Raw genomic sequence first — 117,129 nt, 5'->3', positions numbered from 1 at the left:
TCTTATTAAGTCTTGGAACTTAATAGAAAATTACATAAGCGCGTTCTTATTACATGTCTACATCCAAATAACTACCTATCAATTACCTCATACGGGGGAGGGACGCAGCTGTCAATGACACTCTAACGTCAGGTCCAACAAACAAGGATAACTTTTCTGTACAAACATCCAGTTAACCCTTTACAGTCGGGCCCCTAGCCGCACCTTAATCGGTCGGGGGGGGGGGGGGCGTTCAACGCCCCCCCTAATTATCTCAGTTCCTATTAGAGCTAGAGGGCTAAAATTTTTTGTGCAAGTCCCTTGTTTGATAATAAATTTCCGACCTTTTATAAGTCTAAGTCAATTTTCGCTTCCTTCACCCTTTTATTTAACAACCTTTGTTTTTAGGTCTTTTTTTACTTAAAAATTTCAAACGGCTATAATTTTCTTATTTTTGAAGCTAGAAGAAAATTTTTTTTCCAGAAAATGTTTAACTTTATGTAAATTTTACATTTGAAATATCAAAATATAAATTTCAGCGGCCGCAGCTGTACTTGGCAGCTGCCAGCCGCCGCAGTCGGCGGTCGGCGGGAAAACGGCGGCGGATCTTCATGAAATTTTAATACGTTATGTAGACATGTCAGAAAAGCTTAAGTTTAAAATTTGAAGTCTATAAGTCAAAAATTGTGGCCGCAGGAGACTTTTAAAGATTTCTGGAGACCTGGAGGATCAGGACCTGCAGGATCATACCTGGAACCTGAAAGTGACTTGAACACCTGTATTTCATATAAGGATGTACTACTAGAGGATTTTTTAGTATTTTAGTATGATAAAATGCTTTGTTTTAATCAAAAAAATATTTTTGCTCTTTACCTGGATGACCCTGCCAGGTTTGCTGGCATCCTGTGCCCGCCAGGATGGAGATATTCAAAAAATTCCAACTCTCAGTTATGTGTCATACCCATACTTAAAAAGTCAAGCAGTTTGGGCTCTTTATCTTTCACACACAGAAAATGAGATAGAAAAAACCGGATGGGGGGGCGTTCAACGCCCCCCCCCCCCCCCCCGACCGTTAAGGGTTAAGTAACACTGAACAGACAACCAACACTTTGATAGCACTACTTTTGTATGAAAGTTCCAACTGTCATGGTAATGAGCTGCGCCTGTTTTGGGCCAAGGCATTCCCACTACTCTAACTATTATTGGCGAGCAACATAGTAGTAATAGGGACCATTTTTAACGTAATTAGTTATATCGCGGTTTTAAGCCGTTATTCGAACCTATCAGCGGATACACTACGTGTTAAGCCACGGTACGTCGTAGGTATCTAAAGATCTAACTTGTTAACTAATATTAATTTTTCATATATTTTAAGTCACCTTGATTTAAGCAAAGCATTTAACTTACTAACTATATAAATTTGAAATTCAGGGGTAACATCAAAAGTTAATAATCATAAAAAGGATTAACGTCCACTGGCGTATTGGATATGATTAGTTCACAAATTTATTTCAACAGAAAATATATTTTTGTGGGGGAGATGGAAAATTCCTTTTTTTAATTAATTAAATATAATTGTTGGGTCAGTAAAAAGCGAAAAATTTATTTGATTTTTTATTAAGCTACTTTTTTATCCCTTCAACCTTATATAGAATTGTGAGTTTTTAGTACAAATAATGTATTATTAACCTTTTATGACCAATAAAAGTAAGATGATTATTCTAAGAATTAAAGTAGTTGATTTTTCAAATAAGACTTAAAATTTAGAATTATATGTTTTGGTTTTAAAACAGTACTAAGCTATTTTGTTAAAACAACATCCCCTAAGAGCTTAAAGCAGCTATTAGTGATCATTGAAACTATATAATTCATTTATAGAATAAAGATTCCAACGACAACAAAATTCAATATCATTAGAAAAACTTCTTTATAACCTAGTCCTAAAAATGCATGTCCTTATACATCATCCTGTATTTTAGCAATTTCGCAAAAAAATATAATCAACTTTGTTTAGACTTATAATTTAATATTCTGCTTTTTAAGTGTTGATACTATACATGTTTGTTCACCGTCTGATTTTAGAGCTTTGCATATATGGATAATGGACCATCACGTATTCTAATTTTCAGAATATTTGTCTTTGACTTTGTTACTTAACTAGTTGCAAATCATTAATATTGATTATGACTTTCTTTCAGGGAATTAAAGGAATAAGATAATGGCCGTTTGATGCATATCCCCAATGATGATACACAAAAACCATTTAAAGCGTTTGTACATTCAATTTAATTAATTAACCAATAAAGATTTAATAAAAATCCCGATTGTTGTTAAGAAAACGAATAAGAACACGTTATTATTAAACTTTAGTGACTAATGCAATAAACACCCCAGTGTCCCCTTCCTCCTTGACAAGTTGACTCTCTACAGTAATCAGGATTTATTAATTATTGGTATTGCGATTATAAATCAACTGAGATCCGGTTTTATCCAAGAGTGGGGAATAAATAATAAACAAACTATTCTGTAATTGTAATATTATAATCGTTCACATTAGTTATTATAGAAGGGGGGGGGGGTCAAAGTTTAAACTGTGAAATAACAAAAGATGATAAAAATAAGGTTTCTACCACACTGTTATGCAAAAATGTATTGGCCTTTATAAATAAGACATAATTAGTCGAAAATCATTAGCCAGCAAGATTATGACTTCCAAACAATTGAAGGTATGGTTGTATTCCTGTCCTAAACACATAAAACATTCAAAGTTTTAAAATTCAAATAGCTATTTGCCATACTGTGTCATGAATGAAAATCAAGAATAACAATTTTGTTAAATGCATTCAAGTACAACAGGGTCAAATGCTTTGACGATATCACAATATTGGGAATTTCCTGTTATTTTTTTATTGGCGTTTCTATTCCATAAATCATTAGGTCAGTTTACGTGTTTAGGTACTCATGATGTTAAACTTTTTAAAATTATCTTATTCATCTAATTTTTGAAATACTGATTCCTAGGACATAAAAGTACAATCTCCATTATCAAGTTCTAAAAATGTACGGTACGTATATACTTAAACAGTATCCTGTATTTAAACAGATTTGCAAAAAAAATTCAGACTTGTATATTTATATTCAGCCTAAAGGCTTTTGACACTCAAGTGTATATGGTGTTTGTCCAACCGTTTTAGAGCTTCGCTTTTATGGATGTTGCCATCCTTGTTTGGTGTTTATGTAACTTTTCATTGGTCTTTTTTTGTAAAGAAAAAAATCTAATCAAACTATTTGAAACTTCATAATTATGACAATTATGTTAGTCAAAGCAAAATCAAACTAAAATTATTACAAATAAGCATTCAATAACATAAAAAGAACAGACAAAATGAATAGGCTTTTCACTTTTACATTAATTTTGCTAGATGGCTCTTTTATACAAGAAATATATGCTAATAACCTCAATCATACTATAGTGATGGATTATTGGATATTGGAACAAACAGAAATTTTCTAGTTATAGAGCAGCAGTGCAACTAAATGTCAGTGATGAAATAACATAAATAAATGAGTATACCTACCTCATTATTGCAAACTTGCCTTTAATAAATAATTAACTAAATTTAACTAGTTATTAATAAGCGATTTTAAATGATTATTTCAAATCTTGATTTTTTACTTTTTTGATAGCAATATTTCGTATGATATAATTTGATACCAGTTTTATAACATAAAAGAATAAAAAAATAATATTTCTAAAATAACAAAAAAAATATGATGAGTTACTAAAACTGAGCAAGTTTCATGATTAACTGTGGACAAAATTAATGACAAAAGAAAATTATGAATAGTAGAAAAAAAGAGGAAAGTGAAAAAGTAATGGGGGAAATAGGAGGTATATTTAGACAATGGAGACTCCCCAATAATGATTAACAAAATTATCCCATGCGTAGAAAAATAAAACTACAAGTTTGGAACCAACAATCAAAATTCAATTAAACTACCAACGCATAGGATATCGTAGTTATAAAACTTTGGGTACCAGTGTAATTTACAGTCCAATGTCCCCTACCTCCGTGGAGAAAGGAACAAAGAACAAGAAATGAAAAAAGAGAATAAAATAGAGTGAGGAGAGAAAGAGAGAGTGAAAATAAAAAAGAGAAAGAGTGAGAGGGTTGTAATAAGTTTGGCGAAGTTTATGTTTGGTAAAATCCAAAATTTTATTCGTAGAGAAACCCCCCCCCCCCCTCTAAAAAAAAATATCAAATTCAAATAGTAGTGAAGTTTAAGAAAAACAAAGAATTGGGTTGGTAAATCATTTGTTACTTTTTAAAGTTACTTGTTATACAGTGCTCAATTGATATCAAGAAATTCATGTTAAATTAATAAGAAAATTCTCAATAACATTTTAAGTGACTCAGGCTGACCGAAGAATATGTGTTTACAGAATAGATGTGTTTTTTATCCAGTGAATATAACGAGGTACAACAGTTGAAAATAAAAGGAAACTACTTTTTGTTGTTGAATAGTTTCATGATAATAGTTGCAAGTCAGGAGATCATTTTTATTATTCTCTCCACCTAGACGGGTATAGTTGTATATAGCAAATTAACATAGACAGTTTTCCTCGGATTGTAATATAAAAGGATCATAGGCTTATAGACTTAGCAGCCTAAATTTAAATAATTTTGGAATAAATTTCGTTTACACGGATTTCTAATTAATCTTGAATATTAAATGCGTTATTACCAGGGCTCTGCAGCCGCGAATTTATATTTAAATCCAGTTTCGATCCTTTGCAATTTTTTGTAAAGAGGGATTGACATGTTCTGGACAGGTTTATACTTCCAGCTGATTTTTGAATTATGAAAGGTTGATTATGTTGCTTAAAGGCAGATGCCGCACAGATTAATGTTTTATGGTGTGACCGTTTCAATTGACGACCTTTGCTTTTAAGTTTCATAAAAATGTTCTATTCATAACTTTATGAAAAAGTAAGCAAACTTTATAACTTTATACCTATAATTTTGTAGAGTTTTCTGTCTATAAAAATTGGGATCTAGTGCAGTTCACAGGCAGTGTGCGGGGGTATGACACATACGTTTAGCTGTTTGGCAGCTAGCAGCCTTTAAAGTTTATAGATTTTTGAAGACTTTCGTTACTAGGAATATTTTACCGTGAACTTGGCTAGATCCCAAACTGTAATTTTGCAAGATTAATTAATCAATATTAAATATGCGTACTCCCTAAAAGAGCCTTTTGAACATTGAGACCAACAATTATTTTTTAAATAAACCGTAAACGGGGGCTGGCGGGGTAAGTTTTTCTTTTGTTTTTTTTTTAAGCGAAGCTTTTCTATAATTAGGGTCGGTCCGTCCGTCTGTAACGGATAGCTTTTTTCGTTAATTTAGGCATGTTAGAATTGTCCTGTCGATATTACTTTTTTAACAACAAATTTTTATGTGATCTGATTTTTGGTATATTGATTCCTGGGACAACAAAGTATAATGTTTAAGCGAAGCAACTCTATAATCAAGTCCTAAATATGTAAGTATGTCCATAAACATTATCCTGTATAAAGCAGTTTTTCAACAAATTTACTTACAATTTTGCTTTGACTCTTATACATTTATATTCTGATTATTCAGTTCTTATTAGTGTCCGTTTGTTATACAGTTTTAGTGCTTCGCTTTTATGGATGTTGTCATCCTTGTTTACTTTATGGTTGGCTACATTTCGAGCTGGGTAGCCCTTCAGTGTTACGGCCCCTCGCAATGGGTTGTGCATAGGAATAAAAAACGGCCTCTAACCTTATCTTTAACTAGCAGAATCGCCCCTAGCCTCTAGAGGCTTTGCCCCAAGAGGTTTAATCAAACCAATTTTTCGTATTTTAGATTTAAAAGAATTTTTTTTTGTGGGGGGGGGGTATTTTTCATTTTTTTTTGGGGGGGGGGTTGGGGGTGTCTACTCCCAAGAAAATAGTTATAAACCTTCCCGGGACCTATTAGAAGCTACCCTGTAAAGGAGAACCCGATCGGTTCAGCGGTTAGCGAGATCCTTCGCTACAAACAGACAAACAATCAGACAGACAAACAGACAGACATCGTTCTACCTTTATTATAGATATTTTTTTCTCTTTCAAAACAAGGGGTTATTAGTGTTTAACAGGGCCTTTAAAGGAAAGTACCTGTAAACACTCTCAAATTTTGAAACTCATTCTCTTTAAATATTTTTTTTTCTCAAGCTGAAATAGAAAGTTTTAACACTTTTGTCCCAATTATTGAATGAGAAATTACTACGATTTGAAATGTCAAGAAATGCTGTTTTAAATAGAAACAAGGATGACAACATCCATAAAAGTGAAGCTCTAAAATCAGAAAGAAGGATAAACGAGTGTTATAACTTAGAATATAAATTTTAATTCTAACTTTATAAAATTGATTAATTACAGGATACATACGAACATTCCTTGGACATCTTTTATAGAGATTTTATGTTTGTTGAATTTTACCTCTTTTATCATAGGAGTCATTATAAGACCACTATAAGTTCATGGTTAGGATAACTATATATTATAATTAATTTGTTGCTAAAAAGATAAAATAAATAAATAGTTTAGGGTTTAGAGTTACTATGCTTTCTAAATTTTATCTAGCGTTTTCAGTTTTTAGGAGAATGCAAAAATGCCCAAATAAACGATACAAATTAATCCGTACGGACGTGAGGACTGATTCTTACTACATAAAAGCTTCGCTTCAAAATGTAAAAATGTCTGGTTAAAAATAAAATTAGACAGTACAGATCATGAACAAGGAGATATCCTTGGAAAAGCAACGAAATTTTCAACATAAAACTAATTCAAGACATCTAAAGTATTACCCTTTTTATTACTTTTGTGACTGAATTTCTAGTATTATTTCGAAAAAGGTTGTACTCTTAGGTAAGTCCACCACTTATAAGGGCATGTTTGTTAGTCACGAAAACATTGAACAACCCCACCAATCTCAAAATAATATTAAATAATATTAATAGAGGCTGCGGGCGCATAACTTAAAAAAACTAATATTTAAATAAAAGTTTAAATTATTTAGAAGAATCATTAACTATGTATATTACATTAAAAAAATATTTATTCTTAAATGTAAAATTTATCTTTATTTTGTAAATAATTATGAATAAAAAATTTTAGATCCTTCATTCTTGATACTTGTTCGACATAGTACAATTTTTACAGAATAATAAAACTATAGAGCAACTACGCTCTCCCAAGGGATTTTCAGTTTATGTCAAAAACACTTAGGCCTAATAAGATAAGCGACTATTTCAACGCATTTTCATGCATCATACTTTAATTTTATTTCTCTTTAAAAAATATGTGTAAAACATTTAATAAAACATTATAAAACATGATAATATCACTGAAAAAATATATGTTAGATGTAAAAAAAAAGTTGTAAATTATATTTGCACTAGACACTAGAGTACACTAGTTCTGAATAGATAAAATACACTAAATATCTTTCTTGCAAGGGTGAACAACTATATATACAGATATTTATATATACTCATATATATACAGGGAGGTTATTTTTGGGTTAACTTACATTTCAGCCAATATTTTTGATAGCAAAAATATTAAATGAATATTTTTAATATTTATATAACACTTAATCAATACGTCATTTTGAAGAATTTAATTTGCTACAAGCTGCATCTCTTTTTTTGGCCAAAGCATGTCCAAAGTGCCTTAAATTATATTTATAATGGAATATAAAAATTTCATTAATTTCATTCATAAAATGATATTAACAGCTGCGCCCCTAGAATAAAGAGGCTTTGTATTCGGAGGGGGATAGATAACCTAAAACCAGAGTGTTACCTATGAGAGGCCATCCTAAATAGTTTAGCCAGTAGTAAACAAACAATATTACTACTTTAAATAAGGGGATTAAATTCAAATATATTATTTATTATATACTGATTTTTAAAGATATTAATTTTTGATTTTTTATTTTGCGGTTTTTAGATTAACTCTTTCGGCTGTTTTGTAGGAAAACTCACTTTGAGGCCGTTTTAGATTCAGAGAGACTATACGGGGAGATAGAAAAAGGGGATGGGGGTAAGATCAAGGTAAATAAGGGGAAGGAGAGGGTCGGAATGAGAGAGGGGGAAGATTAAGGTAAAAAATTGGGGAAATGAGAGGTGAAGGAAGGGGAAGGGTTGGGTAGTAAAAACTAATCTACAAGAAAGAGGCATATTATCTTATTTTAGAAAAAAAGGCGAAAATAAATATTAACCTAGGTACTATATACTATTTTCATCTCTTAACTTAGAATAATAAACATAAAAATAAGAACTTTTCAAGAAATTTATTAATGGTACAAACATAGCTTTTTAAGAGAAAAAAACAACTTATAAACATGGGAAAATTGTGTATGATTCGTACAAAGCTTTTCAATTAACAAAATAGCAAATGTATCCTATCCGATAATGTATTCAAATGTATATTATGTTTAAGATAAGGTCCTTAATATTTTTAGCCTATTTCAAAGATTTTACCATTCTGTTGTGTAGACTGTTAGATTTTAATCTTGAAACCGATTAATACTCGCTAGATTAGAACCATTTTTGCGCCATACTGAAAAATCTTGTATTGTATTTTACTAGAGACAATATTCTACGAATATCCTTCATATTTTAGCCTCGTAATAATTTACTCCCAGAAAAACAATACATTTTATTTTGAATGGTGAAGAATATGTGTACACTTTTTTGCAAAAATTCTATGTGCAAAAAAAAATATTTGCTGAAAAGTATACACATATAACTAAGGATGTTCACTGTTCAGGAATTTACTTTGGCATTCGTCCTAAGATTATCAACAGCGCAACTACTCAATATATTCATATGTACCTTAGTTTTCTTAACATTTATTAGATTTGATGGTCAATAAAATGCTGTATACAACAATTAGTGGTTAAACAGTTTTGACACACAACTTAATAAACCAACCAATAAAAGTTCATTAAAAGTCCCAAAAGTTGTTGAGCCAACAAATCAGAAAAAAAATATTATAAAACTTTGGGGACTAGTGTAATAACAGCCCATTGTCCCCTCTCTCTGACTTTTGGTGCCATTTATACCTTTCAACGGCCATTTTAAAGTCAAGAGCCAAATACGATTAATGTTTTACAACATTTTATCTGAAGAAGATGAAAAAATTCCTTTATAAAATCAGCATGTTACTTCATAAAAACGAGGGATTATCCATCTCTTTTTTAGGGGTTTTCTTTCCCACTCCTTCTTTCTTCGTCCCTCATTTTTATGACGTCATTGAGGGACTTACAACATCTTCTATCTGGTGTACCAGCGACTGTAGCTTAACACGTATCCGCTCACCGTCTGGGAGGTGATGAGCTAGAATCTTGGCTCAACACCGCGTCCTGGCTTAAGACGTTAAAATGATGCACGACATTAATAGACAGTGACAGGCTTAGAACAGGTGCAAATTTTTACCATGCACAGTTATTACTTCCTGGACAAAGGTCGTGCAATCAAAGAGTTGACTGTCTGTTACTTTACCCAATACCCAGGGTGTTTACACAGAAAAGGAGATATTTGGTTCCTCTTAGTTTTTCCTTGGTTGTTGGACCTGAAGTTATATATGGTTTCATGGACATTAGCCTTGCCCGTATGAGGTAATTAATAGCAAATTTTTTTTATTTTTTTTTCATGTGACAATTTAACGAGTTACTTGATCATTTTCTGTTTTATCCGTTAAAGTAAAAAAAAGGCATGGATGGATTGATGAACGGATAAAGGGAGAGCAGATACTCAGTAGTCTTAATAATTTTTGTATTACAAAATATGTCTATAAACTCGAAACATTTCTTAAATAATCCTATTATTTTAACCGACAGACTTTCGGACAATCTAAATTGTAAACTTGATGGTTTTTTTTTGTTAAAAGAAACCTTTACAAAATAAGACAGTAGCCTGTTTTAAAAAGTAGCTGAAAAAACACCAATTCCCCTATAACATTACAGACGGACAGACAGAGAAAGTGAATTTTAGATAACCTTCGCTAATAAAAAAAATAACAATATTTTTTATTTTTATTTAACAATCCATGATAAAAACATTCAGGGCTTCAAGTATGGGTAAAATAAATCTTAAATATATTCATAATCATATGTAAATTCATACAAAAATTTGTTGCCTGTATACAATAATGTGTGCCGTTATTGTAGCTACTCTTTAATTAATTCTGTCTGTATGTACAAAATAAAGTTATTAAGTCTTTAAAGTTTTATACAATGAATTTACTAATAAAAAGACTTGAATGTTATTTCTAAATAAGTAATATTTCTAATTCTATCATATAAAGTAGTAAGTAAATTGTGCTTTCGGGAAAGCTTAATAAAAACCTTGCGATGGTTTTAGGCTATTTTAGACATCCCCCGCCTTCACCGAAAGGCTAGGGATTAAGCTACTAGTATTTTGAATTTCTTGCAATTATTATTGCTGCGCTCCAAATGGATAAAATCATTCTTGTTCAATAAATTATCGACCTTAGAATAACTGTAGCTAGATAGTCATTTTTGATATTTCTAATCACATCACAAATAATGTTTGCATCACATATAATCACATTGTTTGCATACAGGCCCGACAGACAAACAGACACTATGTGTATTATATATACACACAAATTACATAAAAATGAGCATATTTTATTTATATTTGGAACAGGGTTGGTTTCAATGGTAAGGTTCAAGAACAAGCATAGCAACATCCAAAGCTACTCGTCGCCTCTGAAATATAAAAAAGTTTTAATTTATGATAGCACAGCAGCTTTTCAACTTGGGAATGTCTGTCCGTCCTTCTAGCAAAGACTAAATAACACGCTCACATATTACTGTATTATAGATTACTTTCATTTAGGTATTAGTGGTTTTGCCTCAAGGGGCACTTGACGGAAAGGGAGGTGTCAACAATACACTTTGGCTTGAATTTTTGGAAATAAAAAAAAAATTCTTTCGGGGGGAGGGTTTTTACCGTGGGCAATTTTTTTGAAAGAGTGGAGGTATCCTCCCAGAAAAAGTCATAAATATTCCATGGACCTATAGAAAGCTTCACTGTAAAGAAGAACTATATCTGTACAGCGATAAACAAGATCTTAGATAAGAGTTTTTGTTCATTTGATATTCAATATTTAAAGTGAGACATGAATGAGCTGGCAAATTAAAACAATTTGAATTTTATGTATTTCAAATACGTTTTTGGTGATTTCCATTAAAGTGTTCAGCAAGTACCAAACCAACCCCTACCACATTTTTAAAATAAGGAGGGCACCAGTGGGTGTTTCTTTTTGCCTATCTATGCGAAAGGGCTTATACTTGCGTTGACCTAACCCTGTGGATATACCCTGTACCTTATATAGCCTAACAAAACTCTGCCAAAAGTAAAAAAAAACACAAAAATACTCCTCCCTCCTTGTTTTAAATTTATTACAAAATAAGGTGGAGGGGGTTCTATACTCGACTAGGAAGATTTAGGGAAACAGCCACATTTTTCTTTTTCAAGAAATGATATGAATTTTATAAGTTACATATATTCGTTGATATTGATATTTCATTTTTTTATCAATGAATAAAAAAAATTAAAGCTCAGGATTTTTATAGAGAGGATATTTAGTTTCTTTACCAGTAATATATACATATAAACCTTATATAAAACCTTATGTAAAAGTAACAAAATCTGTGTTTGTTTTCTCCTTTCAAAAGATCTCGCTAACCGCTGAACCGAAGTGGATCTCTTGTCATTTTTCATTAGTTTGATATTAATGTAAGTTTGACTTTAGGACAGCGTTTGATTGCGTATAATACAACTTTAATTGGAATATATGAACTTTGATTGCGTATAATACAACTTTAATTGGAATATATGAAGTTTGATTGCGTATAATACAACTTTAATTGGAATATATGAAGCGAACAGAATACAACATTAGGTTTTATTTTAGTGTTTTTCTATAAAAATCTCACTTTCCATCACTAATATTAGACACCTAACCCTGTTGTTATATGACCTTTGTCTGTAAGTCCTAACTTTGCTTGGTACTGACTTGCATTAGTTTAAAGCCAAAACTTTTTTCATGGACTAAATATTAATGTTGTACATTTGCTTAAACAACAGTAAACCTGCTAAATGTTTACTAAAATTGCACTGGTATTTAAAGTTTTATTTTAACAACGGTTTATTATTTGTTGGCTGAAGAACATTGGGTACTTTTATTGAATTTTGATTGGTTGGTTCCAAACCTTTCAACTTGTGATTTTAATCTACATGAGGTATAGTTTTGTTTATCATCTTTGATTGTGTACATAAATTTTTCGTCCATTGTCTTATCCTATAAGATCCCTGACATGATTAAACCGTACGCTCATGTTGGCTAGTGTATGCATTCCAGAGAGGAAGGGGACACTTACACCGGTACCCAAAGTTTTTTAACCACGATATCTTACCCAATAGACATGGCTCCCTCGATGGCATGGTATCTGATGAAGAAGTAGAGTACAAACATTCCGTAGATGCAGGGGAATATCCGCCGGGAGTACATGTCGATTTTCTTCACCTTAAATAGGGGGAAATATTAAAATACTAGCGGTACGCCCCCTAGAGGCCTCTAGGTATACTTGAGGTGGAGGAGCGGAAGTCGAGCCTCACCCCGCCCCCCCCCCCCCCCCCTCCCATCGATTTCCCTCGGGAGGAAATGGGGGAGGTGGTGGTACCCTCTCCCAAAGTAGTTATGAACCTTTCTAGTACCATGAGAAGCTTCACTGTACCATATAAGTTAGACAGTTATTTTTCGGTAATCAGAGACAGATGGACATCCTATTACTTCTATATAAGGATGAATTTAAGATTTTTAATAGTAAAGCTTTACTATTTAGTCAGTTTCGTGAGTAAAGAAATGTCAACACTAATTTTAAAATACAAATTGGGAAAGTCTGTTTTTTCCATTTTTCAACCCCTGGTGAATCGCTATACAAGTAACTGATTTAAACCAAAGTTTAATTAAATATTTTATTGAATACAATGAATATTGCTGTGAGTTAAATTATTTAAGGTCCTGTCTTATTAAACTTTCTCAGAGCTTAGATTAGGGACAAGCAACTAGTATTCTAGCAAACGATTCTAGTCAGGGAGTTTCCAAACGTTTCAACCGTTAATTGTACTATAAAGAAGGGCTAATTTTGTGTATTATCATTTTGGATTTAGATAATTTTATCGGCCAATGTCCTTTAGATGCCTGAAATAAATGTTTGTACCTGTGTAAGTGAATATCTACCCTTAGCAGCATTTTCAGCATCAGTAGTCTAAAAAAAGACAGAAAATTATAGCATCATAAAATAGTTCTAGTATTTACGCTGGGAATAGAATTCGATAGATTAAAACCTATGTGAAGCTACATTGTAAAGAAGATCCATATTTGCTTAGTGGTTAGCCAGATCCGGTTACTTTTATATGATGATATAGATTAAGTCAAAATGCATCAAGATATGCATCGCTGTTTATATGTATATTATCTTTCTGAATAAAATTTTAAATTTTTTTTAGGATATTAGGTTAATTATTCAATTATATACTTAAATAAACCCTATATAAAGGCTTTTAGGATTTGATGTGTGTTTTATAGCAAATGCAGTTGATTTTACACAACAAATTAGCAGGGCTCGGAAGCCGCGACGAAGACTGAAACTTACAAAATTTATGATAATTTGAAAGATTTTCTGAAAAGAGGGATTGCCTTAGAGTCAAATTTGGACTTCTAGCTTATTTTTAAAAATTGTAAAAGATTGATTTCTCTAAGTCTTATGCTTGGCTGCCGAGCCCTGTAAATTGCACTAAAACTAATTAAGCAAAGCTTTATCATTGCTTCACCTAATTAAATTAACTAAATTGCATCCTTTCAAAATTTTACAAGTTAATTTACTAACTTGTATTTTTATGGGTTACATGAATGAATTTCAAATTAAACAGAACAGAAAGTAACGAAGTAGCGAAGAACAAAAAATGCTGATGGACCTATGCACAAAGTGAGATATGGAACAGATAGTCATGATAAAAAGATAATAAAAAAACACAAAACTTTATTGTACAAAATATGTATATTGGTCCTTTTTAGCATGAACGACTGACCGACGGACCAAGTAAATTATATACATGATGCTCATTAGTATAGGGAATCCAAATAATTTACTTTTCTTACAGACAGCCAGACAGACTTATAGACGGAGATTTTAAATTGTAGAGTAAGATTACCTGGGAAGTGTTTGGAGGAGTAATTGGACTATCACTAATTATTTCATCAGTACTAAAATTAGGAAAAATTATTGATCAAAACACAAATAGTTTGTTTCTTGTTATATTTTTTCAATTTTTCGCGCGTTTCTGTGAGCTGTGCACTTTCTTTGTATTATTGGTAATGTATGAGTTAAGATTTCTTTTAGAACTTTCAATTTTGATTCTATTTTTGTGCGACTTTAAGATATGTTATGTTATTGAAACAATAACCTTCTAAATTGACCATAATTCATTAATATTTTAAAATTATGTCACTTTTGCAAAACCGGTTTTAAAGGCATTATTTGTTGATAGCCACAATATTTGATTCTGATATAAAACTCATTAACACAATGAAGAAAATAGGACATTGATGAATAATTTCTGTCAGAGAAAAGTGTGTTAAAATGGGAATTATTAAAACTTAAAAGAAAAGCTTTTCTATAATTAGGGTCGGTCTGTCAGCCCGTCCTTTCGAAATTTAATCTGTTCATGGCGAGATTTTAGAGGACATACACACAGACAAAAAAAGACGTGCTATTTATAGGATTAAGTTGAAATAAACCTTTTATTATTTTGAGTATGTCTCTGTGTAACATTATGTAATCTTGTCTGTCTGGCCGTCCGTAACGGATATTTAGCATGTTTATAACAAGATCATAGAGGACATAAACACAGACAGAAACACATCATGTTACTTAGGATTCAAATACCTTTTATTATTTTGAGTATGTCTCTGTGTAATATGATGGGGGCTAGCTTGTTCCCCCTCTCCTTCTCTAAAAGTCGTCTTTTTTCGTATCACATCACCACCAAAATTTCTCACCTCCTAAAATAGATATATTATTTGGATGTTGCACCAGATTTTTATAAACTCTAATAAAGCGATACTTGCAGCTGGCTAACATAACGATACACCTCATCCACCCCCTTTACACCATCTGTCCCTTTCTACTAGCTGAACGAACTGACAAATAATTGAGGTCCATGTTAGCAACCTAAATGTCAATTCTTCTAAAATAATTGAATTTTATATGGGATCTTAAGTATAAAACATTAAAAGACATTGGTTGAAAAGTTAAGACACTAACAATTTGGAAATATCCAATCAAAATGCAATAGAAATACCAAATGTTTTTGAGCTAACAAATAAGACAACGTGATAAATCTTCAGATTAAAAACCTTACTTCTTTACTAAACAGGATAAATTCTCTAGAAATATTTACATAGACAGCTAGACATTCACATGAAAGCCAAATGTTTGAATTAGATATGTGATCGCATAACTTTATTTGTGTTACAATTTTGACTGGTTTTGGGGAACTTTTTCCCTTCTTTTTCAGGGCGGGAATAGATAGTGGATAAAAAATTATAAACACGATATCTCAATAGTTGGCAAAAAACTTTCATTAAATCATGAGTGGGTTGTACAAATCATTATTGTCCAAGTTACTTCATTAATAATTTGATTATTATAATTTATTGTACATCGTAACTTGGTTTTTCCATAGGGGGGGGGGGGGGAGGGGGCGTTTTAGGCGTTAGGGGGGGGGCGATCTCCACATGTGCCCCCTTTGGTTCGCACGACACTGCTGTGTAGTGTAATAAACAGCCCAATGTCTCCTATCTCCCAGAGTGGAAATAGTCTTTTATATATATACCTCTTGTCTTTTTGACAAGATATTAGTAGATTTTTAATATATTTTTTTCTTAAATTCCTTTAAAACACGTTTTTAATTTTATTTTAATATTCCCTTTTAAATACAGAATTTAAAGAAACATTAATCACAACAATCTATGCTATCTAATAAATACTAATCTAAGTTAATATATTTGTCTTATATTGTTTTTATGTAAAATTAAGCAATAGAGGACAAGTAAGCTAATTTAACAGTCAATTAACATTTTTATAATACTATAACTACATGTTAAATGCTATAATTACATTATATAATAAAATTATATTATTAGTTATCTATTGAATCGTATTAGAGACAGCTTTTCTTGGATAATAAAATAAAAATTATAAATTGAAACAAGTTTCGTTAGCCCAAATGAACCGAAGTTTCGAGCTAAATAAAACTGGCTGGTATTTGATAGCCTTAGTTATGTTCATTTTTTTTGGTAAAATGTAGATATAATAAAATTATGTTTCTAATAATTTACATTATTAAAAATTTTATTTTAGCTCTATCAGTATTAAACGATTAATTGCGCCAAATACCGGGTTGTTAACTAATTAATTTTTTTAGTTGTCAATAAATAGTTGTCCTGAATTTTTCCTTCGTCTTGTGGGGCTTGTCTTTTATCATCCTTCTTTAGATGTTACTTTTTGGGATCATGGCATTGATGTCAAAGGTGGAGGGTAAATGGATAATACTCCACAGAAATGTTTGAAAATATAGTTTAGACCCCCCTCCCACAATAATGATTATCCACAAAATTTTTCGTTTTTACCCTTCCCCTCAAAAAAGTAGTATAAGGAGTGGGGAGGGGGATAAATCTACACTCCGATTAAATTTTCTTTGGGAATAAAAAAAAACAACAAACTTGAAAAGAAATAAAAAAAAGCTTGAACGTCCTTGGAACATGTTCAAAGTTTTATGAAATGTTAAGCTAAGCTAAGGCGCAAAAGATGTCCAAAATATGCTGAATTTTTTTGAGCTCACTTTGTTGTTGGCGACCTCGACAGGTTGTTTGTTGTTGGCGACCTCGACAGGTTGTTTGTTGTTGCCGACCTCGACAGGTTGATTGTCGAATCCTCTGGTTGTGCTCCAGCCCCGGGCAAACCTGGTACCAAGGATTATTCACTTGAAGGTTGAATAATAGGTTTATTCTACATTCCTGCTAATTGTTTAGGCCCCAAAATAAACTTTAGTCTTGGTTATTAGCTCAAGTTAGCCCATGAAACAATAATGCTAATAGTTTACAGGTCCTTTATTGCTTCTTTGTTAGAAAGATTGATTGTAAATTTCTCAGCATCTGCTAAAGCAGTTGTAAATTTAATACAAAAATTATGTATTTTGATAACCTTGGATGTATTTTTTACCATTAAAGATGAAATTAATGGATGTATAATATGTTATTAAGGAAATATTTATGATATGTACTAAAAATATGGCAATTGTTTCAATATCTTTACAGAGTATTTCTGCTGATTGTAAAAATGAATCATGCAAAATCTAGATTTTTTCTCTCCATTTAATCCATTTTTTCAACCTTTAAATTGAATCAAAGACATAAACAAATATTCTGAAAATCATAAATATGGGGAAACAAAAAATTTAAATGTGTCAGATTGTTAACAAAATTTATGCAAAAAGCAGTAAATTTTGTCTTTACATTTTTTATCGAGTGGAGAATTTAAAGCATCCTTCAGTATAAAGTATCATTTTTTACTCATTTTATTTTCAGAATATATGTCCATATCTCTGATTTTATAATCCTTGGACCTGTCGAACTCGTCTTCTGCCCCATTGGCACACCCCCCGCTGGTCAACCCACCAGACAACCCACCATCAACTCCGCGCTCCTTCTCACCCAATACAATACTCTGATCACAAAGAAAACTAATGTCAGCCGGGTTTTTGTTGCTTTAATTCACACAAAGTGCGTGTCGAGCACTAAAAACCCTCCCTCTCAAACATCAAATTTAATGGAGGGGGTTATTTTTTTATAACCCTGTGTTGATAGCCCTAACCCGTTACCAAACATAACCTAACCTAAACTGGCATAAAAAAATAAACAAACATACCAAAAACTATTCCACCCCGTAATATTTAAGTTTGTTTAAAAATAAGTGGAGAAAGGGTTCGGAACTCAACAATGTAACATGAGGGAAAATGAAAAAGAATTAAGGTATTTTATCCTTTAGGCAAATCGGAGCTAAAAGCTCTTCTAAACTCTTTGGCACGAGAAGTAAGACATTAATTAATTTCATAAAGCATTTTAATATATCAAGAAGTATTTAGTTAAGTTTTCACACAAGCAATTAAAATATTACAGAAAAAATCCACAGATTATGACGACATACGATAGAATAACCAATGAGAGGCCAGCATAAATTTTACCATTTGTGTATGCTGGCTTCTCATTGGCTATTCTATCGTATGACGTCATAATCTGTAGAGCCACTTTTTCTTGCTTCAATAAAATTCATAAAAATGGCAGTCAACCTTTTAATTAAAATCCTAGGATGCCTTTTTTGAAAATAAAATCATTTTCCTCAGGAATATTACAACTGGTGAAAAAATTGTACAATAAATAGAGTACAGATGAAAGTAACATAATTTCAAAAACGTTGCACTGTAAAAAGTCCATCCTACAAATCTAAAACTTTGTTTTCACTGTAGATAATAAAGCTTTCAGTAAACACAACTTTACCTTGAATTTGTTGTCCAGATTGCCTCCAAGAGAGTGTAACTGCGCTCCTAGAGTTCCTAAAAGATATATCCTTATAATAAAGTAAAAAGAATGTCTGTTTGTTTGTTTGTCTGTTTGACTGGTTGTCTGGTTGTTTGTCTGTACCGAATGATCTCGCTAACCGCTGACAGTGTAGCTTCTCATAGGTCCCGGGGTGGTTTTTAACTATTTTGGGTAAGGGTACCACCACCCGACAAAGAGAACTCACAAAAATATCGAATTTAAAAAATATATTCTAGAGACTTGAACGCAACATAGACACGATTTTTTTTCAAAACCAAACATTTAAAGCTGCACTAGATGCCTCAAGGAACGTAGTAGCTATTACTTTAAAAAAGTAATAGGATCTGTTTGTTTCAGTCTGTCTTTCAAAATACGGCATGTAAGACTACAAAAAATGTCTAAACTATTAATGTATATAGAATCATGCTTGATTTAAATTCAAGCTACAGAATACTCAATGATTTTACATTGCTAATTTTTTTTACATTGCAACTAAACTTAAAAATTACACAGTTATATGATTTGTTACCTTTCTGATTAGGATGGCTGAGGTCTAATGTTGTGGTTACCAATTGAAGAGACTGTAAAAAATATATAAATTAGATTTTTTAAACTGCTTGTTTGGCCACGATATGTTTTTTTTTAGGGGAAAGTTAGGCGGAAAGTTAAAATGTCGTAAAAAAATATTTTCTATTTTCCGCAGATATTAAATAAAAAGTTATAAGATTAAATCAAGTTTTGTTAGCTCTGAGGTATCGAAGGCCTTGGCTAAGAAAACTTGTATAAATATTATTATTTTAGTATACATAATTTTTCAGTATGGCTGAGTACCGATACGGGAAAATAATTTCTGCCTTTCCTTCAATTTTCCTTTGAATTCCTGTTAAAATTCTAATATTTTATAACGGTCTAATTCTTATTTCCAGAAAGTTTTAATTAAAGTTTTAATTTAAAATAAAATTCAGCTGAATTATTAAATGTTCTTTTTCACTGAAAAGTTTACTTTAAAAATAATTTTTCTAATTTGTATCGCTTAACCCAAAAGTTTAATAAAATATGAGCAAGGATGACAACATTCAAAATTCGAAGAACAAAAAATCATGGAATAGACAATTGGACAAAGTGATAGAAGAAAAGAGAAAGAAAATCACGAAACCTTTAAAAATAAGGCTTAGTTCTTTTAACAAAGCAATGTATAGATTGGTTGCGCATTTTAAGGGGAATCTTCACTTTAAATTTCAGCTGTCTATCTTCCATATCAGTCGAGAAAATCGCATTTTTCCAATAGCATTACGGAAGCACGAACTGACGGGCAGATAAACTGAATTATAGAGTAGCAACACTGCAAAAAAAAGCTGTACTTACATCCAGAATTGGATTATCCTTTTTCTTTTTCTGCTCCTCTGGATCTTGAACCCATCTAATATAGGTTAATTTAGTTGGTTAGAAAGACATACAAAGATTTCACATAAAAAGACAAAAATAATAGAAATTGAGATATTATTAATTGGATATTACACCAGATTTTCAGGTTCTCTAATATCGTTAAACACGCATTGGGCTAAAATAACGATTCCCCCCTTCCAACCACTAACACAATCACCTCCCCTAATACGCGATGAACGAAACGACCAATAAATGAGTTCCATGTAAGCAAGATAAATTTATGAAAATTTTCCCTGTCATAATATCTATGTATATTCATTCGTTAGAATAGATACAATGTTTAGAAGTTCAAGAAAAAATTAAATGTAAAAGATTGAAATAATATTTATAGACAGATGGTGTACTAAAAAAATCATTCAAATAAACTGTTTGACTTATGGACTTAAATTTAAAGAAACTTAAAGAAAAAAATGAATAGAAAAAATGGATATTATGCAGATCACGGTAAAATGTTCCTGGTAACGATTTTCTCCAAAAATCTATGAAGTTTGAAGGCTGCCAAACGGCTAAACGTGCAAATCATGCCCGTACCGTTTTAATCGGGACAAACAAGCATAAAAATAATGTGGATGGCCAAGATCCAATGAGTTAAAATTAATAGATTATTGGAGATCGTTAAAAGGAATACGTCACCGTCAACTGCATTAGATCCGAAAAAAATATACCTGGCTAAATAGTTCATAACTACAAACTCTAAGAAAGATGTGTAGATGAAGAACATACACACGGCGTCCCACAAGTTCATAGCGGTCAGGTTAGACACGACTGGAAGGTTAGAACGGAAACTGAAAAAAAAACATTAACAAGTCAAATTCAATTTGCAGAAGGGGAGGGGGGAGTAAAGTTAAAATTAAGAAGGCCCTTCTTACCTTTTTACCCTTAAATGGTTTCATACCCCCTTGGCGAACCCGTGAGCACGCCACTAGTTTGATTTCAGGATAGTAAGATTAAAAATAGCTTTCCTCTTATCGAATACTTCAAAAATTGTACCTTCAGATTATTAAAAAAGAGTAATTTGTCACAGGGATCCTAAGGGATTAGACGATGAACGCAAAATGGGTTAGAAAGTTTGGACACTCTTGGAATGAAACCAACCAATAAAAATTTAATAAAGTGTTCAAAGATTTAAAGCCAACGAATAAGATTACATTGTTATAAAAATTATGACTTCTTACTATTACTTGAATTTATGTAGAGACAAATAAACATAACCTACTATTCGCGGTTTCCCTCAAAGTACCTAGTACCTCCTAGGCATGGAGGAAAAAATACCTTCTACCTCCTTACTATTAGTTATTTTTAATAGTAATAGTGATGGAAGGTCTTTGCTCGCTAAGCTCTTTGATGTAAATCACCCCAATTTGAGAGTAGCTGCGCTACTTTTTACGTACTTACCCATTTGAGGTTGTAAAAAAATTGAGCATTGTAGTTACCCCCAGCATAGTTCTGGCTGGCACCGCGTTCCATTCAAACCAGAAGGTCAGGAAGGATGAACTCACCAGGATTATACCTGAAACAAGGATCAGAATATCCATAAGTAGCAAAAGACCCAAAAATGATGGATTTAAAGCAGATGATTAAATACAGAATAAATTTACTGAAAAAAAATTACGAAACCTCTCACACTTTTACAAATTATATCTTATGGCATGATTGGCAGACCGACTGACTTATTTTCCTAGATATATCTTTAGGTGTGTTTTACGGTAACATGGCAATGTGGTCAAAAATACTGGAGTAGCTGAAAACCTGAACTTACTAGAGAGTTTCCAGTGAAAAATACTTATCGTTTACGCGTTTTAACCTCAGCCGCACACTGCAGAATCTAGAATGGCAGTTTGTTTTACCTGGAATAAAGACGGTGGTGACATAAAATGCCTTGTCTCTGGTAAAATGTAGCCGCACCTTCAGACAGCTGTAATCACCTGCAAGAAAAATAAAAAGTTTTACATTCTTTTGCATGGTATTAAAAACAGTTGTCCACGATTAAAAAAGTGCTTAAATCCAAGGACTTTTTATGGATAATTTCTACAAAACTGACCACCCAATTTTAATATTTTTTCTTGGAGGAGGAGTACTATTTTTTTGTAATCCGTTTTCTCTTGGGAGTGTGTTGGTACCCTACCTCCTAAAAACCTTCCCAGGACATATGAGATGCTACATTATATGTAAATTGAGTAATAACAAAAATTAAAAAAACTGTACTTTAAATCCTCCTTATAAAACATTATTTTATTGCAACTCTATGAAAAAGAAACCTTATCTTTTTTTTCAAATTATATTTCTACATCAAAGTTAAGATTATATGCAGAATGCATATATATAACTATTTTATAAAAAAAAAGATTATTCAGACTTCAAATATATTTGCACCTTTTTCTGTTAATTAAAGTTATAAATTCAAAATTGTGAGAAAATAAAATTACGACTAAAAAAAGAAAAGCTACACAAATAATGAGTGTATCAAAGGATTTGCTAAGTTCAAGCATGCACAAATTGGGCTCCACTATTCAGAAAATATAGGTACTGGCCCTGAGGTGGTTTTGAGCGTTTTTAGAGGGGGGGGGGAGGACACCTCCACACCACCAATCGTTTCTATGCTTTAGTGAAAAGTCATGTATCGTATTGTATTACATATAGACAATTTTCTATAAATTAATCAAAAAATGAATACCAGTTTGGTCCAGACGATCGACCTCTCGGGGCAATCAAAACTGGAATTAATCTTATAATTTTTCATATTACTATTCGCGATAAGGTGTCTATAATACGATGCAACTATACCTCTCTACAGTTGTAAGTTTCATTGTGGACAAGATATGCGTTGTGTCTATAATGCGATGCGATAAGTAACTATTCTAATATGGCTTTAAAACAGATTAATATCCGCTAGATTCGAACCGGTAATAGGCCATACTGAAAAATCATGTATCGTATCGTATAAAAGACAATTCTCTATGAATAAAAAAAGCAAAATTAACACCAGTTATGTTTGCCCAGGCATTCAGTCTCTCTGGGCCACCAAAACTAAAGATAATCTTATGATTCTTCCATATTAATATCTGCGGAAATCTGTCAACTCTACCTCTCCACTCATCATGATGATCACAGTAGTAAGTTTCATTATGGACCAGATATGCGTTGTGTCTCTTCAAGACTGGGGACAGGGCTATGTTTCCAGAATCTTCGTCTTTGGCTATCCTATAATTTAAAGTAATAAGGTTTTTTGTTTGTAGCTTAATATCTCAACTACTTAACCGTTTGGGTTCTCTTTTTTTGGGATGCAATATAGGTGGGTTTAAGCTATTTTATTCTAAGACTCAAGTTTATTGGTGGTTTTATCGAAATATGAAATTGCTGATTCTAATGGGTTGTACTTTTCAGGAGCGCTTTAATATATGCTTTATCAAAAACAAACTTCAAATTTGGACGTACTGAACAACTTTATAATTAATCTATTGGTACCTAATAATATATTTTTTGGATCTACTGCAGTTCACGGTAAAATATTGCTGGTAAGCAATATTTCCAAAAATCTATGAATTTTAAAGGCTGCTAGCTGCCAAACGGCTGAACTGACAGATCATACCCGCACACCATTTTAAGCGGCATAAGAAGGCCTACAAATAATCTGGATTAGCCAAGATCCAATTATGCACAGGGAAAGCTTCACTTCAGAAAAAAGCGTAAAATAGGTCTTTTTCGCGCATTTCTCTGCACTGCAAGATAATTATGCATTATTGATTTATGGCTATTCCAAATTATTTGTAGGCCTTCTTATACCGCTTTAAACAGAGTGCGGGCATGCTCTGTACGTTCAGCCGTTTGGCAGCTAGCAGCCTTTAAAATTCATAGATTTTTGGAAATATTGCTTACCAGCAATATTTTAACGTGAACTGCAGTAGATCCTATTTTTTTCTATTATTCTTTATTATATCAATATAAGAAAAAAATTCATAAAATTAAAAAATTAAGAATACTCAACTCGAATTAATCTTGGAAAGCTTTTATCTAGTCTTTGATTATGAATATTTACCTATTTGGACCAGCCCAATGAAACTCCATTTGATCACTTGTGAAGGAAACTAAAAAAAAATAACTCAGTAATTAATTTATTCGTGTAAAGAATTTCTTTGAGCTTTTTCTAATATGTTTCATTTTTTATATCATCTTTGTTTCTTAGGATTGACTTATCATGTCTTAAATACAATCCTAATTATGACATTTTTTCATCTTTTTCTATATACCTTGATAGTGGACAAAATAATGCCACGTCTCCCGGTCATACGCCGTCCTGCGTCAGGTGACGCAAATTTCAGATCTCAGTTTTCGCTATTTGATTTACTATTTTTCTCTATAAAATAAAGGCGATGCTTGCAAGATTATTTAATTCGCTACAATATAAAAATATTTTTTTTCTCAAATCGCGAAAACTGTGATCTGAAATTTGCGTCACCTTTTCAACCTAACGCATGACGGCGTATGACCGGGACACGAGGCATTATTTTGTCCACTATCATAAACCTTACCCCAAAGGTAGACGTTAGTGGGGATAAAAGGGATTGAGTATAAAGTATATCTGACATGAAAAATATATCTTCTAACCGGTTTATGATAATAACAATAATAAAAGAAAAATCTCATTATTCGCTCTTTTTTTAGGTGCAACTACAAATCCTAGCGATTTTAAAAGACTAAAAATGATAAAAAGATTTTATCCCCCATTATAATAAAATTAGCATAATATTCGAAATGTAAACCTAGATATTTAATTATATCCAATATGTCAGATATACTTTATACTCAATCGATAAAAGGATGTTTACTGTTTTTCCCTTTAAACTTTAAAACCCCTAATTTTACACCCCTCTAAATTATAAATAATACTACATTAGATTACACACCCCAAGCTTATGAAATCTCTCATTTACCCCCCTCAGAATAAAAAGCTTAGACCCCCCCCCTGTCCACAAATATTCATTTACATTTGACCTTGTTCCACAAAAATGTGCTAAAATTTATTACAAAATATTTACAAAGTTAAGATTAACTACTTTACTCGATATATAATTAGATGGATGTTGCGCCAGATTTTCATGTACTCTAATTTAAAGTGATACTTGCAACTGGCTAGAATAAAGATGCCACTACATACACCCCCTTTACCCCATCCACTACCCTTCTACTGGATTAACGAACTGACAAATAAATGAGGTCCTTATTAGCCACCTAAATTGACAATAAATTTTCCCCTGTCAATATATCCACGTATACTATATCCATAACTACTCTGTATATTTGTCTATACACTAAACTGATTGGAAATTTGACGTTATCCTTCATGTCAAAATATCAGTCACTTTCTCATAAAGTACCCTGTTGAACACCCTCTTATTTTAGAAGATTATTAGAGGATAGTTTTTTTTATATTTGTCACATATTACAATAGGTTTGATAAGGTTATATTGAGGACTAGGTAGCCCAGCTGGGTTAGATCGCTCGCAGGGTTGGGCATAGAAATAGAATAATCCACCCTTATTTAAAAGTTCGTCTGCCATTATGTCACATATTATTGACATCGAAAATTGACAACATAATTTACTTTATTAAAACAAGCGGCTTCGCCCCTAGCCTCTAGGAGCTTTGCCCCAAGAGGTTTTATCAAACTAAATTTTCGTGTTTTAGATTTCCAAAAAATATAAAAAAAATTGGGGGGGGAGGGGGTATTTTTCATTTTTTGGGGGTGTTGTGGGTGTTCCACCCCCGAGAAAATAGCTATAAACCTTCCCGGGACCTATGAAAAGCTACCCTGTAAAGGATAACCCGATCGGTTCAGCGGTTAGCGAGATCCTTCGCTACAAACAAACAAACAAAGAGACAGACAGACATCGTTCTACTTTGTATTATAGATAAACATCATAGCTAAAAACATCATATTTAATGATGTATATACCATGTCTGATGCAGGGGCGTCCAAGCTTTTTTTTTGGGGGGAGGTAAAAAATTTTAGGGGGGGGGGGTAATTCGTGTTTGGGGGGGTAAAATGGCGCGCGAAGCGCGCCGAAATTTTTTTTACCCCCCCCAAAATTTTTACCCCGGGGGTAAAATTTGATTGGGGGGGGTAATTACCCCCCCTAAAGTCTGTTGGGGGGGGTAAATACTCCCCCCAAATCTGTTGGGGGGGGGGTAATTACCCCCCCCCAAACTAATTTACCCCGGGGGTAAAATTTTTTGGGGGGGGTAATTTAATTATGTAAAAAAAGCACCTACCTAATCTATTAAGTTAATAAGTACTATCCTATAACATAAAGTAGTAAGTAAGGTTTATTTGACTATAGCTTCAGATTTCATTACTTTTAATACTGAGTTCTCCTTTTTAGGAAAGCTTCACATAGATCCCATGATGGTTCAACACTATTATAGGTCAATCCTTTGAGTGGTTTTAGGCTATTTTTCTCCTCCCTTTTTACCCTTTAGAAAACACGAGTTCTTAGATGCTAAGGGCGCCACTACTATTCAAATATATAGTAGTATCTCATTCTTTAGAACATAAAAATACAATAATTAACTCACTAACCAATGAACCAATATGATTATACTTTAAAGTGAAGCGTCTTATAGGTCCTGGTAAGTTTTATAACTAGTTTTGAGACACCCTGACATCCTCCCAAAAGAAATCGCCTATAGAAATTCTTTTTCATTATTTAATGAAATATTTAATTTAGTTAGGTATCTATTTTATGGAATCTTCAGTGCTTTACAATTACATCATAGATCCCCCCCCCCCAAAAAAAAATTTTCAGTAAAATTTTTTTTAAAGATCATTCAATTTGGGAGGGGTAAATACCCCCCCCCCAAAATTTTTTTTTTAAAGAACATTTATTTTGGGGGGGGGTAAAATCGTTTGAGGGTGCCAAATGGCCCATTACCCCCCCCCCTTGGACGCCTATGGTCTGATGTAAGGGAGAACTATCGGTTCTACGGTTAGCAAGATCCTTCGCTACAGACAGAAAATATATTTTATAAGAGGTTACAACAAAATGATCTTACAGAGAAAAAAAAATTAAGACAATTTTGTAAAATATGTTATTTCGCTTTAAAAGACATATTAGTATTTATTTCATGCTACAACGCATCCTAAAACTAAAAAATTCACAAAATAACAAATGTATTTTGTATCTTTAAATGCTAAATCAACAAAGATGAAAATATCCATTAAAGGCGAAGCTCTAAAATTATACGGTAGGACGAAAAACTTTCAGAAATCATCACGCCAAATTTGAAATTGATAGGACAATATTGAAGAGTTTTAAATTACGGACATTGAATACAGAAAAACTTTGAGGTCACAATTTCAATAATTTCATTAATTATATTTAAAATAGCCTGTATATTTTGAACTATGCCGTTTCTTTTTACGATTTTATACCAGTTTTGTAATTTTTAGCTTTTCTTAATAACTTCTTTACTTCTTGAACACATTTTTTAACTTGAAAAGAAGTTGTACAAAAAACAATAGATATAGGATATACGTGGATGTATTTACAGGGGGAAATTTGGGGTATAGTCCCTTTCGTGGCAACGCACCTTAAGGGGCGATACTTCGTATTTTTCACAGTAGCTTTTCTCCTATTTCTAGCCCCTGCGGGGGGCTCTAACCCTGCGGGGCCAATTGCCTAACCTTGTTGGGCAATCACCTAACCTAGCTAACCTATAAAAAGCCATTTTAAAAATTTAACGAATAGCTCCTTAAGGGGCGATGCCACGAAAGGAACTATACCCGAAATTTGTCGTCAATTTAGCTTGCTATTATGGGTCTCATTATTGTGGGGGTTTCGTTATTTTAGCCAGCTGCGATTATTACTTCATGACAGTACACGAAAATCTGATGCAACATCCAAGTAATAATATATTGATTGGTACCCCATTGCTGATTCTAACTTGGTATATATATTAAAAGATCACACTTCTTTCTATTAGCCTTTATATTTTTCTATTGTATGTTAAAATTGTACTTGAATAATTGTTTTATTCAAAGAATGTTACATATATGTGTTTACATTTTTTAGATGGTCACAATTTTTCAATTTAACAAGCATCAAAATATCATGAGAAAAATAGACTTCCTTTGAAAATTTAAAAGGTACTTAACCGTAAAAGTAAAAGCTTTACAAGTTAACATCTTATTCGTTGGTTCAAAAACTTGGAAACTTTTTCAAAATTTTGATAAGGGTGTCCAAAACTAGTAGTGTCAAAACTTTTTAACCAACAATTCTAAACTGCAGTCCGTGCAATTTTGTTTATCATAATAAATTGGGTACTTTTATAATTTTTTCGGTCATTGGCTTTTCCTTAAGATCCCTGAGTAAATGAGAAAGACATTATAATTATTAAAAAGGGTGTTTAAAGAGAAGCTGTGCGCCTATCTAGACATTCCTATAATAGGAGAATTGTTTGAAAATTAGAAATATTACTTGCTTGCATGGATATTTGTCTAACTAGATATATCTGCCTTATTTATTAACCATGTGTTTGGGGTCATCTTAGAGTCAGGACATTGGGATGATTATTACACTAGTCCCCAAAGTGTTATAGAAACGTTTTCTTATTCGTTGGTATAATAACTTTGGGGACTTTGATTTGATTAATTAATATTTTATTAAGTTTAGTAGCCAAACGTTGCAACAACTAATTGTAATCTATAGAAGCGGTAATTTTGTGTATCATCATTGTGGATGTGTATCAATTTATCTGCCATTGTCTTATCCCATTAGAACCCTGTGTTAGAGTAGTCTTATACAATATTTTATGTATTCAATTTAAGCATGGTTAATCCAATGTAATAATGATAACTATCTATTGTAAAATTAAAGACTCACAAAGTCAACTAGGTCCTTAGTGATTCTGTATTTACCTAATCCATTTTTCTCTTAAAATTCTTTACCACTTCATCTTTATTTTCAATATATTTTAAAAACAACGAGGGGGGGGGGGGGTTTATATCTATAAATGCTAAACAGGTTTTTGTATTAAAGTACCTGTTATTTACTTGCTATTGCTTTGCTACTTAATAACACACTCGTTCTCGGAAAAGCCGTATACCTACCACTTTCAATGGAAAATGTGCACATGGGCGAATCAAAGGGGAAGATGTGCAGGTCTCCCTCACAATTTAGTACCAAATGTCTCCGCATGGAGTACAGAACTGTCCCGTTCGTGAAGATTTTCAACGCAATGTTACTCGGGGTAAGGTTCTCCTAAAACAAACAATATATTGGTTATTTTTTTAAAAAATCAATAGGCTTAACAGTTTTTTTCAGAAGCCACAGTTTATCCTTGCATAAAGATAACAGAATGTCTAACTGTCTTTATATTAAAGGATCTTTTTCATTTTAAAACAAAAAATGAAAGTGGATAGTCGACCTCCTCTCCCTTCCCACAATTTTTGCCTCTAGAAGCGTAGTCACTAGTATATAATAGGCTAACAGCCGAATGCACTTCTGTTTTGACAATCTGAAGCTACACATATGACAGCTGTCGGTTGCCATTTCGACTGCCTAAGATACATATATAGAGCAGCCAAATGTTTTTTCTTTTAATTAGATTCTTGTTTTTCCCAATATTTGTTCAGAAAATCGTTTATAATTTTTTTATAAAAAAATGCTCTAACATTTTTTCTTCCTACTTTTTCTAGATTAGTTTAAAGATAAAATTATTGTTACAGGGGAATTTTAGAGATAAGTAGATTTTTTTCTTTTAACTAGCTGCAACGGCACTAGCAGATAGGGCTTTGTATCCGAAGGATTAGAAAAGAAATAAAATATAGTCTAAAACTATACCAAGACCTAGATCAAAAAAGTTTATAGCTTAAAAACTTCCCATGATCTATATGAAGATTAATTCAAGAAAAGAAAAAGGGATGAAATGGTAGTATTTAATTATGTCTATTACATTCTTGGGCCCAATATAACCTAACCTGACTTAAAATGGTAAACAATTAAACGACTTCACCCTCTACGTCAATTTTTTTTAAAAATTTGGATTGGGGAGAGCTTATAGTGCTCAAAAAGATACTTTGTATGAAAGCGCCTTCTACTATGCTACACTGCGGCTAATCTGTAATATACTATAAACCTTCATTTGTATATCCCTGATTCCATAATTAACATGTTATATAATTTTTCTCTTAACTGTTTTAACAATTATTTTTCGACCTTTTCAGAACACCATTAACTTTCATTAAAAAATCAATTTATAAAACTTAAATTAAGTAAGCCGTAAAAGTAAAAAGGAAGGTTTCTTTGTAAAAGAAGCTTTTTATTAGTCCTGTGATGGTTTAGTACTTATTGTATGTAGAAAGAATTACTTTTTCCCCCCAAAAAAATAGGGTATAGTCCCTTTTGTAACATCGCACCTTATGGGGCAATTCTTCGTATTTTTCTCCTTTTTCTAGCCCCTGCGGGGGGCTCTAACCCTGAGGGGCCAATTACCTAACCCTGTGGGGCAATCACCTAACCCAATATAACCTAACCTAACCTAAAATAACCTATAAAAAGCCATTTTAAAAATACGACGAATCGCCAGCAAAAATATTTTTAAAAACTTTCTATAAAGTAATAGAAATATATTTCTCGTATTCATTCGAATCCAGTGGATAGGAACCGGTTCTCATCCATACGAAAAAACTATGTCTATAAACCGCTTTCCTAGAATATAGAAATGTACAATCATAAGATTAAAACCAGTTTTAATCTAATAATTATACATTCTATATCCGCGGAAAGCGATTTATAATACGATGAAAGAAATAACTATTATTTCTCTTCCTTTGACCTATGATGAGCTTCAACAAAAATATTTCCAACGGGAAGGGAGAGAAAAGGGGAAAAAAACACAACACTATATCTTATAGATATTGCTTGGCTACTTATGGACATAATTAATCTTGATAGAACAAAAACTTTATTTGCAATCTGAATAAAAAACTCTGAATTTAATTGTTGAATCACTCATCACTAGAAATTCCTGCCATACCTTTGATAAGAGATCTTGTTGATACTTTTTTAAACGAAGCTTTTTGATAATTAGGATCAGTCCGTACGTCCGTTATGGATAGATATTATTATTTTAGGCTTTTAGAATTGTGCCATTGATTTCAAACTTTTCATGATGATTCCTATAACAGTAAGGTACGATTTAGGAAGCTTAGTAAACAGTTAGGCACTATTTCAAATATGCTAATATTTTTTGTATGATGTCAATACTCTATTCATCTGATTTTTGGAGTATTGATTCTTATAACAAAAAGGTACTATAAGCGAAGCATCTCTATTATCAAGTCCTAAGGTATAAGTATGTCCTTTTGGACTATATAACAAGGATGACAGCATCCATAAGTAGCGAAGCTCAGAAAATATGAATGTATATTATGAATATATTTACAATATACCAGTGTCATCCTATATATTTGATGAAATAGGGAAATGACAAAAACTTCAAAATCACGCAACCTTTCAAGCACGAAAAATGAAAAATCTAGGAATCGATCTAGCACCACAAATTATAAATAAATCTTTATGAAACTTGATGGAAATATGTAGAATATGAGCATTTTCAATCCCTGATAATTTCAGCCGCAAATCCTGAATAGGAATTGAGAAAAGAATAGAAAACCTAAAATATAAAAATCGTAATAAAACTTAAGGAAAATATGTAAAATGTAAATTTAAGCAATCCCTGAAAATTATCTTAAAAAGGAGTTGAGAAAATCAGAAAAAACATGAAAATGTAGGAATCGATCTAGCACCCCAAATAACAGACGGATGGACAAAACAATGTATAGACTAGATGTGCATATGTTATAAGAATCTTCACTAAAAATTTCAGCTTTCTATCTTTTATAGGAGCCGAGAAAATCACGTTTCCCCCACTTTGTCACAGACGGACAGACGGACAGACGGACGGACAGACGGACAGACGGACGGACATTTCGAATTATATAGTAGCTTCGCTACTAAAAAGTGAGGCATTTCTATAATAAAGTCCTGAAAATGAAATTAAGTTCCTAAACAATATTCTGTCTTTAAACAATATTGCTATAGATTGACATATAATTTTTTTTAGACTTATAACTTTATATATGTTCTAACACTCTACAATTATTAGTGTCCAGATATCCTACCGTCTATTTTAGGAACTATGCTTTTACAGTTGTTGTCATCCTTGTTATTTCAAGTTCAAATATATTGTAATGATGAAACAAACAGAAGAACACTGGTAGGTTTTTATAAGCGAAGCTACTTGATTATTAGATATACCCGTCTGTATGTTTGTCTGGCGTTCGCCTATTTGAAACGTTTTGAGGGAAACATGATTGACTAGGTTGCTATTATAAATAATTTACCTGGTCTATTGGTCTTGGTTTTAAAGACATAAATATTTAAAGGTTTTGATATCTATACTTATACCGCATTCTTTTTATCTTTTCTCTATCTCCTTTATTAATGAACACTTAACATATTCTCTATTAATATCAGAAATAAAGTTTTGTGTGCTGTTCTTCCTATGGATGTTGTCATTCTTGATTTAATCAATTTTTTTTTCAGTTTGTCTTTTAAACTGATTAATATCCGCTGGATTAGAACCTGTTCTCAGCCAAGTAAAAAAAATATGTATTGTATCGTATTACAGACAGTTTTCTACGAATATAATAAAGTACAATCTTATGATTAAAACCAACTTTTTTCAGTGTAGTTTTAATCTTATAATTGTACATTTTTATATCCGCGGAAAGCTGTTTATAATACGATGCGATAACAAACTATTATACCTTAAATGTTCCATGTTTGATGAAATAAATATCTGGCTTCCAAATATCTCCATGGTGATGTAAGCCATTCAAAAAGTACAAACTAAAAAGATTATTGTCAATAAATCAATATCTTTTCGTATTAGTAACTTTATATATGAAAGAATCAGGATGTTTGTCTGTCTGTGTGTGGCGAATGATCTCGCTTCTTGGTTCTTCTTTAGGGTAAAGCTTTGTATAGGTTTTGGTATGATATATAACTATTTTAGCGGAGAGTACCTACACCCTTTCAAGAGAAAAATGACCAGAAAAATAAATTGATGTAAATCCCCAATTATGATAACAAAATTATCCCTTCTTTAGATTTAGATTAGTGGTTGAAATGTTTGGACACTCACTTTTTTGAACCAATTAATCAAAATTAAATAAAAGTGTCCATAGTTATTAAGCCAACAAATGAAAAAAGGTTATTGTAAAACTTTGGTTACTATTGTAATAAACAACCCTATGTCCCCTTCCTCCCTGTATATTGATTTATCTATCTATCTTTCTCTCTATCTATCTTTCTCTCTATCTATCTTTCTCTCTATCTACCTTTCTATCTATCTACCTGGAATGATTTTTCTGAACAAGCCTCTGATCTGTCCATCTTTGGTGCATCAGAAATTCTACTTCATAATGCTAAATATAAAAAAAACTTATTAATCCTGAATTCAGGAACAGGATGTCTGTCTATTTGTATCTGTCTGTCTGTACGGATCATGATAACCGCTGAACCTTTATGGTTCTTAAAATAAAGCCTCCTGTAGGTTCAGGTAAGGTTCATTACTAATTTTGGGGAGGTTGGGGAAGGGTTACCCTCACCCTCAAATGAGAATGCCTCTTGAAAATTAAACTAGGGGTGTAGCGCCTGGTCTTAGATACAAGCATGTCATCTAAATATAAGGGAGGAGTACTTACAGGTAAAAAAAAACTGAAAACTTACCAAACTGGACTCATCAGGCGATGAAAGAGATAATAATACCACAGAAATGTTTACCCTAAAAAATCAAATACGTCAATCATGTTAGAATTGTCCTATCGAATTAATTTCTTGAATTGAGATTTTTTTTGTATAAGGTTCAATCTTAAAAAATCGTTTTGCATTATCCTTTATTTAATACAGATAGTACAACAAACTAACGGACAATGCAAATCAAAAAGTAGCTTCATGTCTAAAAACAAGAACTATGGGCAAGACGGATCTTTATTGAAAATTGTCTAAATTCTTTCCAAGGAGGGAGAGTTTTTCCGAAGAAAAAAATGTCGATGAATAATAAATATTTATGAATAGATTCTAAAAAGATCATCCCCAAATAATTATAAACCTTTACTGTAAAGGATAATTATATCGGTTCAGCAGTTAGCGAGATCCTTCACTACAGACACGCATGCATACAATTACTTTGTTATAAGGGTTTTTATTGTCTTTATTCATGAATGCGGTTTAGGCTAGGATTTGAGCTCATCGCCTTACTAATTAGAAGCGTATAACTTTTTTGGCTTTCCCCTTTTTATAGAACAAATTGTTTACCAGAAAATTATTCCTTATTCTATTGGACGAAATATATTTAACAAGAGCAAAGTACAAAATCAAAACTTGCTAGGGCTCGTCAGACGCACGACAGCCGAACGACAGCCGCCTTTAAGCCTTAGGTAAAAAAAACCTTCACAATTCTGACCCAATAATAACAATCCCACTTTTCAAAAATATTTTGAAAGCATCCAAACGTGTTTAAATTTGAGGCTTAGTCGCGGCTAAGGCGCGGCTGCCGAGCCTTGAAACTTACCGAAAAAGAAAGAAAGAATATTTTGTTTCATTCAGACAACGATTTGGGGATTGAATAGGTAGATTGGACAGTAAATTATACTAGTTCCAAAAGTTTTAGAAAATCGTTCTCTCATACGTTGGCTAAAAATCTATCGAATTCGCAAAATTCGTAAAAATTCGTAAAAAAAAATCGCGAATTCGCAAAATTCGTAAAAATACATAATACAAAATTGGGGGGGGGGGAGTTTTATTTGTTTTTTTGGGGGGTTGGGTATGTCCCATCCCTCAAGAAAATAGCCTAAAACCACCACAGGACCAATAGGTATATTCCCTGAGGAATAGAATCCGTTCGTTTCAGTGGTTACCGAGATCTTAAGGGACGGACGGACTGAAAGACATCAAGCTACTTTGTATTATAGATATGACAACGGTGCAAAAGGTAGTTTGGGATTTTTATCATAGTAAAGTCATATAAATAAAACGCTTAATAATCCAAACTATATTTCGGAATAGATCTATAACCTTAAATAGCCAATCAGACAAATTAAGTGTAAAACTTTAAAAGGAATTTATAGCAGACGAAGACTTTTCTTGATATATAGATTCAATATCCCACTAAGAACTACGAAATTTTTAGACAATGAATATCATTAAACAAAGATTTATCCTAAGAAATTAAACAATACATTAGATAACGTATTATGGGGATTAAATGAGAAATTTATGGTCTACGGCACCTATAATGTGGTCAGATAGTTCCTACAATATTTAAATTTCTTACCTAAGTGGACCTCCACTCAATGACGTTGGTTTAATCCTAGGATCATACCTCTGAAATATATAAAGTATCAATATAGTGTCAATTAATTCATATTTTATATTCATTGTTTCTCAGCCGCGTATAACCCTAAAATTTAAGTGTGACAAAAATCTGCCGCGCCCTGATATTATCATATTTCACATAATACTTCTCATACAATTTTTATTCCGCATATTATTTCTTATGGCTTACTCCTGCAGGGCCTATAACTGTGGTGCACAATCCCTGCGGGTCCATGTCCACTTAATATAACCTTACCTAATCTGATCTAACCTATATCATAAAAAACGCAATTTCAAAAATAAACTGAGGTGAATTCTTAAATAAAACTTTTTAAATAAGAACAGAGGTGAATTCTTTAAAAAAAACTTTTTGGCTCACTGCCTCACTAAAATCAGTGAGGCTCTCTAACAATTAGGTGGGGATAATTTTGCCTCACTGATTTTAGTGAGGCAGTGAGCCAAAAAGTTTTTTTTAAAGAATTCACCTCTGTTCTTATTGGTAAAAATTATTATAAAGTTGGGTTAAAATAGTTTTTATTCCGATAAATCATCTATTGTCACTGAAAAGTTTATAAATTATTATTATTATGACGAAAAAAGTAAGAAACAAAATAAGATACGAAATATTTCTTGTTAAAAAATCATAAAACAATAAGGTTACCGTTAATACATATTTACAACTGTTTATGATAATAAGTTACTAAGGCATTCCCTGGTCGAACTATTAATGTTGCGTATCTGACATAGTAGCAACAGGTACAACTTTTAATGTCTTTTGTTATAACGCAGTTTCGGGCTAGTTTTGAAACTATCACCTCCCAAATGACGAGCAGATGCGTTACGTGTTAAGCTACAGACGTGGGTTATAATACAAAACAGCTGAGATTTAAAAAAAAAATACTTTACCTTGTCATGTAGTAATCTATCTAAAATTTCTTTATCATTTGGATCTTGGATTAAACCTTCACTGAAATAAAAGTTACTTTCAAAGAATGTATACAAGGTGTCCCAAAACAATGCATTTTTGAGGTGGTTAAGAGAAATTTAAACATAAACATGATTTTTTTTCATCTAGCTTCCTATCAGTATCTTTTACTATCGAACGTTATACCAAAGTCAAACATACATGAATTAAGTCTCCTAGAGTAGCTTTGACACTGGTAACTGTTGAGCAATGTTATATTTACAAAAAAATCTAAATACTTGCAAGAGGGGGTTGGATCCTTCCCAACCATGTGGGGCCTATTTCTACGTGCTCTTATCCCTGCGAGGCTACTTAGTACACAATATACCCTAACCTAACCTAATATAAAGTAATAAACAAACAAACAAAATAACTACCTACGCCCCTTATATTTAAAAGTACTTTCTGAGAAAGGGCCTTATAGCCAAATAAACTGATACATATAACAAAGTACCGAAAAAAGAGGAAAAATAAAAAGAAAAAAGGTCTGTATGTCATTACTGTCTCCGCAGGGAGAGGACATTGGACTGTAAATTACACTGGTACACATCTTATTTGTTGCCGAAAAATTAGGACACTTTCTTTTTTTAAAATTTTTTTATTGGTATTGCAATATCATTACAGGGAATGTGTATCGTTTTTTATCTTCCATTATCTTATCCCTAAAAATCCTCGCTAGCAACGTTTTATCAGTTATATATCGCATCGTATCATAGACAGCTTTCCGCGGATATTAAAATAAAAAAATATAGATTTAAACCAGTTTTTTTATCCACGACCGGCCGAAAGCTTGGGCTATCAAAACTAGTTGTAATTTTATGATTTTTATTTTAATATTCGTGGAAAATAATCTTTAATACTATGCTATACATAATTTTCAGCAAGGCTGAGAACCGATTCAAATCCAGCGGTTTTGAAGCTTTAAACTTTACCTAGCTGCGCTACTAACATCACAGAGAAGGCAAGAAGCTGCCAAAAAATATATAAACGGATTCATAGCTCATCTTTTAATCCGCATTCTGAAATTAAATAACCGTTCATATAAAGCAACCTATATCTATATACAACTTTTGTTTGATATCAAAAGAGCTGTATTTTGTATAATCTGTTAGGTTTCGCTATAATTGAAGTTCTCTTAATTTTCAAAGCGACTCTTTCATTCTCTTTGTATAAGATAAAAGAAAGCAAGAAGCTTCATAATAGTTATTTATCGCATCGTATTATAAAGTGGATCGGTTTTGAAACCATGCTGAAATGTACATTAATTTAGCAGGCAATTTTTTTATTCTTATCCTACCAATATGGTTCTCCTTTAAAGAGAAGTTTTACATTTGTCCAGTATAGGTATTATAACTATTATAGCGATCTCCCCAAATCATTTTTTACTTGAAATTTTTAAAATCTAAACTAGGTGAAAAACTTTTAGTCTAAACAGAACATAAGATTATGATATGAAATTTATCATGATAATTATTATGCATATGACCTTGTTTTTTCTGTAGATTAGCTATAAATAAAATGATTTTCTTTTGTTTATAAAATTGGGACATAAATTTAAGTTGCAAAAATGTGTTGACAGTGGATTTAAAATACGTGGATATATTGACAGAGGAAAATTTATCGTCAATTTAGGTTTCTAATATGGACCACATTTATTGGTCAGATCGTTTATCAAGTAGGCGGAGAGGTGATGAGGTAAATGGTGTAACTAAATTTTAGCCAGCTGGGAGTATCACTTTATAAGAGTACATGAAAATCTGATGCAACATCCAAGTAATTATTTATCGAGTGTGTTGACATTATTATGTTCGTGCATATGTGGTAAAATTAGCAGGGAGGGAATGGATAATGGCGTTTAAATCATTCTTCTCTTCATTTCCTTTATCCTTTTATATTATTATATGAGGGGATTTGTCTGAAGCTTAAGATTTCAATAACTACTGACATGATTGGGTTCTCTATTTTAGGAAAGATTTACATAGGTTCCGGGATGGTTTTAGACGCTATTTTATTTACAGATTTAATCTTTGGGATGATTTTCTCTATGTTTTTTCTATTTTCTTAGGTGAGATAGTTATAAGCTGTTTTCTCTCTTATTTATTTTCAGCCTCTCTAAGCCCTTCGAATAAAGAGCCACTAGATTCTAGGGGCGTAGCCGCTAGTTATAGTTACGAAAAACCAAATTTACATCACATTGGAGATAGGAATTGAAGGAAAATTATTCTGTCGTTCTTTTTTTCTACCCCTCCCTGTATCCCTGGATATTAGAAAGTGTTGAATTATGTAATCAAAACATGTTATTAGCTGCTGGATTCAACTCTATAAAATCCTCTGCTTTTGATAGCGCGTTCTGTTCTCATAATCTTTCAGTAAAACTGATTTAACTGGCAGATTTACAACAGTAAATATGAAGAAAAAACAGAGGAAATGACAATAATTTTTTTCACAAGGCATAAATATATAGAAAAGATTATACAAAATTATTGGTTAAAAAATACGGGAAAAGAGTACCACAGACAACTATTGGTATTGGCACGTGTGGAATACCTACTCATTATTTATATTTTATAATCAAGGATGACAACATACATAAAAGCGAAGCACTGAAATGGTAGGACAAACGGACATGGAACACTTATATAGTGGCAGAACTGAATAATCAGAATATAAATGTATAAGAGTCGAAGCAAAATTGTAAGTAAATTTGTTGAAAAACTGCTTTATACAGGATAATGTTTATGGACATACTTACATATTTAGGACTTGATTATAGAGTTGCTTCGCTTATAACACTATACTTTGTTGTCCCAGGTATCAATATACCAAAAATCAGATCAATCGGATGATTAGATCACATAAAAAGTTGTTGTTAAAAAAGTAAAAAAATCAACATGTTTAAAATGGACGTACGGAAATTTTAGTAATGATTATAGAGTTGCTACGCTTTCTAAATCGAACCTAACTACTAAAGAAATCACCATGCAAAATTTGAAATCGATAGGACAATTCTAACATGCCTAAATTAACGAAAAAAGCTATCCGTTACGGACGGGCGGACGGACGGACCGACCCTAATTATAGAAAAGCTTCGCTTTTAATAAGGTATGTGGGGTGAGGGGTAGCATGTTTTTTTTTGTATGCTTAACCCCCCGTAATTTCAATTCTAAAATAAAAGGTGGGAGTGAGGGTTTTGGTGCTCATTAGACACTTTCGGTTTAGAATAGTACTATGTAAAAATACCTTTTATTAGCAGTGCACGTAAATTATATAGACCAACAGAATTAACAACTAAATGACTAACATAAGCATAACACAAAAAACAGTAACAAGCCCTTTCCACTCCACAGGAAAAGCATAGGCCGCTAACAATTTGTCAGTGTTTCTGTAACAATGTGGCTTTTTTATGGATATGGGTTAAGGTTGTCAGCCCTAAGCCCTATGATTTCGGTGTAATGCATCCATTTGCCCATCAGACAACCAACCCTTTGATTGCACGACCTTTGTCTGAGAAGTCCTAACTGTGCATGGTAGTGAGTTGCGCCTGTTTTGGGCCAAGGCATTTCCCCTACTCTTACTATTTATGTCGCGCACCTGACATAGCAGCAGTAGGAACCACTTTTAACGTCTTTAGTTATGACACGGTGTCAGGCCGAGATTCGAACCTATCACCTTCCCGACGACGAGCGGATGCGCTACGTGTTGAGCTACTAACATAAACATACGACAACATATATAGCAGCTGCGCCATCACTGACAATGTCATTAATGCAAATATTTCATTAATATTTATTATCATGTTTATAGTTCTGAATTGTGATGCAACAATTTCATGAATTAAGGAATAGTTTAATAACATGAAAATAAATCGATATATAATTACTTGGATGTAGCACCATATTTTCACCTACTCTAATAAAATGGCCCTTCCAGGTGGCTAATACAACGATTACCCCCATCCCCTCTTTAAGAGGACTAAAGTAGCAACCTAAATTTACGACAAATATACACGTATATCAATTTGAAAGTAACGAAAATCTGTTGCTTAATTTAGTGCAAAACTGCTCTATAATGAGGGAACGCTTTTAATTACAGTCACAAACAACTTTTAGAGGTTGACACATTTATTCTGTAGGTCAACCTAAACAAGTGCAACTAACAAATGCGTTTATAAAATCGGTCAACCTAAGGCTTCTTTAGGTCGACCTATAATTTCCAGAGGTCGACCAATGTCTTTTGTGAACTAGGCTTATACATAACATAAAAAGACTCATCATACGACAAAGACTAAGCGCGTGTTGTATTGAGATACTTAATGTAATGAATGTTTTAGTTAAATTATGTTAATAACATATACCGAAAAAGTTTTACTTTTAATAATTTTTTTTAAAGAATACATTTACTAAGACTAAAATTTTAATACTATTACAGTTTACATTTAATCAAGGCATTTTAGTTTGCTTTTTTTAGAGACAAATTTTTTTTGTATCTTTAATGCTCCTCTTTTATTTTTTTAACCACGTGGCTGCAATCAAAAAAATATTCTAAGATAATACTTTTTTAAAATTATTATTGAATCTTTTGTTAATTTGTCTATCCGTTTATTTTGCTACACGCCCAATGCAACTTTTTAGGGGAAAAAAGGTTAAAAAATGCAGAAAATCAGCTGATTTTGACGTTTTATCTGTTTTTATTGATACTATTTATTTTTTTTTTTCATAAAAAAAAACAATTAATATTATTTAATTATATTCAACTTATTTCAATTAAGAAAATATCACTAAAAATGACCAAATAAATTACATTGTTTGGGTCTATAACATTTTTTAGTAAAGATCACCTAGTATTTTTTTTATAACATTCACTTATGATAATTTTAACCTTAATTGTATAACTTAATCACTGTATTTATAAATGTTTTTACTTAAACTAGGGCCTAATTAAAGCTATAATTGAATAGAAAATATTTCCGAATGTATTTAGTGAAGGACTGGTAAAAAAATTGACAATAGCTGGTCACCGAAGCTGTGCTAGAACAGTATTGTACATTCCGAAACAGAAGCTTTCTCTCACAAGCACTGCAGTACACCATATGTGCAAAAAATAATGCCGCTTTTTGAGGACCATACATTTATAATAAATACTAGAAGCTTTGTCCATTGTCTCATATGGCTTTGACTTTTAGGGAGGGTGATGAAACCTTCTAAAAATAGCATAAAACCACCTAGTAAATTGTAGAAGATTTTACTTTTATTTCTTTCACAGATTTATTTTTTGTTATTTTAGATTTTTTTCAAAAGATCCTGTTTATACTATCATATGCCTTTTATTATGTACAGAACTTTTATGACCTAACTGACAGACCTACGGACAAAATAAATTATTTACTGGTTGCTCATTGGTATTGGAAATCTTCACAAAGAAATCCTGTCGTCTTTCTTGAATAGCAACCGAAAAAAAACACGGTCGGATATTTCAAATCATAGAGTAGCTTCGCAACTAAAAATACTAAAATATTTTTGGGACTTTTAAAAAATTGAACTAGATATGAGCCACTGTGACTTGCATCGTTTAATAAAAGGTGAATAATTGGGAAAAATGCAAAAAAGATATTCTAATCCAAAAAAATAGAAAGGAATTCTTATAACTTCTTAAGTTTAAGTATAATTAAGATAAAATTGTAAATAAAACGTGTATATTTAATCAAATGATATGTAAAGAAAAGTGCCTAGTCTATATAACATGCCTAATATGGGTTAAAATAATAGGTGGAAATTTGTAATCTAGGAAAGACTGTATTTTGTATAAATTGTATGTATCTACATATGACACGGTATGTATTATTACAATCAAGATATATTACAAAAAAAATAGCAATTAGACCTTAATTTTCAAACAATACTAGCGGCTACACCCCTAGGGACACTTGAGGTGGTGTTGGAAAATGAATCCAACCCTCCATTTCATTATTTAAGCTTCAAAAAGAAAAAGTAAAATTCCATTTCCCTAAAGATTTTGAGGAAAGGGGTACCCCCAAAAACTAGTTATTAGGCCTGTTACTCAAAATTCACTTTTTCTAATTTAATTCTTCTGCTGACCTATAAATTAATGTACAAAATTTCATCTCTCTATCTCTACTGGCTACCTAGCGCCAGGCCTCTAAAAAATCAACAGATAACGGTAGTACGGCGGTTTTAACAATTTCTCAACAATGTGCAGGTTTTTAGCTCTTCTGCATATTTCAACTTAAACATATAAAACCTTTTGTCAAAGTCTACTCTACAACGAACTCCGGTCAGTTTTCTAAAAAAAAAAAGCTGAAAAATGTTTAAAACAGACATAGCCAGCGCAAGGTACGATTCAAAGATAGCACAGCATACTTTTGACACAACAATCTTAATCGCATTTTTATAATTAAAAAAATATGCAGAACACCTAAATCAATCTCCAAGACATTCTCGTATGCATTTGAAATTTTTGTAAGAAATAAAGTGATCTCCATTTTTAGAGGCCTGGTGCTAGGTAGCCAGTGGAGATAGAGAGAAAAAATTTTGTACATTTATTTCTAGGCCCCTAAAGTAACTTTTTAGATCAACAGAAGAATTAAATTCGAAAAAGTGTATTTTGAGTAACAGGTCTACTAGTTATAAACCTTCCCTGGACCTATTAGAAGCTACCTTGTAAAGTAGAACCATATAGGTTCAGAGGAAACAAAGATTATGTTATTTTAATATAAGGATAGATCATATTCATAACATATTTGCTTTTCTCGAAATTTTATAAAATATATCTATGATTATAGAGTTCTATCAAATGCTTTGCTAATATCAAACCATATCAAAATATATCAAAAATCATTAAAATTTTCTTAATTCTAATATGCCTAAATTAACGAGCCACACTTATAGGAAAGGTAATAAGACCGTATACCCGGTCTTTTAAATGTCATGTATAAAAATGGATATATAATATGCGTGGATATTGTCACAGGGTAAAATTCGTCGTCATTTTAGGATGCTAGCATGAAACTCATTTATTGGTCAGTTATTTCATCCAATAGAAGGGGAGTTAGGGTAATAAGGGGGTTCGTTATTTCAGCACGCTGCGAGTTGCAAATCATTAAAGAATATGAAAATCTGGTGTAACATCCAAGTAGAAATATATCCATTTGCATAAATGTCTAAGTTTTATTAGGGCAAAGCGTGATGTGTGTATGTATTTATGTATTTTAAACATTTCAAAACAGGCTAGAAAGGTTTAATTGTATTAAAAGATTTAAAAAGGAGGATAACATCAAATTAGGTTAAAAAGAGAAGGTTGAATTTTTGTCTAGGGGAAAAGAACTGAAAAAGGGAAGGGATATAAAGCAGGGAGGGAAGGGACAATGGGATATTTATTACACTAGTCCCCAAGTTTTATAATAACGTTTTCTTATTCGTTGGCTTAAAAACTTTGGGGACTTTTATTGAATTTTGATTGGTTGTTTCAACCACTAGTTGTAAATTACAGAACGGTTAATTTTATGTATCATCATTGGGGATGTGAATTTACAGCCCATTGTCTTATCCCTTTAAATCCATGGATACAAAGAAAAAGAATTAAGACTTTGTTACAGATAGAGAGAGATAAATAAAAGTGAAAAGATATTTTTTTATGAAAGTAACGTAATGTGTGTGCGTATGCTTGTGTTGTTTACAGCTTAAGATCTCTTTAACCGCTAAACCGATATATATAGCCTCTCATAGGGTAAAGGAAGGTTTTTATCTATTATTGAGAAAGATACTAAGCAGGGGCGTCCAAGCTTTTTATTTTGGGGGGGGTAAAAATTTTTTAAGGGGGGGTAATTCGCTTTTGGGGGGGGGGGGTAAAATGGTGCGCAAAGCGCGCCGCAGATTTCCCCCCCCCCAAAAAAAAATTTTTTAACCCCGGGGGTAAAATTTGCTTGGGGGGGTAATTACCCCCCCTGAAATATGTTAGCAGGGGTAAATTTTGTTACCCCCCCAAAATTTACCCCCGGGGTAAAATTTTTAGGGGTTAATTGAAATTTTATTAAAAATTTAGTATTTCTAAATGTATCTCTATCTTTAAAAAAAAATGAATCAAAAAGTGGAAGGTCAAATTCATTTCCTCTCTTCCTTCACTCAAGTGCCACTAGAGACCCCTTAGGGATGTAGCTTCTAGTAGTAAATAACAGATATATAAATTTCAGGTTGATACAGATTTTTAGCTGCGTAGCTTTTCTTTAATAAACGGTTTTCCCCAAGTTCCTAGTCCCCTTCTTATTTTAAAATAGATTGAAAATAAGGTGGGTGCGTTTGTGAGGGACGCACAAGCTTTTTTTAATGGTGGTAAAAATAAGGGTTTCAAATGTAATGTATTTTTAAAATTTTTAGGGGGATAAAATGAGATATTTCAAAATTTGAGAGGGGGGGGGGTGAGCAAATTTTAATCCTCCCTGATGAACGTCAGTGAGGGGAGAAGGGTTGTATTTTTTTTACTTTGATAAGATTAGCTATGGTCGGTCATATTAGATACAGGTTATGGCCCCCGTCAGGCTATCTTTTAGTGTAAATGGTTTGATCATTAAGATTAGGTTATGAATGCATGTATGCATTTATTATTTTCATTTATTTTACTGCGCAGTTTTTATATGTAGTCATCCTTGTTTTTTTCTACATGTAGATTTCTAGACCGATAACATTTAAATACTTTTCCTCGTAATATCTTTGACATATCTTTAGCTACTCCATATTTAACTTTGTCTGTCCGTCCGTCAGTCAGTCAGTAAGTAACTCCATGGGGGAAAAGTGATTTTCTCAGCTAATATTCAAGATAGATGTTTGATTTTTTTTGTTAAGTCTCTTGATACTAGATATTTAAATGTTTTTAAACATCTTCTTGTCCGTATTACTTTTATCCTTTTTCCACATGCTAAGTTAACGTTCAAAACTATACATAAGTTGTGGAAGGACGGACGGACCGACTTAAGAAATGCTTCGCTGAACAAAATACATACTGTACATTGAGATAGAAAATTAAATTTCTTTTAAAACTTATGAAAATTTTTAAAATCGAAGCTTTTCTATAATTATGGACGGTCCGTCCGTATCAGATAGCTCTTATAGTAAATTAAGGCATGTTAGGACTGTCCTATAGATTTCAAACTTTGCATGACAATTTCGGTAATTGTTAGGTACGATTTAAAAAGCATTGCAGCTCTATAATCATGAACAGAAAGTTCTTACGATCATTTTAAACATGCTATTTTTTACTTTTTTTTGACAGCTTTTGTATGATATCATAATCCTGATATTTGGAATAATGATTTAAAATGACACTCTACAAGTGTCACTTCTTGTTCGTCGAATTTAGAGCTTTGCTATTATGGATGTTGTAATCCTTGTTTTTAAAGTTTTGAGGAAAATATGTCAGAGCCAAAATTTGTTTTAAAGTTTTAATCCATTCTGGTGAATTATTAAATACAATTTTAAATATTATAACAAGATTTGTGTACCTTAAAAGACTATTATATATGTATAATTTTCTTAACCAGTGCTTTCAAACTAATCCCCATTCAAAGGGGGAAAGAGTAGTTATTTTTGCCTAACCGATGCGGTGCCTAAACCTGCGGTGCTACCCAGTATCGAATATAACCTAAATCCTTACCTAAATAAACCTATATCCTTACCTAAAGTTTTGAAACCAAATTATCCCTACCCTCAACCTAAGATTACTTTAACCCTTAACGGTCGGGGTGGGGGGGGGGGGCGTTGAACGCCCCCCCCCCCTATCCCCCGACTGATCAAGGTGCGGCTAGGGGCCCGACTGTTAAGGGTTAAGAAGTGCATAAAATCATTATCTAACAACATACTGAAAATCAATTGTGGTGCTTTAATTTACAATTACAAATGTACCTGTACCCCCATCCCAATTTATTTCCAAAATATATGTTTTGTGCTCTGTAACTCAAAAGAGCGCTGCGGTGCTCAGCTAACCCTGACTTAACTTAACTTTATGTAAATAAAAAAATCCTCAAAACGTTTGCCTGTGTTCCATATGCGATGAACTACTTTTGTCCTGAAGTCTTAAGTATGCATTGTTTTTTTTGGTATGGTGGGTTATAAACCATAACGTTTATAATATTTTAGTCAAATGTTATAATAAAGATACATTACCTTTAAACTTAAAGTTAAAAAGTTTTCTAAATTCTGTATAAAATTTAATATTGAAAATTTTTAGTAAATTTGATGAAATTGTATTTGAAATTCTATTGTATTTTATATTCAAATTTTTAAGTTACTTTTTAACTAATATTGCTTTTAATAATTAATAAATTGATGAGGTTAGTTAAGATTGGTTATTTAGAGTTTAATGTTTCTAATTTAGTTAGCCCTATGCAGTGCAGTAGTTGGGTAACTAAAAGGTGTAGTCCTTCTGCAGGGTCTTATATGCAGTTAGTTAGTTCAATCCCTTGTGGGTGAAATTCCATTCAAACCTATCATGATATATTAGTTGCTAGGCCCACAAAAGTTCTTGTGGGGAGGAGGGGGGTGGGGTAGTCGACCCTCCACTTTCATTTTACTTTAAAAAAGAAAACTAAAAAAAGGTTAGCTTTCCAAAATTGTCATAAACCTTCCCTAGGCCTATAAGTAGCTTAACGGTAAAGGAGAACCATATCGGTCCAGCGGTTAGAAAGTTTTTGGATAGAAACACACAGGCTGAAAGACAGACAATTAACACATTATTATAACATAAAATTTACCAAATAGTCTATAAACAATAGATTAAAGTTTCCTTGGTATACAATTAACAAGGATGACAACATCTATAAAAGCGAAGCGCTAAACGGTAGGACAAACGGACATTAACACTTGTATAGTGTCAGAACTGAATAATCAGAATATAAATATATGTTACAAATTGTAAATAAATTATAATATTGTACTTTGTTCTCCCAGGAATCAGTATACAAAAAATCAGATCAATCGGATAATTAGATCATATAAAAATTTGTTGTTAAAAAAGTAAAAAAATCAACATGTTTAAAATGGATGTGCGGTCATTTTGGTAATGATTATAGAGTTGCCACGCTTTCTAAATCGTACCTAACTACTGCAGGAATTACCATGCAAAGTTTGAAATCGATAGGACAATTCTAACATGCCTAAATTAACGAAAAAAAGCTATCCGTTACGGACGGACCGACCCAAATTATAGATAATTATAGAAAAACTTCGCTTTTAAAAACTTAAGGGAATATTAAAAGCATTTCTAAAGACAATGCAAGGGGATTAATGAAAGCTAAAGTGATAGGTAAAATGAAAAGACCATATACGTCCAGTGGTGAGAGTAATGGTGGTGTTTACCTCCTTAAATTTTAAACAATAATTTCATCCCCTAAAAAATTTAAAGAATTTTATATTACACCCATCAAACCTGAAAAACCTCTTACTTAAACTCTCAAAATAGAAAGCTTGGACGTCCCTAGAATAGATATTAATAAATTAATAGTTATTTCTTTCATCGTATTATAAACGGCTTTCCGCGGATATAGAATGTACAATTATAAGATTAAAACCAGATTTTATATTCGGAGAAAGCTGGATATAATACGATGCTAGACATAGTTTTTTCGTATCCACCGGATTCGAATGAATACGAGAAAAATTTTTTGCTCTTTCCATGGGTATTAAGGGATAAGACAATAGACGATAAATTGAGGTAAATCCCTAATGATGATAAACAAAAATATTTCTTCTGGTTCGTGCCAACTAATCAAAATTTTATACGCCCCTAGAGGCCACACTTTTTATATTAGATTACAACGAAAAAGTAAAAAAAATTAAAAGGGTGGTGGCATACTCACTCAAAATTTTTGAATACATTAAATTAGAATTTATATTGGGATTATACTGTGTACATATTTAAAGAGTTTTGGTTGTGTTTTTGATACCTCATCCCTTACAATATGAAAGTATATAAGTACACGATAAAATATATTGGATATTTGCAAATTAACAAGAACAATATTAATTTATGTCCTATAAAATCCCTATATGGTAACAGAAATATCTGTGTGGTGTTGAACAAATATGGTTCTCCTTTTCAATATAGCTTCTCAAAGGTCCTGGAAAGGTTTGTAACTATTGTATTTAGGGGGCAGTGGTTTATTCTTTTCTTTCTCAAACTAAAATAAAAATGGGGGGTTGAATTCAAGCCCCATCTCTTCACTTCAAGTACTTGTAGAAGCCTCTCGGGGCGTAGCTGCTGGTTTTACATACAGATATTAAATAAGAACTTATTGGAATTATGCATGCATATTTGAAGAGTTTTGGTTGTGTTTTCATACCTCATCCCTTACAATATGAAAGTATATAAGGTACACAATAAAATGTATTGGATATTTGCAAATTAACAAGAACAATATATATTCTCTCATATAAAATTTTGGAGACTTACAAAGGTATTCGGTTTTGAATCTTTAATGATTATTGTTTTGGTTTTTAGTCCCTTTTCAAATACAAAGCCCTCGGATGCTAGGGACGCGGATACTAGTACGAAACAAAGCGATGAAAAATAGATAAAACAATATAGTGAACGCATAAATATATGTATGTAGCAGGCGTAGCTGTAGTAGAATCTTTTTATAACTCATGCACAAATCAAAGTAGGTTTTACATAACTATTTTTAGTAGCGAAGCTACTCTATAATTTGAAATGTCCGTCTGTAAGTCCGTCTTAGTTTGGGGGAAACGTGATTTACTCGGCTCCTATAAAAGATAAAAGACTGAATTTTTTTGACAACATTCCCATTATTATGGAGCACAATTAACTGGAAAACATCAATGGCGGTCGGGCCGCATTTTAGCAGGTTTTAGGCTATTTTTGTATTTTTCACATTTTTCTCCATATCTTTGGTGTTTATGGTCCGATTTCCAAAAATTTTTCAATTATAGATATCAAAATTTAATTTCCTGTCGTTTAAAGAAAACAACCATGACAGTCAGAATGCCCTTATGCAGGTTTTTGGCTATTTTAGTATTTTTCACATTTTTCTCCATACCTTTGGTGTTTATGGTCCGATTTCCAAAATTTTTTCAGTTATATATATCAAAATTAAATTTCCTGTCGTTTAAAGAAAACAACCATGACAGTCAGAATGCCCTTATGCAGGTTTTTGGCTATTTTAAAATTTTTCCCTTATTTTTCCATCTCTCTGATGTATATATAGTCCAATTTTCCAAATTTTTTAGGTTAAGGTAATAAAAATTAAATTTTCTGTCTTTTTAAGGATACAACAATGTCGGTCAGACTGCCTTTAAGCAGGTTTTTGGCTATTTTTATATGTTTGACATATTTCCCAAATATCTTTGGTGTTTTTGGTCCAATTTAAAACTTTGTTGGGATATCAGTATCAAAATAATTTTTCCCATTGTTATGAGCATCTTTTATGTAATTTGCTTTGACCGTCATCATTATACAAAATGTGTTTATTTTCTCCAATAAATCTATTCTTTATTTTAATAAATACACTTTAAATCTACTTGTACGTATTCCCATCCATGATTTTTTGTGCTTCGCTACTTATGGATGTTGTCATCCTTGTTTTTTCAAAAAAGCTCTGAGATTTTCTTCCATAAGGGACTCACTATATAATATAGGAATGTAAATCGTATAACCTTATAAATATATGTTTTAACCCCTTACAGTCGGGCCCCTTGCCGCACCTTAATCAGTCGGGGGGGGGGGGGGGCGTTCAACGCCCCCCCTTATTATCTCAGTTCCTATTAGAGCTAGAGGGCTAAAAAAATTTGTGCAAGTCCCCTGTGTTATGATGAATTTCCGACCTCAAGTAAGTCAAGGTCAATTTTCGCTTCCTTCACCCTTTTATTTAACAACCTTTGTTTTTAGGTCCTTTTTTACTTATAAATTTCAAACGGCTGTAATTTTTTTATTTTTGAAGCTAGAATAAAATTTTTTTTGCAGAAAATGTTTATCTTTATGTAAATTTTATATTTGAAATATCAAAATATAATTTCAGCGGCCGCAGCTGTACTTGGCAGCTGCCAGCCGCTACAGTCGGCGGTCGGCGGGAAAACGGCGGCGGATCTTTATGAAATTTTAATACATTATGTAGACATGTTAGATAAGCTTAAGTTTGAAATTTGAAGTCTCTAAGTCAAAAATTGCGGCCACAGGAGCCTTTTAAAGATTTCTGGAGACCTGGAGGATCAGGACCTGCAGGATCATACCTGGAACCTAAAATTGACTTGAACACCTGTATTTAATATGAGGATGTACTACTAGAGGATATTTTAGTACTTTGGTAAGATAAAATGCTTTGCTTAAGTAAAAAAAAATATTTTTGCTCCTTACCTGGATGACCCTGCCAGGTTTGCTGGCATCCTGTGCCCGCCAGGATAGAGATATTAAAAAAATTCAACTCTCAGTTATGTCTCATACCCACACTTAAAAAGTCAAGCAGTTTGGGCTCTTTATCTTTCACACACAGAAAATGAGATAGAAAAAACCGGATGGGGGGGCGTTCAACGCCCCCCCCCCCCCGACCGTTAAGGGTTAAAGAATTTTTAAATTTAATTTGAAGAAAGTAAGGAAGTACGCAGTTGCAACCATAATTAAAGATTAATGTAAATGCAATTTAAATGAAAATGAAACATAGTACAAAATATCTTTTATGTTGAGCGAATAGTAGTATTGCGATTGAAAAATCAGCTATTCTTAAATGGAATACCTTTAATTACCATTTTGGGACGGGATTCTCCTTCGATTTCAATAATACACACTATAGAATATAAGTTTTTAAGGTAGTATTAAATAACATTCAACAGACAATCAACCCTTTAATTGCAGTACACTTGTTTGGAAGTCCTAACTATGCATGAGCTGCGCCTGTTTATGAGCCAAGGCATTAGCCCTACTCTAGCAATAGTGTCACACAATAGTAGTAGGTACAATTTTTAACGTCCTTAGTAAGATTAAGACTCGAAACCGTCTTAATTTTAACTCAAACGGAAAACGTTTAAGCTTGCTTTAAATTTTGATTATTAAATTAATGGATTTTTAAAATTAAAAACAAGATTTTTGTAAGGAGTTTAGAGGCTAGGGCGCTGCCTTTAATTCCTTGAAAATGATTTCCGCATCATGGAGTAAGGGGAAAGTGGGCTGTTTATTAAGTAGACCCAAAAGTTTTATAGAAACGTTTTCTAATTCGTTGGCTTAACAATATTATGAACTCTAATGAATTTCGATTGGTTGGTTCATTAGGTTGTGTATCAAAACGTTTCAACCATTAATTATAATCTAAAAAATGGGTAATTTTAAGTATTATCATAATGAATGTACATCAATTTATCGACCATTGTCTTATCCCTTTAAATCTATGTTTCCGCATACTGTATCAAGTATTCGCGTGTATGATGAGTAAAATAGAAAGTTATCAACAAAGCGTGGTGGCCTCGTAACTTTAAATTCATGGATAAATCAATAAAATCTGTACATTTAATTTTGATTTATTTTGTTTTAAAAGAATTTTTAGGTCGTTATTCCTTTTTTGCAATTAGCGGCAACGCTTCTAGAGGCCTCTGTGGGCACTTGAGGGGCGGGGGGGTTGAATTCGATAAACCAATTTCTGATTTTAGATTCAAAAAGAAAAAGTAAATAAATATTTTTTGATGGCTGAGGCACAACCAAATAGTTTATTCCCACCAATGACCTTTAAAAAGCGACCCTGTTAGCGAGATCCTTCGGTACAAACTAGATTCTGTTACTATGATGTCTTTATGTCTGTCTGTGCCCTACGAATTGTCTATCGGTCTATATTATTTTGCTTTTCAGAGAATATTTTTACTCAAATTATCATCCTAGGGCGAAAGGGGGGGGGGCAAAGTTTTAAATTGCGGTGTTAACATATTCCTTTAACCCTGCATAACTTTGATGAATAGAATGGTTAATCCCCTTCTGTACCACTACCCTATCCCATTTTACTGTAAAAGGAAACTTTAGAAGTTAAGCTTATATAGGCTAATGTCGCAATGCAAGTAAAACAACTTAAAAAGTTCCCTCAAATTTGATAATGATGACAACATCTATAAAAACGAAGGTCTGAAACGGTAGTTCAAACGAACATTAACACATGTGTATAACACAGTATCAGAACTGAATAATCATTTAAGGTCATATAAGTCGAAACAAAATTGAAAGTAAAGTTGTTGCAAAGCAGCTCTAATACAGGATGCTGTTTAAGGACATACTCACATTTTAGGACTTGTTTATAGAGATGCTTCGCCTATAGTACCTTTTTTAAAGAATCAATATTCCAAAAATCAGATGAATAGGATGAAGATATCATACCAAAAATTATTGTCAAAAAGTTAAAAATTAGATGTATTAAATGGACGTACAGACTTTCTGGTAAAGATTATAGAGTTATTACGTTTTCTAAATCATACTTAACTGTTACAGGAATCTTCACGCAAAGTTTGAAGTCAATACGACAATTCTAACATGCTTAAATTAAAGATAAGAGCTAATCATTATACAATGGATAGACTCTAATTATTATAAATCTTTGCTTTGAAAATCCTGAGTTCTTTAAGTGATGGCTAATTTAGGGCCTGAATTTGTATAGTATATATAATTTTGAACAGTACATACTCACATTTATAAAGGTTATTTCCTAAAATGTATAATAAGAGAAACCAATTATTAAAGTAAATTGAGAAGTATTATTACTATGGTTGATAGGTATAGTAATAATCTATGTATATTAGAGGGGTAATAATATTTATCATAATAGGAGCGATGGTACATTAAATTTTTAGCCTTTAATCTATCCATGATATAAGATCCCATATAAAATTACTGCTGTACTTTCCCTTGAAATGGTTTGGTTGGTAGGTATAGTAATAAATATATATATTTACATTAGTTTCCCACTCACTTTATATATTAGGTAAGTCATACAAAACAGCGAAATTTAATCATTATAGAAATAGCTTTAAATTTATAGAATTCATATTAGAATAATAAATATAGGTGGAATTTCGATGGAAGGAAAGGAACAATAAAAATAGACTAAAACTATCTCATGAACTATATAAAGCTTCCCGAAAAAAAGAAACTCAATCAGTTATCAGACCAATAGTAGGCGAGATCTTGAAAAAAAATTACTTCTTTATTTATCGTATTGTATTATAGAAAGCTTTCCGTTGTTATCAAAATTAAACATATTAAGATTAAAACCAGTTTTGTTAGAGCTTAGGGGCCGAAATGCTAGGCTAACAAAATTGTTATTGATTTGATGATATTTATTTCAATATTTGTGGACAATTGTCTGTAATTTGTTGCTATACATGATTTTTAGTAATGATAAAAACCGGTTCAAGTTTAACGGAAATTTAAATCGGTTTCGAAACCATACTGTAAAAATATTTAGACTTTCTTTCGTAACTTTATTTGCGGATTATTGGCTAAATTATTTGGAATATAATTTTGTGCTGCAATGCTGAAACACCAAAACCATTTCTACCTGGAGAAGGCCTTTCTTCTTGAATACAATTCTAAGAACAGCTATTAAGTTTCAAGTAGTTAGAATCCAGCGGTTACTCTCAGAGGGTATTATTCATACATGGTTTATTATTCAATTAGATGTAATATAAAATAAATATGATAGTGGATATATTATTACTTGGATGTTGAATCAGATTTTCTTATGCTCTATTAAAGTGAAACTTGCAAAAGGCTAAAACAACAGTACTCCCAAACCATTCTTTTAATCCGATTTCCTCCCATCCTACTTGATGTACGAATTCACCAACAAATAAGGTTCATATTAGCAACCTAAATTGACGATATTAATGTCAATATATATTTACGTATATAATATATCAATTATAAAGTTATTCCAAACAAATTTTACTTTTAAAATTGGATTTATTCTTAATTTATCAAATAAAATTTTTTAGTTATATTTGATTAGTAATAATATTATTTTATCTAATTTTTTTTTGTTTTCCATGTAAAAAACTTTCTCACATTTTTGGTATTTCAACTTAAAAAAAGATACAATATTGTTAAGTATGTGGCTATATAGACAGAATTTTTCATTCATGGTATTGAAGTACGTAAATAATCATGGATGGACAAACGAACAAAGTGATTTATAAAGCAGATGTTCAGTTTCGAGCTTGACCGACAGACTGACGGTGGACACATTTCCCCCATTGCGTTACGGATAGACTAGCGTACAGACAAAGTGAATTATAGAGTTGCCTCGCTACTAAAACACTTGTTAGAAGCTCTTAATAAAAATTAAAAATAAATTATAATTATAAATTATAATTAATTTATAAATTAAAAAAAAAATTTGGTCTCTCTATAGGCTCTATAAAGAGCTTCCAACTTCGATACTTTCTCGTGAACCAACTATTTAGAATATATTTATTTCAGAGTACTCCCAGGAATGGTAGAAGAAGAGGGAAATAAATTTCGGAAATGGCGGCGTATTCACGGGCTCCAGGCTCCCCTTCATCCACAACAAATAACTTCGTGGATAGTTCTGTTGGTAATTATTTTTGTTGAACACTACCTCCCCCCCCATGTTATTTTTATTTAAATTGAAAACTAATAGAACCTAGTAATAGTGTCTAACTTTTTATCTTTGTGACGTAACAAAAATCGAAGGAAACCCCTAAAAAAGAGATGGATTTTTGTTACGTCACAAAGATAAAAATTAGACACTATTACTAGGTTCAAACTAATAGTGATGGGATACTTTTTTTCGCTTGGGGGCTACTCAGTACCCAAAATAATCTAACCTAACAAAGTAATAAAACAAAAAATGAAACGCTACCCCCCCCCCCCCTTTATATTTCAACCAGCGGCTACGCTGTTTTTTTTTTTTTATTTCAAACGATGTTATACATGTTAACAGATTTTGTCAGATTATTTCTATGTTGCTTTGAAGTCTTCAAAAATATTTTTAAAACTTAGATTTTTTTGTGATTTTTCCTGGGAGGGTGGTGGTACCCTCCCCAAAAATAGTCATAAACTTTCCCGGGACCTATGAGAACCTACCCTGTTAAAGAGAACCCGATCGGGCCTCTAAGGGCTCTGCCCCAAGAGGTTTAATCAAACCAATTTTTCGTATTTTAGATTTAAAAGAAAAATTAAAAAAAAAAACTGACAAACAAACAGACAAACAGACATACAGACATCGTATTATAGATATATACTTCCAAATAAGGTGCTCAGTGCTCAAGAGGGTATTTTGTTTGATAGCGCCAAAGATTACCAAAAAAAAAAGAATCAACAAAGGAAACAGTTATGGAGTGGCAGCGCTTAAAGAACCAGTGTGTATATTTTTTTTTTAAATGTAGCAAAAAGCCAAACGCCTACTTTAAGTAGGTTTGACTTTCGCAAAGCATTAGATTCAATGTAATTTTTATATAATTTATATAACAATTTTAATGGATTTGGGTAAAAATTTGTTATTAAATAAGCAACCATTAAATTGTCTTGAAGTCCTAAAAATTCATGTTAATATGTTGCAATGGTTTGTTGCGATACATTTTAATTGACTGTCGCAGATTCCTGATAAAAAGCAGGAATATACAGGGATAAGACAGTGGCCAATAAATGTACATTCCCAATGATAATGATAAACAATAAAGAGTCAAAGTGTTAAGTTATTATAAAACTTTGGGGATTAGTTTAAAAACAGCATTGTCCCCTTTCTTCCTGGATATAAAGTTGACCTTCTTTTTAATCCTCCCTTTGGTCTTTTGTTCTTTGGTATTAATTGATTTTCCTTGTCAAATTTATTGTTAACTTACAAACTGAAATTTAATTAGATATTAATAGAAAGAGAAACATTAATACAATTACTAGAAGCGTGAGGAGAGGGAGGAAAGGGTGTATCCAACTTCCTTGCAAAATTTGAGGGGTGTAAATAATTTACACGCGCCAATTTACCAATCCAGTTCAAGTAGCACAATTTTCGGGGAAGCTTTGTACAATCCCTGTATATAAGTTTCAATATATAAACTAAATACAAAGAATTTTGCTTGGGGGGAGGGGGGGTTATAAAGTGTTTGGGGGCAACCTCCTGATGATAAATGCATGGTGCCTTAGGCTTCTTAGAAATCACCATTTTAAAAATAATAATGGTAGTAGGGCAACCAAATCATGTTAAAGAATAACCTGCTTATTCTTAACATGACCATACGGACTTCTTTAGAGTTGCTAAGCTTTCGAAACTGTACTAAAATTTTACTTAATTTATTTTCAGTTGTTTTCCCTGTACAATTTCCTCAGCCTTCTCCCTGCCCTACATACAAGGTAAACTCCTTAGGGGGGTCCGAACTCTTTGAGCTAACTAGTACCTTATATAATACTAGCGGCTACTAGGGGCACTTGAGGAGGGAGTGTCGAATTTGATAACCCAATTTCTTATTTTAGATTTTAAAAGAAAAAGTAGAGAAAAATTTTTGGGGGGTTGGAAGTTTTTCATTTTTCTTGGTGTCCCAACCCACAAGAAAATAGTTATAAAGATTCCCGGGACCTATGAGAAGCTACCCTATTAAGGGGAACCCGATCAGTTTAGCGGTTATCGAGATCCTTCGGTACAAACACACAGACAAAAAGACAAACATACATCCTGTTACTTTAGTACAAGGATAACTTAACCCACCCTAATGTAATAAACAAACAAACGATAATTTTTTCTACTCTTATTTTAAATTTATCGAAGCGGCTTTTAGTGCCTTTAAAAATGATATCAAAATTAATTGTCTAATGGTAAAATGTAGACTGGCCTAACATTGGTCATTTGTATTGAATGAAGTAATTTTTATAGGCACTATAAAGAAAAGCAACAAACCTCAATATACCTACTAGATATTTTAGACTCCAGTTATTAGCTACTGTAATAAACCAGTTTTATACACCTTACACTTAATAATTCTAATATACCTATTATATCTTTTAGACTCCAGTTATTAGCTACTGTGATAAACCTGGTTATATATACTCTACACTTAATAAGTCATCTAGCAGCTGTGCTCATTGATCCTTCAGGTACAAATTTTCCTTTCTTATCTTATGATGAATCCTTTTTTTTCTCAGGGCGATTTCTTTTGGGAGTTTTGAGGTACCCTCCTCCATAATAGCAATAAAGCTTCACTGTAAAGGAGAACTATGTTTTTATACAGTTAACGAGATCCAAGCTACATATGGACATACTGTTACTTTTAAAAAGAATAATAGAAAATTTTTGTAATGATATGCTATACATTGTTTTTCTGTGCGGCTGAGAACCGGGTCTTATCAAGCGGATAATTTTCGGTTTTAAAGCCATACCGGAAAATAATTCTACCACTATTTCAGATCCGAACCTGCTGGCAAAATATTCCAAGTCACCTGTTGGTGCACTAGACAGAAACAAGCACAATCATGTTATAGAGAACGGAAGATGTAATCTTTGTAACATCATCATATCTTCCATTAGAACTAAACATTGTTCTGTTTGTAATAAGGTAAGATGAACTATGGCGCCTGCGTGCTACTTGTCTGGAGGGATTATTCCCGTATTTTTTTCTCAGCAAAACTAAAAAATCATGTATAGACTTACAGACAACTTCCCACGAATATTGAAATAATTAGATTAATTATCTTAGATTAATGCCCGGGACTTCAGCTCTTCGGGGCTATCAAAACTAGTTTTAATCTTATAATTTTTCATTTAAATTTCCACAGAAGGCTGTATATAACATATAATACAAAGCAATGAAAAACGTTTATTGTGTAAGTATTAAAAAGATAAAATTATCGATTGTTGTAAAAACTGATTACTCAAATTTCTATTGCTGCCAAGTTGAAATAAATTAAAATGAATTCATGGACTATTTAACATTTTAAGATTCCTGTATAAAACAAGAAAAATAATTAAATTTTGAATTATTTTAGTGTGTGCATGTATTTGATCACCATTGTAAATGGCTAAATCAATGTATAGGTAAGAAAATTTGAGCACTTGTGACTTTATAGAACATCATTCCCTTTATTTGATTCCATGACAAAGAAAATGTCTATCCCACACTCCGTCATAATGTAAATGGTACCAACTGCTGCTATATAGTAAAAAAGGGGAAATGTCTTGGCCCGTATCAGTTAGAACTATAGCAAACAAAAGTCGTGCAATCAAAGGGCTGTTTGTCTGCAATTCTTGGGATATATAGCTGCCAAACATTGTTCAACCTCCTCAAAGTTGTTCCAAAAAAAAACACTGATTGGCTGCTCGCTTGCATCTGATAAAAAAGATGATTAACTTTTATTCTTTGAAAAATTGTTGAATAATTTTGTTTAAACCTATATAGATTCTTTTTATAATAATTAATATGTTATATATATATTTTAACATTAATGTATTTTTATAATTAGGTCGAAGAAATTATGCTGCCTTCATAGTTTGTGTTATATCATCTTTATTTATGGCTGTAGGTAGGTAATTTTAATACAAATGATGGCAATTTCTCCAATTACCTTTTCACTGCACTGACACCCTCCCCCCCCCCCCCCTATTCTTGAAATATAAAATTAGATAAAAGGAAAGGGGAATAGTTTTATAGATTATAGAATTTGTAAGAGAGACTTTTAAGTAATGCATATTAATGGATTGGTTACTTGGATCTTACATAAGATTTTCATATTCTCTAATAAAGTGAGACCTGTAGCAGGCTAAAATTTCATTCTCCCCCCATCCCCCCTTTTCTCCGTGTCCTTCTTTCATACTGCATATTTTAAGAGTACACCAAATAGATTGTGTGGGTGTTACTTTTACTTTGTACAAAAAATGTTCTTGATTTCTGTAAAAACTCTGTTGAACGTAGAATCCCAATTCAATTGGTTCTTCAGAATTTGGCGCTTTCACACAAAGTACCCTGTAGAGCACTGATAACAACCCTATCCCAATAAATGGAAAATATGGTTGGGGGAAGGGTATTTGTTATTTGTTTCTTTAATGCTTTAGGTCAGTTTAGGTTAGTTTATATAGTTTATTAAGACCCCGCAAGTAAAAACCCCGCAGGGTGAAGGTCTACCCTGATGGGTTAGTTGTAGGAAAATAAACTACTCCTGCCTACCCCCCCCCCCCCACTTTGCTAATTTTTAATTTCTATAAAAAATAGGGTCATGTGAAGGAAACATCTATTTCTAGCCCCTGTGGGGGGCTCAAAACCTGCGGGGCCAATTGCATAACATAACCTAAAATAACATTTCAAAGGCTACTGTGAAAATACGACGAAACCCGCAACTTCGTTGCCTTCGCATGACCCCAAAAATATGGTAAGGGGGGAGGGGTGCTAAACCGGCACTATGTGTAAAATTACCAAAATTTTTATATTTATAAATTCTTACATATTCTCTGTTATAAAAAAATAATTGAATAAAAATAATTGATTCTTATTAATCATAAATAAGAATAGTTTTATAACTTTACAATTTACATCAGTCGATAATATATAAACAACAAGGATGACAACATCCATAAAAACAAAGCTCTCCAAAATCAGACAGAAGGGCAAACACTCGTAGATTGCCAAAATTTAATAAGAAGAATGTTAATTTAAATATGATTAATTCCAGGATAATGAGCATGGACATACTTACGTAATTTAATTAATTTAATTTTCAAAGTTGTACCTTGTTATTCTTGGAATCATTATTTTTAAAATTATTCGAATAGGATTTTATAAAATATAAAAACTTTAAATCGTACCTAAATTCTCCAGGAATCATAAAGTTTGAAATTTGTAGGAGAAATCTAACATTAAATATACAATAAGAGCTATACATTATGAACGTACGGAACAACCCTAATTATGCATAGAAAAGCTTTGCTTTAAATGTTTTTAAAAACATTCATGAAAAGTCTTTTTTTTAGGTTTTATGATAGAATCCATAAGCATTGTGACAACTTTCTTCAGCTGTAGAAGCCACCTATCACCGTGGCAATATCATTTAGAATCAGGTATACACCTTTTCAGACTAAAGCTATCTTTTTAGCTGAAAGCTGTCTTTTTAATTGAAAGTTATCTTTTTAGATAAAAGCTATCTTTTTAGCTGAAAGCTATCTTTTTAGCTAAGAGCTATATTTTAAGCTGAGAGCTATATTTTTAGCTGAAAGCTATCTTTTTAGCTGAGAGCTATATTTTTAGCTGAGAGCTAGATCTTTTTAGCTGAAAGATATTGTTTAGCTGAAAGCTAACTTTTTAACTGAAAGCTATCTTTTTAGCTGAAAGCTACCTTTTCAACTAAAAGCTATTTCTTTTAGCCGAAAGCTACCTTTTTAGCCGAAAGCTATCTTTTTAGCCGAAAGCTATCTTTTTAGTCTAAAACTATCTTTACACTGGGAAATTCAACTATTTATATAGAAGACTTATATATATACACATACATAAGGATGAAATGAAAAAATAACTGCCCTTTCATTCTATTTAATCAACGTATAAAAGACAGGTCTCAAAACTTTTGGCACCACTAAAAAGGAGACAGCGTAAAGTGGCACCAAAAAATGACGTCATACGATAAAATAACCAATGAGAGGCTAGTAAAAATTTTACCATTGGTCAATTACAGGGTATACTGGCTTCTCATTGGTCAACTTTATTGTATGACGTCATTTTTTTTTGGAACCTAGTAAAAGTGTTTGACTCTGATTAAGACGTGAAAAGGAGACAGCGTAAAGTGGCACCAAAAAATGACGTCATACGATAAAATAACCAATGAGAGGCCACTATAAATTTTACCATTGGCCAATCACAGTGTATACTGGCCTCTCATTGGCTATTTTTTTTACTTCATAATCAGAGTCAGATTCTTTTACTAGGTTCTTTTTTTTGGTGCTACTTTACGCTATCTCCTAAAATGTAAAGTAAATCTGAAGTTATATGTAGCAAATGTTTTAAAAAGCTATTGGTTCTTCTCAACCCTCACAATTATGAAGCTTTTAAAACGACAATTTGAATTCTATAAAGGATTTTTATGCACAAGCATAATACTATAGAGAAGCTATGCTTCTCATTGAACCAATTTATTAATTCTGTTTAATTTTTTAGAGAATTATTTCAACGTCAGTCTTCCAGAAATCAGGTTGGAATTTTTTGTTTTCAGTATGGCTTCGAAACCGATAAATATCCGGTAGATTAGAACCGGTTCTCAGTCATACTGAAAAATTATGTATAGAATCGTATTATATACAGTTTTCTACGAATATAAAATGTACATCTCGGGGCTAATAAAACTGATTTTAATCTTCTAATTGTACACCTTATATCAGCGGAAAGCTGTTTACAATACGATGGGATAAATAGATGTTCTACTTTTCAAATGTTACACGTTGGTCTGTTACATATTCTTATACAGTGTGTTTTTTTATGAGAACTTTTTTGAAAGCAATTTTACCCCACTTATAGTTATCAGAATTTAATGATTAATGGCTTATTTTCTTCGTCTTTTTTATGCAAATAATAGAACAACAACAAAATATTTCAGTTTTTGTTTTAAAAGTACAGTAAAATCTAAAATTCAAAACTTAGGTGTCAACATCTAAAAATGGTTTTAGCGCATTTTTCTTATGCTCAAATAATCAACCTTTTGCAAGAATGGCTGCTAAACACTTCAAAATTGAGATATATGTAGAGCTAAATGTATACAGATACTATTAGGGACATGTACTAGAACATATTAAAGTTTGAAGGTCATATCTCAACCAGGGAGGGAGTACTGGCCCCCCAAAGTAGACTACAGAAAATCAAATTTTTTAAAGAAAAATGCACTAAAACCATTTTTATATGTTGACACCTAAGTTTTGAATTTTAGATTTTACTGTACTTTTTAAATAAAAACTTAATTCTTTTTTGGTGTTCTATTATTTGTATTAAAAAACGAAGAAAATAAGCCATTAATCATTAAGTGTACTACAACCTCCTAAAGAAATTGCCCCTGGAAAAGATACTCCCCATTAAAGATTTTTCTATTTACTTTTTCTATTTCATACCTAATTTCAAAGTTGAGGGTCCCCCTTTATCCCTTTATCAAGTGCCCCTAGAGGTATGTACGTGCATTGCAGCTAGTTTAATAAAACTGAGATAAATATGTTTGTAAATTTGTAATGAAAGTTCTATTTTATTCTCAGAAAAATATCAAATACAAATTCTGTAAAAATTTGCATCTTAAAATATTAAAATTTGATTTTGAAAAATCATATTTATTACTATTTTGTAAGCTTTATTAAAATTAATTTGATTTAAATAGTGACTTGTATTTAATAATGACGATGTATTTGAATAATAATTTATTGGTTAATACTGTGCATTGTACAATAATAAATTGAAGGTCAATTGACATTTTTATAAATGAAAAAGTAACAACTATACTCTATACGTTGCTTTGTCCGTCAAAATCAAAATACATCATATATCTTTTGTTTTTATGCTTTTTATTCGTAGTTACATATGGATATTATTATTCTTGTTTGTTAAATACTTCTCTGACATATGGAATTTATTGTTCCAGTACTCATTTCGAAACCGATTAATATCTGCTGGATTAGAACTGATTCTCAGTCATACTGAAATATCATGTATATAATCTTATTACAAAAAATCCCAGGAATATTTAAATAAAAATCATAAAAACCAGTTTTAATCACATAATTTTTTAAAAATCTTTACAAAGTGTCTTTAAAAAATCAGCCATGCGACGTCATAAAAATGAGAGATTATCCATTTATTTTTTTAGTTTTTTTTCCCCCACACATCCACTCATCCCTCATTTGTATGACATCACAAAACTTATTTTTTTAGGCACTTTGTAAAGCTTCTTTTTTGTCCATTTTCATATCCGCGGAAAATAGCTATTCTTGTTTTAGAAATACTTCCCTGACGGCTACCCGAGTTGATCAAATAACCAACCAAACTGTTTGTCTTGAGGTAAACTTGCATTTATTATTTATTAAATTCAATTAGAATTGTGTTGCTTTCACTCAAAGAGCTAGATGAGCACTAATACCCCCCCCCCCCTTCTTCTTATAATAAAAATTGAGGGTACATGGCAGATTTACCACTAGCAAAAATACAGTGATAATACTGTCATAAACACCATGATTTGACTGTCATTAATACAGTTTTACTGTCAAATTCACACCTGTATTTTTAGGGGGTATGACAAAAATACAGTTATTGCACTGTCAAATTCACAGTTTTGCTGTCAATTACACACCTACATATTGACAAAAATACATCTATTAAATTTATATTTTGTCAATTATTCGCCTATATATTGATTAATTACATCTATCAAATTTGCACTTCATCAAAATTGAAAATAAGAGGATAGAATAATTTTTTCTTATGTCTAAACCTTGCACTGCTTACACCACCGGGGCTACCAGTAGTAGTACCCAATACAACGTAGCCTAACATTACCCAAGTAATAAACTAAAACTTACTCCCCCCCCCCCCCCCCAATATTTTTAATTTATTTCAAAAGAAGAGGGAGGGGCGGTATCAGAGCCTTTTTATTTTATTCCTTTTGTAAAACCATATAAAAATAGGTATAGAAAAAGGAGAATAAACAACAAATTAAACAAATAATCCCTCGACAAATCTAGGAGTACCTCAAACATCGTTCCTGCGGTTAGCGAGATTTTTAGATGCGAACAAAAAAATATTTATTTTTATTCAAGAATTATTTTTCTGACACTTTTAGTATCAAAAATCAATAAAAGTAAGAATTTAAAGAAACCATATGAATTAAATATCACTGACTGACAGACTTTCCTTAAAAATTACAATTTTGAAGGTTCACTAATCATTGTCAAAAATAAATGATATTTGACTTATCAAATATTTATAAACATTGATGTGTACTTTTTCATATATTCTATTTTTATATATTTGATATTTATAAATTTTATTTTTATTTTAAAATTACTATCAAATATGAGGTTATGTAATGTTTTTTTGTTTATTGATTCAGTGCCCTAGAATGGCCTTGTGAGCACAGAAACCCTATACAAATAAATTCAAAAGAAAGAGATATGGAGTAGTTCTTTTTTCATTCTTATATATGCCTAACCGGCCTAGCAGAGAGTTCTAATTATGTGGGGCCTACGCAGGCGGTGCTATAACCCTGCAAGGCTCCCTTGAATCAAATACAACTTGATTTTACCTTATCAAAGATAACAATTAACAAATCTAGAAACGAATTTTCAATTTATTTTAAAATAGGCACTTTGAGTAACACTAACAATTAACTTAGTTCGAAACATTTACAGGCACTGCGAGACCTTCCTATTTATCCTGTCAAACCTTGTTGTTTTATTTAGGATATCCCCGTATGGATGCAGAGTCTACCTGACCTTAATATTTATCCTGTCAAACCTTGTTGTTAATGTTTAGGATATCCCCAGATGGATGCAGAGTCTACCTGACCTTCCTATCTATCCTGTCAAACTTTGTTGTTAATGTTTAGGATATCCCCAGATGGATGCAGAGTCTACCTGACCTTCCTATTTATCCTGTCAAACATTTGTTGTTAATATTTAGGATATCCCCAGATGAATGCAGAGTCTACCTGACCTACCTATTTATCCTGTCAAACCTTGTTGTTAATGTTTAGGATATCCCCAGATGGATGCAGAGTCTACCTGACCTTCCTATTTATCCTGTCAAACATTTGTTGTTAATATTTAGGATATCCCCAGATGAATGCAGAGTCTACCTGACCTACCTATTTATCCTGTCAAACCTTGTTGTTAATGTTTAGGATATCCCCAGATGGATGCAGAGTCTACCTGACCTTCCTATTTATCCTGTCAAACCTTGTTGTTAATGTTTAGGATATCCCCAGATGGATGCAGAGTCTACCTGACCTTCCTATTTATCCTGTCAAACCTTGTTGTTAATGTTTAGGATATCCCCAGATGGATGCAGAGTCTACCTGACCTACCTATCTATCCTGTCAAACAGGAAAAACAATTCAAACATTTTATAATGAATGTATAAAAAACATGGATATTATGACAGGGGAAACATTCTTGTCAATTTAGCTTGCTATTTTTTCTATCATTTATTGATCAGTCCGTTTACACAGTAGGAGGGGAGGGATTAAAAAATTCATTAGTATATATATATAGCAGGGCTTCTCTATCATAACTTTCTGTAGGAAGAGGACATTGGGATGTAAATTATACTGGTAACCAAAGTTTTAAAAACATGTCAGCTTATTTTTTGGCACTTTTTCGGTTGGATCGAATAAGAAGTGTCCAAACTTTTCAACCAGTAATTCAAATAAGGGGTAATATTTTTAATAATCAGAGGGGGTGTACTTTAATGTATCTTGTCATATCCCTTAAGATTCATGTCTAGAGTTTGAATTCAATATAAGATAGGTTAGACAATAAAGATTATTGATTATTAGGGAAGCTTCATTAGAGTAGTTTTAGGCATTTCTATGCCCAAACAAACAAGCAATAAAAGCCAAACAAAAATTAATATTAAATGTGAATATGTTTGAAATGGACTGTAGGATGTGTTCTTGTTTTTCTTAATGCCTGTTACTGACATCAGCTTTATTTTCATCACTATCACCCTCTGTATGCTCGCATTCCTCGCTTTGTGTAAGTATCCTTCCAATTCATAAAGTAACATGATGTCTGTCTATCTATTTGTTTGTCTGTTTGTTTGTTCTTACCAAAGGATCTAGCTAACTGTTGAACCGACATGGTTCTCCTTTACAAGATAGCTTCTCCTGGGAAGGTTTATATCTTTTTTGGGAGAGGGTACCATCACCCGCCCAAGAGAAATTGCAAAAAATATAACTATTTCCATCTAGCGGCCAAATAAATATTTTTTGGTAAAATGCTGTTCTTAACAAAAAAGTTTACGTGCCCCTAGAGGCATCTATGGGGGGAGTCGCTAGTATTTTAAAAAGTAATATGGTTGTTTTGTTTGAAGCCTAATATTTCAATAAATATTGAACAGATTGAATTCTTAATTTTTTGGCATATTTACTTAGATCCCGGGATTGTTTTAGACTATTTTATTTCAGATTTATGGCTTAGTATGGATTTTTTTGACCTTTCCTATTTTTCTTTTTCGTTTTTTCTACAACTAATTATCTGATCTATAAATAATTTTTTCCATTTTTTCAGTGTTAACATTTTTATATGTTTTGTTTCTTGTTTTTTAAATGCATTTTCATTATTAGTTTATGTAAGATATTTATATCTGGGCTCGGCAGCCGTGACGAAGCTTTAATTTTAACATATAGAGATGCTTTTTTATACAGGGATTGCTATATTTTGATTAGGTTGGACTTCCAGCTGATTTTTAAAAGAACAAAAGGCTGATTTTCCTTAGGCTTACATGTGCGCCGCCGCCGAGCCCTGATTTATATTTTAGTAAATTAATTTTACATAATCATGACATGCAAATATTGCATGTTCAAGAATTTAAAATAAATTACTTGAAATTAAAATAAATAATATGCAATATTTAATTTATTTCAATTTAGATTTTTCGACTGTTTAATAGGTATATTTTCAAAAATCATATGAATAGAAAAATTAATTTCTAAAAACTTGTTGTCAAAGAAGTTATAAGATCAATACAATTTAAATAAACTTGCAGAGCTGCTAGGATTGTAAATTATACCTTACTGTTACAGGGATCATTATACTAAGTTTGAGTTCGATTAGTCAATTATAAAATATCTGAATTTCATATCCGTAACAAAAGTACGAACAACAGATCTATAGTATAGATATATGTATATACAGACAACTACCTCCCTTCCTTTTTATCATTTATTGTTACTTGGCTGTGTTATTATAAGTGACACCATTGTTTGATTTTCAATGACCCAATGAAAATGTTGCACAAGGTTGTTGCGATGGGAAGAATAATTTGTTTAACCCTTTCTCCCTTTAGTGTTTACTCTAATGTACGAACAGACCTAATTATAGATAAGCTTCGCTTTTAACAAACTAACTTAACATCTACTATTTCAGTGCTGCTAGTCCACTTGTGTATTTTCCACGTTTACATAAATATGAAGGGGATGACCACGTATGATTATGTCAGACAACAAAGGGAAGGAGTTAACAACAGGTATTGTATTTGAATTGTTTTTGTAGCGCAGCTACTCCATACTTGAATTATTGAAGTCCGTCACACCGTCAGTCTGTCATTGCTTCGAGAATATATATTTTTCACATTTTATAGACGGCTTTCCGGGGGCATTAAAATGAAAATAAAGATTTGATCCAAAGATTTTGATGAGGGATGAGAGAAGAAATGGAATTAGATGTATTTTTATGACGTCACACATGACACTTTCAAGCGCTTCGTTTTTAATGACTTTTGTTTAGAAACGTTTATATAATCCAAACCGATCAAAATTTGTTTTTACTTCTTGTTTGGATAAATTTCTTTAATATTTAGACCAGTGGTACCCCATGCTGTTCCTGAAGAGCCAGCCAGACGAATAGATTTCCAGCAGTGTATGTCATATTCACAATCATGTAAATCATCCAAAGTGTCACCATCATTAAAACCTTCAACTGAGGATCAGGTTACTATATTAATTATCTAGCGGTTACGTCCCTAGAGGTCTCAAGGGTTACGTAAAATTGTTTCTTTTCAATTTATTTTAAAATCAGCGATTTACCAAATATATTATTTTTGCCGCTAAATGGTGTAAGTTATTTTTTAGCCAATTGCAAAAATGACCGCAGGTCGTCGTTTTTTTGTTGATTTTTCTGAGGAGGGTGTTGGTACCCTCCCCCAAAATAGTTTTAAACCTTCCCATGACCTGTGAGAAGCTACTTTGTAAAGGAGAACCATATCGGTTCAGCGGCTAGCGAGATCCTTCGGTACAAACAAACAATCATCCTGTTACTTTATTATAAGGAAGGTGGTAAGTGCTTTACATCTAATCAATTTTATAACCTTACAGTTTTGCTGTTAAAGTTATTAAACTGTTTTTGAAGCACTTTTTAAAGAGCATTTTTCTTCATAATATGTTTAAACAGCTTTAAAAGAATCCAGTTCATGCTCAAATAATGATAATAAAAAAAACAATATCGAAGAGCGAATAAGCTAGCAAAAGAAATATCATATAATTTTGCCCAATATCTATTATGTTTAGGAGGAAGGTGGATGTGAGAATTATGTTCAGTTGAGTCCAGCTCTTCTGCAGGCAACAAATATACAAGATCTAAATAGTGATTGGTTCGAACCTTGACGCGACACTGCTTCATAATTAAAGAAATTAAAAATATTCCTACTGCGCGATATAAATAGTTTGAGGGGAATAAATAGGGGGAATGCCATGGTCATAAACAGGTGCAACTAATTACCATGCACAGTTATGACTTCTCAGACAAAGGTCATGCAATCAAAGGGTTGGTTGTCTAGATAAATACTCTATTATTCACCCAATAGGAAAACAGCAGAGGAACAATCCGGCAATATTGTTGGTTAGAAAGAGTACAGATTTTGGTACAAAAAAGCAGTATTTTTTATTCAATTTGTAAAATAATTTCTTTAGATAAAGCTTTGCTTGGGTATATTTTATAGTCTTTAAATTTTATAGCTCGAATAATGTAGACATATACATATAATATGTCAGCTAGGAATAGTTGATTTTCTTAGGACAATGCCATCTTTTTGGAAATTCTATCTCTAAAAATTACATTACTCGTATTATTAGAATGAATAATATATAACTAAAATGGATCATAAAAGGAAAACGAAGTAGCAGGTTTAGACATATTTCACAGTGGCTTTTAAAGGGTTAATTTAGGAAATTAGGAAAGTCTCGCAGGGTTAAAAAATTTTACCCGCAGGGTTAGAGTCCCCCAAAAATTAAAATACGACAAAACATGCTATTTCGTTTTCGTTCTGATTGCCCATCTATATCTTGTATATCTATTTCTGCAGGCCACAAACACTGAAATCAACAATCAAAACATTAATCAAAATTATACCAATGGTGATGGATCTTTGATAGGTTCAGTTTTAGGTGCGTATTTTTCTCTATCTTAAATACCAGCGGCTACGTCCCTAGTTGTCTCAAGGGGCACTTAAATAAAGAAGGGGGGAGGGGCAGTCGACCCTATAGTTTCCATATGAGTTTTAAAAGAAAATAAAAATACCACAAAAAAAAAGTTTTATTTGGTAGACATTTTTTTATCGGGAAGATATACCTTTAGAGTTATAATCTCTTTAAAAACAGTTCATCATTGATTAAAAAAGTTGTCAAAATATTCTTCAAATCTTTTAAAGAAATTGTTGAAATCTATTATTCAAAAAATATTTTTAGGTGATAGTGCAAATTCAAGTAAGAATACAAATATTGTCTCTAGGCATGAATGAAAGCTATTATCCAGTAATATTTTTGGATCATTTAAAGAAAACGAAGTGGCGGGTTTCGTCGTATTTTCATAGATGCTTTTCTCCTAATTCTAGCCCCTGCTAGGCAATCATTAACATTTAACTAACTTAAAAAAAAACTATCTAAAGCTAATGTAAAAATACGACGAAACCCATTACTTTATTTTTCTTTCCATGATCCATAGTTTTTACTAAGAAAGCTACTTTCTAATTAACTTAGTCTGTTCGTTCCTAACGAGATGTTATTTTCTCAGCTGCTATTTATGATAGCCATCTGTATTTTTGTGTCTATGTTCCTTTATAAAAAGCATTCAATATACAACTTACATAATTGGTACGTCAGGCTATCGGTTATGAAACAAAACATTTAGATATTCATTTCTAAAGGTTTTTAATTTCTTAATATAAATCTTATCCTTTATTTCTTGCTTTTCCTTCCCTCTTAATTTTATAACCACTGAACGTCTGCTCTGTAACTCAGTGGCGTGCGAAGCACTTTGTCTAGGGGGGGGCATTTTGAAGATTTTGTAAAATTTTGCCCCCCCCCTAAATCAAAGTGCCCCGGGGGGGCACTTTGCTTTAGGGGGGGGCATTTTGATTATATATACTAATTATAAATAAGGGAGTTTTAAGGGGTGGGATTATTTGATTATGGGCCTTCTAGTTCTTATCCCTTCTTCCCCATCCCTTCCCCCATCCCTTTTTCCCATTTATATCCCACATCTTTCCCCCCCCCCCATCTCTTCTCCCCCATCCCTTCTCCCCACCCTGCAATGACCTAAGGGAAGGGAGCTAGAAAGCATCTTTGAAAAAAAAGTACAGAAGATAATTTAACCTCCCCCCCCCCACCAAAAAACATTTTTTATGGGTGGAAGGGGATGTTATAAAATCTCAGCAGGAAGGATGAATAACCTCATTAAAAAAATTTGGGGGGGGGGAGATAAAAACACTCATTTTGGAAATAATTTACCAAAAATTAACCTAATATGTAAAACTGATTTTAAATATTTATTTATTGTATGACAACAAGGATGACAACATCTTTAAGTAGCAAAGCACAAAAAATCATGAATAAGAATACAGACAAGTAAATTTAAAGAGCATCTGTTGAAATAAATATATATTTTAGGTAGAAAAAGTCACAAATCCTTTTTCCTGTATGTTGTGTGATGACAGTCAAAGTAAATTACATACTGGATGCTCGAATCAGCGAGAAATTTTATTTTTTTAAATATTATAATCCAAAAAAAAATTACTTCTCCTTTCATCTACAGATATAAAAATCTCTTAGAAATATAGGGTATAGTCTCTTTTGTGGCAACGCCTCTTAAGGGGCATTTCATCGTATTTTCATAGTAGCTTTTAAAAGGTTATTCTAGGTTAAGTTAGGTCAGGTGATTTCCCTGCAGGATTAGGCAATTGGCCCCGCAGGAGCTATAAATAGGTGAAAAGCTACTGTGAAAATACGACGAAATGCACCTTAAGAGGCAATGTCACAAAAGGGACTATACCTGAAATTTAAAAGATACAAAAATAGCCAAAAACGTCCTGAAAAGCAGTCCAACCTCCATGATTTAATAGTTAATTATACTCCATAATGATAGGAATTTTAACATCAAGTTTTAGCCTTCTATCTTTAATTGCAGTTGAAAAAATCACATTTCCCCCTTAGCATTACGTACTGACAGCCATAGTGAATTATAGAGAAGCTAAAAAGTTATATCAACATATTTAAAGAGGGTATCTTTAAATGGCACTTTAAAACTCTGTTAATTTTTGATTAAGTGGTGTTTCCAAGGATTTATAAGGGCGGTGCATGAAGCGCACCTAAAATATTTACTCCCCCTTTGAACTAAAATCAATTAAAGACAACAAGAGTGGCGTATTTGATCAGGTTAGGAATATAGAGTGTAGTTAGTTTTAATGGTTTAAATGAAAATTGCCATAAAAAACATGACTTTTTGTAGGGGTATGTACACAAAAAAATGATAAACTTATCCTGAAAATAAAATGACATCATATATAGTTATTCATTTAGACAGACATACAGTGTTGAGAAAAAGGCTTAGATAAATATCAACGCTGTTTCTTTTTTATATAAAATAACTTTTTGATTAAATATTTGTTGTTTACACATGTTTTTAAAGAAATAAAAACACAATATACAATGCAATGTGATAAAAAGCAGAAACCGTTTGGAAGGGCGCGAAGCGCAAATTTTTTTCTTCAAATATGCAGGGAGGGAGGGGTTTTTGGGCTATTTATTACACTAGTCCCCAATATTTCATATAAAATTTTCTTATTCGTTGGCTCAACAACTTTGGGGACTTTAATGGAATTTTGATTAAGTCGAGTTTCCATACATTTCATCCACTAATTGTAATCTAAATAAGGGTTTGTGATTTTGTGTATCATCATTGGGGATGTACAAAATTTCTTTGGTAAAAAGTGTATATTATACAAAATAAAATACTTCCTATTACCTGGTTTGTTATGTTCAGTGAAAAAAGATTATAACCTAATTTCTAATTAAAAAATTTGGTAAGGTTAAATGAATAGTAACTGTCTGTTTGGCGCGAAGCGCCAAAAATTTTTTTTTGGAGTATTTCTTGATCTTTTTTTTTGAAACTGGGATAGTTTTGCTTTTTGAAGGGTAGGGGGCAAAAAGGGGCATTTTTATTGACCAGGGGGGGGCAAAATGGGGCATTTTTCAACATTTAGGGGGGGGCAGGGGGGGCGGTGGCTAGGGGGGGGCAGGGGGGGGCGTTTTGGTCGCTAGGGGGGGGCGATTGCCCCAAATGCCCCCTTCGGTTCGCACGCCACTGCTGTAACTCACTTTGTCTCTACCCTTTTATGACGTTGAAATCAAATATCTTAAAGGTCATGCAATAAAATTATTTTGATACTTATGCACTGAAATGGCAAATTCTATAAGTTGTGACGTTTAAAAATATTAAAACTTTTGAATGGTAAATTTCAATACTAGACCTGTGCAGATTTTTTGGGAAAAATACTCCTAGTTAAAACCAAAATTTATTTTAGTCAGTGGCGTGCGAATCGAAGGAGAACTTCCCTCTAAATATTAAAAAATAAATTTTTTTGCCTTCCCCACTTAAGAGCAAAAATGCCTCATTTTACCCTCCCCCCCCCCCCCACCCCCAAACCTTTCCAAATAGCAAAATTGTTTTAATGTTTCCGCAAATGCAAAAAGGCAAGAAAAAAATTACACAAATAAGTTTGTCAAAATATCTAAAATGCTCCCCCCCCCCACGCCACTGATTTTAGTATAATTTTTTAAACAATAAAAAGTTTTATTTATTTTACTCCTATTAGAAAAACTAAAAATTTTGACATCCCTCTACAGATTATGACGTCATACGATATTATAGCAAATGAGAGGCCAGTATACACGGTAATTAACCAATGGTAAAATTTATGCTAGCCTCTTATTGGTTATTCTATCGTATGACGTCATAATCTGTGGAGGGACTTTAATCATCTTCCAATCTTCTTCTTGGAAATTAACTAAACTGGAATTGGATAATAAAAAATGGACAGTATATCATTTATTGGAAAGGAAACAGTTTCTACCTCCCTTGAGTAACAGATTAACTTCTTCACCTCAAAGAATAAATGGTAAGCACATATTTGTGAGATTATGAAAACGTGTTTAAATATACCAGGGCTCGGCAGCCGGCTTGTGTGCAAAATAAATTCTGATGGATTGTTTGTTTAGGAAAAGATTAAGACATCCTTTTGAATTTTAAAGTTGAAATATGACGATTTCACTGAGCCCTAGAAAATCCATATATTTACAAATTTAAATTGTTATTACAAATAAAACTTATACCTAGTTGCATAGTGTTTTGCCAAAGGGGCATTCGTCTAATAGAAGATTAACTTTTTAGTCTTTAAAGTCATTAAAATTAGCCAAAAAGTAACATTTGCTCTAGTACCAAAAGTCCAAGAAAACTGATAAAATTAATTTTAGATCCATTGCACTGTTTATTCCTAGAAACTTTTGGATCTACTGCAGTTTACGGTAAAATATTGCTGGTAACGAATATTGCCAAAAATCTATGCATTTTTAAGGCTGCTAGCTGCCAAACAGCTGAACGTACATATCATGCTTGCACACTGTTTTAAGCAGCATAAGAAGGCCTACAAATAATCTTGAATAGCCATAAATCAATAATGCATAATTATCTCGCAGTGCAGAGAAATGCGCGAAAAAGGCCTATTTTACGCGTTTTTTCTTCAGTGAAGCTTTCCCTGTGCATCATTGGATCTTGGCTATTCCAGGGACCAAATTATTTGTAGGCCTTCTTAAACCGCTTAAAATAGTATGTGGGTATGATCTGTACGTTTAGCCGTTTGGCAGCTAGCAGCCTTTAAAATTCATAGCTTTTTGGCAATATTCGTTACCAGCAATATTTTACCGTGAACTGCAGTAGATCCAAACTTTTTTATTATTGATATAATTAATTTATATAAAAGCCTCCTGAGATATTTAAAATCTTATATTATTATTGTGAATAGATTATTCACGATTTCTTTTTTTTTCAGGATCAAAACCAAAACAAGACTTAAACCTGACACAGTAAAGTTCTCTACAAGATAATAGTTTTTTTTTATCGCAACGTATTATGGACAGCTTTGCGCAGATATTACAATTATAAACCAGATTTCTTAGCCACGAATGGTCGAAGGCCTGGGCTGATAAAACTGGTATTAATATTATTACTTTTATTTTAATAATCGTGGAAAGTGGTTTGTGATACGATTTTATACTTAATTTTTCAGTATGTTTATAATCCAATGGATATTAATCGGTTTATATACTGGAATTATAATTATGTGCATTAATAACAGTTTGACTTCTGCAAAGCAGTTGGTACTCATTTGTAAATTATTTAATAGATGATGAAGCTCTTTATAGTGCCTGTAAAAAATAGGATAAATTTTAAAAATTGTTCGCCGAAGTATTCCGAATGTTGTTATATTAGAATAACGAAATATTATATTAGTACGCCATTCGGGATACTTCGGACAGAAGTTTTTTTTTATAAATTTATCTCTTCTTATAGGAACTATAAAAAGCTTCGTAATAATTTTAAGCTCAATATTGTTTTGAAAGCAGGAATTGGTGCTTTCCCACAAAGTCCTTGTTGAGCACGGATCCTGCCCCCCCCCCATAATGATAAATTGAATTAATAAAATTAAATACTAAATTATCCTAAATTTAACAATAATTTTGGTAAATGTTTTTACAATAAAAAGTAATTGTAAGGTTTTATTGAGATAAAAAGACACTATAAATTTTTCATTATAGGAAAATTCCCTCTAAAATAAGATTTTTGGTAAATTTGTCTGTTCAGCGACAATTTGAAAGTCTTTTTGGCTACGCTCCTATGTAAGCTGTCATCCTTTTTGATAAAATTTATAAATTCTTATATTATACATAAATAAGTATAAAAAATTAGATTAATTGTGATTAGTTTATTGATTATAATATTAAATAAATTGTTTTGGTGAAGTAATTGATTTTAATACATTTACAGGGTACGAAACAAAATTGTCCAAAAACTTAAACTTTAACAAGGACGAAAACAACTAATAGTAGTGAAGCTTATACAAATTTTAAGCTAAACATTATGCACCCATTAAGAGAAATAGACAAAATGTTCTTGCATGTAGCTGTGTTTAGTGCCCTAGGGATATGGGGATAGGTGTCAACGCTTTTGGCCAACCTATTCTATTGTCATATTATTGAGGGAAAGAGAAAGGGAAGGAGGAAAGAAACACCCTAGAAAAGAGATGAGGGATAGGGTATTTACAGACGTCAATAGAATAGATAGTCCAAAAGCACTTTAGTGCTAGGGCACTACAGACAGCTACTTCTTCCATAAAGGGGGTGGTGTAGGCTATAGGAAGTTAGGAAAAGTGAAGTTAAGAAAAAAGTGAACTTATGACCAACCAACAGACACGAACACTTATAGATTAGCCTTACTATTTATTAAACATATTTATTATTTTTAATTGAAATTTCGAAAGAAAAATGATGAACCTAGTAATAGTGTCTAACTTTTTATCTTTGTGACGTAACAAAAATCGAAGGATGAGAGGGGAGGTGGGAAAGGAAACCCCTAAAAAAGGGATAGATTTTTGTTACGTCACAAAGATAAAAAGTTAGACACTATTACTAGGTTCAAAATGATGACATTAGTCTTGTATTGCTAACTTAATTTTGTAATTTTAAGTAATTTTAAATACATGATTTTTTTACATAAATATTTGATAAAACAATAGAAAACAATTATTTTTATAGGTCGCATGACAGCAGGACATGGGTAACAATACTTGTAATAATTTTACGATTTTATCTTATTTTTCGTGGAAAATTGTCTGTTATACGATGCTATACATGATTTTTCAGTCTACTGGTAGCCGGTTCTAATCCAGCGGATATTATTCGGTTTCGAAGCCATACTGAACAAAGTATTCTAAAAATTGTTGGATTATTGAGTTTCATTATTCTGAGTTTTGTACTTCTGAAACGCCTGAAAAAAAGTAAAGTCTATATTTTCGTTTACTTATTAATGAACATCCATTGACGTCTCCCAATCTACTGATCAACTTATTATTTGGATTAACCAAAATCTAAAACCTAAAATCAAGGGTCAATGTTAACCCTTAACGGTCGCCTCCGGTTTTTTCTATCTCATTTTCTTTGTATGAAAGATAGAGGGCCATAACTCTGTGACTTTTTAAGTAAACCCTTACATAAAATATAGGTGTTCAAGTCAATTTTAGGTTCAAGGTATGATCCTGCAGGTCTCAAGAAATCTTTAAAAGCCTCCTGTGACCGCAATTTTCGACTTAGAGACTTCAAATTTTAAACTTAAGCTTTTCTTACATATCTACATAACGTATCAATTTTAAACTTAAGCTTTACTTAAATGTCTACATAACGTATCAAAATTTCATTAAGATCCGCCCCTTTCCCGCCGACTGTTGCGACCGCCGAAATTTATGTTTTGAGCTTCCTAAGAAAAAAAATACATGAGGATAAACATTTTCTGAAAAAATCGTTTTTCTAGCTTCAGAAATAAGAAAATGACAGCCTTTTGAAATTTTTAAGTAAAAAAGGACCTAAAAACAAAGGTTATTAAATAAAAGGGTGAAGGAAGCGAAAATTGACCTTGACTTACTTATAGTCGGAAATTCATTATCAAACAAGGGACATGCACAAAATGTTTTAGCCCTCTAGCTCTAACAGGCGCTGATATCTCGTTCAACGTCCCCCCCCCCCCCCCCAACCGATTAAGGTGCGGCAAGGGGCCCGACTGTTAAGGGTTAAATAACAGAAGATGTCCTCTGGAGCATTACAGATAAACCAACAGAACATATTATTAATGAAGTATTCATTAGTTATGAGAGTAATCTGGAATTATTTTCCGTCATGAATCTAATCTCATTTACAATATTACATACAATCCATGTGAATTATAAACTGGATGCTTATTGATAAATGTAATTTTAATCGCAAAAATGCTTTATGCGGACATACAGACGGACATTTAGAATTGTATATTAGCCCCACTATGAAAACGCTGTTGACAATTGTTGCTATTAAAATAAACAAGAACGAAAAATAACTATAGCCAAAAAAAATTTAAATCGAAGCTTTTCTATGATTAGGGTCGGTACGTCCGTCTGTCCGTAACGGTTAGCTCTTGTCATCAATAAAAAAAATTTAGAATTGTCCGATTGATTTCAAACTTTGCAAGTTGATTACCATATCAGTTAAATATGATGTTCTATTACGTCAAGGTATAATGTTGTAAGCGAAGCATCTCCAAAATCAAGTATTAAAAATGTAAGTGTGTCCTTAAATAGCATCCTGTATTTAAGCAGTTTTGCAACAAATTTTTTTACAACTTGGCTTAGAAATATTCATTTATATCCTGCTTATTCAGTATTGACACTATACTAGTGTTAATGTTCGTTTGTCCTACCGTTCAGAGCTTCGCTTTTTTGGATGTTGTCATCCAATAGTTATTCTAATATTAACCTGTTCAATAGTCAAAGCTCTTTCTTCTAACTCTTCAGATTCTACTTGTACCCTTCTTAACTAAAATTATTTAGAGTTTTCAGTTTATTACATAAAAGCATTTAAAAGTTTGAATTTCAAATTTAATTTTAGATCTTAACATTTCTTATTTACTAATTATATTTTTTCTTACAAAATGAGAAGAAAGAGAAGTTTCCCTAAAATTTTAAAATGAATTTACATTTGATTTATGTTAATATTTCAAACTTTTTAGTTACGAAGCTACAACATAATTCGAAAAGTCCGTCTGTAGGAAACCGTTAGAGGGAGAAGGAAGCTAGTAAAAGTGGCGGCACAGATTATGACGTCAAAAAGAAGTTAACCAATAAGAGGCCAGTATACACTGTAATTGACCAATTATAAAATTTATAGTGGCCTCTCATTGGTTATTTTTTTGACGTCATAATCTGTGCCGCCACTTTTACTAGCTTCGGGAAAAGTGAATTTCTCGGCTATTTTTCAAGGCACATGGCTGAAATTGATTTATTAAGATTTACAATAACAATAATCATTTAGTTTATTATTTAGTGGGCGAACGATGTGAACGGTCTAGACATATTTCCTCTTGTTAATTTTTAACAGAATTTACCTTATTTAAATTTTCAATAGCGCGTTTTTCAGCAATTTCAGCTTGGTGCTTGTAGACACCAATTTTATTTTCTAATCTGTCCACCAATTCCTAAAATTAACAAATACCCAATATTATGAATTACAAATATACAAGACAAGAAAGCTGTAACTATTATATCATATGTTTGTTTTAATAGAAGTGTTAAAAAAGAATTATTTAAAAGTTGATTCAGGAGATACATATATACAAGCGGCAAAACCCATAGAGGCCTCTAGGGGCCCTTTTAGGTTGGGGGGAGGGAAGAATCAGCTTATAGTGTCCAATCAAAAAATAACATGATACAATACAAATGACCAATGATAGGCTAGTATACAATTTACCATTGGTCAATTACAATGTATACTGGCCTATTATTGGTAATTCGTATTGTATGACGTCATTTTTATTGGGCACTAATGCTGTTTCGGGAGTGAAGTCGACTTCTCCCCCCCCCCCCCCAACTTCAATTGTAGTTTTGAAAAAAAAGTAAAAAAAAATGGGTTTATCTTCGGAAGGTGATGGTACCCACCCCTAAAATAGTTGTAAACCTTCCCAGGACCTATGAGAAAATACCCTGTAAAGGCGAACCATATCTGTTAAGCGAGATCCTTAGGTACACATCGACAGACAGAGATCCTTTTAACTTATTATAAGGATATGTAAATCTACCAAAAACACTTAAAATTGAGCTGCAACTCGGGTTTGAAGAAACCACAGCCGCTGAAGCTGCAATCTTCAAATTTAAAATAAAAAAAAAAGGACAAAATTTCTAGTTGACAGCAGCCTTTATCAACATATGCGGCTAGGAGAAATCAGCAACAGTTATTTATCGCTTCGTATTACAGACAGCTTTTCGCGGGTTTTCAAATAAAAATGAGGTGCCGAAGGCCCCAGCAAACAAATCTGGTTTTGATATTAGGATTTAACATTTTTATATATGTTGAAAACTGGGTATAATACGATACGATATATGATTTTTCATTAAGGCCTAGAAACGGCTCTAATCAAGCGGATATTAATCGGCTTTGATGCCATACTGTAAATTTATTTACCTGTAATTTAGAATAGTTATCTCGTTCTTGCTCCTGTTTTATTTCTAGCTCTTTACTCCTTCTCTCCATTTTTCTTTACAATTATTACAATTTTATCATTTTATAATATTTGGTATTTCATATATGGATATAGATTGTAAGTGGAAATAATGGCAGGGGAAAAAATTGTCGTCTATTTAGGTTGCTAACATGGACATCACTTATTGGTCAATCCGTTTATTCAGTAAGAAGGGAGGGGATGGGGTAATGGGGAAGGATAGGGAAAATCGTTATCTAAGATAGCTACAAGTTTCAATTTATTAGAGTATATGATAATCTGGTGTAAGATCCAAGTAATAAAAAATCCATAAAGGCCCTGCAGGATTAAGGCTATTCAAAGAGGAAAAATATACATCTCGCCCTTATTTTCAATTTGTTTCAAAATTTGGGGGGGAGGTAGAGCGCTCGACTGGTACTTTAAGGGAAAGAATCACTTCTCTATAGGAGGAATCTCTATAGTCTTGTCTTTTTTTGCAGATTAAGTTAAAATTTACCTAAAATTTTTTACTGCCTCACAACTTTTTCTCTGCAAAAAGAAACATAAAGTTTAAAAAAGGTTAAATTTAATAAATAAGTTTACCGATTAAAGTTTATGCAAATTTATAACCTGTTCTGAATCTAAGTCATTTTCTAGCTGTACAACCCTGTAAAATAATACAAAAGTATTCATAAAGCAATGGAATTTTTTAATAATAATAAAAATCATATCTAAAATTTTTTTTGCATTAATTCTTATTATTGTGCAGACTACTTTTTGTTTTAATCTTATGGACCTTAATCCTTCTTTTCTTTTAAAATTTCTAATTAACTTCAATAATTTTGTCCTATATGTAAGATCAGCAAAAAAAATTGCTTATAATGTATAAGATAAATTTACATTGTTTACATTTTTGTTTAATTTATTAGAATATTGATATAACTCTAAAATCAATATTTTCTGACCTTAGTTCCATTTTCTCAACCAATCTTCTCTCAGCTCTAGAGCTGGCATTTTCTGATTCTTCAGCTTTAGTTAATGCATCCTAACATTATTATTTTTTTTATTTTCATGCATATTTCTTTTTTTCTCTTTCTGATAGTGAAAGAAATGTACCCCTTTCTTCGAGTACCGACCGTTTTCTGGACAAGCCAGTTACCAACTAGCTGAAAATTGCTATTTGATAGTTATTAAACAGTTATAGAAGTTTTGGGATAGCATAAAACATTAAATGTACCTAATTTTTCTGATAAAATTCTATGAATGTTAATTTTGGTAACTTAGGAGGTTAAACATAATTATGCATGGATGTATTTATTATTACTTGTATCTAATAAAGTAAAACTTGTAGCTGGCTAAAATAACTAGTCACCCCCTGTACCCTCTCCCCTCTTATTGGATAAACTTTAACTAATTGACCTATATGTGATGTTCATGTTATCAACCTATATTGACGACAATTTTTCTCCTGTCATAATTTCCACATATTCTACATCCATTATTAGAGCTATGCCTGACAATGATAAAAATAACACGGAATTAAATCCAACCTTCAAAGCAGTCTCAACACTCATTCTAAGTTTTTCCTCTTTATCTGCCTTCTCCCTTTCAGTTCTTGCCTCTTCTGTTAATACAGACTTCTCCTCCAATAATTTCCTGAACACATAAATACTACTCCAAACCTTTCCATACATCTAATTGTCTTATCTAAAGGGATAAGACAATTGGCAATTGATTGATGATAAGCAAATTTACCCCTTGTCTAGATTACAGTTAGTTTGATGACACTCAAATTAATAAACCAATCAATCAAAATTCAATAAAAGTCCCCAAAGTTGTTTAGCAAACAAGTACGAAAACGTTATCATAAAACTTTAGGGACCAGTGTAATAAACAGCCTAATGTCCCCTCCTTCCCTATTTACCTTAGCCTACATAAGATATAAAGAATTATGCATGACTTAAGATCAAAGTATTGGATTTAGACCAATATTTTATACCTGCTTTTGTCTTCTACAGATTTCAGTTCACTTTCAAGTTCTTCTTTTTCAGTCTAAACAAAAATAAATTTACAATAGGCGAAAAAATCAATCTATTTTAATAAACAAATTAAAAATGTGAAGTCTATTTTACAACTAATATGATGATAAGAAGATTTTTATAGTGCCTATAAAAAATGAAGTCATACTGGCCTACAACAGGTCAATTAAAGATGTATACTGGCCTGCCATTGGTAATTTTGTTTGTATATTGGCATTTCATTGGTCATTTGTATTGTATGACGTCATTTTTTCAAAGGTACTATAAAAAGCTTCTGTTGTCAATAAAGAAGGTATAGGACAAAGTTCTTTTTAATGCTTAGGTTAGGTTGAAAGAGACCCACAGGAATGGTACCCCACAGGGTAAGAGACCCTCGCAATGGCAGAAATAATCCTTAATAATATACAAAGTTTTAATATTGAATATAGAATGAATAATAGTATACCAAATAAGCAGTAACTTCAGTTTCTAGTTTTCTCCTGGCGGCTTGGCAGTTTTCATATTCTATCTTTATAGTATTTAATTCTTGCTTTGTCTCCTAAATATATATTATTAATAAAATAGTATTTTATAACCTTTTTATGTTTTAGTAAACTTATTGTTTATGTAAAATTGGAGGCCTATTTGATAAAATACTAATCTTATATTCTTACTTATGGCCTGTATGAAAACAATGTGTGAATATTACCAATGTGTAGATATTACTATACCATTGATAACTGATAAAATTAAAAAGTTCGAAGGACTTATGTAAATATGAAGAAACTAAAGATTTTTTTTGGCAGATACAAGTTTTGCCATTTCCATTTTTATAAAAATGATGTTATGCATACCTGTAAATCGCTTTCAGAATTCTTAGCTTTTCTCTCGCTACACTCCTGTCTATTCTGACTCTCTTCTAGTAGGTTACTCAAGTTTGAAACCTTAAAAGCATATAAAAATAAATGATGAAGGTCAAAAAGTTTTTGTTGTTGCATGTTTTCAGGTTAATTAAGATTGACCGTTTCAAACCTTATTTGGAATGAATTAGAAACATGCAAAGGGCGTAGTTTTTCGTTTGTTTGTTTTATAGTTTGGGTTTAGCCCATGCAGGGTTACGCCATTTATTCCAATAAGCGAAGACATTTTTGAAAGATATAATTTCATCTTGCTTTTTAAGACTTTTTATAGGTCTTATTATAAATGGATGTTAGAAAAAATGATAAATGACCTTTTGTACCAAAGTATGTACAATATGTAACTAATATTGTGGCCTCGTGTTCTTACTGGTTAGTATTCTAGTTCTATCATATTTATTGAATATCAAATAATTTTAACTATTCTGACCTTTCTTTCAGATACAGTTAATTTTTCTTGCATCTCTCTTCTCTTCCTTTTTTCTTCATCTATCTCTTTTTCTAATTGTAACACATTCCCCTAAATTAAAATCTTTGTAAACCTACAGCATTAGCGTAAATAGTGGCGTGCCTGCTTGCTGTCAGGGAGGTGTCAGGTTCGAGTCTAGATCAAAACACATCCTACTAGTAACGTTAAAAATGGTACCTGCTGCTTTTATGTCTAACACGTTACATTAATAGTAAGGGTTGGGGGAATGCCTTGGCCCAAAAAACAGACGCAACTCATTACCATGCATAGTTAGGAATTCAAGGAAAAGGTCGAGCAATCAAAGGGTTGTTGTCTGTTAAATATTCATAATATCCTTGAATGTTAGAGTATCGCATAACATTTCAATCTGAAGATGATCTGGATTCTCTTGAGGATTAATCAGAAATCGAAGGAGAATCCCGCCCTAACGAGGTAAGTGGGTAAATTAAAAATTATACCTAATGTTGAATTATTCTATATCTAGGACTGTAATGCAGAAAGGGAGGGAACATTGGGCTTTTTTTTATAACGGTCCCCAAAGTTTTATATCCATGTTTCTTATTCGTTTACTTAACAACTTTGAGGATTATTGGTTTTTTATTGGTAGGTTCATTAATTTGAGACTACTAATGTTTCAACCACTGATTGTAATCTACAGAAGGGGAAATTTTGTGCATCATCATTGGGGATGTATATAAATTTTACCGGCCATGGTCTTATGTTTCAATTCTAAAAGTTTTTTTTATTTACCTGTGTTTTCCTAAGAGATAAATTCAAATCATTGTTGTGCCTTAATCAAAAATAATCTTTTTTTTAATAATATATTAAATCTCATTTAATCATATTTTATGATATTGTAAGGTTATTTTATAGATTTTGATAGACTACTGAAATGATTTTGTTCTCCATTTTATCGAAGCTTCACTTAGGTTCCAGGATGGTTTTGGGCTCTTTTAGATTTTTAGATTTATGTCTGGTATGGTTTTAGGCTATTTAATTGCTTTCCCTAACCTTTTTATAGTGAGCTCCTTGATGCTTAAGGGGCAACTGCTAGATACAAACAATGAAAATAACAATCTTTTTTGTTGTTGTTATTTCATGAGAAATAGCAATATGATTTGATGGCTATTTTGCTCCTGGTATTTTTTCTTAGATAACAAGGCTCTTTTTATGAAGTGCCTTTAAAAATGACATCATACAATATAAATGACCAATGATAGGGCAATACCAGACTAAATAAACAATGAAAGGCCGGTGTACATTTTTTAATTGGGCCAATGGTAGGCCAATATGACGTCATTTTTTATAGGCACTAGAGAAAGATTCATAGATGACACATACTGTACTCAATTTATCCTCTTTCCAAAATGGCTTGATCAATCATTTTTGCCCTGAACGGTATTAGGCTGTTTATTATGAGATTTGTCAAACCGTTCTTTCTTTGTGTATTCTAAAATTAAATTGTAGAAGGAGAGCTGGTCGAAGAAAAATTGCATCATTATTTAATTTACCTATTTGCATGATCTAGAGATAGCTCTAGCTCATTAATATCTCCCTCCAACTTTTTCTTGGCTTTAACCACCTCCATTCTACTCTTTATCTCCATATCCAGAGATGCCTTAAAAAAAAAAAAAAAAAAACTATTTTTTATTGCATGGTATTATAGACAGCTTTCTGCGGATATTAAAATAAAAATTAAATCCAGTTTTGTTACCCAGGAAGTGCCGGGCTATCAAAACATGTATTGAATTTATAATTTTTATTTTAACAATCGTGGAAAATTGTCTGCAATACGATGCTATACATGATATTTCAATATGGCTGAGAACCGATTCTAATCCACCTGAAAAATAGTAAAAGATCAATATATATTATTCTATAATTTTAAATGGCTGTTTATATAAGTGTTTTGAATCCTACAGTTTATTTTCTAAAATAACCACCTGTCATAATTTCTTATTAACAAAAAGGAATAACAAAAAGTCATAAACCTGTAAAGCTTCCGCGGTAGATTGAGACAATCTGATCTGGTTTTGGAGTTCCTCATCCTATAAGAAATTATTAAATCATATTCTAAATGTGATTTTGAAGAAAACAGAGTTTTTTTAATGAAATAAAAGTTAGCTCTTAAAACTCAAGTAAATTTTTGATATTTCACACCCAAAATTTAGGGGGAGAAATTGCCCCCCATGTTAATTTTAACCCTGAGGTATAATCTTTTTAGGGGGAAGGCAAATACGTCGTAGTCACCTCTAAAAAAAAGCTTGGACGTCCTTTTATGCAAACATATCAATTGTTAGAAGCATAGTGAACTCTACAACCATAATCCATACATATGTCTATATGTCACTGAATGAGAAAAATAAATAAAACTGACACATATCTTTCTTCATACACACTTATTAATTTTTTTCTTCAGAACACAATCACATTGACAAAAACACAGACATACATACATACACTTGCAGCAGAGAGATACCTTTTCATGAAGTAGTTGTTCATGCTCTTGTTTCAACTGGCTAATATCCAACTGATATCGCATACATCTAAACAATTATTTTGAATGGCATATTAAAAGGATGATTCTTTCATATCATAATAGCAACAAAAGTATGTAATTTGCTATTTCTAGTTCATGTCTATTCAGTACATGTATAGCTCAGGGAGGAAAGGGACATTGGGCTGTTTATTATCCTCAAAGTTTTATAGTATCATTTTCTTGTTCGTTTACTTAACAACTTTGAGTACTTTATATTTAATTTTGATTAGTTGTTTCATAAAGTTTAGTGTCCAAATGTTTCAACCACTAATGATAATCAACAGGAGGGGTAATTTTGTGTATCATTATTGGGGATGTACATCAATTTATCGGCCATTGTCTTATCCCTTTTCATCCCTGTGAATATCTACATTAGGTTTTAAATCTTTAGACAATCAAATTTTGTCTAAATTCACGAACAGTAACGCCTAGGGATTTTTAGGGATATGACAATGAGAGAATGGGTTTAATACACTTTTTTGGACCAGAATAATTCCCAGTCCAGTGTACCCTACCCTCCCTGGTGGTTACGCGATGAAATGAAATTGAGTTTACTTATTTTCTTGTTGTTCATGATTAGCTTCAGCTTCTAGTAAAGCTTCTGTCAATTCTTCTTGCTCCTGGGTACAGAGAGGGTAATTTTTTCGCGTATTTTCCCTAAAGTTGTGTGTTTGGATTTAGTCAAATCCTCAAGCTGTTCTTAATCATGACTATATCATATGGATACATTTGGTCATAGTTAGAAATAGTTTGACTTAATAAGTGCATTTGACTAAACCCCAACACCCAACCTTACGGAAAATACGAAAAAAAAATTTCCAACTTTACAAATTATGACAATATTCAAAACAAGCAAAGCTAAAACATAAATATACTAATACATATCTTTAATCAGTGCAAATAAACTGTATAAGGGAGGGAAGGGATATTAGGATGTTTACTACTATAGTCCCAAAAGTTTAATAACAACATTTTTCTACTCTTGGCTTAACAACTTTAGGGACTTTTTGAATTTGGATTGGTTAATTCTATAAGTTGAGTGTCTAAACGTATTAACCACTTATTGTAATCTAGGAGTAATAAAGTGTATCATCATTTGGTATATACATTAATTTATCCTTTTAGATCCCTGATATTAAGGGGAATATTCACAAGAAAATTCTGCTACCTATCTTAGATAACGAATCACATTTTGAGTGCTAATATAAGGTCAGACATACCTACATAGTAATTTATTGAGTAGTTTCCATAGAGTAGTGATAAAAATTTAAAAAGAATAATTCAAAGGAAAAAATATCACCTTTTCAAATTTCTTGATGTTAGCCTCACAGTTGAGATATTGTTGCTTTAGATATTCATGTCTCTCTTTCATCTCCTAAACAGTTATATAATTGGGTACTCCACAGGGAGGGAGGGGACAATGGGCTGTTAATTACTCAACACAAGTACCCATAGTTTTCTTATTCCGTGGCTTAAAAATTTGGGTACTTTTATTACATTTTGTTTGATTGGTTCATTAAGTTGAGTGTCCAAATGTTTCAACCAATAGTTTTAATCTACAGAAGTGGAACCATTGGTGTTTTAAATAGATCTATAGTTTAGATGGAGTGGGGACAAAACACCTAATTTAAAAATGCCTAACTAAAAATGCCTAACTAAAAACACCTAAGTTTAAAAATACCTAATGTTAAAAATACCTACGTTAAAAACACCTAATTTAAAAACACCTAATTTATAAATGCCTAATTTAAAAACGCCTAACTAAAAATGCCTAACTAAAAATACCTAATTTTAAAAATGTCTAATTTTAAAACGCCTAATTTATAAATACCTAATTCTAAACTATCTAAACACCTAATTTTGAAATGCCTAATTTTAAAATATCTAATTTTTTCACTCGATAGTCAATGAACCAATATAGTTCATCTTTACAATGAAGCTTCCTGTAGCTCATGGGAAGGTTTATAACGCTTTTGGGGAGGTTACCAACACCTTTCAATGAGAAATAGCCTATTGAAAAAATTCCCCCCCCCCCGTTTTTTTTTACATTTCTTCAATCTTTCTTTATAACACTATAACTAAAATTGGGGGTGGTCAAATTCCACCCCCCAAGAAAAAAAATCAACCTACTCCCATCATTCCCTCTGACAGGTCATCCCCTTGACGATTTTGTAGGTTAGAGAAGAAACCAATAAAAATTAAAATTCATTTGTCACGTGAGGTGCCACAAACTTATCATAAATTTTATTTTTTTTATAATCACTCTTTATTAAAGTCATTTTAATGTACATAAACATTGAAATTGCAATGACAGTTTTGGCAGGGGTTGTCAACATTAAAAGCCTTTTAGTTATCTATATTTTTTACATACTTCATATCATTATTTTAGATTTTTCTTTCTGTCTATTAATTTGTAGTCCCTTCAAAATTACTTCAACTGTATATATTACTTCTCCTTTGATTCTTACACATTTTTTTTGTTGATTTCATTTCATAACTCACAGGTGTATGCTTACATTATATCTTCATATTTCAAGGATAAAGGATACTTTAAATTCGTTGTTAGTAAATAAAACATTTTTTGGAGGGAAAACAAGACAGGTATAATGTGAAATCATGAATTGATTCATATTATAGACAATTTTTAAGGAATAAGAAAAAAAATTTATAAAATCAATGTAAGTTTAGGGCCATCTCAACTAAAATTATCTCCTCAGAGCTAATGAAACATAAAATCAAATAATCTATCATTTAACTATCCGCAAAAAAATTGTGGAGGGGAGGAGGGGTTGTAACACCCCCCGCCCCCCCCCCCTCAAGAATACATTTAATTCCCCTCCTCACAGCAATTGCCCCGAGAGGGATGACTGGTAAATAAAATCTGAAATATAAATGACGCAAGTGAGTACAAAATATATACGCATATTTTGGTCAATTTTGGTGTTTTTTTAAAAATGCTAAATATAATGATAACTATTAAAACAATTTTTAAGTATAACTTTTATCTTATTAGGATAACAATTAAAAAAGAAAAATATTTTTACTATATGCAATTCGTGTTCAAACACCTAATGAAAAAAATAATGCAAGATATAGCTTTTATTTTAAGATAGACGAGGGGCAACGCCCCCAAGAAGCCTTTAGGTATTATTAAAGTGGGAAGGGGATAAGTCAACCGCCTTTCTACTTTTTAATTTGAGTTTTAATAAAAAATATTATAAAAAAATTTTAGGTAGGGGATTTGAAATTGGCGCATTTGTATAAACACCAGTTAATGCACAAAAATAAGGGGGGGGGGGGAACAAAACAAGTTTTAAAAAATCCGAGATTTCGAACTACTGTCATCCCGAGAGGCCTCTAGGGGGCGTAACCGCCGGTTTAATATATTTAACAACAGTTTTAAGATATGCTTAAAATTAGGTTTTTTTAATTTAGGTATTTTAAAATTAGGTATTTTTAAACTTAGGTATTTATAGTTAGGTGTTTATAAAATTAGGCATTTTTAAAATTAGGTGTTTTGTCACATTAGGCATTTTTAAAATTAGGTATTTTTAAATTAGACATTTTTAAATTAGGTATTTATAAATTAGGCGTTTTGTCACATTAGACATTTATAAAATTAGGCATTTTTAAATTAGGTATTTTTAAATTAGGTGTTTTGTCCCCACTCCGTTTAGATGTATATACAGATAACTACCTCCCTTCCTTTTTCAATGACCTTATTCGTCTGCTACCAAATTATTTCCTGCTACTTGGCTGTGTTAATACAGACCACACCATTTTGGTTGATTTTCAATGACCCAATTGAAAGTTAGCACAAGGACAGTGCGGTGGGGAAATGCAGTTATTTAACCCTTTCCCTTTCTAGTGTTTTTTCTCAAATGTATTGTAATTCAATTTATCGTCCATTGTCTTATCCCTTAATATCCCTGATACTTTATAAGTTGAGAACGTCTAGACATTTAATTTTGTGTAACACTTACATAATCAAACAGTTATTACAAGCATAGATTCTTTATGATGTGACACTACGTCATAAAGACGTTAAAAATGGTTCCTACTGCTGCTAATTCAGGTGCGCGATATAAATATTTAGTGCAGGGGGAATGCCTTGCCTAGGCCCAAAACCGTTGCTACTTATTACCATGCACAGTTAGGACTTCTAAGACAAAGGTCGTGCGATCAAAGGGTTGTCTATAGGGCGAATGAACGCTTTACACGAGGAGTGTTTTAAGATGTCTAGTATCCGAAGTTACACCTAGTTGAACAGGGATATAGGGATAGTATAATAAATCTGATATAAATTATACTGAGCTGGATCTTTAAATCGTTTTTATAGTGCGCTGAATCGGGGCGATTCAGAGGTGATTTGTAGGTGCGCTGGTGGTTAGCCACAGCGCGCCTATAAAACATTGATATTTAAAAGATTTTCGGCGCGGTGTTGTTAAATCGCTTGCGACACTCAATAAAATATCGATCCGCGCCAGTACAACTTTATTACATAAGCCGTGTCAGTAAGGCATTTTATGTAAAATTCCGTGTCAGCATGGTATTTTATATAAAACATTAATATATAATTTATTTTAAAAATAACTATAAAAATGTTTTCACAATAGTTTTGCAATAAAATATTAAAGTAATTAAAAAAAAATATTTATTTATTAAATAAATCACCCCGATTTAAACCGGCAATGCCACTCGGTGAGTGGCGTTGCCGTGTCGGGCCCGCGCCACTGCCCGATTCAAATCGCCCATGCAAATTCGATTTAAAGATTGATATTAATAATTTGATGGTGCGCCAAATGAATCGCCCCGGTTTAAATCACCTATAAACGATTTAAAGATCGAGCTCTGATCCCCTCCACCGAATGTTCATAAAGTTCATCTTTTTCTAAAAATTTTAAGCTTATAAAATTTTAGGGTATTTTTTAAGTTTTTTACTAATAATTCCAATCTACATAAGGGTTAGTTATGTATATGGTGATTGGTAGCTACAATAATACTGATGTAAACAGAAAAGTATAAATGTTTTTCTCTCTTTAGACCTTGAAAAAAGAAACGTTAGAAATTGGAGATGTTTTTGTTATTAACTAATGAAACTAATTGAAAAATTTAAGATGCTATTATCATAACAAGGTTTTATGTCCTCAAATTTTGAATGTTAAACCAATGTTTTCCAAGAACTTCACTCATAGGTCAGTTCGTTCGTGCAGTACACTGTTAAAATAAAAAATAAATTTAGCATCAGATAATACTATATATTCATTTTATTACTGTATAGCATCATCCCATACGTTCTAGCAAAAAAACCTCATTACGATATAAGGAAGATTCCAATACTGTATTGAGTATTACTTAGTGTTCTATGGAGTAATATGTATTTCTAAATAAAGAATGTGCATTTCATAGTATTATCTGGGCGTTGCTACAAAAGACCAACTCTACAAAAGACCAACGCCTACAAAAGACCAACTCTACAAAAGTATTAATTTGATAAATACAAATATGATGCTACACCAGTTGCAGCTATAGACCTTCCAGCTCTCCGTTTTTTTTAATTATTGGTCTTTTGTAGGCGTTGGTCTTTTGTAGGGTTGGTCTTTTGTAGGCGTTGGTCTTTTGTAGAACCGACGAGTTGGTCTTTTGTAGGCGTTGGTCTTTTGTAGAGTTGGTCTTTTGTAGCAACGCCATTATCTGATACTCTCTATGGAATAAAATTTAATATGCTAGAAGGAGGTTTTTAATAGTCTGGTTCGTAATTTTTGTTACTCTCTAGGGTAAGAATTGATACTAAAACCGTAATATCTCTGTATAGTAATAGTTATTACGGTATAAGGTAATACATGGTGTTATATATTCATTTTGTTAATACAGCACACTTACGGGTCCAGGTCTAATACAACCCAGCGTATCAATTGATACTAAATGAAGAATTATTTTTTACAGTGTAGGGGAGAAGGGGATAGGGTAAAGGGTTATTTCAGACAGCTACAAGTTTCACTTTATTAGAGTACATGATAGTTATGTGTTAAATCCAAGTTACAATAAATTCATTGACCTAAAGATCATGCACAAGACAAGAATTCAACTGATATAGTGCAGCAAGGAATATTATATATACCTTGATATCTGTTTCTAGACTGCGTTTATCCCTCTTACAAATATCCAACTTTTCTTCTAGTGTATCATTGGTAGATTTTATTCTTAGTATCTCCAGAGACATGCCACGACACTGCTGTTTACAGTCTTCCAACTGGATAACACATCCTAAATAATTGGTTATAGAATATACGTGGATATTATGACAGGAGAAAAATTGTCGCCAAGTTAGCTAGCTAACATTAAACTCGTTTATTGGTCAGTTCGTTCATCCAGTAGGAGGGGAGGGATATGGTTAAGGGAGTGGAAGGGGGATATCGTTATTTTAGCCTGCGACAAGTTTCACTTTATTAGAGAACATTAAAATCTGGTATAACATCCAACTAATAATCAATTAATTCCTAAAATAACGTTACATCTTGGTTTCTTTTGTTGTGATTTTATTGCAGTCATTAAGGCTTTTAAATTTACTCCTTTAAAAAAAGCTTGGACGTCCTTGTAAACAAGCATTGAAAAAAGGTACACACTTTCAATATAGGGACATAAAGATTAACAATTTTTAAGAAGAATTTAATTTCATGAAAGAGAAAGAATACTATTTTGTAATTTATTTATTTTGTTTATTCTTTAATATACCTTCATATTTAGATTTGTTTTCAGCACAAAGTTTTTCTTGTTGTTTCAGCTTCTTTTCACATGTATCTTTGGTTCTTGTTAGGGAATCGTTCTGAAAATAACATTTAAAAAATAACTTTGAAGATTGGGTGAATGCGTAAGAACCAGGGATTTTAAAGGATTAGACAATAAATAAAAGAAATTCATTAAAAATTACGATAAAATAATTACCTCCTCTCTAGATTTTAAAAATGTTTTTAAAATAGTTAAAAATCAACATTTTTAAAATGGACGTCCGGACATTCTGGTAACGATTATAGAGTTGATACGGTTAATAAATCGTATTTTAATACAACAGGAATCATCATGCAAAGATTGAAATCGATAGGACAATTCTAACATGCCTAAATAACGAAAAAAGCTATCTGTTACGGACTAAGGGTATTAGTTTATGAGTCAACAAATTAGATACCGCAGTCCTAAAAGAATTTGTACCGGTGTAATTTACAGCCCAATATCCTCTCTCCCTTGAAAACACACACATAAAATGGAAAAGATGTGCATTTTCTAGCATTTTAAAATGAAGTAAACTTCGTATTATAGACAGCTTTCCGCAGATATTAAGTAAAAAATCATAAGATTTAAACCAATTTTGTTAGCCCGGAGGGTCCGAAGTCTCGGGCTAACAAAACTGGATTAATTTTATGACTTTATTTTAATATTCGTAGAAAATTGTCTATAATTCGATGTTAAATACGATTTTTCAGTATTGCTTAGCATCGGTTCTAATCCAGCAGATATTAATCGGTTTGAAAGCCATTCTAGAAATATATTTCTCGTATTCATTCGAATCCGGTGGATAGGAACCGGTTCTCATCCATACGAAAAAAATATGTCTAGCATGTATTATAAACGGCTTTCTACGAATATAAAAATGTACAATCATAAGATTAAAACCAGTGTTTTTTAACCCGTGCCTTCGGCACCTCGGGGCTAAAAAACTGGTTTTAATCTTATAATTGTACATTCTATATCCGCGGAAAGCCGTTTATAATACGATGAAAGAAATAACAATTCTTACCATAGTTTTAAGGCTTCCAACTTCATCCTGTAGTCTTTTCTTGGATATTTCCAGGTTTCCAATTTTAGTTGTGCTCGTTTCATTAGCAGATTCTAGCTCAAGTATTCTATTCTAAAAACAACAAGAAATTTGTCGGAAAAACAAATACATAAAATCATAAACGTTCATAAAGGTATATTGTCAACATCCACTTATTATTGAAAGTTAGGAGGAGTGACTTCCCCTTACTCACCCCCTCAATGCATCACATCCACTAGCAAAACACTGTGCATGCAACTCGATTAAACACATTGGTCCACTGAAGCAGCCAATGTCAATGTTACAACTCCTAATCTTAACATTTATAGCATTGTTACTTTCACAGAAAGTACCTTGCTGGGCACTGAAATCACATTTATTTTTAAAATCAATTTGTAACTGGTAAAGCCATAGTAAATTCTTTTAACATCTTTGGTTTGACACATTGTAATTGTGAGATTTATAAAAGTTACACCTTCCCATAATAAAGTAATAATCTCTTTTTGTTTTTAATTTATGCTTGGTAGCCGCCATCTTTTTCCCCTGTTTTCAAAAATTTGAAAGCACCCAGGAATCTTAAGGGAAAAGACAATGGACATGTTGATATACATCCCAAATGTCAGGATTATAAACAAAATTATTCTTTCGTTTTATTAAAGATATTAGTTAAAAAGTTTTAATACTGCTAGTTCGAAATCAACCACTAAACATTTAATAAAATACCCCAAGTTTTTAAGCCAAAGAGTAAAACAACGTGGTTATAAAATTTTGGGTACCAATAAACTTTAAAGTTCATTGCCCCTCTCCTGCTGTACAGGTATAAGCAGTACAAACCTTAAGTTTAGAGTTATCAGATTCTAGGTCTTCAATAACATGTAGTGTTTCTATCTCATTCTTGGTAAGCAGTACATACCTTTAGTTTAGAGTTATCAGATTCTAGGTCCTCAATAACATGGAGTGTTTCTATCTTATACTTGGTAAGCAGTACATATCTTTAGTTTAGAGTTATCAGATTCTAGGTCTTCAATAACATGGAGTGTTTCTATCTTATACTTGGTAAGCAGTACATATCTTTAGTTTAGAGTTATCAGATTCTAGGTCTTCAATAACATGTAGTGTTTCTATCTCATTCTTGGTAAGCAGTACATACCTTTAGTTTAGAGTTATCAGATTCTAGGTCCTCAATAACATGGAGTGTTTCTATCTTATACTTGGTAAGCAGTACATATCTTTAGTTTAGAGTTATCAGATTCTAGGTCTTCAATAACATGGAGTGTTTCTATCTTATACTTGGTAAGCAGTACATATCTTTAGTTTAGAGTTATCAGATTCTAGGTCTTCAATAACATGTAGTGTTTCTATCTCATTCTTGGTAAGCAGTACATACCTTTAGTTTAGAGTTATCAGATTCTAGGTCTTCAATAACATGTAGTGTTTCTATCTCATTCTTGGTAAGCAGTACATACCTTTAGTTTAGAGTTATCAGATTCTAGGTCTTCAATAACATGGAGTGTTTCTATCTTATACTTGGTAAGCAGTACATATCTTTAGTTTAGAGTTATCAGATTCTAGGTCTTCAATAACATGTAGTGTTTCTATCTTATACTTGGTAAGCAGTACATATCTTTAGTTTAGAGTTATCAGATTCTAGGTCTTCAATAACATGTAGTGTTTCTATCTCATTCTTGGTAAGCAGTACATACCTTTAGTTTAGAGTTATCAGATTCTAGGTCTTCAATAACATGTAGTGTTTCTATCTCATTCTTGGTAAGCAGTACATACCTTTAGTTTAGAGTTATCAGATTCTAGGTCTTCAATAACATGGAGTGTTTCTATCTTATACTTGGTAAGCAGTACATATCTTTAGTTTAGAGTTATCAGATTCTAGGTCTTCAATAACATGTAGTGTTTCTATCTTATACTTGGTAAGCAGTACATATCTTTAGTTTAGAGTTATCAGATTCTAGGTCTTCAATAACATGTAGTGTTTCTATCTCATTCTTGGTAAGCAGTACATACCTTTAGTTTAGAGTTATCAGATTCTAGGTCTTCAATAACATGTAGTGTTTCTATCTCATTCTTGGTAAGCAGTACATACCTTTAGTTTAGAGTTATCAGATTCTAGGTCTTCAATAACATGGAGTGTTTCTATCTCATTCTTGGTAAGCAGTACATACCTTTAGTTTAGAATTATCAGATTCTAGGTCCTCAATAACATGTAGTGTTTTTATCTCATACTTATTAAGCAGTACATACCTTTAGTTTAGAGTTATCAGATTCTAGGTCCTCAATAACATGTAGTGTTTCTATCTCATTCTTGGTAAGCAGTACATACCTTTAAATTAGGGTTATCAGATTCTAGGTCCTCAATAACATGGAGTGTTGCTATCCCATACTTGATAAGCAATTCATACCTTCAGTTTAGAATTATCAGATTCTAGGTCCTCAATAACATGGAGTGTTTCTATCTTATACTTGGTAAGCAGTACATATCTTTAGTTTAGAGTTATCAGATTCTAGGTCTTCAATAACATGTAGTGTTTCTATCTCATTCTTGGTAAGCAGTACATACCTTTAGTTTAGAGTTATCAGATTCTAGGTCTTCAATAACATGTAGTGTTTCTATCTCATTCTTGGTAAGCAGTACATACCTTTAGTTTAGAGTTATCAGATTCTAGGTCCTCAATAAGATGTAGTTTTTCTATCTCATACTTGGTAAGAAGTACATACCTTTAGTTTAGAGTTATCAGATTCTAGGTCCTCAATAACATGTAGTGTTTCTATCTCATACTTGGTAAGCAGTACATACCTTTAGTTTAGAGTTATCAGATTCTAGGTCCTCAATAACATGTAGTGTTTCTATCTTATACTTGGTAAGCAGTACATATCTTTAGTTTAGAGTTATCAGATTCTAGGTCCTCAATAACATGGAGTGTTTCTATCTCATACTTGGTAAGTAGTACATACCTTTAGTTTAGAGTTATCAGAGTCTAGGTCTTCAATAACATGGAGTGTTTCTATCTCATACTTGGTCTTGCACAAACTTAACTCTGTTTCACATTGCCTAAATATATATTCCAGTATGGCTTCAAAAACTGATTGATATCCGACGGATTAGAACCGGATCTCCGCCATACTGAAAATTCATGTAAACAATATATTACACACTATTTTCTACAAATATTAAAATAAAAATCATAAAATTAATTTGTTAGGCCGTGCCTTCGGCCACTTACGGTTATAAAACTGGTATTAATCTTCAGATTTTCCATTTTAATATCCGCGGAAAGATGGCTAAATTAGATGCGATAAATAACGATTCACATAATTTTTAAAGTAAATAAAATCTTTTCTACTATTATACATATAAATAAAAATAAATACATCATTGTTTCAAAAGAATGTATTGAAGGTTTAGGATAAAAAAACTTTTTAAATTTCAACTTTTGTTTAAATGAAACAATTATATACATAAATGGATAATAAGTATAAAAAATAGATACCCAATCACTTAATTGAACCAATAGAAAAACACTGTAGGAACAATCCGAAAATATTTTGATGTAAATGAAGGGCAGTTATTTTCTAATTGCACTTTCATAATAAGTTAGCTTTTAATTAATGAATTTTATAAGTTTTGCTTGGAGAAATATAATCGTCCAACAAAATTAGTCGACTTTTATCTGTTCTAAATTAATAAGTCTATGGGAAAACTTTTTACATACCTTAACTGTCTCTGTTGAAGATCATTGATAGCCTGTGCCTCCTCTAATTGTTGTCTCATATCCTCCTAGAAATTAACAAAATCATTGATAGCATGTGCCTCCTCTAATTGTTGTCTCATATCCTCCTAGAAATTAACAAAATCATTGATAGCATGTGCCTCCTCTAATTGTTGTCTCATATCCTTCTGTAAAATAAGAAAATTATCAACAGCCTGTGCCTCCTCTAATTGTTGTCTCATATCCTCCTAGAAAATAGGAAAATTATTGATAGCATGTGCCTCCTCTAATTGTTGTCTCATATCCTACTAGAAAATAGGAAAAAACATACTTTTTAAATTAAATTATATTAGAAAAAATTACATTTACTTTATATAATTGTAACTTTAGAACTTTTTTTATCTTATTTGTCAATTTTCTGGCTGTCAATTATGTGACAAGCTATCCGATATCATTAGTTTCTCTATCAAATATAAACAAGGATGACAACATCCATAATTAGCAAAGCACAAAATAATCATAGATTGAAAAACATACGAAGATAGTTTTAGAGCGCAGATGTACAATTGTCTTAAAAATTGTACAGAAAATTTTTAGTGAAAAGTTCAGCCGAGGAAATCACATTTATACGTTATCATTATGAACGGACTGACGGGAGTGCAGAAAAAGTTAATTATGGAGTAGCTTCGCTGCTAGAAATGTAATTGTGTTTATTTTTTTCAGATTGTCTGTTATTTAATTAGAACCAAATATAATATCCAAATACTCAGACTTTTAGTGACAAAGAAATTCTTTTATTGTCTGTCTGTCTGTTTTTCTATCTGCTCTCGGTAGGGCTAGGCCGGGTTGTTCTCATGGCACAAAACATCCTAAATATTACATACGACCATTTATTTGACTGTAATATCTTTGTCTGTCATGGTAATGATTTGGTAATGTTCAGAGCTAAGGCATTCCTACTACTCTTACTATTAATTTCGCGTATCTGACCAGGTAGGTATAACTATTAACTTTATTATCATGCGGTTTTGGCCGTGATTCGAACCTATCAGCTCCCCAATGACTAGCGGATGTGCTACGTAAATGGATTTATTATTACTTGGATCTAACATCAGATTATCATGTTTTCTAATAAAGTAAACTCTGTAGTGGGCTAAAATTAACGATCCGACACATCCCCTCCCTTTACCCAAACCCCGCCACTCCTACTGGAAAAACGAACTGACCAATGAGTAACAGGAGAAATAGCAAGCTAAATTGATGACAATTTTCCCAGTCATAATATCCACGTATATTCTACGTGCTAGGCTACAGTCATTACAGTTCATGATGCAAACCTGTTCAAGTTGAGAATTTTTATATTTTCCATTAGTGATGGCCAGTTCAGTTGTGCTCTCGGATAAACTTTTTCTTAAATCTTCCAGTTCTAACTCTAGGTTACTGTTAGCTTTCTTGGTTAACTCTGAATATGTTATAGAATGACGTGGCTATATTGGCAGGGTAAAATGTTGTCAATTTCTCTTGCTAATATAAACCTCATGTTTTGGTCAGTTCATTCATCCAGTAAAGGGGAGGGGGGATGGTGTGAAGGGGGTGTATGTGAGGTACTATCAAAGTGATAAATTTTCGATTACTGTGAATAAAAACATATTTTATTTAGCAAAGCAACTCTACAAAAATGGCACCCAAGCTTTTAAGGGGTGGGTGGGGAGAAAGAATTTGAATGCAAAACTTTACTTTTTAGAACTTTGCAACACATATGACGACTAACGTTAAAACAACAAACAGTTTGATTATTAAAAAGAGTAAAAGAAATTGTAAAATATTTTTTTTCAATTTTATGACTCAACTATACATAATTTTTCACATCATGATTTTCATAAAAAAAAGTATTAAATGTGAAATAAATGTTATACCTAGAGCTGATTTTGTTTCATTCAGGTCTCTTTCAACATTACTTTTTTCAACTCCTGCAAAATTTAGTTCATTTGTGATAAATGTTATTAACCCACATTTTGGGTGTAATATGTTAAGTTTTGGGGAGGTGGGGAGGAAATGTGAGAAAATTTTTCAAATTTCCCTAAAACAACGGGGCTAAAAAACTGGTTTTAATCTTATGATTGTACATTTTATATCCGCGGAAAGCTGTTTATAATACGATGCGAGAAATAACTATTACCTAATTTCTTTTTTGAATGCTCTAACTGTCCCAAAACTTTTCTTGTTTCTTCGAGTTTGGAGGATTTTTCCTTAATTAATCTTTGTTTACATCTTTAAACCTTTTATTACATATGTAGTATTTGTTGAAAGCTAACTTTTCTAAAATTAAGGTCCGTATATGTGTCCAAAACGAATAATCGTTGTTACCAGAAAGGCCTTACAAAAAACATGTTGTTTTTTTACTTTAAAGATTTTGTTTGTATTGTTTAGTTGTCATATTCATCTAATTTTTAAATTAATGATTCCTAAGACAACAAGTTACAATTCCATAAACAAAGCGTCTCTATAATCAAGTTCTAAAAAATTTTAAAAACGAAAAACTAACCTTTAATTCTGACAAAGTATCTTTGTTTAGTTTTTCTGAAACTGCCTTTTCCTACAAAAATTCAAATTTACTTTTTTTTACTAGCAGCTGCGTCCCTAGCATCTAAGGGCTCTGTATTCAAAGGGGTAAGAAGGGGGCAACAAAAAGTACTAAGCCATTGAAAGGCCATTGATTAGCCTAAAACCAAATCGGGACAATAAAGAAGATTCCCTGAAAAATAAAACTAAATTAGTTCACTAAGTATTGAAATTTTAAAATTAAGACAAAAAATCAGTTAAGATAATAATGAGGTCCATATTTGCAAGCTAAATTGACGACAAATTTTCCCCTGTTAATATATCCACGTATATGTATTCTATATCCATTGATTAGATATTCTTAATTCATTTGTTAAACTACTCGACTAGTGATACAGAAAGTAAACTATCCAAGAATAGCATCGTATTATAGACAGCTTTCGGCGGGTAATAAAATTAGACCAACAAAATAGTTTTTAACCTATATATTTTACTTTGATATGCGTAGAAAAATGTCTGTAACACGATGATTTTTTAGTATAGCTTAGAACCCGTCCAGCAAATATCAAACGATTTCGAAACCATACTGGAAAAATTTTGAGCTTTCTGTAAAATACCTTTTCAGTAGTAGAAAGCATTATTTTAAGTTCTTCGTTCTCTGCACACCATTTCTGTTTTTCTGACTCTAATCTAAAAATAGGATAAATTGATATACAATACATGCATCCCCCATGGTGATAAACAAAACTACTTCCTCTATAGATTGAAATAATTGGATGTAGAGTTAGACAGTTTATGTTTCGAGCTAATTAAACAAAATTCTATAAATGTACCCAAACTTTTTTAGCAAAAGAATAAGATGAAAATATTGATTGCCAGTACAATTTAACCTTTATTCCTTGGTTTACTATAATCTACAATTTCTTAACTAAGGCCGTATCTTTGCGAGCAATAGGTTGAAATTTTGTTTTATTTGTAGAAATTACTATTAATAAATTATAGGGTATTTTTTATATTTGTTTTCCATTAAAAATCACGAAACCTTTGAATACAAATAAATTATTCTACATTATATAGATTTACTAGAGTTGGCTCAATATAACTATATCGCTATTAGCTAGTTTTCTATAAGTACAAATCTATTATCTATTTCTCAATAAATCTATTTTCCTCCCCCGCCATTACTATCTAAAAGAAAGAAGTAAATATTTATTAATCTAAATGAATTTAAAACGATTTTTTAAATTTTTTTCGATTTTTTTTCACATTACCATCACCAAAGGGTTAATATGATTAAAATTTTAGTTTTAATATTTGAACACAAAGGAAGTGTCGCCACAATCGAATTCTTTTAAAATGCAGTTTTCTTAGATATACTCTATTATGAACGAATACTTTTTTATTTATGAAATAAGGATTAAATACTTCAATGTAATTCAAATATCTACATGAAGTGAAAAACTTAATTCATTCCATAAACAAATAGAATAAAGGTCCTATCGCTTTGGTCAATGAGAGTTTAATGAGGATTATTGGAGCACTATGAGTTTTAAACACTTTACCATTGGAAGACTCGAGCTCATTTACAGACGTTTATTTCCTATATAGATCTGTCATGGATCTTGATGCAATAAAGTAGGCTGTTTTGTAAATGTTAAATTTGGAAGATTTCATTAAATAAAAGTAATCGCAAATATACTTAGTAAATGATGAAAATTCTGGTCCGATTTGGTTGCACTATTTAGGAAATCGTTATACTATCTTTGGTGGTTTTAGGCTATTTTCTAGACCTTCTAATGATATTTGAGGCAAGTTAGAAATAAAATCTTTAATTATACCTTTGTTTTGCCTTGTAGCTTGATTCTAAATCTTTGGTTAATTCAGTTACTTGTTCCCCATGTTTCTTTTTCAAACTATTTATCTAAAACAAACATAAAAGGTTCATTAAAGCCAGGGAGCTTAAGGAATAAGAAAATAGACAATATACAAATTTACTTCTCCTGAAGATTAAAATAGTTCCTTAATTTTTTTTACAGTTCTAGTTTGAAACAAACCTATGAAACTTTAATAAAGGTACCCAGTGTGTTTGGGCCAAAGTAATATAAGAAGAATAGTCCCCCCCCCTCACTCTATAAAATTTTGGAAGGGGGAGGGTAGTTTTTCCTATCCCTAACAATTGCAGGGCCTATACCTGTTTTGCCCTAACCCTACAGGGCTACTCATTTCCCTATATGACCTAATCTAGCCTTACCTGAAGAATTAAACATGCAAATTAAAACTACCTCCCCCCACCCACACCCATATTATTTTCAATTTATTTTAAAAATAAGGTAAGGGGGTTTCAGTGCTCGACAAACAAATTAAGAGCAAGCATTAGATTACCTGTGCATCATGTAAAATTCTGGCATGTTCCATTTCCTCTTTCATTCGTTTCAGGTCTTCTTCTCTTCTGCGGCATAGTTCAATCTTAATAAAACAATTAAAATCTCAAATACATTAGCCATGGTCAATTCATATTTCAGGGAACAAGTGAATAAAGACAATGGTGATGAATTGACACACATTCTCAATAATGAAAAAAAAATAATTAATCCTCCTTTATTTCTTTCATTGTTTGAAGAGTTTAGAATTTATTAATATCTACTGAAATATAATTTATGGATTGATTATATTGTATTCAAATTTTTATTAAAATAGCTTGAATACACCAGAACCGATTGAGTTATATGTTTTAGGAAAGCATTTCATAGTTCCCAGGATGGTTTTAGTCTATATAACTTTAATATCAACTCTGGGGATGGGTTTAGTCTATTTTAATGCCTATCCTTCCCTATTTTCTAGGGGTGCAATCGTTAATTTGTGTTGCAAATGTGACCTGCACAGAAGTCACATCTCCAGCCTCCTCAAGTTTGTAGTTTAGATCCTCAATTGTTCTGAAATTAACTTTTTCAGTCCCTAATATTTTAAAGCAAAGCTTTACTATAGGTTCAATTACAAAAAGCAAAGCTACTCTATGATCATTTCCATAAAGTCCATATGTCTATTTTAAATGTATTAATCTTAACTTTTTTTGACAATAATATTAAATGATGTGATTATCATATTAATCTGATTTTTTGAAAATTGATTCCAAGGACAACACGGTTTAATATTTTAAACGATTCAACGATTTAAATTAATAAAATAACAATATATATCATCTTACTTTGACATATTCAGCCTGTTGGACTCAACCCAAACTCTTGCCTGCCTTTCTGTCTCTCTTTCTTCCTCCAACTCATCTATGCGCATTGTTAATTGTTGAACCTAATATACAACAATTATATTAGTATTTATTTCCCCCACTTCTTCCAATGGGTGAGGATACAGATGCCCTGTCTACGGATAACCAGCAAAAAACTCCAAAACAAAATGTTTAGGGCTTCTAATATCTCACTTCTTCTAACTGGTCTATGCACATTGTTAACTGTTGAACCTGATATACAGTGTGTTTTTTTTATGAGAACTTTTTTGAAAGCAATTTTACCCCACTTATAGTTATCAGAATTTAATGATTAATGGCTTATTTTCTTCGTTTTTTTAAGGCAATTAATAGAACAACAAAAAAATATTTCAGTTTTTAATTAAAAAGGATAGTAAAATCTAAAATTCAAAACTTAGGTGTCAACATCTAAAAATGGTTTTAGCGCATTTTTCTTATGCTCAAATAATCAACCTTTTGCAAGAATGGCTGCTAAATACTTTAAAGTTGAGATATAGAGCTAAAAATGTATACATATACTATTAGGGACATGTACTAGAACATATCAAAGTTTGAAGGTCATATCTCAACCAGGGAGGGAGTACTGGCCCCCCAAAGTCGACTACAGAAAATCCATTTTTTTAAGAAAAATGCGCTAAAACCATTTTTATATGTTGACACCTAAGTTTTGAAATTTAGATTTTACTGTACTTTTTAAATAAAAACTGAAATATTTTTTGGTGTTCTATTAATCATTAAATTCTGATAACTATAAGTGGGGTAAAATTGCTTTCAAAAAAGTTCTCATAAAAAAAAAAACACTGTATAACCATTGATATTAGTATTTGTGATTCCCTCTCTTCTTATAATTGATCTATGCGCATTGTTAATTATTGAACCTAATATAAAACATTGATATTAGTATTTGTGATTCTCTGTTTTCTTATAGTTCATCTATGTGCATTTTTAACTGTTGAACCTAATATATAACATTGATATTGGTATTTATGATTCCCTCTCTTCTTATAGTTCATCTATGTGCATTGTTAACTGTTGAGCCTGATATATAACATTGATAATAATATTTATGATTCCCTCTCTTGTTAAAGTTCATCTATGTGCATTTTTAACTGTTCAACATAATCAAAAACATTAATATTAGTATTGCAATTTGTAGATATACATAAATTTATCGGTCATTGTCCTGTCCCTCTAGATATCTGCCACAATATACGTTCCTAGGACAAACACAGGAGTCCCAAACGTTGGAGTGGACAAATGCAGGAGTGGACACTTAACCTAACCTAACCTATTTTAAACCATATTTTTGGTTTTTTTAAATGCCTAACCCCTGCGGGGGGATTATTTGTACAATCATATCTTAACCTAACCTAACCTGTATAGAAATACTTACTTAAATTAATATTTTAACACTCCTGCGTTTGTCCACTCCGACGTTTGGGACTCCTGCGTTTGTTTACCTGTTTTTGATTGTTGATTAATCTAACTTGTTCATCATGTAGTTTATCATTGAGAACAGACAGTTCCTTATCTTTCCGAGTTATACTGTTCTCCAGCTCCTTGATTTCTCTAAGAAATTATCCATTTATAATAATTAAAGGATGTTCGTGTGTGTGTGTGTGTAGCAAAGGATCTCGCTAACCGCTGAACCATCACCCTCAGAAAAAATACCCCAAAATCATTGTTTCATTATTAATTTATAACATTAAAATGGAGAAACGACCCCCCCCCCCCCCTCCACTTCCCCCAGGTGCCCCTAGAGAATCTGGAGTCTTGGCCGCCAGCAATTTTCTTAAAATGGCAAATAAGACAGAAATAAATGGACAGACACTTAACACACAAACAGATATTTTACTTGAATCATTTATATCAATTTTATTATACATGAGGAAGGTTTGGATATTCGAATACTGGTCCTATGGTTATTTTGATTTAATTTCCGAGGAGGTATCCAAGAAGCATCCCCCCCCCAAAAAAAAAAAATTTATTTCCAATCTTTTTATTTACCTAGATTTGTCATCAAGTAACTCCTGGTGAAGTTTTAGATCTCCGTCTGTTTTCTTTCTTAATCTAAAATAACATCCTTTTATAAAAGTAACAGGATGTTTTTCTGTGTGTCTGTATGTAGATTAAGATCTCGTTATCCGCTGGACTATACTAAAGTTCCAGGGAAGGTTTATATATATTTATATTTTTGTAAGGATACCCTCACCCTTTCAATTTCATTTACTATTTTGTTTACTAAACTGGGAATTGGAGGATCAACTAACACCCCCCCCCCCCTCAATCCCGCAAGTAATTAAAATAGAAGTTCCATGGTATTATACAATATACATGGTAAATAATAAAGTTATACACTTTTTTAGATTGGATCAGGTGCAGTTCACGATAAAAAATCGCTTTATAGTTTAAGAATTTTTTGTCTGTAGCTTAATATCTCAAAAACTAATAGACAAAATTATCCATCCCAGCTAAATATTACAGTGAACTGCACGAAATAACTTTTTTTTCTCGTATTCATTCGAATCCAGTGGATAGGAACCTGTTCTTATCCATACGAAAAAACTATGTCTAGCATCGTATTATATCCAGCTTTCTACGAATATAAAAATGTACAATCATAAGATTAAAACCAGTTTTTAAGCCGGTGCCTTCGGCACTTCGGGGCTAAAAAACTAGTTTTAATCTTATAATTGTACATTCTATATCCGCGGAAAGCCGTTTATAATACGATGCGAGAAATAACTATTATCATTTACCTTATTTCGTCCCCTCTTAATTTCTTTTCTCTTTCTAAAGCATCTTCTAACTACAATGAATAGTAAATTAGAAATTTTTGTCTTTAAAATCACGAAACCTTTCATTGAAATTATTTATAATTTAACAGAAAAACAGTTTTTGAAGAACATCGAACAGCCAAGTAGAATACAGTAAAAAAATAAATTCATTGACAACTTAAATCAAAAAATTTAGTTATTTTTTACCAATTCAGATGTTAAGTCATTAAGAAAGTTGAAGTCAAATTTTTCTTTAGGATCTTGAAGGTTGGATAGGGACATTGGACTGTAAATTAACTCAAATACGATGCGATAAATAACTAATACCTCATCAAGAGCATGCTCCATTTTCCCTTTTACTTTGTTCAGGTTCAGATTTTTCAGTTCAGCTGCCTCCAAATCTTCGCCAGTTCTTAATTATTCATTTAATATGTAATTTCCCCTAGAGTACCTACAAGAGCACAAACCCACCTCATCTTATTTGAAAAAAAGTACCCAGAGTTAAGGCATAGCTGGTTTAGTCCCCGCAGTGTTAGAGCCCTTGTAGTGTTTAGGCTAAGGAATTTTTTAAAATTAAAATCTATCTAATTCATCAATAGGTCTTAAATACATAGCTCAAACTCTGTAGGGAAATAACTTTGTAAGGATCTTTTTAATCTAGCCAACCCACCCAATAATAATCATAAGCAGGCCCATTTGAAATAAAAGTATATCTACGAAAATGTTTAAGTATGCAAACAATTATATATTTTTTTAATATTTACCTTTTCAAATGTTCTTGCAGTTCTTTCTTTTCTTTTGCCAGTCTCTCTAGCTGATTCTCTTGGTCTTCAAACTCAGTTTTTAAAAGCCTAAAGGTTTACTAATAAATAACGTCTTTTATTTGATGGGGTCAAAATGCGTCATAAAATCCATATCCTAAAGTAATAGGATGGCTGTCTGTGTTTAGCAAAAGATCTTGCCAGCCTATATGGTTGTTATAGGTCAAGGAAGGGTTAAAACATTTTGAGGAAGGGTACATACAACCTTTCCTGAAAATCCCCCCACCATTTTTAGTAGCGAAGCTACTCTATAATTCACCATGTCCGTCCGTCCGTCTGTCCGTAATTAATGAATTGGGGAAAACGTGATTTTCTCGGCTCCTATTCAAGATAGACAGCTGAAATTTTTAGTGAAGATTCCCACTATATATGCCCATCTAATATATACATTGTTTTTTCCGTCTGTTTGTTATTTGGGGTGATAGATAGATTTCTAGATTTTTACGTTTCGTAATTTTCTGAACTACTTTTCAAGATAACCGGCTGAAATTTTCAGGGATTAATTAATTTTACAGTTTACATATTTTCACCGAGTTTTATTAATATTTTGTTTGTTAATTGGGGTGCTAGATCGATTCCTAGATTTTTTATGTTTTCATGGTTTTCTCAATCCCTATTCAGGATTGACGGTTAAAATTATCAGGGATTGAATATGCTCATGTTCTACATATTTCCATCAAGTTTCATCAAGATTTGTCTATTAATTGCGGTGCTAGATTGATTCCTAAATTTTTAAAGTTTTCATGATTATAAGGTTGCGTGATTTTAAAGGTGTGATGATTTCCCTATTACCAATATTAATATTTATTATATGACACTGCTTTATAATATTTTTTTCCTGATATACAATCCTAATTTTTGAGCTTTGCTACTTATGGATGTTGTCATCCTTGTTTTCTTACCTTATTTGATGTTCTTTTGTTTCTATCTCTTGTTCAAATTTGTTTATTTTTTCATCATATTCCTGGAAATTGAAAAAGAAAAATTTATTGTTTGGTAATTTTTGTCAGAAAAAAAATAACCAATACACATTTCATTTTAACACAGATATAAAAATCAACTAATTCAGCCCGTATTCTTTTTAGGTAATTCGGTTGGACGTACTGATAGGTATAATTTATATTTCAGAGGTGGATTCTTAAAAAAAATTGCCTTACTAATCGCTTAGTGGGGCAAAATTGTTTTCGTGAAAAATCCACCAAAATCACATTAAAAATCTACAAAAATTAAACAAAATCATAAAAGGGTTATTAACATAAGATTTTATTTAATTTTTGCAGTTTTTTTATGTGATTTTGGAGGATATTTCACGAAAACAATTTTGCCCCACTAAGCGATTAGTGAAGCAAATTTTTTTAAGAATCCACCTCAGCTGTCCTACTAAACCCTAACCTGGTGTTTTACACAAAGTGTCTTAATTGCCCCCCATTATTTTTAAGATGAATAAGGTGGGGGGGGGGGGGGAGGGAGGGGTATTTTTTTCTCCTTGGCCTAACATTTGTGGGTAGCCTTGCGTTGCACTAACCCTGCAGGGGTTCCCCGTACCCATTAAAACCCAAACTTAACATGATCTAAACTAATAAATCTTCCAACTTATTTTCAATTTATTAAAAAATGATGGGGGTGGTCTGGGGGGTAGTATCAGTGTTCAGTTCAACAAAGTACATTGTGTGAAAGTGTGCTTTAACCTTTAAATCAGACTGAACCGAAGTATTATCATCTGACTGTTTTTTTTTCATATTTTCCAGCTGTTTGTTGATCTCTCTATTCTGATCCTGCAATACCTTGCCACAATTTCATTAATCATTACAATTACATTTTTACATTTATTGGAACAAGCGGCTACGCACCCAGAAGCCTCTACTTAAACTTGAGGGAAGTGAAGAGGGACGGGTTAGGTATAAGTCGAAAAACTCAAAAATACATATCTTTTGGAGTGAATTTTTTTCTAGGGTCGAATTTCCCTTAAAATATCAGTTCAGTGGTTAGCGAGACCTTAAACGACATATATCCTTTCATATAGGATTTTGCATAGACCTAACTAAAGGAAAAGCACAACCCTCTTCATATATAAAAAAGTTGATTAAAACCTTTCATAACTTGTGTAGATAAAAAAGAGTTTACCTTTGTTTCATGACAGGCTTTCAGATATTTATTTTTCAGGTCCTCAATATCATCTATTAATCCATCCTGGAGTATATAAGAATGATTATATCAAGATGGCATATCTACTAAATTTATACGTTATCTCTTACATTCATCAGAGCTGGATCTTTAAATCATTTTAGTGGTGAGCCAGATCGGGGTGAGCCGAATTTCAGCCAATCACAGCGCGGCATTTCATAAAATGCTGTGCTCTCAATGGTGGAAAGTTGGCTCACCCCGATCTGGCTCACCACTAAAATGATTTAAAGATCCAGCTCCGTTCTCCAAGCAATGTACATATTACTACTTGGAACTTACACCAGATTTTCATGTTTTCTAATAAAGTAAAACTTGCAAGGGCTAAAATAACGATTCTCCCTTCCACCCCCTTTACCCCATCCCCTTGTAGAATTATGAACATTTCAAGGAAAAGCCCACATTTCTATGTATAATTATTCGTCCTTGTTTGAAATGCAAAAAGCACTCTTTTTAATGTTTAATCTTTGTTCTCTATATAAACATGGGATCAAGTACATTTTATGACAAATGATCCATAAAAGTAAAATCTTTTTTCTATCTTGTTTTTCTTTCTAAAAGTAACTAACAAGTTTTTAAATTTTTCAAAACTCAAATTTCCCTTTTATTTTATTCTAACCAAAATGCATCAGTTTTAAACAAAAAAGATTCCTTTATGTAATAACTAGTATTCAATTGTTTATAAGCTTTTTTTTGTACAAATACTTAAAATCCTTACCTTTAATTTTATTTTTTCAAATCTTTTACCTTTCCTTTATGCAAGCAAAAGTTTATTAAGCTAAAATCTATGTCTAAAAGATATTATCATAAGAATAAATGGTTATTGTAACTCTATAAAATAATGGGGTAATAAACTACCATAAACCAAATATACTAAAAAAGTCAATGACTTCTTTCTTACTTAAAAGTAAAGAAATGGAAAGGGGTTTCCCCCCAAAGTGAAAACAAAAATCAAAGATATCTACACTCCCCCAAAAAGGGAAGTATGAACTCTCAGTGACAATTTATTAAAACAAATGGGTACTTATAAACATAAAACCAAATATTGTGCTCTTTATTAATATGACATCTCATTATAGGTGTCAGATTTATCTAAAATTGATTACATTAATGGGTATTTTGCCCATTATCTAAAGTGACCCCCATTGCAAATGTCAAACTGTCCAAGAATTAATGGTCTTAATATTTTCTTGTGACACATAAAAACTAAGATTATTGCTCATTTATATTAATGACCAAAGATTAAAAGTGACAGCCTCTCAAGAATTAATGTGTTTTTATGACACATAAAATAACCCCAAATAAACATTAATCTAAATGACCCTGCCCAACAGACAGGTGACCATTGGTTACCCCCCTGTTCAGATTTCATATAAATATGAGATCTCAGAAGAAATCCAGCACTCTTTAGGCAGTGGTCATAGTGAAAACATCTACTTGTTACAAACCAAGCTCTGGTGACAGACAGGGGTGTTAGTGATTATCAGTGAATAAAACTCTTATGAAACTTTAAGTTATAGTGAAAATTGAATAATTTAGAAGTAAGTACTTTTCCATTTCACAAATGAAATCATTCAAACTAATCTAAATATTTTGAGGGTTACATCCACTCTTATTAGTTCCATTTAACTGACCTAATAATCTGGAGTTAAACTATTTTTTTAATCTTAACATAAATCATTTGGATAATTTTTGCCTTAAATTTAAAAGTAAATAAATAGAATTAAGTTCATTTTCTTAAGTAATAACACCATTGGTTGATTTTCAACCATTTAGTAAATTTAAGACCTTAACCACTAGTAAGCAAATTTAAATAAGGTTTTAGTATTTCTATGTCTAGTCATTTTACTGATTTGAGTTTAGTGTTGTGAGTAGTGCTTTGTCATTTAATTTTGTAAACCCCAGTTGTCATATTTTCTAAGAAAATTATCTTAAACCATCAGTTAATATTATTAAATAACATTTTAAATCTAAGTTAAGGATCTTGTACTCAATCTAGTCATTATTGATTTAAGTTTTGTGTTGTGAATAGTGATTTGCCAACTTAATTATAAACCCCAGAATATATATTTTCTGAAATCATTGTCTTAAACAAATTGTGCCAAATATTAATTAACATATAAACTTAAGATACTATTATTGATTTAATTGTCCAAATATCATTGTAATTGTGTAGTTTAGTCCTGTTTAGTGAATAAAAAGATAAAAATCAATTAAAAGATATTTTTTAATAAAAAGGTATTAATCTAATTTGTGAAAGTACTCTATAATTTACTTTAGCTAGAGGGAGGATCTTATTCTACTGCTAGTGGCAGCTATTTTCGGTCTCAGGGGATTGGAGATAGTATTTTGGGCGTAGTGTAGGACTTTAGCTAAAAACACATTGAACCAACGTTAATCATTTTAAAGGACTGTTATCGTGGATTCTATTGGATAAGTGTTTTTTAACATATAAATAGATAATTTCGGTTTAGACCTTTTCTCGCGTACTGGACTTGATCCAAAATCTAAGGTTCGGGCCTTAAAAATAGAGATTTAGAGCCGAAAACACGTAACAGGAAGTGAGCGTCACTCCCTATATCCTACACCCTCCCTTCCTACTGGATGAACGAACTGGTCAACCAATAAGTTACTTGTTAGCAAGCTAAATTGACGACAAATTTTCCACTATCAATATCCACGAATATTCTTTCTACTCCTATTCTGCAAGCACACTCTTTATTTACACTCTTCTTTTTGGATTTTAAAATTATATCTGTATTACATTTTACTGTCTTCTTATTTAGTTATTTATCAAAATATTTTCACTTTGTTACTTTGTTCATAAGACAATTTTAACTCTCATGTTTATTTTCTTTTTTAAAATATTGAAATTTTCTTATTGTCAAACTTTAAAGACATTTTGTCCAAGAAAGTTTTTTTTTACTTTTTTATTTTATTAGGGAAACGGGGTTAGGTAAATATTTTTTTTTATATTTGAGTTCATTTTCCATTATGGCTTTGAAACCTATTAATAACCACTGAATTAGAACCTTTTCTCGGCCATACTGTATTAGACAATTTTCCACGAATATTAAATAAAAATCATAATATGAATACCTGGTTTTTTAGTCTGGGTCTTTTATTTTAATACCCATGGAAAGCCGTCTATAATACGATTTGATAAATAAATATCATTACCTTTCTTTTATGTTAAATTTCTGTTAATTCATGCGATAAATTTATTTTCCTCACGATTCTATTCCGATTTTTATTATTGGTTTATGCTTTAAGGATAATTGCCTTTTGAACACAGTAATAGTGTCTGACTGATTATGACGTAACAAAAAAAATTAGCCAATGAGATGCCACTATAAATTTTACCATTGGTCAATAACGGCCTCTCATTGGCTAATTTTTTTTTGTTACGTCATAATCAGTCAGACACTATTACTGTGTTCTTGCCTTTTCTATAATCCGTGCAAATAATATTTATGTGTATTTATTTTATTTATGCTATTTCAAATATCATATTACTCATCATTTTTAGGATTATAGGGTCTATTCACAACTCTATCTAAATCCAGGGAGGAAGGGGACATTGGGTTGTTTATTACACTAGTTTCCAAAATCTTATAACATGAATAATTCTTATTTGTTCGCCTAACAACCTGACGGGACTTTTATTGTTGGTTCGTTTGGTTGAGTTTCTTAATGTTTCAACCACTAATTTTAGTTAACAGAAGGGGTAATTTTGTGAATTTTCATGGGGGATGTATATCAGTTTATCGGCCATTGTCTTATCCCTGATCTAAATCTCTAAACTGTAAAAATGCTTTCTTTTAAAAACTTAGCAACTCTCACTGCTTTTTTAAAATTTTCATATAAAAGTAACAGAATGTTTGTCTGCTTGAAGCTTAAAATCTCGCTAACCGCTGGACCGATAAGGTTCTCCTTTGCAGTAAAGCTTCCGAGGAAACCTCCTTAACCCTCCTAAGATAAATCATGACTAGAAACACCCCCCCCTCCATATCATAAATAAATAACCTTCCTCAAACCATGGGAAGCCCCTCATTTTAACCCCCTCAAAAAAAGCTTGGACGTCCCTGAATACAATATGCATCTTGTATGAAAAGTAATCGTTATTAACGTCAGACAAAATAGTCTAAACATCTATAAAATGTTATGAAAAAGTTCCCAATTCTATGCAAAATATGATTTTGAATATTCGCAGAAATTTTTGCAATATTATTTGCATCAAAGTTGGCCCTATTTCATTTAAAACGTCTATGCAAGTGAGATTGTTGGATAGTTAAGTATTTCATCGTATTAAAATCGTATATATTTGGATATTAAAGATTAAAACCAGTTTTGTTAAACCCGCCAAGGCTAATGACACAGGATGATAAAAATGGTATTAATTTAATGATTTTTATTTCAATATTGGTTAAAAATTATATGTAATTCGATGCTATACATGATTTTTCAGTATGTCTGAGAACCGGTTCTAATCAAGTGGATATTAATAGGTTATGAAGCCATACTGGAAATATTAATAGAGAAAGAGTTCATGAAATTAATTCACAATCTTTAGTTTTGGTTAAAATGCCTATTTACATGCTGACTATTACCCCGTCCCGTTTTAGAAAAAAATTGTTAAAATTTTTGCCCCCAGCCATAATATGGTTGATTTATGCAAAATAATGACCCATGCAAAATATTTTTTCTGTAATGCAAAAATTGCGATGATACAAGCACTGCAAAGTTTTTAAAATTTGCAAAAAATACCTTGTTTTGAAGCTCTTGTACCATCTCAATTTTGAAGATTTTTACAAAATTTCAACTCTAGTGTGTCGATATAAACCTGAAAGAAGTTGTATCAACTTTTTCACTTTTTATTTAAGATAGCTAGCCGGCTCTTTTAGTAAGTAGTAGATGTAAAATTTTTCATAGAATTCAGATATGCAATCGGTTTTTTTGTAGACCTCTTGTTTTTTAAGTAATTTAAGTTTTTTAAAAAAATAATTAAGTCGGTTTTAAGGTACTAAAACGCAACAAAATAAAAGAAGAAAATGGCCAGCATGAACAAAAATAGTAAGATCTTTAATTTGACACCTTACTTTTAAACTTCTGTTAAGTAATTATTGAAAAATCTATTTTGTTAACCTCGGATTAATCAAAACTTTGAAATTAAAAATATCCTCTCACAGGCATAAAAAGTATGTGTTCATATATACTATTAGAATGAGAAAAATAATACGAATCCAGTCTAAGCAAAATTGAAAAACTTTTATAAAACTAAAATAAAAAATATAAGTTTATTTTAAGAATCATAATTTTCGGCTTTAAAGGGTTAGCTTGAATAAAACCTGAATAAAACCTAAACAAAAGACAATGCAATGTAGCGGATATTTTGTAAACACAAGAAACAATAATGTATTTTTAACTGCATTGTTTTGAAGTTTATAAACAGACTGATGCATATTTGTTCATAATTTTTCATTCTTTATATGTTCTGTAATATCACTATATCTATTGTAGTATCTATTTTATATATTGTATGAACGTTCTCCTTTTTTTTTGGCAATTCTATTGGTTAACTTTATAGGTTAAGCTTCGCGATTCGTCAATTTTCGCGATTTGTGATTGGCTAGTTTAGTAGTTACAATTCTTAAAATAAACTTTTTATTTTTTTTATTTTTTATTACAATTTTTTAAAACTTTTTCAATTTCGCTTAGAACGGATTCGTAATATTTTTCTTATTCTAAAGGTATATATGAACCCATATTTTATATGTCTGTTTGATAAAATATTTAGGTTTAAAGTTTTTATTAAACCGAGATTTAAAAAATTGATTTTTTCAATAATTACTCAACAGAATTTTAAAAGTAAGGTGTCAAATTAAAGATCTTACTATTTTTGTTCATACTGGCCATTTTCTTCTTTTATTTTGTTGCGTTTTAGTACCTTAAAACTGACTTAATTATTTTTTTTAAAACTTAAATTACTTTAAAAATAAGAGGTCTACAAAAAAACCGATTGCATATCTGAATTCTATGAAAAATTTTACATCTACTACTTACTAAAAGAGCCGGCTAGCTATCTTAAATAAAAAGTGAAAAAGTTGATACACCTTCTTTACCAAAAAAATGGGGGCAATCTCAATTATAACATATGAAGGACGAAGGTGTAGCAAGTAATTTTCCATGGTAAAAATTGCCAAATTTCATACATAAATAATAGGGTTGGGCCGGATTGGACGGTTACGGATATTTGGCTGATTTATAATGCCAGATATCCGGTATTCAGGTTAATATTGACACACTAGAATTGAAATTTTGTGAAAATCTTTCAAATTGAGATGGTACAAACTTTTTAAAATCTGCAAAAAGACCGTTTTTAAAGCTTTTGTTCCATCTAAATTTTAACGACTTTTACAAAATTTCAATTCTAGAGTGTCAATATAAACCTGAATACTTGATGTCCAGCATTATAAATCAGCTGGATATCCGTATCTGTCCAATCCGGCCCAACCCTATTATTTATGTATAAAATTTGGCAATTTTTACTTTGGAAAATTACTTTCTACACCTTTGTCCTTCATATGTTACAATTGAGATTGCCCCCATTTTTTTTGGTAAATTTCAGGTTTCTATTGACACACTAGAATTGAAATTTTGTAAAACTCTTCAAAATTGAGATGGTACAAGAGCTTTAAAAACAGGCCTTTTTGCAAATTTTAAAAACTTTGCAGTGCTTGTACCATCGCAATTTTTGCATTACAGAAAAAATATTTTGCATGGATCATTATTTTGCATAAATCAACCATATTATGGCTGGGGGCAAAAATTTTAACAAATTTTTTCTAAAACGGGACGGGGTACTGACTATATATAAGAGAGGTTTTAAAATGAGGAGTTTAAGAATTTATGAACTTCTATATATAAAAGTACATCTATATATCATTGCTTTCAAAACAAGTGACAAAAACGAATTCATTCTAGGACATTCTATTAATAAATGCTCCATATGTTTAACCTATCCTATTCATCTGATTTTGTAATAACGATTCCTAGGACAATAAGGTGCACTATTATAAGCGAGACATCTTAATAATCAGATCATAAAAATGAAAGTATGTCCTTTTACTGTATCGTGTATTTACGCAATCTTGCAACAAATTTATGTACAATTTTGTTTAGTTCTGCTTTACAAGTTACGACACTCTACAAGAGTCATTGATCGTTTGTCCTTCCTTCTGAATTTAAAGCTTGGCTTTCATCTTGATTTACCTCCATAACTTTCGTATTTTTGTCCTCATTTTCGCTGCTTTTTGTGCTGCCTGGGCCCCCCGCTCCTTTGGATGATCTCCTTGTTGTTGTTGTGGCGGCCTCGCCCCCTTTCTTAGGGTGCGCACCATCTTTACCAATTTCAGGCATCTTCCAAATACGGACATTAATCTGGTAAACATTAGATAATAGTTATTTATCGCAGCGTATCACAGACATTTTTCTGCGGATAATAAAATAAAAAAATAAGTTTAAAACCAGTTTTGAAGCCCCTCGGGGCCAAAGGCCTAGGCTCACAAAACTAATTTTATGATTTTTATTTTAATATTCGTGGAAAATTGTCTGTAATACAATACTATACAGGACTTTTCACGATTGATGAGAACCGGTTATAATTCAGCGGATATCAATCGATTACGAAGCCATACTGGGATAAAATTTGTCGTAACTTATTACTAGGGACGGCGCCACTGGTGAAATATAGGGGAACTTGAGGGAAGATGGAGGGGGAAGTCCACATTTCAATTTTAATTTTAGTTTTAAAGAAAAAAAAAATGATTTTTAATGGGAGATCTTTTTTATAAAGGCAATTTCTCTTTAGGGTGGGTTGGTCCCATAAAACCTACACCGGACTTATAGGAAGCTTCATTGAAAAAATTTGTTCAGTGGTAAGCGAGATTTTTCGGTACAGAAAAACATCCTATTGGTTGTATATTTATAAAAGCAATAATTTGCCAATAGACTCAGAGGTATCGTAGATAATATCTTTAAACCAAAGTTAGATCAAGTACTGTTTATTATAGATTAGATAACATTATAGAGTAGATATGCTATAAGAAAATTTAGGGTATAGCCCCTGTCGTGGCAACGCTCCTTAAGGGGCGATTCTTCGTTTTTTTCACAGTAGCTTTTCT

At 31.9% G+C, this 117,129-nt stretch overlaps 5 protein-coding genes and 3 long non-coding RNA genes across 10 annotated transcripts; 3 read left to right on the top strand and 5 right to left on the bottom strand.

Moving 5' to 3' along the window:
• Window positions 1–10,078: 10,078 nt before the first annotated feature.
• LOC145327019 (glycine receptor subunit alpha-4-like) lies at window positions 10,079–37,622 on the bottom strand. Of its 3 annotated transcripts, none has more exons than XM_080170493.1 (22): window positions 37,534–37,622; window positions 36,544–36,604; window positions 35,597–35,646; window positions 33,991–34,045; window positions 33,616–33,686; window positions 33,027–33,108; window positions 29,304–29,454; window positions 24,234–24,282; window positions 23,283–23,398; window positions 22,045–22,122; window positions 21,593–21,707; window positions 20,863–20,982; window positions 20,117–20,171; window positions 19,281–19,332; window positions 18,710–18,765; window positions 17,779–17,879; window positions 16,996–17,116; window positions 15,039–15,154; window positions 14,305–14,356; window positions 13,311–13,358; window positions 12,504–12,613; window positions 10,079–10,790 (listed from the first exon to the last, which is right to left on the bottom strand). In XM_080170493.1, exons 1-22 carry the CDS (start codon window positions 37,596–37,598, stop codon window positions 10,778–10,780), a joined length of 1,737 nt encoding a protein of 578 aa, XP_080026619.1. In that variant the 5' UTR covers window positions 37,599–37,622; the 3' UTR covers window positions 10,079–10,777. The 3 variants fall into 3 exon arrangements, with proteins under 3 accessions (XP_080026619.1, XP_080026620.1, XP_080026621.1); XM_080170494.1 differs by having other exon boundaries at window positions 17,023–17,116; XM_080170495.1 differs by lacking the exons at window positions 16,996–17,116; window positions 17,779–17,879.
• Window positions 37,623–55,070: 17,448 nt separating this feature from the next.
• On the top strand, window positions 55,071–65,682 carry LOC145326632 (palmitoyltransferase ZDHHC11-like). The gene is made up of 10 exons (XM_080170002.1): window positions 55,071–55,181; window positions 56,907–56,956; window positions 57,606–57,694; window positions 58,004–58,152; window positions 58,583–58,631; window positions 59,057–59,116; window positions 60,558–60,644; window positions 61,732–61,765; window positions 63,546–63,606; window positions 65,590–65,682. The coding sequence occupies exons 1-10, from the start codon at window positions 55,080–55,082 to the stop codon at window positions 65,680–65,682; spliced, it is 774 nt and encodes a 257-aa protein (XP_080026128.1). The 5' UTR covers window positions 55,071–55,079.
• A 498-nt stretch (window positions 65,683–66,180) lies between these two features.
• LOC145326631 (uncharacterized) lies at window positions 66,181–68,923 on the top strand. The gene is made up of 4 exons (XM_080170001.1): window positions 66,181–66,296; window positions 67,689–67,788; window positions 68,122–68,251; window positions 68,828–68,923. Exons 1-4 carry the CDS (start codon window positions 66,227–66,229, stop codon window positions 68,921–68,923), a joined length of 396 nt encoding a protein of 131 aa, XP_080026127.1. The 5' UTR covers window positions 66,181–66,226.
• Window positions 68,924–69,598: 675 nt separating this feature from the next.
• On the top strand, window positions 69,599–75,614 carry LOC145325605 (uncharacterized). The gene is made up of 4 exons (XR_013881529.1): window positions 69,599–69,703; window positions 70,004–70,046; window positions 73,652–73,710; window positions 74,641–75,614. It is a non-coding gene; the product is annotated as an uncharacterized LOC145325605 (long non-coding RNA).
• Window positions 75,615–76,422: 808 nt separating this feature from the next.
• Window positions 76,423–78,874, bottom strand: LOC145325604 (uncharacterized). The gene is made up of 3 exons (XR_013881528.1): window positions 78,777–78,874; window positions 78,149–78,208; window positions 76,423–76,634 (listed from the first exon to the last, which is right to left on the bottom strand). It is a non-coding gene; the product is annotated as an uncharacterized LOC145325604 (long non-coding RNA).
• A 692-nt stretch (window positions 78,875–79,566) lies between these two features.
• LOC145326630 (uncharacterized) lies at window positions 79,567–83,263 on the bottom strand. The gene is made up of 10 exons (XM_080170000.1): window positions 83,231–83,263; window positions 82,738–82,827; window positions 82,350–82,442; window positions 81,865–81,917; window positions 81,416–81,521; window positions 80,831–80,910; window positions 80,496–80,532; window positions 80,383–80,414; window positions 79,850–79,922; window positions 79,567–79,599 (listed from the first exon to the last, which is right to left on the bottom strand). The coding sequence occupies exons 1-10, from the start codon at window positions 83,261–83,263 to the stop codon at window positions 79,567–79,569; spliced, it is 630 nt and encodes a 209-aa protein (XP_080026126.1).
• A 750-nt stretch (window positions 83,264–84,013) lies between these two features.
• LOC145325607 (uncharacterized) lies at window positions 84,014–85,815 on the bottom strand. Its single transcript, XR_013881530.1, has 4 exons — window positions 85,749–85,815; window positions 85,261–85,317; window positions 84,781–84,887; window positions 84,014–84,059 (listed from the first exon to the last, which is right to left on the bottom strand). It is a non-coding gene; the product is annotated as an uncharacterized LOC145325607 (long non-coding RNA).
• Window positions 85,816–91,687: 5,872 nt separating this feature from the next.
• On the bottom strand, window positions 91,688–116,388 carry LOC145326629 (uncharacterized). The gene is made up of 23 exons (XM_080169999.1): window positions 116,219–116,388; window positions 108,890–108,955; window positions 107,668–107,729; window positions 106,709–106,795; window positions 106,272–106,356; window positions 105,927–105,976; window positions 105,175–105,237; window positions 104,628–104,736; window positions 103,111–103,211; window positions 102,781–102,838; window positions 102,288–102,371; window positions 101,744–101,826; window positions 100,523–100,595; window positions 99,889–99,939; window positions 99,523–99,592; window positions 99,260–99,313; window positions 98,681–98,805; window positions 97,347–97,411; window positions 96,589–96,685; window positions 93,604–93,714; window positions 92,544–92,634; window positions 91,930–92,075; window positions 91,688–91,729 (listed from the first exon to the last, which is right to left on the bottom strand). The coding sequence occupies exons 1-23, from the start codon at window positions 116,363–116,365 to the stop codon at window positions 91,688–91,690; spliced, it is 1,920 nt and encodes a 639-aa protein (XP_080026125.1). The 5' UTR covers window positions 116,366–116,388.
• Window positions 116,389–117,129: the final 741 nt, after the last annotated feature.

The sequence above is a fragment of the Acartia tonsa genome, chromosome 8, assembly GCF_053477335.1.
Source record: "Acartia tonsa isolate MP-2025a chromosome 8, ASM5347733v1, whole genome shotgun sequence".
Taxonomy (NCBI): domain Eukaryota; kingdom Metazoa; phylum Arthropoda; class Copepoda; order Calanoida; family Acartiidae; genus Acartia; species Acartia tonsa.
The sequence above is the reverse complement of the archived record's forward strand: the minus strand, read 5'-3'. Positions and strand labels throughout refer to the sequence as shown.

Excerpts from the sequence above, each read along its gene's own strand:
- LOC145326630 (XM_080170000.1), bottom strand. The coding sequence starts at position 83,263 with ATGCAAGAAAAATTAACTGTATCTGAAAGAAAG. Across the intron at positions 80,533-80,830 it reads GTTGAGAAAATGGAACTAAG|GGTTGTACAGCTAGAAAATG; the intron begins GTCAGAAAATAT and ends ATTATTTTACAG. Across the intron at positions 80,415-80,495 it reads ATGACTTAGATTCAGAACAG|AGAAAAAGTTGTGAGGCAGT; the intron begins GTTATAAATTTG and ends TTCTTTTTGCAG.
- LOC145327019 (XM_080170493.1), bottom strand. The coding sequence starts at position 37,598 with ATGAATCCGTTTATATATTTTTTGGCAGCTTCTTGCCTTCTCTGTGAT. Across the intron at positions 29,455-33,026 it reads TCAAACATGGAACATTTAAG|GAGAACCTTACCCCGAGTAA; the intron begins GTATAATAGTTT and ends TGTTTGTTTTAG. Across the intron at positions 13,359-14,304 it reads CTCCTCCAAACACTTCCCAG|ACTACTGATGCTGAAAATGC; the intron begins GTAATCTTACTC and ends GTCTTTTTTTAG.
- LOC145326631 (XM_080170001.1), top strand. The coding sequence starts at position 66,227 with ATGCCTGTTACTGACATCAGCTTTATTTTCATCACTATCACCCTCTGT. Across the intron at positions 66,297-67,688 it reads GCTCGCATTCCTCGCTTTGT|TGCTGCTAGTCCACTTGTGT; the intron begins GTAAGTATCCTT and ends CTACTATTTCAG. Across the intron at positions 67,789-68,121 it reads AGGGAAGGAGTTAACAACAG|ACCAGTGGTACCCCATGCTG; the intron begins GTATTGTATTTG and ends TTTAATATTTAG.
- LOC145326629 (XM_080169999.1), bottom strand. The coding sequence starts at position 116,365 with ATGCCTGAAATTGGTAAAGATGGTGCGCACCCTAAGAAAGGGGGCGAG. Across the intron at positions 105,977-106,271 it reads TGGAGCATGCTCTTGATGAG|TTAGAAGATGCTTTAGAAAG; the intron begins GTATTAGTTATT and ends TATTCATTGTAG. Across the intron at positions 102,839-103,110 it reads AACAGGCTGAATATGTCAAA|AACAATTGAGGATCTAAACT; the intron begins GTAAGATGATAT and ends AGTTAATTTCAG.
- LOC145326632 (XM_080170002.1), top strand. The coding sequence starts at position 55,080 with ATGGTAGAAGAAGAGGGAAATAAATTTCGGAAATGGCGGCGTATTCAC. Across the intron at positions 56,957-57,605 it reads CTCCCTGCCCTACATACAAG|ACTCCAGTTATTAGCTACTG; the intron begins GTAAACTCCTTA and ends TATATCTTTTAG. Across the intron at positions 61,766-63,545 it reads GTCAGTCTTCCAGAAATCAG|AAATACTTCCCTGACGGCTA; the intron begins GTTGGAATTTTT and ends TTCTTGTTTTAG.